This window comes from Podarcis gaigeae (assembly GCF_964106915.1).
Source record: "Podarcis gaigeae genome assembly, chromosome: 8".
NCBI lineage: Eukaryota > Metazoa > Chordata > Lepidosauria > Squamata > Lacertidae > Podarcis > Podarcis gaigeae.
In genome coordinates, this window is record NC_139684.1 from 49,637,367 (window position 1) to 49,746,598 (window position 109,232).

General features: G+C 41.9%; 1 protein-coding gene and 1 long non-coding RNA gene across 2 annotated transcripts; one reads left to right on the forward strand and one right to left on the reverse strand.

Moving 5' to 3' along the window:
* Window positions 1-25,921: 25,921 nt before the first annotated feature.
* On the reverse strand, window positions 25,922-30,308 carry LOC310850556. The gene is made up of 2 exons (XR_014567359.1): window positions 28,836-30,308; window positions 25,922-27,994 (listed from the first exon to the last, which is right to left on the reverse strand). It is a non-coding gene; the product is annotated as an uncharacterized lncRNA (long non-coding RNA).
* Window positions 30,309-31,593: 1,285 nt separating this feature from the next.
* CDYL2 (chromodomain Y like 2) lies at window positions 31,594-101,578 on the forward strand. The gene is made up of 7 exons (XM_083752074.1): window positions 31,594-32,929; window positions 74,077-74,671; window positions 83,891-84,108; window positions 88,361-88,533; window positions 91,438-91,648; window positions 92,126-92,269; window positions 96,718-101,578. The coding sequence occupies exons 1-7, from the start codon at window positions 32,624-32,626 to the stop codon at window positions 96,874-96,876; spliced, it is 1,806 nt and encodes a 601-aa protein (XP_083608200.1). The 5' UTR covers window positions 31,594-32,623; the 3' UTR covers window positions 96,877-101,578.
* The last annotated feature ends 7,654 nt before the right edge of the window (window positions 101,579-109,232 follow it).

A 109,232-nucleotide genomic window follows, 5' to 3' on the forward strand; every position in this document is an offset into this window, starting at 1 on the left:
TCAAATAAAAGTGATTTTCTCATTCATTTACAGCAATGGACAGAGAGAAGCATCCTCTAACACACTAGTAATATGCTACAGATGAAAATATTCCCACCCTGCACACACATACAGTGTGGGGGTAAATTTTGCCTTTTTATTAACATGTGTAGGTGTTGTGTTTTATGATTATTTTATGCTGTTAGGGACGTTATTCTTTGTGTAAGAATATCTTCCATCAAGATTGCCCAGGGATTGCAAAGCTGAGGGGCAGCATGCTTCTACCTCAGTCACAAGCAGTCCCCTTGCTTCTCAGGAAACCCCAGAGGGCAGAGGGAAGACCATGGTGTAACTCAGACCCTCCAAGTGTTCCTATTTTCCAGGGATGTCCCTGATTTAAAGAAGCCGTCCTGGTTTCTGATTTGATTCCGGAATGTCCCACTTTTCCTTAGGATGTCCCTATTTTCATTGGAGAAGTGTTGGAGGGTTGTCTGAAGGCAATCCTGTAGAGGGAAGGGTTTTTTAATGTTTAATGTTTTATTATGTTGGAAGCTGCACAGAGTATCTGGGGCAATCCAGTAAAATTGTGTGGAATATAAATAGTAAAATTATCATTATGGAATGGGATGTCCCTATGTTCATTGGAGAAATGTTGGAGGGTATGGTAACTTCTCTTGTATCAAAGGCAGGAGGACTCTGAATTCCAACTGCTGGGTATCATCATTGGGAGAAGGTTATTGAGCTCATGTCCTGCTTGTTGGTTTCCCACAGGCAACTGGTTGGTCACTGTGAGAACAGCATGCTAGTCTAGATGGGCCTTTGTTCTGATCCAATACGACTGTTCTTAAGCTGTCAATGTGTAAGACAATCAGCAGAGGTAACTTACTTACTTACTTAATTAATTAATTACATTTATATTCCACCTTTCCTCCAAGTACTTCAAGGTGTAGATCACTTCTCACGTTTCTCATACCCTCCAACATTTCTCCAATGAGCATAGGGATGTCCCATTCCATAATGATAATTTTACTATGTATACCCCACACATCTTACTGGGTCACCCAGCCACTCTGGGCAGCTTCCAACATAATAAAACATTAAACATTTTTTTTAAAAAAAAAGAACTTTCCTGTACAGGATTGCCTTCAGATGGCTCGGAGGTTGGATAACTCCATAGAACTCCGACATTTCTCCAATGAAAATAGGGACATCCTAAGGAAAATAAGGACATTCCAGGATCAAATCAGAATCTGGGACGGCTTCTCTAAATCAGGGATGTCCCTGGAAAATAAGGACACTTGGAGGGTCCGTTATCTTCATGATGCCATGTTAAATCCATTTTATTTTGGAAAGCTTGTAGGAATGAGGCCCAATTGCCCATCTAGTCTAGCATCATATTCTCAAAGTGGCCAGTCAGATGCCTCAATGGGAAACCCACAAGCAGGACCCAAACATAAGAACACTCTCCCCTTATGCAGTTTCTAGCAACTTATACTCATAAGCATTGCTGCCTTCAAATGTGGAGGCAGCATATAGCCATGTTGGCTAGTTGATAGCCTTGTCCCTCATGAATTTGTCTGATCTTCTTTTAAAGCAGCCCAAGTTGGCAGCCATCACTGCCTCTTGTGAGAGTAGATTCCATAATTTAACTCTGCATTATGTGAAGTACCATTTTCGTCTGTCCTGAGTCTTCCAACATTCACCTTCATTTGATGTCCCCGTGTTGTAGTGCTATGAGTAAAGACGAAAAGCTTCTCTCTGCCCACCTTCTTCACTCCATGCATCATGCTGTACACCACTATCATGTTGTCATGTCGAAAATTGCCCAAAGGAAAATGCTTTTACTATACATGCAGAGCCCCTTCCCCAAGTGGCATTATGCCTGTTTTGAAAGCTGAAGGAGTGGACAGGAACATGGGGGCAGCATAGCAGACCCCCCCCCAAAAAAAACCAAATCAACACAAGCAACTGTTACAATATCATTTTTCCCATCCAAGATGGCTCCATTTATAAAGCTGAAACCTTCAATTAAGTGTAATGTGCTAAACCCAGCAATTCAGGAGAGACATAAAATTGTATAGACCAAATCTAACCACCCAGGAGAATTCATAAAGCTAATTATCCCTTGTTGTTCACAGCTCAGATTTGATCTAAATGCAAAATATTTATACAGAAATGTTTTTTTACCTAGCACTCTTTATAGTAGCTATCTGATTTTGCCAAACTTATTGCTTCTGTGTCATGCAGTACTTTAAAAAATACAAAAAGACATATTTATAAAAATATTGGAGTTGCTTGGGGGGCAGAGAAACTGGGGGGGAAACAAAGAAACTGGTGGTTAACGATGGCAGGCGAATACTTCTTTATGTATTTTTCACTGAAAAAGGCAGCTTTATTATGACATATGATGGGAAACAGACACACACAATTTTGATATTGGCTTTGATTGTACTTACAATTTTGTGTGTGTATGCCAAATATTATCTTTGAGTAATGTACAGGGAGAAGAATGGTCACAATGTGCTGTGTGTTTTTGGAGAGAATATGGAACGGGTCATGAAATCTTAAATGTAAGGGGAACAAGGGACTGAAGCATAGGACAGGGGAAGAGCTGTAGCTTAGTAGTACGGCATCTGCTTTGCATACAGAAGGTCCCAGGTTCAATCCCCAGTATCTCCAAGAAGGGCTGGGAGTGAACCTGACCTGAAATCCTGAAGAACAAGATGAACCATGGCTCCAACATGGTACATATTATAGTTGGGATGGTGATGGTGATTTGGTTGGTTGTTCATTGGAACAGGAAAGAGGATGTACGTAGGTTAAAGAACACCCCTCACAACCCAAAACCAACAGCAGTGATACCATCTTCTTCCCCACACAACCAAATATTTTCCTGAATAGAACAGATTTAGCCTAGCACTGAGAAGATGAGAGAGAAAAAGATGTTATATTTGCATCATACTTATTGATCTGCTCAGGTGGCCAGCTCATCTGAATGAGAAGCATGAGAAAATAGAGAAGAAGTAGGGATATATTTTAATATAAGCCGATTTTGGTTGCAAATCCAAGCAACTTTAAATCCCACGGTAAGGTTGCAAGCAGGCTAACTGTATTCAGGATTTCTGCAGTAGAGAAGCGCTTGATGAGATGAGGGGTTTTCAGAAGTACATTTTGGCAGATTATTTAGAAGTGCCATCAGGAATGTCTCAAAGTCATTTTCTCTGCCATTTTCCTCTCAGCAACCACAAATCCCCATCATTCATATCAGTTCTCAGGTAAAATTATGCCTTCAGTCACTTTCTTGAGGTGCAAAAAGCTTATTTCTGTGAGCAAGCACAGTGGTGGCTAATGTAAGTTCCTCCCCCCACCCCCCATCCCAATTGGGTCAGTCTCACTGTGGTAACGGCACTCTTGTAGGTATAGGGTAGTTGTTCAAATGCTTTATAAGTGTGGGTGTTCTGTTCAGGAAAGTTTTGGGTTGGGGGGGAGGAACGTGGTGTCACAGCTGTTGGTTTTAGATTGCATTTTTATATCTATTTGTTTTGTTTGTAGTGGGGTTTTTATGTTGCGTTTATATTATGTTAAATTTTTGCCAATTCTTAGACCACAATTTAAGACAGGCATAGCTTGGGCAAGGTGGCAGTACACAAGCAGTCAGAATGTTTACTGTAAGTAATCAGACGAATGGGTAAGCCAAGGATTAGGATACTTCGAAGACCATCTGCTGCTTTATAAACCTACCAAGGCCTTTGGAGATCGCTGATATGACTGTTTTTACATTGTATGTTGTATTTTATTTTACATTTTGTGTATCACTATGGCAACCTTTGAGCTCTTGTACTGATGTACTCAGGGTGACTGTGAAGGATTTGGAATTTCAGTCACTTTCTCTTGGGCTTTTGGTTGCAAAATATAGAATATAAAGGGGTTGCTTTTTCCTTTAAGGGCTCTTGTGCATAGGAGGGTCAGAAGATCATATGGAGGTTAAAAGTTCAGTGGGATGTTTTGCTCAGGGAGTTGTTCACAGGAGAGTCAAAAGTTTAAGAGGGGATGTTATGCTGAGGAACTTTTGCACAGGAGGGTCCAAAGGTTCATCCTAGGCACCTAGAAATTAAAGAGAAAGAGAAACTAAACCAACACTCTCCTCTCCTTCTGAATCACTAAAACGTTGGAAAGGAGAGAGTGTGCAAATACTCTATATGTCAAGCTAGAAAAAAGTGGAATAGGTGGAAGGTTGTGGAGTTAGAAGTTTGAAGAACTTCATGAGACAGGAAAAAAAGTTGTAATAGTGGAGGGCACTGGCACTGCAGGAAGACGGAACCAGGAGAAGGTCATGAAGTGATCCAGAAGCTAAACTTAGCAATGCGAATGGATAAATATTGGTTTGGTCAGGGAAATAATCTAGTAAAGGTATAACTAGAAATGTTTATTTTAAAATTTGCTCTTATGGGTAGCAATTTCCTTGAAAACTGTGTAATGTGTTGTCTTTCTAAATCCATCAGTAAAAGCCTCATGTCTTTGGGAGAGAGGGGAATTAGTCTAAGGCCTTGTTATGCACCCCACACCTATGCACCATATGACTCTACTCACTATTGGGAGTAGGTTGGGTCACTTAAAGACCAGAAGGTTAAAGGGCTCTTTAGTGGAAGCAGCCAAAGAAAAATTAACATATTCATTTGGCTGTGGTGAAGTTAATAAGAAGGAGATGTTGGTTTGACTGGTCTGCGTGCCTCCCTTCTCTCTTATGATGCACTGTGTAATCACAGTGACTAACTGCATAGGTATAAACAATAATAATGAAATACTCAGTTGATGGGTATATGCATGCAAGGCTGTGTATTTTGTATATTGACCACCATGCTTCTTGATCTTTCTTTTCTGCCAAGTGTGTGGAGTCAGTTTCTAAAACTCACTTAAACATGAATCACCCAGCAGTCTCAGAAGGATGAGCTTGCATTAGTCATAAACAAACACAATGGTGTAATTACAAAAAGACATCTACGGTGAGCAGGAGGAGGAATGAGAGCATGAAATACAGTTATTTTTGTCAGCAAAAACAGTGCACATACATTAAATCAAATTAACGTCAACATTCATAGCCAGCAGAGGGAGCCTGGACAAGTGTTTAACACCCTGAGAAAAATATTAATAAAAATAAAAATGCAAATACTTCCCCCGCCCCTTTGCACATGTCAGGTGCTTTGCTGCCTTCTGTGATTTAGAATTAATTGGTACATCAAATGCTTCATGCCATTGGGAGTTCAATGCCTCTTCCTAGTGTTACTTTTCTATGAATGCTTCTGTTGAGCTTTGGAAACATAGTCAAAGCTTCATTTAACAGATCAAAATGTCAGTAGACCGGCATAAAGGCTTCTTGCTTTGTTCAGCCCACATTAAATGCAAAGGAATCTCAGGCCACCTCCTCCCAGCATTTGAAATCCCATGGTCCCAAACATGTGGTTGGACAAAAAAAAAAAATTCCTTCCAGTAGCACCTTAAAGACCAACTAAGTCAGTTCTTGGTATGAGCTTTCGTGTGCATGGTATGAGCTTTCGTGTGTATCTGAAGAAGTGTGCATGCACACGAAAGCTCATACCAAGAACTGACTTAGTTGGTCTTTAAGGTGCTACTGGAAGGAATTTTTTTTGTTGTTGTTTTGACTATGGCAGACCAACACGGCTACCTATCTGTAACTGTATGTGGTTGGACATTAGACCCACACATATTACCCTCTGTTGTGAGAATGGTGTAGCTTGTAGCTTGATACATATGTGATTACCTCCATGCATATATCTGGCCAATCCATGTAACCTCTCCATTCCACATATTGAGAAGGGAGAATAATGAGATTTATATGATACAAGCTTACTTATGTATGTGCATATGTTCCCTGTAATATTTAAGCTGTACTTTCTCCAGTTGCATATCAGACAAGTGCTGTTTCTGTTGTCTTCTCAGCACCCATTGAAGATCTTCCTTTTGCTACAAGTCTTTTAATTGGATATGGTTACACTTAGATGCCTCCCAAATCTCCAAGTGGTGGAGAGAGTTCAGGGGCACCAGGCATGCTTATCAGGGTCTGTGTTTCTTTTTGGATAATGAGGCACAGCAGAGACTGTGGTGTCTTTATGATGTATGGTTTATTTACACATATACACAACCTAAGTCTAGCGGGAGAGAGGGCAGAGTGTTCACATCCCAAGATGTTCCTTCCATTGCTACAGCTTAGATACCAAGAGACCGCAAACATTGTGTCTGAGTCACTCTGCAGCATAAAACAGAACACCCGCCTTCTGCTCTGGCCCCTCTCTCTCAGACTTGCAAAACTGACACTTTTTCCTGCTCATTTTCATCAGGCAAACTGAAATCCTACACCCTTTAAATCCTTCTGTATCTTCCCACTAACACACAGCTGGAGGAGGGGCTCCTTGTCTTGCATAGTCTTTGCCTTCCTAATGGACTCATCTTATTTCCCTCTCTTTCCAGGGAAGTCCTGGAGTTTGTAGTTCTGTGAGGGGAAAAGGGGTCTCCCCGATAACTCCCAGCACCCAAGGTTATTTGGGGGAAGCCAGGAGTGCTGAAGTGTTGTCAGAGTGCTGTAAATGTATAATGTCCCTAAACAATGGGTAGGCAGACTAAGGCCCGGAGGCCAGATCCAGCCCAATTGCCTTCTAAATCTGGCCCGCGGACAGTCTGGGAATCAGCATGTTTTTACATGAGTAGAATGTGCCCTTTTATTTAAAATGCATCTCTGGGTTATTTGTGGGGCATAGAAATTCATTCATTATTATTATTATTACTTTCAAAATATAGTCTGACCCCGCACAAGCTCTGAGGGACAGTGGACCGGCCCCCTGCTGAAAACATTTGCTGACCCCTGCCCTAAACTGTTTAGTAATATCTGTTTCTATGTTGCTATTTTTATCTATCATAGAACTGTAGAGTTGGAAAGGGACCACAAGGGTCATGTAGTCCAACCCCTGCAACGGAGGAATCTTTCACCCAATGAAGGGCTCAAACCCACAAGCCTGAGATTAGGAGTCTCGTGCTCTACTGACTGAGTTACCATGTCAGCACCTCATTCTTAAAAACCTAAAGCAGGATGCTGACATGATAGGAAGGACATAATTCTAAGTCAGATGCTGTTGGACTACAGCTCCCACCATTCTTTAAAATATAACTCCCATCTCCCCTCACCATTGGCTGCTATAACTGGGGCTGATGGGAGTTGGGGTCCAGCAACATCTGGCAGGCCACAGGTTTCCTAGTCCTAGTTTAACACTTTGACTGGATCATGTTCTATATTTCCTTATTTCAATCACTTTATCTGATCTTCTAAGCACCTACAACAGCCTTTACTATTGGCAATGACATTATTAATTCAGGGCTACAAGAGACAGTTAAGAGTTTGATGCCTTCCTTCATGTACTACTATTCTCTTCTGCAGTGGCAAAGCATCAGAGCTGTTCACCCTGAACTGCAAGAAGCCATGATTCTGTTAATGTTCTTTGAAGCAAGGAAGGCAAACCTTACTTTGCTTTCTGTTTATTTGCTGATCGCAAGTATCGATTGACAGGTTTCTATTTATATAGAGGGTTTGCCAGTTAACTGCAAGCCACTTCTAACACCATCCTAGCTTAAGCTAGAGAATAGCTCAATCCATCCAAACATTGGAAATTTGTTTCTATTTGTAATAGCAGTAAATTTCAAGAGCTCTGATTCAAACTATGGCTATTAAGACTATTTTATGCATTTCTATGTTTAGGACAAGAGTAGGCAAAAGGTAAATCAGGATCAACTGGGAGATCACTGAATGATCAGCCAGAGGGTTTCTGACTCCCAATTGAGTTCCCATATCGGAAATTAAACTTTTTCATCCTTGAGCAGTAATAAATGTACATTTCTGTGTTTTTAAAGGATTTTATAACAGATCCCATTAGATTCTTACAACATATTACAGCATCAGACACAACATTATATTCAGCCATTGCACTGAAAATGGAGTTTAGGCAACACATCAAAAATAATGTCCAAATAACAAGTTTCTATTTCAGATAAGCATTTATATAGAAGTTTATACACAGTTTATGCTAAACAAAAAAATTTCTAATGTGAGAGGAGTCCTCTGTTTTCATTTTAAGCCATGTACATAATAAAGTTGTATCAGTCGGCTGTAAAAGAATCTCTGTGCTCCAAACCTTGTTCCAATTTTATTTTATTAGTCAATTTTTCTATAAGTGCTATTTTCAATATTTTATTGTATCATATTGTCAAAGAAGCATCCTCCATATTCTTCCAGTATCTTGTGATTATGAGCCTGGCCACTTGTAAAAGATAGCATTAAGTTACAGTTCAAACTCCTAATAAGTTATCTTCCATGAAAAGACTTAGCAGTGCCAGCTCTGGATAGGTAGAGGCTTTTTGTCTGGTAATTGCTTTTATTTCAACAAATAGTTCCTCCTAGAACTGGGCCATTTTCACATGTGTCCATCACATAAGTTGAATAAAGCTTAACATTCCATATTCTCTCTAGCAGTTCAGCAAATAGGAGGCGGCAAAACGGGCCAAGCATATAGGTGTGAGATACCATCTGTGCAATGTTTTAAGTGTGACCTTTCATTGAGGTTTGTGACAGATTTAGAAATAAATTTCTCCCACACTCAAGTCCAGACCTCTTCATTGATAGCAATCTGCCAATCAGCTTCTCACATCTGCTTTAGACCATTATCCAATCTGTTAAGATTGGCATGCTACGCAGTCTAGACACTAGACACTGTTCTATATTTTGGGAGTCCAACAAAAATTCAAAATGGGCAAAGTCCCTCAGCCTGTTCTGTGGTGTGGGTTTGGCATATAACATTTTCACTTTGGCACCATATCAACCAAGTGATTCTACATTCCTTAAGTTGGGATTTGCACATATCCCTTGGGTGTAGTTGGGGTAGAAGAAAGAGGTTTCTTCTGGCTGCACAGATGCCATTGTTAGGAAAGGTTTGGCTTCCTCGACTGTAGTCTCCATTTCCTTGAGGAAGGACTTCTGGCAAGAGATGGGCTGTACCTCACAGCTGTTGACAAGAATGTGTTTGCTAAGAGTCTCACGAACCTGATCAGGAAAGCTTTAAACTAAATTCTGAGGGGGAAGGAGACTATATTATGAATCACAAAGGAACACCTGGTATTAGGAATAATAATTGATGCACAGGAAACTGAGGTGGTGCTACAGAAACCTGCTAAAGGGCTGGAAACTACAAGAAGGAAAGAGCAAGAGGGAATGACTCATGATTTTGCTTGTCTCTATACTAATGCACAGAGTATGGGAAACACGCAAGATGAATTTAATATCTTAGTACAGAATGGCAAATATGGTCTAATAGGCATAACTGAAACCTGGTGGGATGAGACTCATGACTGGGATGACAGTTCCATGAGTTCTTTATCGGGTAATAACCCAGAGAGCCCCCTCAAGAAGATATTCCCCATCAGATTCAGGGGGTCTTGGCTGCTCTTGAAGGTCCACAATCTGTGGTCAGATCTCTGACGGCTCCATGTTTGTCAAAAAGTCAGGACTAGGCATGACAAAGTACTGAGAATCATTGGATAAAAAGCACCTTTTGTATTTTCCATAATATGCCAGTGGCTTTAACAGGTACTGAGATTTCTTCTGAACAAGTGGTGAAATTCATTAAGAGAGCTTAGAATGTGAGCAACTTGCCCTGAAAGCAACTGACAATGTATTATGACAAGAATGGCATTTCAATAGATAAATTATTAGCCTGTTAAAGGTTACAGCCTGTCCTAATGACCCATGATTAACAGTCTGCCTCACACTATTATTTTGAGCACTGAAGGAATAAGGTTTGCAAAAGGCTTTCGGCAATAAAAGTGCTGTATAAATGATGACAGTAAGGACAAATTTTGAAAGCAATTAGAATGAACCGTTACTTCCCTGCCACTTAAGCTCCAATCCTTTACATACTCATTTACCTGGAAGTAAATCCCACCCAGGCAACCTCTGATGTGTAACCAGGGCAGGCCGGGACATGCCAGGGTGGGATTGCATAGATGCTTCACCTTCTTTCCTGGCTAAGTGCTCCTGCATTCCCACAAACGTCCGAACATAAGTAATACCAAACATATGGAAAGGAAGTCCATTCTTGTGCTTGGTTTCAGAGGAGGCATTTCTTCATGCTTGATGAAACTGATAGAAGTGCACGCTACTCATCAACTATGTTCTCTCCCAATTAAAATATAAAAGCAAATACCAATCTCTAAACTGCAAATGCTTTCCTGTTGAATTATCAGCAGTAAAATATTGTAGCAAACTAAATAACACAAGATGTACAAATAGTCCCATTAAGTAGTCTCAGAGGTGATGTGTAAATAAGATTATTTTTTTAAATTTCTCATCAAGATTCTGCATGTTTCAGTCCAGCTAATTTGTATCAACTTGGTAGCAGTGGAAATTTAATTAAAGAGATCAATAAATCATGATTCTTTTTTTCTTTTTTTGCAGTGCAAACTTAACTTTAAAAGCTCGTTACATTTATAATTCGACAGTCTGAAGCTTCCGCTTGCCACCAAAGCTGCAGGGGAGTAATGTAGAGACAATATTCTCTTATCCGTTTCAGAACACAGCCTAATAAGATATGAATGAGGAAATGAAGATAGCCTGCTTGTAAAAAAAATACACATTCTGGACTAAGAGAATATCAGGATCTAAATATAGAGAAACTTAGCATACAAGTTAGACAACCATAACACCTAGGAATACACCTTCAAACTGCAGTAGACAGTTGTATCCAGCGAACTTTTACTTAGAGTGGACCCACTGAAATTAATGGACCTAAGTTAATTATGTTTCTTAGTTTCAGTGGGCCAACTCTAAGTATGACTGACACTGGATGCAGTCCAAGGGTTTCATTCCTGTTATTTTTTTAAAAGCAAGGTGGGGAGTATTTTTTGGCCTTTTGAGCAAAGTTCCAGAGACTACTTGCCAGTCATGGGCAGAGGAAGAGACAGAAAGTGGGTGGAGTAACAAATGTTAATTTTGCCTTTGTACATTAAAATAGTTTCGACTCACATAAATGCAGATAAGCAAGAGGCATCATCAGAGTTCAATTACTCGTTTCAGGAAGGCCAAAACACTCATGTGGGGGGTAAGAAGCAGAGCCACTAGGGGCTGTGGCTGGGCAAGCAGTCTGCCCTGGGGGTACTCTGAGGACCAGCTAGACAGGATCGAGGGATCACTATGACCCCCTGAGCAGTGGTCTTGCAACGGGGGTTGTGGGGGAGTGGTTCGTCCAGGGTGCCATGTCTGGGGGGGTGACAAGAAGGCACCCTGCAGGGGCTTGTGACGGTGCAAGCAGCCATCATGCTGCCACAGCCGCATGTGGAGGATCCTCCGTTCGCAGCTGCAGCTGCAAGCAGAGGATCCCAGTGGCGCCGGCAAACTGCTATGTACAGCGCATGTGTGGCATCAAAGGCATGCACTTTATGTAACAATGATGCACATGCATTGTACATAGCGGTTTGCCGCCGGTGCCGCTCGAGTGCCGTACGAACAGCAGTGGGATCCCTCCGTCGCCGCTACAGCCGCATGTAGAAGATCCTCCGTTCGCAGCTGTAGTGGCGCCAGAGGGATCCCGGCATCGTCTGTACAGCACTGGAGTGGCGGCGGCAAATCGCTATGTACAGTGCATGTAGCGATGCCACACATGTGCCCTACATAGCAACGCCCTGCCCCAGGTGTCACGACGCCTTCGTTCACCCCTGCTCCTGAGTTCCCCACCCCAAGTTTAAAGATGCGCTCAAGGCTGGTTTTAGAGTTGAGGGTTCTCTTGTCCATGTGCCAGCCAGTGAGACACAAGGGACAGCTGTGCAGCCACCATCTTAGCCCCCCCCCCCCCAAAAAAAAATGCCCTGCAAATTCTGTTGTGCTGGTTATTGTGGGTAAAAGCATGGCAGCTCACGGCCACTATGTTTCTGTGGTGACCACCATTTCTTCTTGCCCACAGTGCACTGGGTTGATAGGGCAATAGTACATAACTAATATTGATCCATAGTCACTGGAAGTCTAGAACAGAGGTTCAGGCAGTAGTGGGACCAGCAGGTGTCACCATCATCCATGAACTTTGCAGCCTCGGAGGATACAGGATGGTGAAGCCGGGGAAATACATCTCATGCTGTCTATAAAGACTTATCTTCTACACCTACCAGCCACTACTGAAAATTGATATTTTAATCACAGGGATCTTACCTTTCTTCAATTCATTCAAAACAAAGTCTCCCTGTGTCCACTGGTGCTTCCCTCCCAGGTAAATTTGCAGAGCATTGTAGTCCATGCTGGGGTGTGTGTCTCTGTGTATCCCTCAAGGCTTTGCATTTCTGATAATAACACTGGCCACACTCCAGACAAAAATGAAACAGTGCCTTTAAAAAAACACCCTACTGATTCTTTTTACGGTAACTGAGCAGCACACAGCAGTTTTACAGAGTGATGTATTTCCTTTTTATCACGATAGGCAGCCAAGTTTCATGTGATCTTATTTTCAACTGCAAAATTACTTCCTGTAGTGACTTCAACTGCTCAAAAAAAAATAATTGCAAAGCGCCCAGTTCTGCAGGAAACAGTCTTGCCCTATTTAAATATTTTCTCATTATACAACTTGCTTCCATCCAGATTTCCCCTCCCCCTTCCATTTCCAAACTCTGAAAACTTTATTTGGTTAAGATCCTAATGTACAGTAAAGTTTTTCTTTTCTTTTTTCCCTTTCATGCTTTTTAAAATAATAATACCCAATCTCTTCAAAGAGAGCTTTTATTATACCTGATGAATATTTACGCTATCTTTTCCAACATCAGCAATAACAAAATGAGGCAACAACTTCTGGTAGCTTCAGCAGATCTAATGAAATTGAGGTTCATGTGAAAATGAAATTTGGATTTTCTACTCTGATAGAGGCCAACGTATTCATTCCAACAGTTTTATAAAATAAACACACTATGCACTAGTGACTTTTTTAAACTAGAAGCTTTTTATTAGCTGTGTTACATATATCAGGTGTGTATCAGGTGTGCGTTACATATATCACATCTAAAACAAATTATAACCATGCTAGGATTTTTTATCATATAAATACAGCTGTTTGAGGAAAGACCAGGAATGGGTGAATCTGTCAATTTGCATTTCTCTCAATTGCCCATTTTTAAAGTTTTCAGTTGAGTTCTTCACATTTCCAAATCAGTTTGTGATTATTATTTTTAAAAAGTCCTCGTGAAAATTTATCAGCATTTTGGTGAACATTTCTCCTAATCTGTGTATGTTGTATGCAAGTTTCCCTAATATGCACACCTTTGCAATACAGTTTTCCCCAATAGGGCGTATTTTCTGTTATTTTCACAAATTTTATTATGCAGATTTAATTTTAACCCGTGCATATTTTTGTACATGTCACACTACTGTAGAACTGCATTGCAAAATTCAGAGAAATGTTAATTTTAGTGTGAAAGGCTATGTTTCATTTTACATATTGTTTCTGAATATGCAAGTTAGGTAGGTTTGTCTTTAAAATCTTGCTAGTATTTTTTTTTATCAGATATATTCAGATGATTCTATTTAAAGGTAAAGGTAAAGGTACCCCTGCCCATACGGGCCAGTCTTGCCAGACTCTGGGGTTGTGCGCCCATCTCACTCAAGAGGCCAGGGGCCAGCGCTGTCCGGAGACACTTCCGGGTCACATGGCCAGCGTGACATCGCTGCTCTGGTGAGCCAGAGCCGCACACGGAAACGCTGTTTACCTTCCCGCTGGTAAGCGGTCCCTATTTATCTACTTGCACCCGGAGGTGCTTTCGAACTGCTAGGTTGGCAGGTGCTGGGACCGAGCAGCGGGAGCGCACCCCGCCGCAGGGATTCGAACCGCTGACCTTTCGATCGGCAAGTCCTAGGCGCTAAGGCTTTAACCCACAGCGCCACCTGCGTCCCTATGATTCTATTTAGGAAGCAATAAAGATGCAATGGCATTCAGAGATGCCATATATACAAACAAATCTTATGAGAGTCCAATAAAAGCAGTTTCAAGCACAATAGAATACTGGGTCCCCTTAACAGCAAAAGTTATATTTAGAGCAGATTGACTTTGGAAGCTACCTACTTGGTAGACCAGTTCCCACAAGAAGTTATGACAGTGGCAGCTTTATTAAAGTTTGGTCAATATGGCTTAAAACACTGTTTCATTACAGAGAACAGGATAACTGCCTTGGCTAACCGCTCTTTATCTTATTTGAAAGCATGCTAAAAAGAGAAGGATTGAGGGGTTTGTAGATGCTACATGGAGAATAGTCAAGGTGTTAAAAAAAAACCATCTGTTCTTTAAAAATAAGAAATAAAGTTTTTACTGATCAAACCCTAAACTCTGTACCAATAAATGTTGAATTCTGCATAAATTATGCCACTTCACAAACTTTGCTTCTATATGAAAGCTAGTAGTAGTAGTAGTAGTAGTAGTAGTAGTAGTAGTAGTAGTATGGTACTTCCAAATGCCTTGCATACATTATACATATATTGGTATTTATTTAGAGAAGGTCTGTAGCTCAGCAGTAGAGCATGTGATTTGAATGCACAAGGACCCAATCTCAATCTCTGGCATCTTTAGGTAGGGCTGGGAAAGAGAACCATGTATGAAACCCTGGCGCTGCTACCAGTCAATGTAGACAATATTGTTACACTCATATATTTGCATGTACACGTTCCTACACTTGAGGCCTTCCTTCATTTAAGTAGCCAATATGCCGCCATGTCTGCAATCCAGCCTGTGTGCAGGATTGAGGCCCTAGACGCTGCCCATTTTAGCATATTTTAACTCAGAGTAAGTTGGCACAATAAGACCAATTGTTTATTTTCTCTCATTTGTGGCATCAAGATGTAATTACATTACAAGCAAAAAAAAAAAAAAGGATTCACCCTCCCTTTTTTCCGCCATAATGGCAAACTCCATCTGGAATTGAAAAATCAGCTGTGTTTCTCCTTTTGCTCGAGAAACATCACTAACGATAAAGATTGTTCATTTGCAACTTGCGTTTCACAAAATCTGTATTCTTGAGGGAGAACAGAAGCCGGCTAGGCCTCCCAGAACATTGAAAGTAAACTTATTGAGGTAAAAGAACTGCATTATACCACAGATAATATGCACAAATTATATATACAGACACACACATACATCCAGATAAGCTAATGAAGTGAAATGTCAAGCTTAAAATTAAACACTCAATAAGTTCTAAAAGTCTGAGACCTGGGGCATAATTTCTTGTATACCCTTTGAAGAAAGCACAGCATCCCTGGGAGAGAGAGGAAGATCCAAGGAACACCAAAAACAGCTAAAAATGACATGAATTCAAGAACCAAAAGCCTGGAGAAACAAAACTGTCTTGACATGGAGCTGAAAAGCCAGCAGTGGTGCCAGTTGAGCTTTATCCTGGTACCTGCAGGATCTTCTCTTCCATCACCCCTAAATCAGGCTTGAAAGAAGCACTGCATTGTAGCCAATGGAATCAGTTGCGGTGTAGGATTGATTGCAGTGTGTGTGTGTGTGTGTGTGTGTGTGTGTGTGTGTGTGGTGCTCACAACAGTTTCTCCAGTTTGCAGATATTGGCCACCTGTGGCCCAGAACAATCTGTGGCCATTGGGTTAAAAGGTTATGTCGAGGAATGAGCTAGATTATACATTTGATGAAGTGAATCCATCAATCCATTCATGTCATTGCATTTATGAATTGCCAGAAGGAGCCCAATGTAGTATACAATATAAGATAAAACAGAAACATAATCATGGGGTGTATCCAGCTTAGTCCCACTCAGAACAGACCCACTGGAACTAATGAACCTAAGTGGGTAATGTCCATTTACTTCAGTAGGCCTGCTCTGCACAGAAATAGCATTGGATACCACCCTGTATATTTATAAAATAAGAAAATCATTAAAACACAAGAGAGCACTTACTGCTCTTGGTCTCAGCAGGAAATGTAATGATTTATTTTTATCTGATGATGCTTATACTTCATTTTGTTAGTATCTTTGGGCATCTCTATGTTGGAAATGCAGGTTATAAGCCTACTTATAAATAAACAAAATAACACAGTGTCTTTCCTAACTAATAGGTTTGTATATTGCACTGAAAATGCTCCATTAGTAATCATATAAAATATTTGTTTCACAGGCACCTAAACTGCACCTTATTTGCTATGATCAAAACACATAGGACACAAACCATGAACAGCTAATAATTTGCTGTATTATTCTCCCTCCAGTCTATGAAATCCTTTCGGGAGTTTGTGATTAATTTGTGATGGAGGACTGGGAATATGACTAACATGCAAAGCTATAAATTGCATCAAAATAAAAGGAGATAGCTGTAGTGCTGTGAGGGGGTTACAATTGGGTATTCGCTGCAAAAATATGACAAGTTAAGTGTCTATTAGCCACTAATGTCATCATGAATAAAGGATGTTTCGCAATATATTGTGAAGGCATAGATTTAAACAGAAGTAGTCTGACATGAGAGGTTTTATTTTAATAAGAGTATTATAGTTTCCACAATAAAAGAATGAATGATATATTATTTAGTGTGGTGCAGTGGTTAGAGTGTTGGACTAGGACCTGAGAATCATAGAATTGTAGAGTAGAGTTGGAAGGGACCTTGGGGGTCATCAAGTCCAACCTCCTGCAATGCAGGCATCTCAGCTAAAGCATCCATAACAGATGGCCATCCAACCTCTGCTTAGAAACCTCCAAGGAAGGAGAGTCCACCACCTTCCAAAGGAGTCCTTTCCACTCTTGAACAGCTCTTACTATCAGAAAGTTCTTCCTGAGGTTTAGTGGGAATCTCCTTTCTTGTAACTTGAATCAATTGGTTTGAGTCCTACCCTCTGGAGCAGGAGAAAACCAGCTTGCTCCATCCTCCACATGACAACCTGTTAGATATTTTTAGGTGGCTATCATAGCTTCTCTGTCTCCTCTTATCCAGGCTAAACTAACCCAGTTCCCTCAACCATAAGGCATAGTTTACAGACCCTTGATCATCTCAGTCGTCATATGTTCCAGCTTGTCAATATCCTTCTTAAATTTTGGTGCCCAGAACTGGACACAGTACTCCAGGTGTGGTCTGACCAAGGCAGAATAGTATGGTACCATGACTTCCCTTGATAGAGACACTATACTTCTGTTGAAGCAGCCTAGAATAGCATTAGCTTTTTTGCTGCTGCATCACACTGTTGACTCGTGATAAGCTTGTGGTCTACTAAGATCCTTTTCACATGTTTGAGTTTATCATGGAAAGTTGTGGTATAAAGGCCAAAAGAAAGATACAAAAGACACAGTTGGTCGCTTTATGTGCCTGTACTTGGTCTGTGGTTTTGGTGTGCTTTAGTGACTCATAAGAACATCAGAAGAGCCCTATTGAATCAGGCCCAAAGCCTATCCAGTTCAGTAAACTGTTCTCAGAGTGGCTAGCCAGCTGCCTCTGGGATGTCTGCAAGCAGGAAGTGAGTGAAGCAGCACTCCTCACCACCACCTCCCAGCAACTAGGTATTCAGAGGCTTACAGCGATTGCGTCCAGTAACCTTTGATAGTCTTATCCTCCATGGATTTGTCTACTCCTCCCTGAGATGAGGCATTCTCCGTGGTGGTACCCTGGCTACAGAACTCCTCCAAGGGAAATCAGACAGTCCTCCTCTTAACCTGCATTCAGGAAAGATTTGACTTTTCTTCTTATTTTATTAGAATGCAAAATCAAGCATAGAACAAAATAATCACAGAAAGTAGGTAGTAAATAACAAAGCAGAGAGAAAACGGGGGCGGGTGGAGAGACATCCATAATACAGTCCAGTCCTTTAAAATATATTTTTATCCAGGCCCCTGGTCTACAGTTTATGAAGGTTTTACACTGCTGGTTTTTAATAGCTGCCTGCAACATGTTTTAATGTTGTCATACATTGTTTTTGTCTGATTTTATCATTGGGAGCTGCTCTGAGTTCCTTAGGGACGGAAGGGTAGGTTATAAATTTGAAATACTAATATCATAGACTAGGGATGAATGAATCTGTCTGTTTCAATTCTTCTTACTTCCTTATTATTCCAATCTTTGGTTCAGTTCTCCACATTTCTGCATGTCGTCATGAAAATTCATCAGCATTCTCCTAATATACACAATTTGAATGCAGTTTTACCTAATACACATTTCTGCACATTTCCCTTAATTTTGCATGTTATTTTCATTAAGGTATACATTTTAAAGCACACTTTAACAAATTTGGAGAAATGCAAATTTTGAAGTATGTCTGTGTTTCAGTTCACATGTGGTTTCAGGAAGTGCAAATTAGGCCAATTCAACTTTAAATGCAATTTGAATAAAAATTTCCTCCCAGTGTCTGCTCAATGAAAATATTGTGGCCTGTCCCACTTGCTCCCAGGGTAGGTGCCACTTTTGCCCTGAAATGCATCACTCACATAATAATAATAATAATAATAATAATAATAATAATAATAATAATAATGTAGAGAACGTTCAAACAAACTCGATTCCCACCAGTCGCCTGTTTCTAGATTTTTTGCTAGGAAAAGACACATCCATTTGTGTGCATAGGTCAATCAACCACAACTTGACTGTAGTGAAGAAGTAATCCACAGTTTATATTCTTGAGCACAAGATTGGAAAGCAGTTTCTTGCCAGTAAAGTCCCTCACTTCATTAAGCTTTTTTTTTCCCCATCAGGAAGCATTTCTGGAAAAGGGGTGGCAATTGATGGAGACATTCCATTGTTGTCGCCTCTATAAATTCTTCTCTGAGGGCCAGCACAGGCAATCACAGAAGAGACAAAAGGTGCAGTATGTGCGAGTGAAGGTGTAGCAAAGAATTGGACTATCTGAAAGTGCGACTGCCCCCTCTTCACAATTCTTGTGGTGTGTTTGTATTTCAGAATCTCTGTCCCCAGTAAATGGAAAATTTATAGATAGAAAATTTATTGTGGGTTCAGGGCTCAGCTCTGAGCTGAAAAGAGGAGGGTGTGGAATACATATGGGAAGGCCAGTGCGGGTGCATGGTGCTTGATAGAGTTGCAGCATGAAAGCAGGTAATTCTCTTACTGGACTGGGATCTTTTAATTTCCAGGTGAGTTCGAAAAAGCCCTTGGCAGGCTTCCATCCAATGGGCCCTGGGTCATTCTTACAGCCATCATAGTTTCCCCCAAGTTCAAAGAGGTTCCATCTTTCTAGGGCACTGTAAATTCTTATTTTTAAAACAAAAACAAAACACTATGGTGGCTGTCACAAAAACATGGCAGAACTGAGGCAACAACCTTCTACAGTGGTACCTCGGGTTAAGTACTTACCGTAATTCGTTCCGGAGGTCCGTACTTAACCTGAAACTGTTCTTAACCTGAAGCACTACTTTAGCTAATGGGGTTTCCCGCTGCTGCCGCGCCACCGGAGCCCGATTTCTGTTCTCATCCTGAAGCAAAGTTCTTAACCTGAAACACTATTTCTGAGTTAGTGGAGTCTGAAACCTGAAGCGTATGTAACCTGAGGTACCAGTGTATAACTGTACATGCTGAGAGCCTTGCTCTTAAGATTCTATTCACTTTAAAGATACAGTAGTGCATGTACATTTGGAGTGTGTTTACAAAGGGGACTGCGGAATAAGAGAAAGGGAAAGGAGTTGGTAAGCCGAGTGAGCGGGGTGCAGCCCTTAGTTCAAAAATATGTACATTTTTAAAGCTTCCTTGACCATTTTACTTTTGAAAGTTGAACAGAAAGGATTGAAATAAACCATTAATAAGGAAATAACCTTTTTTAAACTTGGTCTTCCTCTCTCTTGTCACCCAGGGAACTCTGAGCTGTCCATAACATGTGAGGTTAAGACGACATTCCTATGTAAAAATGTAATGAGAGCGGACCAGACTGGGGTGGAATCTATACACATATAAAAAAATGCTGTGAAAATGCATTTTTAAAAAAATATATATTGAAAAATATGTTGAATTTGCCATAGCTCACCATCTCCACCTAGTGTCACATTTGTATAATGCACTTTACAACACACTTAAAACGTTTTATTTGCAGATCTATAGCAGTCCTAGGTATACTTGGTGTTTTCAGTTGTGTGTGTCATTGTCTAATTATTATCAAAAGTGACCAGGAATAGCTGAGTCTCCCCTTTATGAACTCATGCTCTTATTGACTTCTTTCTCTCATGCTTTTCTAGTTGCCATTCTGAGATTTGTACAAAGTATGGCTGAGAGAGTTAGAGAGATCAGAATGATTCACATCTCAAGTGCCCTTGCACGTAACTCGTCACACCACCACTCCTTTTAATTACTATTTGCTGTTTGTGTCTGCACAGACGATCTCCACCCACAAGCAGTAATTTGACCCCTTGCATTTCATGTGCAGACGTGTCATTACTGGTGCAAAACTTTCAGTAGGTGTCCATGGGGAAGAATTTATGAAAAACATCTCAACCAGTTTTACCGGGCCAGTAAAGGCCAATGGGTTGCTTATCCCAGTGTCCGGCATCTAAAATGTATATCTGCTTTTGGCACAGGATTTCTTCAAAGGAGGCATCTGATACTAGTAGTGCATCTGAAATTAGCAGCCCAATTTCTTCCTGGCTTTTGAGGTTCTTAATTATTCAGTCTTGTTTCTGGAGCCAGTTTTTGTTTCTGAATTTTGTTACAAAATACGTGTTCAGCTTGTTATAGATTTAAATGCCTTCCGTTCCTCTCTGATTCCTTCCTCCCCCCCACTACATTACCTAGGCACATACATACAATGGCAAAACATCCCGCCCTTAAAAAAAATTATATGATTTGTACACCTGATTGCATCAAGATTATTTCTGTGAGTTGGGGCCGTGTCAAATGTTAGTTCTACTCAGAGTAGACCCATTTAAATTAATGGCTAAGGTGAACTGAGGCCCGTGAATTTTAATGGGTCTACTACTCTGAATAGAATGGAATTGGCCCAAACCCTTATTTCCCATTAGCTGCTAAATTAGCAAATGGAATGAGTAAAAGTACAAAGAAATTGTGTACAGTGGTACCTCAGGATGCGAACGGGATCCGTTCCAGAGCCCCGTTCGCATCCTGAATGGAATGTGAGATGTGACGGCACGTCTGCGCGTGCTCTGGTCAAATTTTGCCACTTCCACACATGTGCGTGACATCATTTTGAGCGCATGCGCATGAGCAAGCGGTGAAACCCGGAAGTAATGCGCTCTGTTACTTCCGGGTAACCGCAGAGCACAACCCGAAAGCGCTCAACCTGAAGCACATTCAACCCGAGGTATGACTGTATTGGGTTTTTAAATTTATTTATTTTGCTTTGCATAAAAGGTATAATTTTTTAAAAAGTGAAGAAAAGAAGAAAGACTACAGTACAGTGGTACCTCGGGTTAAAGTTGCTTCAGGTTACAGACGCTTCAGATTACAGACTCCGTTAACCTAGAAATAGTACCTCGGGTTAAGAACTTTGCTTCAGGATGAGAACAGAAATCGTGCAGCGGCGGTATGGCGGCAGGGGGAGGCCCCATTGGTAAAGTGGTACCTCAGGATAAGAACAGTTTCAGGTTAAGAATGGACCTCCAGAATGAATTAAGTTCTTAACCCGAGGTACCATTGTATATAACTATAACAACTGCTACCAGTTAACAATTACATTTTTTTAACCTACTGTATATTGTATAAATGAGTTCCAAATTGCATTATCTTTCTCCATGCAAAGTCTACATCTATAAGCAATCTGCTCATAAATGGCAAGTGTAGACAGGTCTTCAATCCACAGAATAAATGGAGCCGTATATTGATCTTTCCAATGCAGCAATATCAGTCTCTTGGCCACTGTAAGGACATGGAGAATCTATTTATGTTGTCCAGTTGTCAAATTCCACGTAGTAGGTATATAATTCAAAAGCATATTATCCTCTGTAGATTTTACCTTCTTCCGCACAGTCATAATTATATAATCCACTACTTCCTCCCAAAACTTACTAAGTATGGGACATTTTAAAGACATGCTTTCAAGAAGCATTATCCTTATTCATGAGATTTAAGGGTTTTCCTATTGAATGGGGTTATGTTATCGAATAAGATTCTATCAACGCAGGAGGAAAAATTGAGATTTTATTTATTTATTTAATGGCATGTGTACATTGGTAATGCAGCAGGTGGATGGAAAAGCAATTGATCTGAACACTGCAGCACACTGCATGCTCCAATTCCAGAATTAATTTCAAAAATTCTCAGAGTTAAACCAGAATTCAGAAGGAGAAGAATTCAAGTAGAGTAAACTCATAGTACAAAAAATGAACAAAATGGATGAAACCCTTTCATCCCTATCTGACACAAATGGAGGAATTGGCAGGATTATTAAGGATGACAAGAAATGGATAAAATATGGAACACTTTGTACTGTAGCTGTTTTGGTCCTCCTGCTATACCATAAATCTGGCTCAAAGTACATTCAACAGATTGTTGCTCCTGGCTTCTAGATGAAGAGTATGTTGGGATACTGCCAGGGAGATAAAGCCCATCATGGCCCCCACGTCGCCTCCGGACGATCCATCGATCTCCCATAGATACAGTATCAGCAATTAGCAACACGAGCTCCAGAAAATAGCTTGCCACATTCCAGAGCTGATGCACGCTCTATCAGCAGAATTCGTACAGCGAAAGATGCACGCAGGAGAGCATTATTTAGAAGTTTATTCAGCGTTGGTCAGAACAAAGGAAAAAACATGACTGCCTGCTTGCGTGTTCAGGCACAGAGAGAGAACCGAAAGCATAGACACAACAGAAACATCCTGTGAACAGGAAATACGCAGACTCTGTGACTCACAAAGCCTGCTCCCTTTTAAGGTGGAACAGAAATATCCTAACAGAGTACACTTACCCATTCTTAGTCCATAAACAATAAGTATTTGTGGTCCCCATTACAATAATTGTCAGCCTTTTTTATCACATGCATTCTGAGAATGCAGAGTACATATTTTCCCTGCTGCAAAACCAACTGAAGTGAAAGCTGCACCTTTGGCACATTCTCGAAGTGAAACTTGGCTGCAAGGCACAAAATTAGTCATTGAAAATTACCTTAAAATATAGGCAAAGGATTGTTAGATCATTGAACTACTGTATTTACGCAAATCTAATGTGCCATAGAATCTAATGCGCCACCTCCGTTTTCAAAACCTTGAAACCAAAAAAGTATTTGCTCTGTCAGCGGCATTTTTCAAGCTTGCAATCGAATCTAATGAGCCATCAAATCTAATGTGAACCTTAATTTTCGCGACATAATTTGGCCAAAAAATGTGTGCATTAGATTTGAGTAAATATGGTATATACTGTTGGTTAAAGGAAGAGTTGCTTTCCATCCTAGAATGAAATCTGAAAGACGTATGTGATGTTGAACCCAGTAAGACGAAGCAGTTTACTTGGCAGAGACTGCAAACTATTATTATCGAGTCTGGACCTTCCATTTTCAGTTTGCTGTAGTCCACATTGAATGCATATAATCTGGTACTAGTTTTGGGGTCTCACCTTGTTCCACATGGGGAGGGGTGAGAAATTTGGTTCAATTTCCAATTAAAGGCGGACCTACTTAACACACACTTCCTAAAGCATTATGTGAACTGAAAAACATCCATCAGCTCTCCAGCCAAACAATGTGTGCAAAAATGCACTTGTAAAGATAAAGGGACCCCTGACCAATAGGTCCAGTCTTGACTGACTCTGGGGTTGCAGCGCTCATCTCGCTTTATTGGCCGAGGGAGCCGGCGTACAGCTTCCGGGTCATGTGGCCAACATGACGAAGCCGCTTCTGGCGAAACAGAGCAGCACACGGAAACGCCGTTTACCTTCCCGCCGGAGCGGTACCTATTTATCTACTTGCACTTTGACGTGCTTTTGAACTGCTAGGTTGGCAGGAGCAGGGACCGAGCAACGGGAGCTCACCCCGTCGCGGGGATTCGAACCGCTGACCTTCTGATTAGCAAGTCCTAGGATCTGTGGTTTAACCCACAGCGCCACCCGCGTCCCTAAAAAAAATGCACCTACTGGCTTGCAAAAATGCATTTTAGTAGGTGAAATTGTTTGTATATTATACAAAACTGCATACAAAACTGTAATGTAGGAGACATTTTCCCAAAAAATACTGATTAATTTTCATAAGGACTTTTTAAAAAAAATCACAACTTGATGTGAAAATGCGGAGAACTTCAGACTGGAAAATTTAGAAACATTGACAGTCTCATTGATCCCTAGTTCCAAGGTTCCAGGTTGCTCTTTTGTCTCCTAGGAGATCTCAGAGCAGTAACAAGCAAGGTCAAAATAGGAACTATCAAGGCACTTTGTATGCAGGCCTGCACCAGTTTCTCCAGCTCCAAGAAATACTGAAAAGGGGAATCCAAGCTTTTTCACCTGGCTGAGCACAAGATGGAAGTAAGGGGGAAGCAGAAGATGCATTAGCAACCTTTCCTCCTCCTCCCAAAGCATTATAAGGATTCTTATAAATTGCATAATTTATAAGCCTCACTGCTGCCCTGCCCTGCCCCATCTTCATCCAGATAAACAGCAGCAATGCTAACATCCGGAGGGAGGCTCCATTGTTCTGCCCCCACCATACCAGCCACTACAGCCTATGATATCTTTTTTATGAAGCAATTCCACACATCCAGGGAAGTTCTAGAATCAAACCACAGAACCATCTAGCCAAATGCTGTTAACTTTGGTAGAAACTCTCATCCATACTACCAGATTCCTTTTAAAAGCCAGGGAATTAAATCTTACACATGCAAACATGTGCTTTGCCATTGAGCTATGGTTCTTTCTCATATTAATCTCACAACTTGGATTTTTGCATGAAAGAGCTATTGGTCATCCCGCACAGCTTCCAAATCCAAAATGACAAAATAGGAAATTTTATGTATGTGATGTGCAAAATACTGATTTGAGTAATGGGAAACCATATTGCTTTGCCACCCTTAATCTTCTGCAAATGAGTAACTCTCAACCAGAGATGCGCTTTCATAGTTGCCTGGCCACAATCAGGTGACAACAGTGAGTCAGCATTCTTCTTTCCAGTTAAATCTGATCAGGAACAGAGTGTAAGATGATGCTGGCAAGGCATTTCCCTTTAACATATTTTCTCTTTGCAGACTAAGAGCAGTGCTATGTGGAATGCCCATTGCAGGGACGCTGAGAGGAAATTCCAGAGCTATGCTGCTATAACCTGTTCCCTTCTCAAGAATGATTAAATATGCATCGTCAAAGCGTATGATCCTCTGCTGTGGCACTCTGCTAGAAAACTCACATTGATTGGTTTCAAAAAAAGAGTCATCTCCTGCCTGAATCATAATGTCTTATCTGGAAACTATGGTTCCTAATATCAGTCATAAGAGCAGAAGTGGTAGAGTGCTTAGTGTACAAAGTTGGACTGGGTCAAATTTTTGAGGATGTGGTAAACTGGATCGCTTGTCAATTCCATTAATGCTCTCTAGAGCAGAGATGGAGAACTTGTGGCCCTCCAGATGTTGACTAAATCCCCCACCCCCAGTGCTGTCCATAGACCATGTTGGCTGTGACTGAGGGGAGATGGAGTTCTACTGGAAAAATCCTACCATCTGCAGGAGGGCAACTTTGCATTTAACCTACTGTCTGATTGCCACAGCAGTTAATATCTGGGAGAAATCTATGGGGTGTCAAGATCCAGGTTTTCATCACATCGAGCACCTAAACCTTTTAGTGACTCAGTGAGATGAATCCAGTGGGGTGTGCGAAATCAGGGGCAAGGCTAACAGAAATAGTCCCCCTCTCCCTCCGTGTATGCAGGGCTCTATTATGTGACCTGTTTATTGAGCCTTTATCCTGATTTGCTTGATAATTAATATGCCTCTGAATCACCAGTGGTCTTTTAATAATTGATTTATTATTATTTTATTAAATGGATAACAAACAAGACTAGCAGGGTATTCCAACAAATTCAACAAAAGGTGGGGGAACCAACTGAGCACGGTCAGGTAAAAGGTAAGGAGATGAAAGATACCCATAAAAATATCGGAAGAAATTTGAACAAAAGAGGCAATACGGCAGTATTCCAAGACATAAACAGTGGGTCAACAACTCGTACAGTCAAAAACACTGAGCATTTGTTCTAATTTGTCAGGAAGTTATACGGCAATAGGCATTCATCCTGCCTAGGGTGCTCAAGCATCTTCCCATTAGTAATTTGTTCATCCTACTTTTCAGTGCATTTCCCCATCATTGTCCTTGCTGCACAAACTCTGATTCTTTTTGAAGTGCATTTGTTGCCCTACAGAGACCAAGCACTTTAAATCTACTTTATGGAGCAAACCTAAGTTTTTTGGGATGCACTTGAATCCTTCCTGTAAAATACTAACAGATTGGATGTGCCCATTGTCTGCTCATCAAGGTTAACTTGTAAAGATGGCTGAAGAAATTATGGGAAGTATTTACTTACTTACTTAACTTACTTATTTATTTATGGCATTTATATCCCAACTTTTCCTCCAAGGAGCTCAAGGCACCATACATTGTTCTTCCCCTCTTCATTCAATCCCCACAACCACCCTGTGAGGCAGGTTATGCTGAGAGGCAGTGACTGGCTCAAGGTCACCAAGGTCAGTGGGGGAAAAGGGATCACCTGAATGTGCACTAGGCACCACAATTTAAGGGCCCCTCCAGAGCGTTGCTTATTAGTTTTTAGGTGTATTCTGCAACATGTCATTGACACAATAATAGTGCACTAGTGATGAATTTATACTGGACCATACACACATCATTCTATTTTATTAGCTGTTCTGTGATGCTTCCCCAATGTTACTGCATTACTGCCATTGGGAGGGGCACTCTTATACCATAGCACAACAAACACGAGACAAAAAATAAACCGGAACATTTGTGATAGAAAAGGATACGGGATTTGAGCAGGCGGTTACAGGGCATGCAATGACCGGAAGCAAAGCAGTTTGCCTACTCTGAAACATTTACAGAGCCAAATAGTGTTGCAAGCAGGATTGTGTCTAGCCACCTGACACCATCATAAGCCCAAATCATAATGAATAAAAATGGTGTGTGGAGGGACCCTAAGATGCACCACTCTAATATGTTTTCAAGGATGTCACCAACAAAACACTGGGGGAAATAGAGTTGGGAGGAATGTTAGCCAAACTATTTCACAGAGCTGTAATGAACGAGTTGATCTCTTTATGTTCAAGTTAGAGTAGCAGGATGATCTATGGATAGGTTTTATGAGAAATGCAATCCATTTGTTTTGCACTGCAATGCTCAGAATAAGGACTGTGTTACTGCAAACTGGCAATATAAGATTGCATAATTTATCTTCTTGTTTTTGCTTGGTTTTCTTTCTTTCTTCTATGTAATTTAAATTTGGAAAAGAAAGTATGTATTGAGCGGGGGTCATGGAGTCCCAATTTTCTGGGTTGCCGGATGATCCATAACGTCAAACACATCCCAACACATTTCTAAATATCTGTTCCCAGATGTGTCCTGGATTAATTTATTGGATCGTGGCTCCCGCAACAGCCAAGACAAAATAGCTATTGAACCATAGTTTTATGATTAAATAAATAAAAGGCATACTGGAGTGGAAAACAGAGCAATAAGAATTAAAGGTGTTTACTCAGCTCTTAGCAATAAAACAACTCTAATAACTTTTCAGTGTTCAGTTGCCTATACAGAATGCTTGGTAAATTCTGCTCTTCTAATAGAGACCACAATTTTGAGAGATGGTAAGCTTAAAAATAAAATAAAATGCATGGTACCATTTCCAGAGTGCCATTTGCATTATTGATAGTATTATGAAGTACTGTACAGCAAAAGATTTACAAAACTGTGCAGTTAATGCAGAACAAAACATTTCCTATCCACATGAGTATAGATACTTGTGAGTTTCACTTGTGAGTTTATCAAGTTTCTTGTTTTAACTAAAGACTTGGTCTGTTCAGAGACAAAATATAAAGAATGTCAAGTTATATTCTTAACAACACAAAGCACAGGGGTTAACCTTAGCTTAACACAGCCTTGGCACCTGTCAAGGCTCCTACTTTCAGTATGTCATATTGCACTAATGCGAATTTAGAGGAGTTGAGAAGAGATGGAAATGAGCAGGATTAGGCAAAACCAGTTCCCTTCACTCAACTTAATTAAGGTGGCAATGTTGGGTAAGCAATCCTATGGCTAGAAAGCCACAGACCCCAATCCACAGCACCCAAATCATCCTCATCTCAGGAGAGGAGATAGAAAATACTGGAAATGTCTTGTAGGAAAGACCTATCTTTATTTTATCTTGCTCCCTACCACTGGAGCCAATAGGGTTTACATCTGAGTAGACGTGCATAGGATTGTTCTGTTGGTTAATGAGTTTCGTGTCTTCACAACTACCCTTTGGAATCCCCCCCCCACACGAATAATAGGCAGGTACAGTCTTTGTTGGGACGCGGGTGGCACTGTGGGTTAAACCACAGAGTCTTGGACTTGCCGATCGGAAGGTCGGCGGTTCGAAACCCCACAGCGGGGTGAGCTCCCGTTGCTCGGTCCCTGCTCCTGCCAACCTAGCAGTTTGAAAGCACGTCAAAGTGCAAGTAGATAAATAGGTACCGCTCCGGCGGGAAGGTAAACGGCGTTTCCGTGCACTGCTCTGGTTTGCCAGAAGCGGGTTAGTCACGCTGGCCACATGACCCGGAAGCTGTACACCAGCTCCCTCAGCCAATAAAGCAAGATGAGTGCCACAACCCCAGAGTCGGTCACAACTGGACCTAATGGTCAGGGGTCCCTTTACCTTTACTTTACAGTCTTTGTTGGCTCTTCACTGCCTACTGAAGGCCTTTCTTTTCCAACAAACGTTGAGTATTGGAACTGTTTTTAGGTGTTTAAATCATTTCATTGCTTGCTTGTTTGCTCTCCTGGACATCTTTGAGATGAAGAGTGGGATATAAAGTTTAACAACAACAACAACAACAACAACAACAACACATCGTTATTACTCCAATTTATAAAACACTTTTCGTTCAACATTTATATTTAAAGGATGGCATCCAATGTTAGTCATACCCAGAGTACACCCACTGGATTTAATGGACATGACTACCTTAAATGTATTAATATCTATGGGTCCACCCTTGACTGTGACTAACACTGGCTACAACTCAACTACATCTGCCTTACAAAACAAAGCAAGCAGCCACAGTTCAGTAAGCAATTTAAACTATCTGAAACATAATGAAAATGCAGTCAGCAGTCCTGTAATTACACTATAAAACTTAATAAAATATTTATACTAAAACAGCAGAGGACAAACATTAATATTCTATTTGAATATGTGAGTTTTCAAAATTCATTTGAACATGGGAAGACATGAAGCCTCACAGGTCAGCCCAAGGAGGGAATTCCAAAGTCTGGGTGCTACCACCTTGAAAATAAAAGTCCTACTCACTTTATTTGTGTATGAAGGGAAGGGAGTGCTCATTACGGGAACATACTGGTTGAGAAACTGAAAGGAACTGAAAAGTACAAGGAGAATCTTTCTCCAGTATCTAAGAAGGCAATGTTCTAAACTTGTTCCTTAATGATCAGAGTACTACACTATGTTCGGAGAGCTGGATTTTTAAAAACAGTAAACCATAGTCATATCTCTAACATTAAGGTTCCATGTGTGGTGAGTGAGCTGGGTGATGTATGTGTATCAGTGAAAGGCTGGTCGACCAGGGCAAATGGTGTCATCTATATAAAATAAATGTTGATGATATGCAAAGTAGCAGAGTAGCTTACAGCTAGGAAGCTAAATAACTCTTTTAGGTGATTGATAGTTTCTTTGTAAAGACTATACAATGTCCAGACTCTGTATATTCAAAAGAACTTTACTTTCATAAACATATAACTAAGAAGAATATATTTACAATCTCATGCTTATTCAAACATGGGTACATTCTCAGTTGAATTGTAGACTGAAGTCTACTTACTTAGTCTTACAAACAAAATTGTATTGAGACTTGCACCAAAGTTTTACCTAACTCAGGGCTTACTGAGAGCTCCTGCATAGGTTTCTCCCTATTAACGTTTAGGGATCTTCCGCTATCTGTTTCACATCAGACAGATCACATTGACAGCATACAATCCTCAGCAGTATCCTGAGCAGCCTCTCTTAGCAGCCATTCTCCCTCACACACATAGAGAGAAGAGAAAGCAGATAAAAACAACAGTTACTGGAATAACAGTCACAATAGAATGGAATGCCTCTCTCATGTGACTCAACAGTCAGCCAATCATATGAGAGCCACTGCCTGAGGGGGGGGCTATGTTTAAAGTACACAGTAATTTAATATAAATAAATATTCCCATTTCAGGAACTTAAATCATTATCCTTAACTTAAAAAAAATTCCTTCCAGTAGCACCTTAAAGACCAACTAAGTCAGTTCTTGGTATGAGCTTTTGTGTGCATGCACACTTCTTCAGATACACAGATGTGTATCTGAAGAAGTGTGCATGCACACGAAAGCTCATACCAAGAACTGACTTAGTTGGTCTTTAAGGTGCTACTGGAAGGAATTTTTTTTGTTTTGACTATGGCAGACCAACACGGCTACCTATCTGTAACTGTATCCTTAACTTGTCTGTCATTGGCTCAGGCTCTACCTACTGTTGGCCTCCCTTCCTTCTGCCCTATTGGTCACAATGGGCTCCAATCACCAGTGGAGTGCATATATGATTGATCATGTTTTTAAGGAATGAAATTGCATGTGCTTTCCAACACTTGAAAGTGACACAGTAGATGGACTTGACAGGCTTAAAAGCAACACAACCTTATTTTTATTTTATTTTTTCCACAAGGAGAAAGGGAAGAGGGGGAAATATTTTATAGATTTTGACACAACACCATTATCAGAATGGCTAAACTTTTGAGACTGTGAGAAGACATACCAACAATCTATGTCCCTAAATAAAGATCCAGGTATGAAGATGCTGAATCAGATCATTGGTCCCATAACTAAATATTTTGTCGACTGGCAGAAGCTCTCAAAGTTTTCAGGCAGGGGGTCTCTCCCAACCCTAACAGGAGATGCTTAGGACTTTCTGCCTCCAGGGCAGGTGGCTCTTCCACTAAGCTATGGTGGAGGAATGAGTTTTCATCCCCTAGCAACAGAATAAGCCAATAACTAGGAGGGGCCAAGAGCAACCACAGAAAACTCCAGAGACAACCACAGTCTGCACGGCTGCATTCATCTCTAGTACATGTTTAAGAAACAAACCTCCCCATACATTTACTTCACCCCATGTCTTCACCCCATGTCTCATTACTTGATGAATGCATGTCCCAATACATGAACTGCTTTCACTGGAAAGCATCAGTGCTGATATGAGGTGGCATGAAATTTCTGTCCCCTGTGGTATTCGATTGGCAATGACTCAGTCACACGTGCAACTTGCCATCACCTAATGTTGCAGTCATGAAATGATAGGAAGGTAGTTGTGAAGACTCAACAAAGCTGCTATATAAAATGTTGGTGATGTATTCTATTGGAAAACTGTTGCAGTAAAAAGAAAATGGTCTTGTGGCATCTTAAATGTATTATGGCATAGGTGCTTAATCAACAGGCAAGATCAGAGGGCTAATGCTTTACTGTGAAAATGCGGGTTAATTTCGCTGCTTCCTACTAGGGAGTAAGTGGAAAACAACATGATGCTTGGCATAGCATTACCTCTGAACTGGAAAGTGTGACTTCTTTCGCTCCGAACCAACCCTGATCTTGGCTTTCTGTTTGTGGCTTGTTTTAGTGAAACCAACTGCAATCTCCAGTTTGGATGTAACACTAAAGACTGTAGTTGGTTGTGCTCACTAGCGGCAAGCAGCAGGGAAAGTGATAGCACATTCACAGCAATCCGTCAACCGCGGTTTATTGTGACACATTATAGTGATCAACGTGCACTTGGGGTCGCAGGTTGTGTTGTGTATGTGGCTGGTCTACTGAGGCCCATCCAAGCTGCCAAAAGATGTTTCTAACCCCCACCCTACCCCTTGCATCTATAAGCAGGTGGATGGGATGTCTTTGGGACAGGTTGAATTTGAGACTGGGAGGCAACTGGAAGGAGAGGAAACCAAAGAACCTGTCAAAACCCTAACCCCCCAGACAAATCTGATCTGAGTTGGTCCTTAAGATGATGGTGATGTCCTCCTTTTGGAAGGTAGGAAGTCACATGACACAGTCAGGCCTCTGGCTCAGATGGCCTAACATTGATGGGCAGGGTGGCTCTCCAGGGTTTAGGAGGAGGCTGGGGATGGCACCTGCGTGCAAAGCAGATGCTCTACCCTGTGAGCCCTTTCCCCTTGGTCAGCCAGGACCTCTGGCGGGTCTCTTTGGAGGAACAGACAAACGTGTGTGCAGCTGCGCGGCAAAAGGTGCAGGGACTTTTGCTCGTTGGGGGGTTTGCCATGCGGAGGGATCATCAGCCTTTCCTTTTTTGTCCTCCCCGCCCTTGTGCCGCTTCACTAGGGTGGCTGGGGGGGGGGCAGTTCCTGAAGGCGCAGAGACACCCGCGCGCAAGCACACACACACGACTCCTTCACACGCATGCAGAGCGCCGCTCTCTTGCCGCTCCACGGCTGCCACTGCTGCTGCCGCCGCCGCCGCTCTTGCTGGTTACGCCAGCCCGCCTGCCGCCCGCCCGCCTGCCTCTCGCCGTCTCCCCTCGCCTCCGATTCTGCGCACACAGCCTGTCATTCTGCACAGCACAGTTTTTTCGCTCCGCTCGGAGAGCGAGTGGTGGAGAGAGAAAAAAAACACACACACACGGAGAGAGAGCAGCTCAGGAGCCCGGCGAGAGAGCGAGGCGCCCGAGTCCCGCAGCCCAGCATGGCTTCGGGGGACCTTTACGAGGTACGGCGCCGGAGCGGTTGTCCGGGGCTTGGCCGGAGGGCAGCCGGCGAAAGGAGGCGGGCAGGCAAGCAGGCAGGGAGGAAGAGAAGGAAGGAAAGGAGGAAGGAAGGGAGGGAGAGAGAGAAGGAGGGACGCCCCGGCCAAGGAGGCTGCGGGGGCTTGTTTAGCCAAGGCGTCTTTTCCGCGCGGGGTCTTTCTCTCGGGGGGCGCCGGGGGGTCTCCTTCTCCCCCTCTGGAGTTCCTGGAGGAACTGAGAGGAAATGGCCAAGGTGGAGAGGAGGCGGAGGGGGGTGGCAGATCGGCTGCTGCTGCTGGCGAGAGGGATGGATGAAGCGCTCCCTCCCTGCTTTCTCTTTCGAGACCCCCCCCCCGCCACTTTCCACGGGGTATGAGCTGAGTAGGCCTTAGAGGAGAGTTAGCGGGCCAGGGGGAGGGGGCACCCCAGCCGGACAGCCCCCGGGGCGGAAAGTCCAGGTAAAGTCCTCTGGACTGCTCCTCCTCCTCCACCGCCCTCGGAACCCAACCCGGTAACAGGAAGGAGAGAGGGTTGCGCCCCGGCATGCGGCGGCGCAAAGTCTTGGCGAAGAGGGAGGCGCTGCCTGTTTTTCTTTCTCTCGGGGGCTTCCCAGGCTTGCCCCCAGGGGGCGGATGTAAGCCACGGGGGAGGGGCTTGGTGAGGAGGAGCTGGAGCCTCTGGTGGACACCAGTGCATGCTGGGGGATATTGGGGGGGGTGGGAGGTGCACTCAAGGATGCTGGGGTTGGGAGGTGGGCTGTCAAAGTTTGGTGGGGTCTTGAGAGAGGATGTCTTTGGGGAGGCAGGTGTTCCTGGATTGGGTTAGCCTGGAGGTCTTCAAGTGAATTGCTTTGATCAAGTCTTCTGAAGAAAGTGTCACTGATTCTGTGCCAGTTTACTAGTTTATCATACAGCATTGAAGTGCAAAAGGAGAGAGGGATTTGCCCTCTCCCCACCATGTTAACTTGAGTAGATCCTATTAGATTGTTCCATGTGGATTAGAGGATGCTGCCAGTGTTTGTCCCATGATTTTGGACTAGAGGAAGTAAGTGCAGGAAGTAGCACGCCAACTATCTGGTTGGTCTGAGGTGCTGAATTGGGGCATCGGCAACCCAATGGAAATTCTAGGTGACCATCTTTGGATCTCGCTCCATGTCAGAATTTTAATGGCTGGACTACACTTTGTACCAAAGCCTCTCCATCCAAAGTGCCACCAAACCTCTACCTCAGATGACACAGGGTTGTATCTATCTAAGTTCTACTCAGTTGACCCATTGAAACTGAAGGGTCCATTCATTTCGGTGGGTCTGCTCTATGGGATACAACCCATAGGGAGTTGCTTTATTTTGATTCATACCAGTTGTTGACACCATCTAGCTCACTATTGTCTACACCAGTGTTCCCAGATGTGGTTGAGCTACCATCTCCCTTGACCATTGGCTAAGGTGGGCTGGGGGTGATGGGAATTGCAGTTCCTCAATACTAGAAGATCCAAGGTTGAAAAACACCGGCTGGCCGTAGCTCTCCTGGGCTTCAGAAAGGGAATGCTCCCAGACCTACCTGGAGGTGTTGGAAATAGAACTTAGGATCTCCTACATGGAAAACAAGTGCTCTACCTCAAAGCTACAGCCCTTCCCCAATCTAAATAAAGCAAATTTAATCTCATAATGTACAGGTACACCAAACTTGATATTGTGTAGCTAGCAACAGCTAGCAACTATCAAGGCTACCAACGGAACAAGTCTGGAAATAATAAAACCCATTTGTTAGAGTTTGACACATAACATGCCTGAGATTTAAATCGGTTCCGATATTGGGTTTACCTGTGGGGCATCTTATGTTCTGATAGCTGTTTTAGACACCACAAAGAAGTGGCAGCAGATGTTCCATAATACAGTCTTGACTTGAGCAATATAGAAGCTCCTAGAAGATTCCCTCTTTTTAAAAAGAATGCTCACCCTCCACATAAAGATTATTCAGACAATTAGCAGACTTGTTTGCAGCCAATTAATTGATTAATTAACCAATTCAATGGATTAATTAGCTAATTCAAATTAATGTTAAAGTCTTAATGGTGATTAATCCCAACTGGAAGTTTGGAGCCTCTATCCCTAGAACTCCTATATTGATAATGTGTTTATAATAAAATGTATGAGTGGTATGTTAATGCCTGTGATATTTTGAAGGTAGTTGATGATGTTACTAGACTCTCTGGTCTGTAAGACATACAAATTATACTTTCTTTGGAAAAATAATATGTGGCAGAGGTGACAACTAATATTAAACACAATGGTTGCAATCCAGGAAACCATGTATCCCACAGTAGATCTTGGTGTCAGGCTCCGCCAAGAAAGTCTGTGATCCATTCCCTAGTTGGCTTTGGGAAATCTGTAACTGCAGTTCCAGATGTCAAATCACCAGATCATATCTATTGCCTGAATAAAGAAATGTATATTAATTACCTCCAACAATGCTGACTTCATACGCGTTAGTGCTGCTTAAAGGCCATTTGTAACACCAGATTTTAAGCAGTGACTGCTGAACCAGAGTTATTTGCACCAATGAAGCTAAGTTAGTGGTATTGATGGCTATTTTTAATGTGGTGGTTTTTAACTTTGAAGGCCAAACTTTTGCTGGATCAAGTTTAGATGCTTGAATTACAGCTTTGTGCTCAACCTTTGAGGATTATTAGGATGAGCACTCTGAGAGGAAGAGCAGACAACAAACATTGGAAAATGGAACAAATGGTTTTTTGTACCTCCTGCTCTCCTTATTTGTTTTCTCTATGGAGTAAGCATAGCTACAAGTAGCTTTATCTTTTGTTGGTGTTTTATGGATGATTTAAAGGCACAGGTGTTCAGATATGGATGGAAGAGTCTGGATGCATCTTTAGCATCTGAGTGCCCTTGAGGAGCAATTAAAGTTTTGACCCTTTGTGGTACAACTTGATTTCTTCTGGAGCAAACAGAATCTCTCAAGGTGACATCAGCTACTCAGAAGTCTGCTCCAATTTATATTGATGCCTTTAGCTTTGCTTGAAGCTTGCATAGGTTTGAGTTTGTAGCCTGCCAGGGAGCTCATTGCATCGGTTTTCTCTCTTCTCCAACTCCACCATTGTTGGTGAAATTCTGCCTATTGATTACTTGCTTGGTTTAATGTGCTTGCTTGGTTTATTGATATAAATATTTGTTTTGTGCTGTGTGAACTTTATTGCAAATGTTTACATTTATTTCATACTCTGGAAACATTTCAGCATGAATACGCACATGGTTGCTAAAAGAAAGCATTCGTCCTTCTCCATGAAGCTGGCATTGCATTCATGTAGACATTATTGCTATTCCTACTTTTCTTCAGAAATATTCTGAAAATATGTGCACTTCAGGATTGGGCCTGAGAAGATAGATTGTTGATTATCTTACATTCTTCAGGGAACATACAAATAAATATATCAAGCGGAATTTCTACAAGTAACACTATTATACTATTGTAGTGAACAACATGCTCTGCCGACAGAAGTTCCAGGTTCAACCCTTAACATCTTGAGAGAGGGCCAGGAGTAATCCCCATCTGAAACCTTGGGCAACTGTTGCCAGTCACTGTAGACAAGCTTTTACCAGCCTGATGCTCTAGAGATGATCTAGAGATGTTTTCAACAGCAGCTCTCATCAGCTCTGGGCTGATGGGAGTTGTAGTCTAAGACACAGAAGGGACCAGGTTGACAAGTTCTGGTATAAACTGAGCTGGATGGATCAATGACCTGACTCTGTAAGGCAGCTTCCTATGTTGCTGCTACAGGATACTCAGCCAAAATCATCTTAACATCACAAGTACCTTTACACTGTTTGACGATCTACCAGAATTGTGGATAGGCAGCTTTGCATATTACTGATTATTGGTTTTTAGGTTGCCTTTCCCTTCAGTGGTTGCTTTTACATAAAGTAATATGCAGAATGGAGAACACCTGCATCCATTCTTCATAAGCATACCTAAAACATATCTTCAGATGGATGACATCAGACCATCACCTGTATGTTGGGCAAACTCTTTGCTTATAGCAAGTGTCGGAAACCTTTGGTTGTCCAGATGCTGCTGAACTACAGCTCCCATTAGTCCCAACTAACATGGCCAGGGAAGATGGGACACTCTGACGACATCAAACTCTGCGTTTTAAAGTAGCTGGGTATCTTTATTTTAACATGTTATACTGGAGAAATGTCTTCACATGTCCTTATGGTTAGTAATGTCCTTATGATGCCCTGTTTAATATTGGAGATTGTGCTTACAGGCTTTTGCTGAAGTGTGGTATAGATGATAGTCATGATGATGATGATGATGATGATGATGATGATTAGTTTTGTCATAGCCGTAATCTGTAATGTTTGTAGAATCATAGAATCATAGAATCATAGAGTTGGAAGAGACCACAAGGGCCATCGAGTCCAACCCCCTGCCAAGCAGGAAACACCATCAGAGCACTCCTGACATATGGTTGTAAAGTTACTTTGCTACCTACGATTACAGTCTCAGTGATCAAAGAGTCATGACTAAATGTAGCACTTTCAGCATCTGCAGTTCATAATTCATGTTGACTTTTTTTGTGCCTATGTATGAGTTCTCAGGAAAATCAGTAAGAAGAGAAATAGCAAGAGATGCCAAGATTGAATTAGGGTGGCGCAAGATAGGGTTTTGTTGTTGTTTAGTCGTTTAGTCGTGTCCGACTCCTCGTGACTCCATGGACCAGAGCATGCCAGGCACTCCTGTCTTCCACTAGCTCCCGCAGTTTGGTCAAACTCATGCTGGTAGCTTTGAGAACACCGTCCAACCATCTGGTCCTCCGTCGTCCCCTTCTCCTTGTGCCCTCAATCTTTCCCAACATCAGGGTCTTTTCCAGGGAGTCTTCTCTTCTCATGAGGTGGCCAAAGTATTGGAGCCTCAGCTTCACGATCTGTCCTTCCAGTGAGCATTCAGGGCTGATTTCCTTAAGAATGGATAGGTTGGATCTTCTTGCAGTCCATGGGACTCTCAAGAGTCTCCTCCAGCACCATAATTCAAAAGCATCAATTCTTCAGCGATCAGCCTTCTTTATGGTCCAGCTCTCACTTCCATACATCACTACTAGGAAAACCATAGCTTTAACTATACGGGCCTTTGTTGGCAAGGTGATGTCTCTGATTTTTAAGATGCTGTCTAGGTTTGTGATTGCTTTTCTCCCAAGAAGCAGGCGTCTTTTGATATTGTGACTGCTGTCACCATCTGCAGTGATCATGGAGCCCAAGAAAGTAAAATCTCTCACTGCCTCCATTTCTTCCCCTTCTCTTTGCCAGGAGATGATGGGCCCAGTGGCCATGATCTTCGTTGTTGTTTTTTATGTTGAGCTTCAGACCATATTTTGCGCTCTCCTCTTTCACCCTCATTAAAAGATTCTTTAATTCCTCCTCACTTTCTGCCATCAAGGTTGTGTCATCTGCATATCTGAAGTTGTTGATATTTCTTCCGGCAATCTTAATTCCGGCTTGGGCTTCATTCAGTCCAGCCTTTCGCATAATGAATTCTGCATATACCGTAAGTTAAATAAGCAGGGAGACAATATACAGCCTTGTCGTACTCCTTTCCCAATTTTGAACCTAGTGGTTATTTATTTCATTTATGAATCGCTTCCTGGAAATGATTTCACAATACAATTTTTACAAATTCTTTGGAATAATGTCTTAAATCAGTTAAAACAACTGCATATATATATATAAATTCAAATCCAGTATCGATCAAACTGGGATAAAAATCTCCTCTTAGAGGTTTTGTTGAAAGAACAAAGTATTGCCTTCTATGCACTATCCAATGGCCATGTAGCAAATGTGGGGAAGGGCTGTAGCTCAGTGGTTGAAGAAAGTCGCTGCTTCTGTTCTCAGCTTTTCCTGCTAGAAGTGAGAGGAAACCCTGCCTGGAACTCTGGGGAGCTACTGCTAGTCAGGGTAGATAGTACTGACCTAGCTGGACCCATGGTCTGACTACCTGTAAGGCCGCTTCCCATGTTCCTAAATGCATGTGAAGATGACACTTGTAGTAGATAATTCCATTAATAGGTGTGGATCTTGTGAAGGTGTGCCATCTACCCTTCCATTCAATAGAAATGGCACATGTTGGACCAATCCAGTTTTTGAACCTGTGCCAGTAAGTGCTGCTATTGCATACTCTCCAACTAAAATTGTTTTCATTCATTTGAAAGGGGGGGGAATTAAGCACACGCTTAACTTCACAGCTGAAATCAGTGGAACACAATAGCGCTTGATGTTGAATGGATTGTGCCCCATGCTTTTAATCTTTCCGACTTTATGATATCATGTTTACATCTTTTGAGAGTTGTGTATAGAATTAATGAAAATGCATGGTAAGTTTAAACATATAAAATGACAAATTAGTCACAGCATTTTATGTTTTCCTCATCTATATTTCACATATATATATATTCTGATGATGTGAAATGTGGTTTACTGTACTACAATTTAAAATTTGTGAGCTATTTGTCATTTAGAATGAGTTTACTTAGATAACTTGAAATACAGTCCTGACTTTTCACATCTTAGAAATCCAGCCATTGGCCTTTTTAAAAAAGCAAGTTTAAATCCTGCAGAAAGCAGAATATATAACTTAGGTGTCTAATTAAGGTACCTAATGTTTAATTAAGGAATTAAGTCAATATTATTAATTTAAGTGTTATTTTCAGGGCCAAGTATAGCAGGCTTGTTCTGAGTTTGGTCAGCCCCAAACTCTTTGCGTGGACAGGCGGAGTCCCCAGATCCCGAGTGGTCCACCCCCCCCCCCCCGTCATGTGGAATAACGACTCAAGACAACGTGCTATGGGATTAAATTGGCCACAACTTTATTAAATTTCAAATGTGGGTAGATCTTGGCTCAGGCATTGGGCGTTCTCCCCAGTCCCCAGCCGGGGACCTAGGGAGCATCAGGGTTATCCAGTGGGGGGGGTGATGGGCCGGCTCTGGAGAACATATGTTCAAGCAGAGATAGTCGCCCCCGTTACGCCGCCGCCGCAGGGGAGAGCAATGACGACCTTTCGGTGTACGGTCAAAGCCTCCCTTCAGAAACCCCTTTAACGGGGAACCCTGGTATCGCCGCTGCAAAGAGGAAGATGGACTAAAGGATTCCGCCCAAGGCCTGATACCGCCAAAGTTGTGACGTTTTGCTACGGGAAAGGCGAAACCTGCCAATGCAGGGAAATTCCTTTCCGGCCCTTTAACAGCGACCTTAACGTAGCAGCGCCTGCATACCTGTGAAGAAAAGTTAACCTGCAAAACCTGTGAAGAAAAGTTAACCTGCAAAATAAGACATTAACTGAGGGTGGGTAGGGTGGGAGAAGCTCTGGAGCCAAGTGAGGATTCCCAGGTAAGATCCTCCCTCTATTGTGTGGGCAGGTAATCCTTCCCCTACCTGGCCTGGTCTCCTTGGCAACGCTTCCCCCAGGTGGGATTGGACAACTGACTGAGGTAGGTGGAGACCTCCAGGTATCCCACCTGAGGGAAGGCAAGCCAAGCCTATGCTGATGGAGCCGCTCCAGATCTAGGGGCTGTGCGCGTCCACGCAAAGGGCGCCCCCCGTTTTAAGCGGGGAGCGGTCATTACTGTATTTTGCAGACATTTTCAGCACTGCTCCCCCTTCAACTATTTCTTGGCAATTCCTTTGTGACTGTCTGCCACTTGATTTGTATTACTGTCTGTCAATCTGTCTCTCGTTTGGATTCATTTCCTCATGTAGCCAAATCACTGAATCAGTACCCTCATTCTCAGCTGACTTCATTTGCCCTCACTTAACATTGTCAATTCCATATCTCATTGGTCATACTGAGTAATGATGTCATCTTATTCACCAATATGGTTGGCTAGAGTTGCCTATGTAACTAAACCAGAAGGAAACAAAGAAGTAAACAGAAGGTGGGATAAAATGGCATTGAAGTAACAGGTGGGGAAAGCACTAGGATAAAACCAGATTGGATAAATGTGAATATTCTGACTTACATTCAAAGAGTTTTGATGGGTAGGGCTTGGTGTGGGGAAGCTATTTCTAAAACTCATTTATTCTGGGACCAAAAAAAACTGAAAAAAGAAATTATTCATTACAGCCCAATTTCAGGAGCCCCACACAGACCACAACTTCTTGCCTATCAGACTTTGAGTTGTTCTAACTCTAGAAAACTGGTTCTAACCTGAAACCAGCCTTGCTGTTCAGTCCAAAGGTCCATTTATTCCAGCATCCTTTTCCCCATAATGGCCAACAAGATGCCAAGCAGCAAAGACATAAGCAGGTTTTTCTCTGAGCCCTCCCTGGAGGCTTGAATCTGGGACCTTCTGCATGCAAAGCAGAATTGTGGCCTCCTTAAGAGTAAGAGTGGTTTGACACTGGAACAAGCTCTGCCATAGGAGGCGCTGGGCTCTCATTCTCTCGGAGTATTTCAGCAAAGGTTGAGCAGTTTATGGTAAGGGATGCTGGCTGCTGCAATGGTCCATTCCAGCTCTATGATTCTATGAAAGGCACCAATTTATGAAATTCCTGCACAGAACCCTGGGCAGACAGAGCAAAAGAAAAAGAGAGCAGTATAAATTTCACCATCAGAAAGTTCCTTACACTGTGCTTTTAACACAGCAGTCTGTGTTTTCCCCCCTACATGTACAGTTTGAGCAAAAGCCCAGTTTTATTTTCAGCGTTTTGTTTCAATAAAATAGCTGATCCCTAAGTTTTTCCTAGGAATATGAGAAAGCGTTTCTACAGTTGCTCCAAATGGCTGTTAAAGGAACAATGGGCTGATTCAAAAATACATATATTTTTTTGTCAACACAAGCAGTCAAATGTCTTCTCCTGTTATGCACTTGTGTGGGAAAAAGTAAATGTCTAATGATAAATATGGCTCGTCGAAATTTCTGTGACTGCAGCTGCCAGAGAGGGCAGAATCATAGCAATGATCATATGTTTCCCTATCCAGGACCATACATTACATTTATTTGCAGAAATACATGGTTGACAGGAATGTGGATTGTTCACATGGTCAGGAAAGGCATTGTGTGAACTAACCTGTAGGCATTTAAAATAACTATGGCTTAGTTCCAAAGAATTGTGAGCGGAAGGAGAAAACACATTAGTGTTGTTCTGTGAGCTCTTGCAGAAGCGATGTTGACTTCTCACATGGCAGTGCCCTAATGTGTCAGAGTTTGCACTGTTTCGGTGTAAGAAACAGAGAATCAGGAAAATGCAGACTTAAGTGTTTATATACCAACCGTGTGGAAGTCTCAGGGTTGGATCTGCACAATGCCGTAACACAAGAATTTGCACCAACAGAAGTACACCCCTTTGATTTGGGGGTGCTTTGGTCAGGAAATTGCTGTTCAGCTAAGCTGGAAATCATTCGTAAGTAACAGGTCTCTTGCTATCGATAGCTATTGGAAGGGGGCACTATTGGAAATTCTCACTAATTTCCTTTTAGAAAATAATTGTTATGTCTTTGGGTTTCCCCCTCCATTTTCAGTTTCTTGGTGAGGGGCAGAGTAGAAGGAACTGTGCCAGTTTCTCCATTCTTTAGTTTTTCTGTGCAATCTCTCTCTTCTATCCTAGGGGAAAATTAAAAATAGCTTCTCAGTGTGAACCAGGAAGTCACCTGTCCAGAAAATGGGATGGTTCTTTCGTGTGTGTGTGTGTGTGTGTGTGTGTGTGTGTGAGAGAGAGAGAGAGAGAGAGAGAGAGAGAGAGAGAGAGAGAGATATCCTGCTCCAGCCACTCTGTTCTGTTCTTCTGTCCCACCTGACAGTTGTTTTCCTTCTCAAGTTTTATCATTGATATACAGTATTTTTGGGCTGTTTGGGGGGTCTTTCCCCTCTTAAGTTTTCCTGCAAATTTTTGTGTGTTTTTTTTTACTTGTTTGTATCTCAGGATTACCTTAAGAGTGCTTTTACTTCTCTTATGTGCATTTGTGGTATGATTTTGAATGTATAATTATCACAAGAGTGGGAAGACTTGAATCTAGAACATAGATGACGGTAAAGCTAAGAGCTTTTGAATCGCACTGATTTCAGTGGAAGCCCCTACTCAACACCCTTACTGAAAAGAGAGGAAATTGAAGGTGCTTTCTTTGGAGTGGATCATGCCCAGTGTCATTGAACAAATCAAATGAAACTACTGATGACATTAAGTATCCCCATGAAACCCAAATGAAATACTTGTCAATGATATCCGTCAGGGCATTTGAACACTCTGTTTTCATCCCATGGAAATACTGTGATCCTTTAAATACTGCTGGTGGTTACTACTGACTGCAGTCAGTAAAAAGGCCCCAGAATGGGCAGTGAGGGGCTGAGTCTTCACAGGGTATCTACTGCTGTAATGTGACAGCATCAGGCTCCATCTGGGAGCCCAGGAAGCCTGTGCAACAGTTTTTCTGCCCCCACTTCTACCTTGGCTAGCGGTCCCAACAGTGACCCCCTAGCTCCCTTAAGCCCTGCTTGGCAGCAACCAGCACCAGCATTGCACACTTAAGCCATTAATTAAGCAAGCCATTAATTAAGCAAGCGATCCTGGAGAATGTGATTTCATAAGATAGTTGAAGTTAAGCAAATTGTGTCCCCGGTCAGTGCCTGGATGAGCGACTGGTTCCTAGGAGTGTATGTAGGGAAAGTTGTTGTATGTATAATAGATAAAGAAGTGATGGGAGGAGGGCATAACCTTACACAGTTTAATTTTTATAGTTCAGGCAGCTGTTAAGCATGTTGATACAGAGACCTTAGTGATTTTGATGACAAACAGAATTAGTATATACGCTTATAAGTAGTAAATTCCAGCACTGTTTATTGACACTCATTAAAAACCCTTGTTGACTTGGGATATCCTTATGCATTCTCCACATTGTGCTCTGCTCTAGCATGTAAAGGATAATGAACAGTTCAACCTTAAAAGCTCTTCATCAACAAAAGCCCTATTAAAGTTAAATACTGTACGGCCTCTGTGAATAGAGGTGCTTGACGATCTCACAACCAGGCTTAAAACAGAAACGAAGTTCTCAGAGAAATGCATCTCAGCAAGATCAAAGCTAGGGCTGCGATGGATTGCCGAAGTGAAAACAGTGGGAGGAGCTGCCTTTTGCAGTCCCAGTTTCAAATCTTGCAGTTTTGGGTGGGCAGAATTAGATCTTCTCACGTTTTAGCAGGTTGTAGCCACACATCAGTTTGTTAAATAAATGATATCCTGAGTCCTTTTGGGCACATGTGCTTTGCTTGCTGCCTCACTCCACCATGGCTTTTGTAGCTTAAAGCTATATAAACAGGCATTTTCACATAGGCACAGTATGCTTGTTCCATAATAACTTACCATTGGCAAAAGCACGGCAAATTTTGGAACAGCCGCTAGAATTTCTGGAGCAGAATTCAGTAGTGGCAAGATCCAATTCATTCTGAAAGGTCCTTTATTTTCTCCACCTCCTCTTCTTTCCCAGACAATCTGTTTTAATCATAGATTGATTTTTAATGTAAAGTGGTCAATTGCTTATAGTGTGTACCGTATGGAACAGAATCTTGCACAGTTACCCTGTGTTTCAGAAAATGCTGCTACTTGCAAAGGGGCAGGGAGACGTCTGTGTGTACCAAACACATCACCACACCATGAAAAGATATTTAAGTTTTTAAAATATTTGTTTTATTAAGGTGATTTCAATTAAAAGAGACAAAGTGATACAGAGCAAACAACAACAAAGATACATATAAAAGTGAAAACACACACACAAAAGCAATATACAATATTCCCATACATTCTTGTATACATTGTTATAGTGTTATTGTCCTAGTGCTTATGTAAATGTTATTAGCCTACTACTATTTGTATACACTCATTCCATATGTTATCGTATTTATCCATACAGAGTCTGTGCCTGTAAGCAGTCCGTTCATAAAGTATGAGTGATGTCATATTGTCAGTCCATTGATTGAAGGGTATCAAACCTTTATTTTTCCAATTCTTCTTGGCTACCATTAGGGCACAAAAAATCCATTTCCATTGTCCCATTGATAAGAAAATAAATTTAAGTTGCTGATATTACTGTGAAGAAGCTACATAACTGGGTTATGGCAGATGGTGTGGGGACCTCCACAGTGCTAGAGCCAACAGAATCCAGGACACTCCATTGAAAGAGGCAACCATCAGCAGAACAGAGAGGGGAGCAATTCTGTGAATTCCCTCTCTGCCGCAGCCCCAAATTGCCTAATAAATCTGCTCTACAGGACCAAAATTGGGCTAGCTTTCTTTAAAGGAGGAGTGGTGGTTTTTGCTTTTAAAATACACTATTTTACACTACTCGTGCTTGAGAAGAATGTTTGTTCTCCCTCCCTCCCCCCCAAAATCTATCTCAGATAGACAGACAGACAGATGATAGGGTTGGCTATACTTGTTAAAATGTTTAGGTGAAAACACAGGAAGATTATTTTAACCACGATATAGGGCCCATGCCTTTGTTGGACTCTGATAAACATGTGATGAGTTATCCGCTTGGTGGAGGAGCTTCTGTCTATGAAATAAATGGGGGAAGGGGAGCGTCTTCCCTTTCAGATAATTTGTGCATTTCAGAAGCAGGTACAACTCATGGAGTTTTGAACATTAAACTAGAACCACTGAAAGAGCAAGCATGAATCACTGGTTCCTGCCTCTCCCCCTACTTTTTTTTTTTTTTTACTACATATAACCTTCAAATAGGGACATATGAATATGTTGATTTCGGTTTCTCTCCCTTTCTGATTTTCTGAATGTTCAGAACTTCTCTATCAGTTTGTGGATTATTTTTTTAAGCCCTCATGAAAATTAATCTGCATTTTAGTGCAAATTTATCCTGTTACACATATTTTTGTATATACTTTCCCCTTAAATTTTCCAAAGCAATTTCTCCTCATACTAGGAATTTCAACACCGTTTTCACCCATATATGCATTTTGAGGCACACTTTAGCCTAGTATGTACACTTTTGCACATACTATGTGTCTGGATTGTATAGCATTGCAAAATTTGGAGAAGTATACATTTTTAATGTTGGCTGCATTTTGGTTTATGTATTGCTTTCGGTGTAGGTCTGTCTTTAAATGTGTCTTAGGTAAGTTTTTCTTTAAATGTGAACTGAATTGAACCCCGCCCTCCCCAAATCCCTGTCTGCGAAGCTACTCTTATTAGCACTGTTGCAGGTTGTAGCTGATGATGGTGATGATGATGATGGCATCTGTCTCTCTTGGGTGACAATGGAAGAGTTCGCCTTCGGGGGTGAAGTCAAACCGTTGGAGAATTACAGCGCCTGCTGTGACAAGGAGAGAATGAAATGAGAGAGACGTGTTTTATTGCAGATATAGCAGATGAAGGCATCCGGTTTTGCTGCTACAGGTGCACCATGGCGTTTTTTCTCTCTGCTCTCCTCCCAGCAGTCATTCTTCCTTTGGTCACTGCTGTAGATACAGCAGTGAATTAATTAAAAGTAAATGAATTTCAGTCAGAGTCTGGGGCATCCTGAATAGGGAGCAAGAGCAGAATCAGCAAGGGCAAGAAGTCAGCGTTACCATAACCAACCCAGTATGTCCTCGGGTTGCATCTCTTTGCTTTATCCCATACAAATGAATGGCTGCTATATTCCCATGTGGTGCAAAATGCAGTACTGTACTGACCTTGGGGATAGCGGCGAATGACTCACTCAGCGCTGCTGCTGATTAATCCCTTCAGGTGCTGTGTGGGATGTGTACAGAGAAGACCTTTCTCCCAGCACAGGAAAGGTGGAGAAATGGTTTCTGCCCGAGGACCATATTCCATTTTGAGCCGCCTTCCAAAGGCCATGTGCTTGTGTTGGCTGGGACCAGAGGCACAAGTAGGCAGAGCAATGGGCACAAACGTTCCCCTTAATAGAATAAGCTGGTTTCTACACTCACTCGGACACCCCTCTTTATCCTTCATCCAGACAAGCAAGAGGTGTTATCAGAGTTCAATGACACATACCAGCCATGCAAACCTATTCAAGGAGGGCCAGTGAGGAGTGAGGCCTGAGGAGAGTTCAGAAGGCCAGAGAAGAGGCTCAGAGAGGGTGCAACTTGCTCCCAGATCTGAGGTTCCCCACCCTTGCTCTGCAGAAACACGCACTGCCTGTCATAATGCAGGGCAACTTCCTAATTACATTATAAAAAGCAGAATAATGCAGTGTGTTTCCGTATAGTGACTGCTGACAACCTGGAGAAGCAGACGAAAATTCCACTTGCCTTCATACGCCTTAGCCTCCCAGATTGAATTAGATTAACAACAATATGTGTCTTTCAAGAAGACTGACATAACTGAACTGCAATAATGTAATTACCAGGTAGTACAGGTTGGTTTTTTTACAAAGACACAGCCAATTTTATCGGTGTCAGAAGTAAAGAAAGTGTTAACTGCTGTTTATTGTGCTGGAGTTTTGAAGGGGAAGTAAAGGAATATCTGCAGTAATCTAACCTCCGTTGTGTGACTTGCTAGCCCATTACTGTCAAATGTGTTGGGGGGGCAATACAAAATACGGAACATAAAGGTGTGTCTAGGGTGTGACTCAGGAACTATCCTGGAGGAAACGGACCATTTGGATCCCTTCCAATCGGGATTCAGGCCTCACCATGGGACTGAAACTGCCTTGGTCGCGCTGGTTGATGATCTTCGGCGGGCTAGGGACAAAGGTGAGAGCTGTTTCCTAGTTCTGCTGGATCTCTCAGCGGCCTTTGACACCATCGACCATAACATCCTTCTGGACCGTCTAGAGGGGCTGGGAGCTGGGGGCACTGTCATACAGTGGTTCCGCTCCTTCCTCCTGGGCCGTGTCCAGAAAGTGGTGGTGGGGGGTGAGTGTTCAGACCCCTGGGCTCTCACTTGTGGGGTGCCTCAGGGTTCTGTCCTCTCCCCCATGCTTTTTAATATCTATATGAAGCCGCTGGGAGAGATCATCAGGGGGTTTGGACTGAGTGTTCATCAGTATGCAGATGACACCCAGCTCTACCTCTCCTTTAAATCAGAACCAGTGAAGGCGCTGAAGGTCCTGTGTGAGTGCCTGGAGGCGGTTGGAGGTTGGATGGCGGCTAACAGATTGAGGTTGAATCCTGACAAGACAGAAGTACTGTTTTTGGGGGACAGGAGGCGGGCAGGTGTGGAGGATTCCCTGGTCCTGAATGGGGTAACTGTGCCCCTGAAGGACCAGGTGCGCAGCCTGGGAGTCATTTTGGACTCACAGCTGTCCATGGAGGCGCAGGTTAACTCTGTGTCCAGGGCAGCTGTCTACCAGCTCCACCTGGTACGCAGGCTAAGACCCTACCTCCCCGCGGACTGTCTCGCCAGAGTGGTGCATGCTCTAGTTATCTCACGCTTGGACTACTGCAACGCGCTCTACGTGGGGCTACCTTTGAAGGTGACCCGGAAACTGCAATTAATCCAGAATGCGGCAGCTAGACTGGTGACTGGGAGTGGCCGCCTGGACCACATAACACCGGTTCTGAGAGATCTGCATTGGCTCCCAGTACGTTTCCGAGCACGATTCAAAGTGTTGGTGCTGACCTTTAAAGCCCTAAACGGCCTCGGTCCTGTATACCTGAAGGAGCGTCTCCACCCCCATCGTTCAGCCCGGACACTGAGATCCAGCGCCGAGGGCCTTCTGGCGGTTCCCTCATTGCGAGAAGTGAGGCTACAGGGAACCAGGCAGAGGGCCTTCTCGGTAGTGGCACCCACCCTGTGGAACGCCCTCCCATCAGATGTCAAAGAGATAAAGAATTACCTGACATTCAGAAGACATCTTAAGGCAGCCCTGTTCAGGGAAGTTTTTAATATGTAATGCTGTACTGATTTTAACACTGATTGGGAGCCGCCCAGAGTGTCTGGGGAAACTCAGCCAGATGGGCGGGGTATAAATAATAAATTATTATTATTATTATTATTATTATTATTATTATTATTATTATTATTATTAGTTTGAGGCTCATATTGCTTCATGAGCAACCTTCCAGAGTCTGTAAGCCAGTGGTGGGCAGGTCCGTAGACAGAAGTGGGTGGAACAACAAATGTGATTCTTAGCTTTGTAGAGTCAGTGCCTGCAATAATGCCTCTAGAACTTAGAATCTAAGGTATATGGGCTGCTAAGGAACTGGCACCTGCCGAACCACCCTATCCATATTTACTGCAGGAGTCGGATTCATTCACTTCATCTGACCCCTAAAGTAGCAGCCATATGAATGTGCTATATTAATGATTGCATTCAAACATCACAGCGAGCCATGGTTTTTTCTCTCTTGTCCATACCCAGTTGTTGATAAGGATAGAAGAGAGACACAAAAGTGATATTGTTATGCTCTAGACTTCCCTAGCCAACTGGAACACATATATGATGTTTCCCTGAAATAGATTATACAACTTTTGCAGAGGCAAGCCCTAGTAGTAATGAAGACTTTCAGCTATTCTGACATACGCTGGAGGTCTAACTCTGTTCCAAGTGGAACATCCAATAAATATTTGACTTGTCCTGCTAACAACCTCACAGCTCAGAAGGTGGAGGGGAAGGTTCAGGAGTCCTGCTATCCTGACCGATAAGGCTGAGGGAGTGAAAGTGGCAGGAACCTTGGGGGAAAGTGACAGTATCATCTTGGAATTTGTGATAGGAAGAGATGTGAGAATCTAAGCATAATAAGAGTTTAGGGAAGCAGATTGAAAGGAGTTCAAGGAAATGTTGAGTATGAATTCATAGCTAGAAATTCTGAAGGAGAATGAAGGTTGATGATGTTTGGGAGAGTTTAAAAAGTGAAATTTATTCATTCATTCATTTATTTTATAACCTGAATCTTCCTCCAAAAGAGCCCAGGGCAGTAAACATGTCAGTACTAAAACAATGCAGTTAAAATGTCTAAAAACAGTTAAAAATTCCTAAAAGCAATCACTAAACACAATCCAATAATTTCAAGGTTGCCACGGACAGAACTTTTAGCCATCAAATGGCTGGGCAAACTAGAATGTCTTAAATTTCTCCTAAAAGCTAATATTTAATTATTTATTTGAAAAAATATTTATATACTGTAATACATAAAAACAACCATACACCATATACAATAAAAACTGTTACGAAAAAACTAAAACAGAGTTCAACTAACTACTGCAGAAAGATATCAATAATAGGGAGGGAGAGTGGCGCATCTTGCTAAGGAGGACGTTCCACAAACAGGGAACCACCACAGAGAAGGACCTATCACAGGTCACAGCCAACCAAGCAACTGCTGGGGCAGCACCACAAACAGAGATACCGAAGGCGCAATTACAAACCGTTTCCATGCCCAGTGCAGCTGCACAAGGAGCTCTCTGATGAGGAGCAGTTTTGATCCTCTAAGCCAGTGGTTCTCAACCTGTGGGTCCCCAGATGTTGTTGGACTACAACTCCCATCATCCCTGAGCTCTGGCCTTGCTAGATAGGGGTGATGGGAGTTGTAGTTCAACAACATCTAGGGATCCACAGCTTGAGAAAGGCTGCTAAGCCTCTCCATCTGGCTTTTGGGACTCTTCCCCACGCCACTTCCAAGCCACTCACCCTCCTCCCAGGCCACGCTCCTCACTGGCTCTGCTTCACACACCCTTCAGTGTTTTTGCCTGGCTGGAGATAGCTCAGCATGTAGAGCATGAGACTCTTAATCTCAGGGCCATGGGTTCAAGCCCCATGTTGAGCAAAAAGATTCCTGCAGTGCATGGGGTTGGACCAGATGACCCTTGTGGTTTCTTCCAACTCTGTGATTCTATATATGTATATATAACATTGATAATTGATCTTTTTTTCACCTGCATGGAGGATATGTGGATGTGGGTAGAAAGTAGCCTACTGTAAAATTTACATTTGTTGCTCTGCTTGTTTTTCCATTGGCCCCTCCCATCATTGACATCTTGCCTGGATGGTTGCCCAGGAGGGGATACAGTCCTCAGGCTGAAAATGGTCCCCCATCCTTCCTTTAAAAGGACATGCATAGGAGATGTATATAGTCAACAATGAGTAGACTAGGATACTTCTTACTTGTAATGGCAGTGTCAGAAAAGCTATAAGTCCCAGAATGATCTGAGACTTAGATTAGATGCTAAAAACAAGGAGGACTTCTCTCGTTATGTCTGGAGCAAGAACAAGAAGGAAGGGTTAGGTCTGTTGCTTGGAGGAGATGGTGAAGCCTTAACAGGTGATGCAGAGAAGGTGGAAACTACTCAACACCTATTTTGTCTTGGTCTTCTCCCACAAGGGGAATTGGATTCAATCTGGGAAATGTAGAACAAATGATATCAGGAGGGGCTTACATCCCAGAATAGGTATGGTGATGGTTAGACACACCTTAAATGAGTTCAAATCTCCAGGGCCAAATGAATTACACCCTGGAGTGCTGAAGGGAGAGGCAGAAACTATTTCAGAGCTGCTTATTGTAATATTCAATAATTCTTGGAGAACAGGTGAAGTGCCAGATGACTGGAGGTGGGCAAATGTGGCCCCTGTTTTCAGAAAGTGAAGAAACTACAGACCAGTCAGCCTGCTGTTAATACTAGGCAGAATTCTAGCACAGTTTATTAAGACTGTCAGCATCTAAGAAAGACTGCACTGCTTACGATTATTTTATTTATTAATTTCTTCCTATGAACTACCCTGAAGCGATTTACAATATAATATCATATATAAAACAGTTGCACGCACACACGCACACACACATTTCATAAAATTATACACCACTTGGTTGTAAAAACAAACAAACCCTGAAAGTTGCTTTAAAAATTCATATTTAAAAACGTGAGTGAGATTTAAACAACAGCAGCACATACATAAAATAAATTCAAATCCAAGAGAGATACCAACTGGGATAAAGATTACTAGAAGCCAGCATGAGTTTATCAGTAGTGCATCATGTCAGAACAATCTTATTTGATAGACTCTGATAAATCTACTGGTAGACAGGGAACACCATGGGTTGTACACAGCTAAGTTTTATTCAGTGTTGACCCATTGCTAATGATGTCCATTAAAATAAATGGGTCTACTTTGCTTATGACTAGTGTTAGGTATGACCCCATGGACATTGTATAGCTTGATTTCAGAAAAGCAGTTGACAGTGGAACCCATGATACCCTTACTGATAACTTTGTAGAATGTGGGCTGTGAATACCGGTTTTGAGAGCCCCAAACAATTTGTACTTATGATGTCATAAGTACAAGTTGATGACTTCAGTGGGGACGTGAGCTGTTCCATAAGCATATAATTACCGAATGCTCAGACATGTCCTGCCCCAAACAATCGTAAAATTCAAATGTAGTCAGGATCAACTCCTTTTTTTATCAAAGAATTGATTGTGACGACTAACTGCTGTGTTGTGGAAAAACATGTTCCATTGTCCATTCATTAGCCTTTTAGCAGCCTAGCCTTTTTTGGTTTTCTATAGTTCTCGCTCTCTCTCTTGCTTTGTCTCTCTGTCTCTCATTATCCCATGTATGGGGGGAGAAAACACTTCATAATCTATTGTATGACATAAGCATCTTGGTGGTGTCAGCCTTTTTGAATAAAGAATGAATTGTTCTTAATTGTGAAGAGCACAAGAAGCATCAAAGGTTAATATCCAGCCATCTCAATGCATGCAAACACTGGTGGAGCAATGGAAATGCAAGGAACTATTCACATCTGTGTTGGTTTTACATAAATTAAAATAGCCCCTTACTTCAGTCTCCCCAAAGGAACCTGTTATTTCAGAACAGTATTATTGTAACAACTTTTTGTTCATTACACAAGGCCTACCCAGCAGGTTGGTTTCATACATGCATCTTTTTCTGTTATACCTTACCAGTTGTAGCATGTGGGAACAGCAAAATGTTGCAGCCTCTTCAGGTAGTTTCATCCTCTCTGCCTCCTGGTTTTCTGTTTGTCCACCCCTTATAATCAGCCTGAATTCCATGACTGCTGAACACGCTCAGTCTTCATTCAGCTGGGTTTCTTTGGGGTGGGGGCTCCCTTGTTTTTCCTTTAAAAAAATCACTTTTGTACCTCCCCTTTTGGAACACTTACTCAGTACACTTCCAAAGGTTTCACAGAAATGTGTTTTTCATGGAAGAGAGAGATGGTGGTATTCTACAGGTGTTGTGTGTTCAGGCATGTTTTACCAAGGTGCTGGCAAGCTGGGTGGAAGAACAAGCCCTGCTGAGGGATGTGGCCTAAGGAGAAGGGATATGCCTAGGGAGAGTCCCATGGAGCCAATCAAGAGGCCCTGAAGACTGCATTTGTCCCCCGGGCCTGAGGATCCCCATCCCTGCATAAAGTATCCATGACAGAAAAGCGAGTACGATTGCAAAAATCATACTTTTGCAACTTTTATACTTTGCATGGAACACTGGAGTAATATTAGGTGCCCAGTGGGTGGCAGGGACTCCCCGCTGCTCCTGCATCCAGCATGCGGAGATTGTTGCCTCTTTGCAGCTGTATGAATCATGGCCAAGTAAGCAAGCATGCTAGAATTCACAAAGGTGGAAGTTGGAAGAGGCAGATCGAAAAATCTCTCATACAGGACCACATACGGGATTCATTCCAGAAGAGTTGCATTGTTAAACTGGAGCAGCGGGAGCAGGCGTCCAACCCCCCCCACCACACACACACACATACAACACAGAGAGTACTGGAGCACATTGGAAACTAGTATGAAATGCAAGCATGGATGTTTTATAGATACAAAGTGCAGGGTTTGAATAGACATTGGCAACTACTAAGCCTAATGTTCACAGGTTTTAATTTGTGCATTGTCAGTTTTCTAGAGCTTGAGAACCAGAGCTCTCAGTTCTGTGCACAGCTGTCTCTGCCCCCCACCCCCATCGCTGCTTACTTTGCATCAACAGAATGTCATATTAATCCTGAAAATCAGAAAAGAAAGAGCCCTAGAACTATACTCTCAGACTCTTAAGTACCGTAGTTTTCCGTGTATAAGACGACCCCATGTATAAGACGACCCCCTTTTTAAAAAACTCAGAATTAAGAAATTAAGTTGTTTAGCTTTGGGGGGGGGAATCACTTCCACCAATCTCTCACCTGCCTTCCCACCACTGCCAATCGTTTGCCGCTGCCATTGCCGATCACACACCTGGTTGCATCTGCCAATTGCCTGCCTGCTCACCGCCACCAACAGCCCACCCGCCCACTTGCCTCAGCTGCCAATCACCTGCCTGCCTCGCCACAGCCACCAATCGCCTGCCCAATTGCCACAGCCAATCGCCAGCAGGCCTTGCCGCAGCCACCAATCACCCGCCCAATCGATGCTGCCAATCGCCTGCTTGCTTCTGCCATTAATCGCACGTCCCCCCCACTTTGCATTCACTATCAGTGTATAAGACAACACCCAGTTTTTGTCTAATTTTTTTTTAGCAAAAAGCATCATCTTATACATGGAAAAATATGGGAATATATGAAAAAAGTGAATGGCTAAAGATAGATAGAATTGACCCTGTTTATTTAAACATTTCGGCATGGGGTACCCCATCCATAATGTTGGGGAAATAGCCATAGACTTTCATACATGATTCGAAACAGCAAATCAGCAATCTTGAAGAAAGCACCTCCAACTATTTATTTCAAAACATTGGAACTCTGAAAGCCACAATCTCTCTGACTTGGAAGTATATCCTATTGCTAATGATCTTGGTGGACCACTTGATGGTTTTTCTGCCCCTTGTAGCAAATAAAATGTGTTGTGCTAGGTGCTGTATGATTTTTAATTGTATGTTCATTGCTTCTTTTATTTCTTTTATTGTATTTTATTTCAGTACAATTTGAACTCCTTTCCATAGAATTAAAATTGTAATACAATAAAATACAATATAAGAAATTAGAGAAGCAATTAAATGCAATTAAAAATCAATGTGAACATTTGATGTGCCATCTCCCACCTTCAACAACAGATCCACAGACATGCTGTGGATTACATGAATGAAACTCACAAACCACTGGTGGTCCGCAGACCACAGTTTGGGAGCCCTAGTTGGAAGCAGTAAATCTAGGAATATTAGAAAGAAAAGAGAAGTTTTGGAAATATAGACTCAAGACTCTTAACAGGTCATGAACATAATCTGGAACTATATACACAGTCTTTGATTTTCACTTTTTAGAAAAATATTTAGCTTATGCCAGACTTCTTTAGAATTTTTCCATCTTAAGTGTTCTTAATGGGATTGGATGAAGCTGTCTTGATTTGATTAATGTCTCTTTTATATGTGTTGACCAGCATCTCCACCATCTCCATTATGCACAGATCCTAAAAATGTCACACTTTTAGCAATTTTTTTTCAAATTGAAGTACCTATTAGGTGTTCAGAGAGCTGGTTTTTTTCTTTTTTAAGATTTTCAAGCTGCTTGGAGAAGCTATTATTAGTACAGTATGGCACCCAGTAAGTAAAATGCCTTTTAAATACTCCAGGAAGGGGCCATAAAACTTAATGCACAGACACTTCTGGAGAATTGTACAGAGAAAGAAAGATGGATGCCTTCTTGTACCCATTGGCCGGACATCTTTTTTCCTGTACAGTGGCCCTTGTAGCCTCCCATATTTTTTCTCTATATAATTCCCCAGGAAGTGACTTTTCATGATGACATATTGCTACCAACAGAATCATTTTTAAAATGCACCACACTGCTTACTAGCTGCTTGACTGTTACAAGAGAGAAAATGTGAATAATTTTGAATATTTCATGCTGGCCCAACTCAAATAGAAGTAAGGAGTACACACCACCTAACACTGGGGAAAAGCTCTGGCAAAATCCCTCCTCAAACAAACATTTAATGTAAATCTCTAAGAAAGCTTTTATAAACTCATTTTTTATTATATTTGACATCATTGTGACTTAATCACATTTATAGCCCAGCAAGTAAACTATGTTAGAGATGCAGTACAATAAATGCAGACATGTTTTCTTGACTTGTCCTAAGATAAATTCTAGGATAATGTGATAAGAGAAATGGAAGCAATAACAGGATATATACTCTCAACAGATCCATTAGTTATTTTACTTGGTGTGTTAAAGATCTGGCCTTAACAGATGATAGAGAAATGGTCTCAGACTTGTTCATGGCTTCTTGCTTGACTATTTGTCATAACTGGAAAAAGAACTCTGACACTTGAAGACTGCGTAACCGAAGTATGGAATGGAGTAAATAACATAAAATGAACTAATATGGTCAGTCAAAGAGGAAAGAGAGCCTTATGACCATTTTGTTGAGGAATGAAACATAATCATAATGTATTGATGTGCAGCAACATACAAGAAAATATTAATCCACTTATGTGGATAGATATCTTGTGAAGTATCTGCTGTGTGAATGTTCATATTCCTTCTAGTTAAGATGTTCGTTTGCCATATTATTAATGGTTTGTTATAATTTACAACCTTCAAATTCTCATTAAATAGTCCTAATATATATTTGATTGAAAAATCCTTACCTGGAAAACTGCAATGCCCCTTCTAGAAACCTTTAAGCATCATTGCAAGATGGTGTCTTCCTGGCGTGTGAAACTGGCATAAGTGCTATATGTACAGCGAAGCAAGGAAGGCACTTCATAAAAAAAAGATTCTTTGGGTTATGATCACACTTGTGAGAGGTGAGTAATGGGACTCACAAGAGAATTTCTTCTAGGAAAAGTGCTCTTTTACATCCTAAGTGTGCTAAAGACACCAAAGTAACTTGAAGGGCAACATCCAATTCAGACTGGAACATCTTTAGAAAGATCTCTCGAAACTGAGCATCAGAGTAGAGAGAAAAATGGCATCTGCTGGATCCACTTCTATGGAACTGGCTTCAGGACCAATCTGCCTTGGTGGAAAATATATTCCATAGTAGAATACAAAGGTCATAGGTATGCCAAACATATAAAACAATCATGAATGTTGCTAAAGAAACTCATATTTAGTGGGGGGCGCAAGGTGCCAGCTATCAGATTGTTTAGTCATATGAATCACAAATGGCCTCCAGGCAGAAGTGAAGTCGCCTTGATAACTGATATTGGAAAACATTTCACGAAGCAGTTTTTCTAAATCAAACTGTGCTTATAAAGTATAAACTTGTGTGCTCTGGGAATAGTCAGAACCCTCCATTTTCCTAATGAGGTTTCATCAGGCATCATGAAACACTCATCCTATGAATGCCATAACTCGACAAGAATGGGGAAAGACCATTTGGAAGCTACACAACCCATTCCTTCTTAGCAGTCTCCTTCCTTGTCTCTTGTCCTCTTCTCATGCACCACCATTAGCTAAGAAATGACCTTGCAACTTCAAGGGTGTCTTAATGGATTCTGTACCACATAGCTTTTTAAATGATGCATCAAATCGTAGCATAATGTTGAGTTCTGCTTCACTTCTGGTAAGGAAGCATCTATGGACTTCAACACAAAATATTATGGAAAGCTTTGGTATAAAATCAGATGTGACTTATCTAGATATATATCAATTCAGCCTTTAACTCCCAGATGGAAAGGAGGATGGGACCGATGGATGGATACCTGTATACATACATACTATATAGATTTATCCTTCTGAATACCAGTTGCTGAGTGGCAGCATAGAAGTCCTGTTGCCCTCATCTCAGAAGCATTTGGTTGATCATGGGAAATAAAATGTTAGACTAGATGGACCTTTCATCTGATCCAGCAGGAATCTTAGATGCTTGTGAATGGATTACAGTGGTCCAAACACACGTCCCGGTCCATGTGATGACCACACATGTTCAGGGAAGGGACCACAGCTTCATGGTAGAGTACATGTCTTGCATGTAGAGTGGGGCTCAGGTTTAATTTCCAGTTAAATGGTCACATGGCAGGCCGTGGTGAAAACTACCTGTGAATCTGGAGGGCTGATGCCAACTGAAGTAGACAGTTTGTTGAGCCTGGTGTGAGACCACTTATGATGTTTTAAATGTAAAGTAATTGTGATTGGAAGAATTAGATCTGTTTAGGCACATTTACTGGGCCACATCAAAGTTGTAATAAATGCTTAGCCCCTTCCTATATAAGCTTAAATTGTTCTTTTTGTCTTTGATGCAATGCTGTGCCTTCGGTCTGTGCATTACTGTCACTGCTTCTTTCTGTGCTGTGTTTACAATCAGACACACACAGAGGGAGAGAGGGAGGGACTGGTGCCATTTACTTTTTGCTGGAAAATGACGTGCTGGTATGGGATCATAAATTCCAGGCATAATTTCAGAGTCACCTAATCCTGGAGCATTCTTTGCCTCAGCAAAAGAAAACTTTCATTTCACTTATGACCTTACAGCAGTTGCCACACCTTCTGGATCCTGTTCATTGTTAGGCTATAGATGCAGGGCAGACAAAAAAGAAGGTATTACTTCACACAGCACATACTTAATGGAATTTGCTCCTGCAAAAGGCAGCGGTGGCCACCGACTTGGATGGTTTTAAAATAGGATTGGACAAATTCATTGATGATGAGACTATCAATGGCTATTAAGCCTACTGGCCATGCTCTTCTTCCACGCTCAGAGGCAGTATGCTTCTGAATACCATTTGCTGGAAACCACAAAAGTGGAGAGTGCTTTTGCGCATAGGCATCTGTGAGAAAAGGGTGCTGGACTAAATGGGCCACTACCCTGATCCAGCGGGCTCTTAAGAATGTTCTTAGGTTGGATCCCAGCTAGCTCTGTGGTCCAAAGGCACGGGATTCAGAAAACTTTCTGAAGCAGGTCTGCGTCTAGGTATGGTGATGCTTCCTACATAGGAAGAGACTTTCAGGATCAGACCAACAATCCATGTAGTCCAGACTCCTGTGTCCTATAGTGGCTAACATGGTACCTCAGGAAAGCCCACAAGCAGGGCATGAAGACAACTGCCTTCTCCTGTTGTTGTCCCCCCAACAAGGCTGGAAATGGTGGCCCTCCAGATTTGTTGGACACCAACTTCCATCAGCCCTAGCAGCATGGCCAATAGTTAGGGAGTTGGAATCCAATATCTGGTCTACAGGTTGGCCACCTCTGTTTCTATGAGACATAGTCTCTAAACATGGAGGTTCAATTTAGCAATCATGATTAGTAGCCATTGATAGTATTATCTTCCGTTAGTTTGTCTAATCGACCTTTGAAACCATCTAATCTTGCTGTTGCAACTGTTGTAGGGAACCCCTACAATATATGCCATTTTCATACTAAAACCATTGCCCACAAAAACCCAGTGTGGCCCTTTTACTTCTCCTCCTCAACTTTTAAAGCACCTAGCATGAAAAAACCCTTAACCATAATTTGTCAAGTTTCTTTCTTGAGGCATTTATGTCATATATGCCATTTCCATACAGAAAGCAATAGCAGATATTAAGCAACTACCCAAAATGTGCAGGAAAACCACAGCAGCTATCTTTCTGAAATTTGGCTGGATTCCCCTCAAAAGGGGAATGTCTATAAATTCCAGCTGATTCTGCCAAAAAAGTTATAAATGGTTCCTTAAAAAAAAAAAAATCTTTAAAGGTGCCCAGCACAAAATCCCTAGACCTGTTTTCTATAATTTGGCAGGCTTTATTCACCCCGAGGAGCTACTATGCATGCAAATGTCATCCAATTCTGTCAAAAGGAAGAAAAGTTATAGGTATCATTAGTTTTACCCATAATAGTGAATTGGGGAAGAAACAACACTTCATTTTTTTCCAAGTCAAAATTTGGACCTAAACCAAAGCAGGCAGCCTCCACAGTGCTTCAGACTAAATTTGGCTCCAGATTAGAATCTTGAGATCAGTGAACACCTTTACCATATACTGTCAGACTATTGGTCTATCTGGTTCAGTATTGTCTACACTGACCAGCAGCAGGATTCCAAATAGTGGGAAGGCTTCAGCTGAACACACTGAGAAGCCGCATTCAGACCTTTCCTCTCAATGCAGGAGGGTCAGGGTAGAGCAGCCATGGATGAGGACACTGAGGGTTGGATCAGCATGTCTGCGCCTGCTATTCCTACATACTTTATGCCTTTGTTGTTGTTGTTGTTGTTTAGTCATTTAGTCGTGTCCGACTCTTCGTGACCCCATGGACCAGAGAACGCCAGGCACCTCTGTCCTCCACTGCCTCCCGCAGTTTGGTCAAATTCATGCTGGTAACCTCGAAAACACTATCCAACCATCTCGTCCTCTGCCGTCCCCTTCTCCTTGTGCCCTCCATCTTTCCCAACATCAGGGTCTTCTCCAGGGAGTCTTCTCTTCTCATGAGGTGGCCAAAGTACTAGAGCCTCAGCTTCACAATCTGTCCTTCCAGTGAGCACTCAGGGTTGATTTCCTTCAGTATGGAGAGGTTTGATCTTCTTGCAGTCCATGGGACTCTCAAGGGTCTCCTCCAGCACCATAATTCAAAAGCATCAATTCTTCGGCGATCAGCCTTCTTTATGGTCCAGCTCTCACTTCCATACATCACTACTGGGAAAACCATAGCTTTAACTATACGAACCTTTGTTGGCAAGGTGATGTCTCTACTTCTCAAGATGCTGTCTAGGCCTGTCATTGCCCTTCTCCCAAGAAGCAGGCGTCTTTTAATTTCGTGGCTGCTGTCACCATCTGCAGTGATCATTGAGCCCAAGAAAGTAAAATCTCTCACTACCTCCATTTCTTCCCCTTCTATTTGCCAGGAGGTGATGGGACTAGTGGCCATGATCTTCGTTTTTTTGATGTTGAGCTTCAGACCATATTTTGCGCTCTCCTCTTTCACCCTCATTAAAAGGTTCTTTAATTCCTCCTCACTTTCTGCCATCAAGGTTGTGTCATCTGCATATCTGAGGTTGTTGATATTTCTTCCGGCAATCTTAATTCCGGCTAGGGATTCATCCAGCCCAGCCTTTCGCATGATGAATTCTGCATATAAGTTAAATAAGCAGGGAGACAAAATACAGCCTTGTCGTAGTCCTTTCCCAATTTTGAACCAATCAGTTGTTCCATATCCAGTTCTAACTGTAGCTTCCTGTCCCACATAGAGATTTCTCAGGAGACAGATGAGGTGATCTGGCACTCCCATTTCTTTAAGAACTTGCCATAGTTTGCTGTGGTCGACACAGTCAAAGGCTTTTGCATAGTCAATGAAGCAGAAGTAGATGTCTTTCTGGAACTTTCTAGCTTTCTCCATAATCCAGCGCATGTTTGCAATTTGGTCTCTGGTTCCTCTGCCCCTTCGAAATCCAGCTTGCACTTCTGGGAGTTCTCGGTCCACATACTGCTTGAGCCTTCCTTGTAGAATTTTAAGCATAACCTTGCTAGCGTGTGAAATGAGTGCAATTGTGCGGTAGTTGGAGCATTCTTTGGCACTGCCCTTCTTTGGGATTGGGATGTAGACTGATCTTCTCCAATCTCCTGGCCACTGCTGAGTTTTCCAAACTTGCTGGCATATTGAGTGTAGCACCTTAACAGCATCATCTTTTGAAATTTTAAATAGTTTATGCCTACACTCATTCAAAGAACTCATGAATAATGCTCACAATTTTTTAAGCATCGTACCAGTTTATCTATTTTTACGGGAAGGTGAATATTGATTTTATATATCTGTATAGTAACTGACGGGGACGCAGGTGGCCGGGGACGCAGGTGGCGCTGTGGGTTAAAGCCTCAGCGCCTAGGACTTGCCGATCGAAAGGTCGGTGGTTCGAATCCCTGCGGCGGGGTGCGCTCCCGCTGCTCGGTCCCAGCGCCTGCCAACCTAGCAGTTCGAAAGCACCTCCGGGTGCAAGTAGATAAATAGGGACCGCTTACCAGCGGGAAGGTAAACGGCGTTTCCGTGTGCGGCTCTGGCTCGCCAGAGCAGCGATGTCACGCTGGCCACGTGACCCGGAAGTGTCTCCGGACAGCGCTGGCCCCTGGCCTCTTGAGTGAGATGGGCGCACAACCCCAGAGTCTGTCAAGACTGGCCCGTATGGGCAGGGGTACCTTTACCTTTACTATAGTAACTGAAATCAGAGAAGCGCCTAGCATTTTAAAATTCATAAGGCTTTCCCTGAAATGTGGCCCAGCCATTTAATGTAACAATAACTCTAAAATTGTAGAAATGGTTTTGTTCCCTTTAGTTTATCTTATTTTATTTTATTGTACAGCACTTCAGTAATTTTGGTTGTGGAGAAGCTTATAAACCTGCAAATAAATAGGAACAAACAAAAAATCAAGAATTGTTCAAACCATTTTGTGAGTCCTGGTGCTATCTGATAGACTTGACAGCAACGAACTCAGCTGAAGAAGCATGTTAGATTGGCATTCTATATAGCAGGAGTAGGGACCGTTTTTGGTCCAATGGGTCATATCTTTCTCTCCTCGTGTGAACCAACCCACCTGTCAATCATATGACGACATAATATCAGGTAGATTGTCCCATCCACCTATCAATGTTGGCCCATAGGGATGAAAAGGTATTGCTCAAGCAGAATTGAGCTCCCCGTGCATTGCATGATGTGTGGAAAGTTCAATCCTGCTCTCTGCAAGTTTGGACACACCAGCCAGTTCCCTGCAGGACCTCACTGACGTGTCCAAAACCAACAGAGCAAATATATTTGGATACTTTTAAATGACTCAAGAGATGCAAATGAGTAAAGCTCCACCAGCTGAGAAATGTTTACTTACATTCCCCATGATCCAAATTAGTCCTCTGGCAGAGGCAGGGAGAAATAATGTATGTGTAGCATTACATATGATGCCATGTTAAATAAAATCCTAACCTTCCAAGCCTTGTTAAGTTCCTTTCAACAAGGACTCAGGAAGAGCTTTGCAAGTTTAAACCTCATTAATAAATTAAGTCTCCTCATTTCCACAAGGTGAGCAAAGTGTAAATGAGGAGCATTTCCAGAATATTAAGTCTTCCAAAAGGGTTCAGCATAAGCCTGGTGAACTTCCTTCCTTTAAATAACTGTTTGTACTGGAGACAAGTGTGTGCATTTTCAGAGTAACAAACTCTCTATTAAATTAAGCATGACTATGAGGCTTATTTTGGGAGTCTTGGGTTATGTGTGCTTTGCACTTGAACTTAGAGCTGCATATTTATTTATTTTTTGAAAAAGTGATTGTTAACGTTTTTTCCTCCTTTAAATGAGAAATCAGCCGCACCAGTGTAAAGGAGGAAAAAAACCCCAGTGGACAGGATTGGAATGCCAACACGTCAAAGCTGAGCGTTAGGGAAAAATTGAGCTACTGATGATGATCGGAAGAGTCACCACAGAATGATTTTCTGCATCAAATCACAGAGTTTCCTCATAGGGCATCACAGCTGTAGAACATCCTCCCTGTAGAACAGGGGTGGGGAATCTCAGGCCAAATGTGACCCAGGGACTTTTCCCTCAGCCCTCACCGACTCTTCTCTGTGCCTTCCTTGGATGTTCTTGCCTGACTAGAATGTTTCCTTGCACTCTGGCATTCTCTTGCTTCCCTGGATGGAAGGGAGAATGAGTGTGTAGAAACTAGCCTCCTGTGGAAAGATAAAATTGTCGTTTGATGCTCTGTCCACTTTTGCCTCTGGCCCTCCCCACCACTGGCATGCGGCCCCAGAAGATTATCCAAAAAGGAAGGTCAGGCTCAAATAGTTACATAGTTTTGTACAAGGACAACATGGCGCCAACTTTGCTGTCTTCTCAGCACCAAGTCAAAACATTTCTGTTTGTGTAGACATTTTAGATGTTTGTCTGCCCTGTTGTGTTTCACTGCTTCTTAAAATTGCTTTGACTATATATTATGGATTTTAGTTCATGGTTCCATTTATTTTGGTCTTATTTTGTATACTGGCCTGATACCTAACTGTTAAACTCTGATCACCTCACCCTGGCTGGGGATAATGAAAGATGGAGTCTAGCAGCATATGGATTAACTAGACTGGATGCTTTCAATCTCTTTACAGAAGAGGAGTAAGGGAAATATGGGAGCCAACAGCATTTGTTCATTTACGGAGTGCAGGGATAGCCAACATAGTACCCTGCAGATGTTTTGAACTACAGCTCCCATCAACTCCAACCATTATGACCAATGGGCATACATCAATAGAATCATAGAAGTGTAGAGTTAGTTACAGGGTGAGTCCTTTAAAAGAGGTCTCGTGGATACAGAGTACACATGTTCCACGGGGCGTCTTTTAAAAGACTCTCCCTGTAGAAGGGACACCAAGGGTCATCTAATCAAACCCCCTGCAATGCAGGAATCACAGCTAAAGAATGCCTGACAAATGGCCATCCAACCTCTGTTTTTTAAAAAACCCAATGAAAAAGAATCTACCCCTTTCCAAGGTAGTCCATTCCAGTGTTGAATAGCTCTTACCATCAGAAACTTATTCCTAATGGTTAGTCAGAATCTTCTTTCTTGTAATATGAATCAGTTTGTTCCGATCCTATACCCTCTGGAGCAGCAGAAAACAAGCTTGCTCAATATTCCATGTGACAGCCCTCCAGATATTTGAAGATGGCTTCATATCAAATCTCACTCTTCTCTTCTTCAGGATAAAACCAGCTCCTTCAATGGTTCCTCGTAAGGCTTGGTTTCCAGATCCTTTATCACATGGTGGGACCAAAATATCTAAATGGTACCATGTCATTCTGCACCATGATTTTGTCTTATGCGCCAGTGGAATTATAAGTGGCTGTTTCCTGTGTTACATGCTGTGTCAGCCATATTTACAAGTTAAGACATAGCATGCTAAGAACAAAAGAAGTGTTTTCACATCACCGTGAGACTGCTTTAGGTGCAGCAGAGATGAAAGGAAAAGGAAATTGTATGCATTCTCCAATTTCAATTAACAAAAATGGGGAATATAATAATGATTTGGTTTGTATGTGTCAGTTCCAACTGAAAGGAGAATGGATGGGGGAATGGAAAACTAAATGACTAGTTTCTTCCTTTTCAGAATTGAAAATATATTTTGATTAATCTCTAGTAGCCAGATAATACATTTTTTCTTATTAGCGGAAACTCCCTCAAATGTACTTTGAGATGCTGTAGAACGTAAAAGGAGGTTATTACCAGACTATGAAAGTAGCAAAATACTCGCAGATTTTCAAAGCTGGAATAGTGGAAATGAAACTTCTTCTTCAAAGATAATTATGGGTTGATCATTGGAGTGCACTATGAAGAAAAGGGTTGGGTTCATCTCTTGATGATAATCATGTTCTCAGGCTGTATTATGATATTTTCATTGAACCCCATACATGGCGGGCTTGGCACTTGTTCATTCAGCAATCCTGCATTGTGGGAGCTACTGCTTTTAGTCAGTAATACTGAGTTTCAGTGGCACTGCTCTGTGCAGCAGTGGTTGTATATCCATGTGCATTCATTCCTTCATTTTATTTGTTTGCACTTTTCCAGACAAAAAAACATACTCAAAGCAGCTTACAACAAAGGAAACAGAAATACGTTTCAACCAAAACACTACAAAAACAATTCCTAACATTGCAAAACAATAACATGGTAACAGTTTCATAATTAAATAGCAAAACAAAAGCAAACATAATAACATACAAAAAAAACCCACATTTCAGTATTATAAATATAACAAGAATACTGTACTTAAACAACAAGCAGCATCCAATAGCAAAAATAACTAGGGAGTTTCTCAGTTTCACCTTAGTCCTGGAAACACCCCTTCCATTTTGCCCAGCATCCTTTGCAAGGCTTCCAAAGGCAAGGGGTGGGGTAGCTGAAAACACTCACCTGCCCGCCATGATGTTGCATAAGCCTGCATCAAGGATAGAGCATCTTTTTAAGCCTGAGGGCCACATACTCTTGCAGGGGTCAGTCATCTAGGGGGCCGCATAATAAGCGTGGATGCGACCAGATGCAAAAATGAGTGTAGCAACTGTGGGAATAATAATAATAATAATAATAATAATAATAATAATAATAATAATATTATTATTATTATTATTATTATTATTTTATTATTTATATCCCAGCCACTCTGGGTGGTTTATAGCACATAAACATGGTAAAACATTAGACATTTAAAATGTACTGATATAGGGTTGCCTTCAGATGTCTTCTAAAAGTCAGATAGTTGTTTATTACCTTGACATCTGGTGAGAGGGTGTTTCACAGGGCGGGTGCCACTACCGAGAAGGCCCTCTGCCTGGTTCCCTGTAACCTCACTTCTCGCAGTGAGGTGAGGGAACCGCCAGAAGGCCTTAGGAGCTGGGCCTCCGTGTCAGAGCTGAACAATGGTGGTGGAGGTACACTTCAGGTACACTGGGCCGAGGCCGTTTAGGGCTTTAAAGGTCAACACCAACACTGTGAATTGTTCTCGGAAATGTACTGGGAGCCAATGTAGGTCTTCCAGGACCAGTGTTATATGGTCTTGGCAGCCACTCTCAGTCACCAGTCTAGCTGCCACATTCTGGATTAGTTGTAGTTTCCGGGTCACCTTCAACGGTAGTCCTACATAGAGCGCATTGCAGTAGTCCAAGTGGGAGATAACTAAAGCATGCACCACTGGTGAGACAGTCCGCGGGCAGGTAGGGTCTCAGCCTGCATACCAGATGGAGCTGGCAGACAGCTGCCCTGGACACAGAATTGACCTGCATCTCCATGGACAGCTGTGAATCCAAAATGACTCTTATCTTTCTACACTAGGCTGCATTGCACCCAGGCAAACATCAGAGGTTTCTGTACATGTGCACAACTCTCTCTCCAAGTAGGAAAGAGGCATTGATTCAATGAAGCATTCAGGGAAGGGATGGACAAGGACCAATGAGGAAGTTGTCTCTAGGAATGGGCTACAGAGAGTCCTGAGGGCCAGAGCACAGCTCTTGGCCCTTGAGCCTGAGGTTTCCAACTCTTGACCCACACAGATAAGGTTTTAATGCTCACTCATAGCAATCCTAAAAGGAAGAGTCAGCCAGGTTTTTATTACTGTCAACCCATCAATAAGATGGAATAGAAAATATGAAATCACAGCTTCCATTATAACCAATCATTATTATTTAAATGACAAGCTGAGAACTAGCAATCATAGCAGGGCTATTAGAACATTCAGATAGTATGTGAACTGTTTGATAATAAATTTATTGTTCACATCATGGAAGATACTCCATGTGAGCAGTGCTTTTTTTCTGGCAGTACACAACGGTATGCAGTACCAGCAATTTTTGGCGGAGAAGGAGACAGGAGGGCTTTCAGGCCCTCTCAGAGCACTGTGCCTCCTTCCCTAAGCTGGCCAAATGGTCCCTGGGCTCAGGGAAGGAGGCACAATCCCATACTGGTTGGACATTATGACCCTATGGTGAAAATAGGCATGTGCAGTTAGGGTCTGTGAGTACAGAAAAAGGTATGGTGTTACAGCAAGTCATTTAATTAAAATGCATTATGCATTATACCAGGATTATACCATGCATTATAACTATATACGCAGATCTTAATGAAGTTTGGAAGATCATCCAAATGTCATAGACCAAATGGAGCAAACAGCACGCAGACCTAGTGGTGGGAGGAAAAAATCCTTAAATAAGAGACACGGGGGAATGATTAATGGACTTCAATGTCTGTACACTAATGCGCAAAGCATGGGAAATAAACAAGATGAGCTTGAGCTCTTGGTACAGCAAACTAAATATGACATAATAGGCATCACTGAAACCTGGTGGGATAAGTCCCATGATTGGAATGTAATAATGGAGGGATACAATCTATTTCAGAGAAACAGACCAGACAAGAAAGGAGGAGGAGTGGCGCTGTATGTCAGGGATGTGTATACCTGTGAAGAGATCCAAGATTTAGAACCTCAAAGCCAAAGTGAGAGCATTTGGGTCAAAATTAAGGGAGAGAAGAATAACAGTGACCTCATTGTGGGAGTTTACTATAGATCCCCAAGCCAAACGGAGGACATAGATGATGCCTTCCTGGAACAGATGGCCAAGCATGCAAAAGGAAGGGAGATAGTAGTAATGGGGGACTTCAATTACCCGGATATTTGTTGGATATCAAACTCAGCCAAGAGCATAAGGTCAAACAGATTCCTCACTGGCCTTGCAGACAACTTCATTGTCCAGAAAGTGGGAGAAGCAACAAGAGGAACAGCCATTTTAGATCTGGTCCTAACCATTGTTGATGACCTGGTTAGTGGGGTAGAAGTGGAAGGATCATTAGGCGCGAGTGATCATGCTCTTCCGAAGTTTACTATACAGCGGAAAGGAGCAGCCAAGCATACTAGGACTCAATTTCTTGACTTTAAGAAAGCCGACTTCATAAAACTTAGGGAAGTGCTGGGTGAGATCCCATGGACAGTAATACTAAAAGGAAAGGGAGTTCATGATGGCTGGGAGTTTGTTAAGAGGGAGATAGTAAAAGCACAACTTCAGGCAATACCAATGAGACGGAAACATGGAAGGTGCCTAAAGAAGCCAGGGCGGCTATCTAAAGAACATTTAACTGAGTTAAGATTTAAAAAGGATGTGTACAAAAAATGGAAAAGGGGGGAAACCACCAAAGAGGAATTCAAACAAATAGCCAGCACGTGTAACACAAGTCAGAAAAGCTAAAGCACAGAATGAACTCGGGCTTGCTAGAGAGGTTAAAAGCAACAAAAAAGGCTTTTATGGGTATGTTCGTAGCAAAAGGAAGAACAAAGAAACAGTGGGGTCACTCAGAGGAGAAGATGGTGAAATGCAAACAGGGGACACAGAAAGGGCTGAACTCCTTAATGCCTTCTTTGCCTCAGTCTTCTCCGATAAAGAAAACAATGCCCGACCTGAAGAATTTAGAGCAAATGATTCAGCAGAGGAAACACAGCCCAGAATAACTAAGGAAATAGTACAAGAATACTTGGCTAGTTTAGATGTATTCAAGTCTCCAGGGCCAGATGAACTGCATCCAAGAGTATTAAAAGAACTGGCAGATGTGATCTCAGAACCACTCGCAGTCATCTTTGAGAATTCCTGGAGAACAGGCGAAGTCCCGGCAGACTGGAGGAGGGCAAATGTTGTCCCTATTTTCAAAAACGGGAAAAGAGAGGACCCAAATAATTACCACCCAGTCAGTCTGACATCAATACCAGGGAAGATTTTGGAGCAGATCATTAAACAAACAGTCTGTGAGCACCTAGAAAGGAATGCTGTGATCACCAATAGTCAGCATGGATTTCTGAAAAATAAGTCATGTCAGACTAACCTGATCTCGTTTTTTGACAGAATTACAAGCCTGGTAGATGAAGGGAACACAGTGGATGTAGACTACCTTGATTTCAGCAAGGCATTTGACAAGGTGCCCCATGATATTCTTGTAAAGAAGCTGGTAAAATGTGGTCTTGACTATGCTACCACTCAGTGGATTTGTAACTGGCTGACTGACCAAACCAAAAGGGTGCTCATCAATGGTTCCTCTTCATCCTGGAGAAGAGTGACTAATGGGGTGCCACAGGGTTCTGTCTTGGGCCCGGTCTTATTCAACATCTTTATCAACGACTTGGATGATGGACTCAAGGGCATCCTGATCAAATTTGCAGATGACACCAAACTGGGAGGGGTGGCTAACACCCCAGAGGACAGGCTCACACTTCAAAACGACCTTGACAGATTAGAGAACTGGGCCAAAACAAACAAGATGAATTTTAACAGGGAGAAATGTAAAGTATTGCACTTGGGCAAAAAAAAAAAGAGAGGCACAAATACAAGATGGGTGACACCTGGCTTGAGAGCAGTACATGTGAAAAGGATCTAGGAGTCTTGGTTGACCACAAACTTGACATGAGCCAACAGTGTGACGCGGCAGCTAAAAAAGCCAATGCAATTCTGGGCTGCATCAATAGGAGTATAGCATCTAGATCAAGGGAAGTAATAGTGCCACTGTATTCTGCTCTGGTCAGACCTCACCTGGAGTATTGTGTCCAGTTCTGGGCACCACAGTTCAAGAAGGACACTGACAAACTGGAACGTGTCCAGAGGAGGGCAACCAAAATGGTCAAAGGCCTGGAAACTATGCCTTATGAGGAACGGCTAAGGGAGCTGGGCCTGTTTAGCCTGGAGAAGAGGAGGTTAAGGGGTGATATGATAGCCATGTTCAAATATATAAAAGGATGTCACATAGAGGAGGGAGAAAGGTTGTTTTCTGCTGCTCCAGAGAAGCGAACACCCTGCGAGTGAGCTCCTGTTGCTCGGTCCCTGCTCCTGCCAACCTAGCAGTTCAAAAGCACATCAAAGTGCAAGTAGATAAACAGGTACCGCTCTGGCGGGAAGGTAAACGTCGTTTCTGTGCACTGCTCTGGTTCGCCAGAAGCGGCTTAGTCATGCTGGCCACATGACCCGGAAGCTGTACGCCAGCTCCCTCGGCCAATAAAGTGAGACGAGCGCCGCAACCCCGGAGTCGGTCACGACTGGACCTAATGGTCTGGGGTTACCTTACCTTATCTTAAAAATAAAACAGATATGCCTTACATATATTGGAAGAAGCCTAAATCATATCCAACCATCACTAAAAATAAGTAAAACTTAAAGAGAAAAGAAACAAAATCCAGTGGATTCAGGATCCTGGGCTTGGCTCTTGATAGTCCTTTGATATGCCAGCCTCAGTTTTTGACAGCAGAGATAAATCTCAATTAGTCACCACTGCCGTCTGTAACTAACACATACTTCCTCAAACAAAACTCTGAAGTGGAGTCCTCAGAGGGAATTTACGAGCATGGGCAGTTTCATATTTGCCAAGTTTTGGTGATGACCACACATGACTGGGTTAAATGGTGGGGCGGGGAGTGGATTTCTCTAGAAGCATGAAAGGCTTGCTTGTTTCCCACATCCTTCCAACATTTTAAATATGTTTTGTATTTTTCTTATTTTTTGCAGAACATGCAAGCATTACAGTCTGGCTCTCTTAAAAAAATTAAATTCCACAGAGAAATGGACAAAATTAAAATGCACTAACATCAAACTACAAAAATGGTGTTAAGCTACAGAAGTGGGCAGACTTTAAACTCTGGCCTAGTCATGTGTCGATGACTAGCTGAGTTAAAATTTCCAGCCACCTTGTACACATCTGGGCATATGTTGTTTTATTTTTCACTTTTTGTAGGAAAGACTTTCAAGGAGGATGCATTCAGGAACTGTGTTGTGGTTATTATACTTGGTTAATCATTGAATTGCACAAGCAGCAGTGTGTTCTTAACTTCTATGTTTTCAGGCGCTTTCTCTCATAGCCATAAACGACAGGGTGGAATGACTTTTATACCCACCTCAGTGAGGCTGTTAGACATTTTGCAGCTGCCTGCATCATTTAAGGCACAGGACTGAAGACAACTTCCTCTGGCCACATTCACACAACCATGCAAACTGGATTCATCCAGACATCATGGCGAAAGCATACTTTTACTGTCAGGAGAGGGATGCGGGTGGCATTGTAGTCTAAACCACTGAGCCTCTTGGGCTTGTTGATCAGAAGGTTGGCAGTTTGAATCCACACAACGGGGTGAGCTCCTGTTGCTCTGTCCCAGCTCCTGCTTCCCTAGCAGTTCGAAAGCACACCAATCAAGTAGATAAATAGGTACTGTTGTGGCAGGAAAGTAAACGGCGTTTCCATGCGCTCTGGTTTCCGTCACAGTGTTCCGCTGTGCCAGAAGTGGTTAAGTCATGCTGGCCACATGACCTGGAAAGCTGTCTGTGGACAAACGTCGGCTCTCTTGGCCTGAAAGCGAGATGAGCGCCGCAACCCCATAGTCACCTTTGACTGGAATTAACTGTCCAGGGTCCTTTACCTTTACCTCTTTACCTTTGCTGTCAGGAATAGGCATCATGTCTATTTTCATTTACTTATTTCTTTTTGAAGAAATTCCTCCACAAAGCAGTTTACAGTCCAGTCAAAAAAACCAACTCCTACCTGCCAACAAAAGATAAAAATACGAAACACCCCATTACAATAAAAACCAGCACAAAAAGTGGAATATTGAAATACAGTAGAGTATTAAGCATACAAACATAGGAAGAGCCTTGCCTATTGTGACTGTCACAATATTTCCAAGAAGGGTAGCCTTGTCTCTGCTGTTGCAGCAAAAACAATGGAGTTTTGTGGTGTGTTAGTCCCCATCTGCACTACACACTTAAAACTGATTCATAGCACTTTAAACAGGCGTGGCTTCCTGCAAAGCATCCTGGGAACTGTAGGTTGTTCAAGGTGCTGAGTGTTATTAGGAGACTCCTATTCCCCTCACAGAGCTACAATTCCTTGCAAAGAGGTTTTTAAACCATTCTGTGGGGAGAATAGGGGTTTCCTGACAACTCTCAGCACCTTTAACAACCTACGGTTCCCAGGATGCTTTGGAAAACCATGACTATTTAAAGCGGCATAGTACAGCAATAAATGTACAGTGGTTCCTCGGGTTAAGTACTTAATTCGTTCCGGAGGTCCGTACTTAACCTGAAACTGTTCTTAACCTGAAGCACCACTTTAGCTCATGGGGCCTCCTGCTGCTGCCACGCCACCATAGGACGATTTCTATTCTCATCCTGAAGCAAAGTTCTTAACCTGAAGCACTATTTCTGGGTTAGCAGAGTCTGTAACCTGAAGTGTATGTAACCTGAAGCGTATGTAACCCGAGGTACCCCTGTATAGTGCAGATGGGGCATTGCACATTTAATGTGGCACCATTTTGTCAGCTGCATAAAGGAAAGCTTTGGCAGTTCTGTGAAGGAGAAAATTGTAAGGTGAGTATTGAATGGCAATGAAATGCATAAAATTAAAGTCAGTGATCATTAGAACACTGCTTAACATACATTTAAGCTGGATGACAGATGGGCTAAAAACACAGGCACAGTCAGTACAGGATTCCTCTTTCTAAGGCAGGGAAAGAATGTGATCCATTAAGTGCACTCTCTCAGAATACACTGTTTAGCTTTTCATAAGAGAGATGGCCGTTGGGTTGAATGACAGCGTGCTCTCATTTCAGAAATTCTCTTTGAATACTGTAGAATTTCTGTGTTGCTTTTTTGCCCTTTATCGCCCAGAGAGAGCCCACTGTAGAGTTTCTAAGATTAGATCCTGTCACACTGTGACAGCGGAATCATATGTTCTACTAAAGTCGGTTTCATGGGCAAAAACAGGGCATCTGTTAAAGGGATTACAGTCAGTATATAAAATGTATAACTTGGTTGGGTGTTTTAGATAGCAGCCATTTCATTTTATTAGGTGATAGAAGGTTGAAGGTAGAATCCAGTGCTAGTCCTACTCAGAGTTGACCCACTGAGTTAATGGACATGACCTGCTTAGGTACATTAATTGTAATGAGTCTACTGTCGGAAGGACTTGGTTGGATACAATTCTAAGGGGGCAATCCTAACTTCACTTGCATGGGACTGAGGCCCATTGAATTCAGTAGGAGTTACTTGGCTAGGACTACTTTTCTCATATTTTCATATGTCACAGGAAAGAAATACAGAGTTGGAATAAATTTATTGATAGTTATTGAATACTTTCATAATAGAACAGCTTTTCAAAATGCAGTTTTCTTTTTCATTCATCTAAATTACTTACTTGTATTTTACAAAGAGAAACATTATCATGTTATTATCTGTGGCTAGAATAATTTACAGGGACCCTCCCACTTACGTGGGAGCTGTGTTGCTGCATGGATAGGTGAAATTGTGTAAAGTGGGGAGCACATCACTTTACTACATAGGCTGCATGGCAAGGAGAGTGAGATATTCATATGCACCGCCAAAGCAGCTACTTTCCCTCTCTCAGGGCTGCTGCCCAGCACACCTTTCCTCACCCCGAGCCTTCCTTCCAATCCCTCCTGGGCAGTGTCCCTGAGTGACTTCTGAGCTGAAGTTTGATTTCCTCCTCCCCTTCCCATTTGACCCAGCTGCTCTCATTGCCCTTGACTTCCCCGATCAGATCAGCTAAATTATTTATTATTATTATTTTATTTATTAGATTTATACGCTCCCACTCTTCCCCCACCACTCATTTTCTCCTCCGCACCCCAGTCCCACCTTGTTTGGAGATGGATTCGCACCTCTCCTGCTGGCCCAGGGCAGTGTGGCTAATGGGGCACTGGGTCGCTCATCCTCTAGGCTGCACTCAAGAGGCACTTTATGACCCAGCGGCTCAGCAGGCAGGCACTGATCCCATGTTCCCTTGTTCCAGCTTACCTTTTTTTTTTTCTCCACTTAGGTTGAGAGGATCGTAGACAAAAGGAAAAACAAAAAGGGTAAATGGGAATATCTTATACGGTGGAAGGGTTACGGGAGCAATGAAGACACCTGGGAGCCAGAACATCACTTGTTGCACTGTGAGGAATTTATCGATGAATTCAACGGACTGCATGTCACGCGAGAAAAGCGAGCAAAGCACGGGAAACAAGCCAGCACGCCAAAATTTTTACGCGAGAGCAGAGCGTCGTCCCTCGACAAAATACCACATAGGCCATCTGACTCTGGGAAGAGCAAAGGGCTGCCCCATAAACGGAAGCGCATGGCCCCATCATTTCAAAAGCAAAAAAAGGGTTACGCGGCCAAGCCAGCACCTTCAGGAGACAGGGCTGCTAAAACAGTCTCTTACCGGACTACTCCCAGCGGCTTGCAGATTATGCCATTGAAAAAGCCACACAACGGCTTACAGAATGGAGATGCCAGTTATGAAAAGGATTCTAGACATTTTGGGAATGGCCCCCCAAAGCCAGACTTGGATTTAAATGAACATGAAGCAGAACCTGATTTGCCTGGAGTGTTGGATGTGAATAATGAGCCACCTGTCATGAATGGAATTGGTAGGTGATGTTTGTTTTAAGCATTAATTATTATCATTATTATTTTATTTGCACAAAATCATGCCATGTGTATTAGATATGTTATATGTCTGCATATGTAGTATGTTACGATTTTGACATGCTAGCATAAATGCAGGCAGAAAAATCTACATGTTATTAATACATTGCTTCACGGTGTAATCCTATGCTTTCCTATGCAAAAATATGTCCCGCTGAATTTTACAGGCCTTTCTCCCAGGTTAGTTTGTATAGCAGAGTAAGCCACAGGTTGTTGGACTACAACTCCCATCAGCCCCACCGAGCATGGCCAATGGTCAAAGGTGCTGGGAGCTGTAGTCCAGCAATTGGCAAGCGCCACATTGGCAGTCCCTGGTGTATAGCATGGCCACCTAAATATTTCAGTATGATAGCGCCTTGATCCAGTCATATGGACAATATTTTCTATCTCTTTTCTTTGGAAGATATGTCAGATTGCCCCTTATCCTGTCTTCCCAATTTAAAGTAGCAGCATTTTAACTATTTATTTATATTTTGATACTTTATATAGCACTCAAACATAATTATCTCTAAGTGGTGCACAAGTAACCCAATACAACAAAAATAAAAGTCAATGAAAACTATAAATTTAGGCGTCTATTTTTCAGCTAGCCTGGAACACCCAGGAGCCTTGAAACAATATTTTAGTATTTTCCCACATCATTGGGGATCACCTTGATGTGTCCATAAATGTGCAAAATGGGAAGCTTAATGAGCATCAGTCCTAATGCCTGGTGCTCTTGAAATCTATATCATGCATATATGATGATGCTCTTTTTATTACTGTTATGTTCCAGTCAGTTCTATTTATGTCCCTTTGCATTGTATGTACAGGTGAGAAGCAGTATTCCTAAATCCCTTCAATTTTCTTCTCTAGGCAACACGATCTCGCTATCTTCACAGCCTCCTTATATGGGAGTCTTCTCTGACCTCCAACTATTTTTGCTAATCATTTCTTGAGCCTTTTGTCTTTCTATTATATCCTTCCAGAGATTATGAGATCAGGGCTGAGCACACTGTTCCAACGAAGGATGTCAATGCAATATGTGAGATTCAGTGTGTAGAGTCTTTCATCATCCACCATCTCTCAGTGTCTTTAATGCTTGTAGTGCTCACTCAGCAGAAGTTTTGAAATGGTCAGGGCAATCTTCTGCTGGAGTTTCATTTCAGACTAAGCAGTTTCTTGTTTCATGCCTCAGACTGCCTTGCCAAGGCCCTTGCCAAGGCCCTAGAGGCTGAATATTCATATGGTCCTCCTGTTTCTTCCCATTGCATCTTCCTTCCTTCCTTCCTTCCAAAAATGTATGTATGCCATCCTTCATGGCAAAATTCTCTGAAAGCAGGGTACATTAAAATGGACACATCATATTTTGAAAATAGGGTCAGGACAAACAAGGCTTCTCCACTCAAGGCTACGGATGGGGGAGAAGTTTGACTCAGTTATCATTTCAAGGCGAACTTAACCTAATTCACACTTTCCCAAACCACACAAAAATGGAAACACGGCCATCCTTCGAAATTCGCATTGCTCCAAATTTTGCAATGGCAGACCAAACGATGTGTGAGAAAATGCGCGCACTGAGGTAAAGTGTGCATATGTTGCTGAAAATAAGATGCCAGAATGCATTATATTAGGGGGGATCGCTTTGCAATTTTTTTAAAAAAAATTATGTGCATATTGGGGAAAATTTACACTAAAATACTGGTGAATTTTCACAGGGCCTTTTTTTAAAAAAATAAGTGTGGTGTGGGAATGTGGAGAACTGAATTTAAGACTTGGAAAATGAGGAACAGAAAGAAACAGAAATGGACAGGTTCACCCATCCCTACACAAAGCTGAATAGCCAGGCAAAATGCTTTGCCAAGGGATGTTTTGAGTGTCTTGTGTTGATGACATTCCCCCTCCCCATTTGTTGGTGTGTGTTGTTTTCAAATTATTTTTCACATATAGTACATAGGAACATAGGAAGCTGCCTTATATCAAGTCAAGCCACTGGTCCATCTAAGTCAGTATTGTTTACAGCGACTGGCAGTGGCTCACCAGCGTATTAAACCTGGGACCTTCTGCGTGCGAAGCAGATGCTACACCACTGAGCCCTTCCCTGAGATAGCTAGATGTATATGTGTTCAGCTTTTGGGCACACTGACTGACAAAACCCTTACAAAGTGTATTTGGATGGAAGGTACCCCACTTCCACGCCACTCCCTGCCCTGCTGCCTTGCTATATTGCACCACTGCCTTCATTTAAGCCTGTACACTCCCCTCACTGTCACCTGCAGCAGTAAAAGGAAGCTGGATTCCTTTATCACTACATCTCTGAGCCTTGGGCTCACCTCCTCTGCAAAGTCTTTGCTTATGAGGTTCGGATGCCAGCCAGTGTTGTTTCCCGCTGGGCAACCATGCACACACACAAACAACACACACACCGCAGGAAAGCTGAGAGAGCAGAGATGAGGCAGTCAGAATGCAGTGGGGGATGGAGAGAAGCAACAGAGGAGAGGAAGAACTGACTGTGGACCACAAGTTAAAAATAATGGGAGTGGGGTGGTTGATACTATAACCATCATGGTAATCAAATTAGAATCATTACAGTATAAGCCCTTTTAAGAAAATGGAATCCTTTCTGTCAGCGCTGTTGCCAAAATGACAGTGACTAGGAAGAGTTGTTTTTAAACATTTATCAAATTAGCATTAAAGCACGGGTAGCCCATGTGGTGGCCTCCACATGTTACTGGACTACAACTCCCATCATTCCTGACCATTGGCCTTGCTGGCTGAGGCTGATGGGAGTTGGAGTCCAAGAGAACTGGAGGGGCCTCACATTGTAGCACTATAACACTCTTCCATTTAAGCTGTGTTCCATTTATTTATTAAAAAAAAAATTAGCTGTAGATGTGTTTCGGTGCTAATTAAAATATTGGTTAAAAAAATCAACAGGGTGATAAAATAGCCCCCACCACAAAGTTTACACTAAATCTTCACTGAGCTTCAAGTGGCCACTCAGCTGAATTGGGCCACATCACACTCACAGGCATAGACAGCATCATGGGCTGAACACAGGGCAAAAGTATAATATCCCTGATAGCAGGGAAAGCCAGTTGCAATTCTAGCTTATGATTTTTGCATTTATTGCATTTATATCCTGTCTTTTTCTCTGAGGAGCTCTAGGCAATGTACATGATTCTCCTCCCACCAGCAATCCTGTGAGGTAGAATAGGCTGTGAGGCAGTGACTGGTCCAAGTGAGCTTCATGGTCCAATGGCGGTTTGAACCTTGGTCTCCCAGGTCGTAGTCCGACACCCTAACTACACCATACTGACTCAGCAGGAGTACAGTGATTATTTGCAGTAGGAGAAACCCATCTCAAGAATCTGGTGTTCCCACCACAGGGAAAGCAACACAAAAACCCTCAAGTGCTTTACGTAGGACAAATGGAACCGGCAGTGTGGGGTACTCCTGCCCTAGCCCCCTTAGGACATTGATATTCCATTCCCACCCATATATTTTTCTATTCACTTGTGGTCACTAGGCATTAGCCTCATCCAGCAGTCTCTTCTTACATTCACATGTTCTTAAGGCAGTGAAGAGGAAGGTGACACAGGTTATATGACCCAGGTTGCTGTGCAGATGAAATGGGGAGGGGAGAGAATCAGGCATACCACCTTCCGTTCTGAGGAGGAAAATACGTAGCAATAAAAACAATGAGTAGATAAATTAAATAGTTGCCCGTCAAGCTACAACTGGAAACTCTTAGTTCAAGTGGCAAGCTATCTCTCCCAGTGTCTTGCTATCAGCCAGCAGATGTCAACACTTACCCAGGGTGGGAGAGTCACCCAGCCCACATCAACCAAGCCCTTGATAACACAGAAAACATCTGTTGCGGTTTCACCGAACCCACATGAGCATTCCATCATCTTCCATTGGTGCTTGCTGTCTTCTTTTGTCAGGTTTCTTGACAGCATTATTAAAATCAAAAAGCAATCCCTTATATTTTCCTTTCTCTCTCCATCTCTATTGATCTAATTCTCTGCACCGTTTGCTAAAGATTGCCCTTTTCATTTAGCTTTACACTGAGTCTTCTGTTTTTTTTATTTTTACCAACAGACTCCGGGGATAATCTTTAATTGCAATGCTAGTTTTACTCCTAAGGAAGTCAATGTTTGTCCAGCTAATATCACAGCTAATAAAATTCTACTGCACTTCTTAAGTTTGAAAGGGTGTGCCTTGTAGGTTAACCATTTTTGTGGTTTTTAAGTGCCCTGAAGAAGGCTGCAGACAGAAGGGGAAGACGATGAGTGTGGACAGTTTTTAAATGCAAATTTGAAAGCAAAGTTTCGTGCACTCTGCCTCCTGGAGTGGGAAAATGCTCCAGTGGCAAACATTATACGAGAGACCTCCCTTCCAAAGTTCAATTTTGAGATGTGCTTGTGCTGGGTGGATTCAGCCTCAACTGGTGCCTCCCACCTCCCAAACCATTTTTTAAAGATTGCAGGTATTTTCAGGGATCCCAGTCACCCCATTCTCCTGACATGGACCCCTGGACTGTGCTTTGTGGCCTCTCTGAAGCTGTAGCATCCATGATACTCCACAGCAGAGGTGTGGAGCCTCAGGCCTGGGGGGCCAAATGTGGCCCATGAAACTGGCCCCTGGATCTCTCCTGGGGCCATCCTCCTCACTGCCCCTGCTTCACATTCTCCTTGAGCATTTTTGCCTGGCTGAACTGTGCCCTTGAACTCTTACCATGCCTCTTTCCTGCCTGGATGGAGGAAGAAAGGTATGTGTGAGTGTGTCTATAGTCGATAGTACAAAGGTAAAAATGTACCTCTGTTGCCCACTTTAGCATTTGGCCGCCAGCAGGTTGCCCTGGTGGCCCTCTTGCTGAAAATCCCCCTACGTCCTCCCAGCATTGTCCACCCTCCACCAACACCACCACAGCAGATTTATGCTATTAGCTTTAAAGGTAAAGGGACCCCTGACCATTAGGTCCAGTCGTGACTGACTCTGAGGTTGCGGCACTATTAGCTTTAAAGGTAAAGGGACCCCTGACCATTAGGTCCAGTCGTAACCAACTCTGAGGTTGCGGCGCTCATCTCGCTTTATTGGCCGAGGGAGCTGGCATACAGCTTCCGGGTCATGTGGCCAGCAGGACTAAGCCGCTTCTGGCAAACCAGAGCAGCGCACAGAAATGCCGTTTACCTTCCCACCAGAGCAGTACCTATTTATCTACTTGCACTTTGATGTGTTTTTGAACTGCTAGGTTGGCAGGAGCAGGGACCGAGCAACGGGAGCTCACCCCATCGCGGGGATTCGAACCGCCAACCTTGTGATCGGCAAGCCCTAGGCTCTGTGGTTTAACCCACATCCCTGCTATTAGCTTTAGCCTTCCTTTAAACTCTGCATTAGGAAAAGTTTGCACAGCAGTCAAAGGTTAGAAGGGAAAGGGGAAGGTGATGATGAGCCTTATTACTTCCCCTACACCAGAGACATAAAACCACCCCATTCTTTCCGTGCTGCAACCTGATACATCTCATCATATTGCCGCTGTCGTGTCATTTTGTGACAGGAAGCTTATGTGAGGTTTAGGGCTGCTGCTAGAGTAGGCAGATTAATTTTTTTGTGTGTGCATAAAATAGCAAAGCACATGCCTGCATTGGATCCCATTACACGCAGCCATCTCTTCTCTGCTCCTTTTTTGTTTTCTTGCAAATGTGGCAAGAGCTCTCCTGTGGACCAGCCATTGGTTGCCTTTCCCTCCTCTCAGCAGAGAGGCTTTGCTTTGCTTGGGGGACCTGCTGTGAGGTTAACAGCCTCTTTTGTCACCTCTTCAACTCTCTTGCTAGGTGCTCTCTTTGAACAAATGAAGAAACAACAAATAATGATGATAACCTGATGGATGAGAGGGTTTATGTTGTGTTAGATTTCCCTGAAGGATTAATCCCCTGCCCTCTTCCCTTACCATCTGCACCTTCAGCAGCTGTTGCTTATTCCTCAATAGCATATAAATTTTCCAGCCCGAGTCTGCCTTCATCCATTGCCTAGGCACTTGCATGCGATTTTTCAGAGTTCCCTGTGCAGACCTACTTGAACCTGCTTAGATCTAATTCCTAACAGACACATGGCATTCTTTTGACCCTGAGCATGATCAGTCCTTGTTGGGAGGTTGCTTTTTTGGCAAGGGGGAGTTGCCCCTTTAGATTTCCCCCCACTAAAGGTAATTTGTACTTCTGCAAACCCGAGGTTGCCTCAGGCATTCTGATGATACCTCTCTGTTGTTTTTTACTGGCCCCAGTTACAATCTGGTCAAAGTACTTGCCAGGTGGCTCCACTATTAGAGGGAGTGATTATTATTTGAAGATTTGCCTAGTGTATTTGGAGAAAGAAAAATTATACTCCCTGAGTGGGCTTTAACTGGTGTGCTGGAATAAGATGAGGGAAGAGCCTTTGCCCTCGAGGGAGACAGTTCTCAAAACATGGTGAGCAATCTTCAAACAATAATAAATGGTTGTTTTCAAGCAGCAGTCTAGGGTTTTGCTTCACCTTGTTTGGGGCTTTTGGATTGCTACATTTACTTCCACCTGCAGCTCTCCTCCTCTTCAATGCATCCACTGACATGGAAGGTTTCAGTATATATAGAATCATAGAATCATAGAGTTGGAAGAGACCACAAGGGCCATCGAGTCCAACCCCCTGCCAAGCAGGAAACACCATCAGAGCACTCCTGACATATGGTTGTCAAGCCTCTGCTTAAAGACCTCAGAGATCAGTTGGTCCATCTGACTCAGTCCTGTCTATTCCAGTGGGACCATAGCTCAGTGGTAAAGTATCTGCCTTGCATGCAGAAGATCACAGGTTCAAATCCCAGCATTTCCAGCTAGGAAAAATTGTTTGTTGGGGGGGGGCTTAAATAAAACAATACAAATATTTGGCATTTGTCTGTTTTGAGACCATTAGATTGTGTCTTAATGTGTAAAAATAGTATCAGTGTATTAATATCCCTAATTATGAAGAAGGCAATAGGTGAAATATGTAAGGTGAATATTTCTTGAATATGTTTATAGAGGCCTCACTGTGTGGTAGGATTAGCTGTCCAATCACAGACTCTATTAACTTTTTTTCCCTCCAACACCCTCAAAAGTACATAATCCAGACCCTAGTGACATTAATTGAAAGACTTCTCTTGCCTTTGGTTACTCCCTGAGAGACTAATTTACCTTAAACTCCCATGGCAGTCCACCAGCACTTTCACTAAGCAAAGATGAATCCAATCTACAAAACTCAGATCCAGGTCCCAGTTGTACATCTTTTGATTCTGATTGAAATTACACCAGGCTGTCTGGAGCCAAGAAACAACTTTGTTCATTGCAATTCATATATAAGGGAAACAAGAGGGAAGTTTGGATTAAAAAAACATTTATTTGGTTGATTTAAACCCCTTACAAAGCAGTTTGCAGCAATGAATAGATACAGTGGATTATTTCCAATGTGAGTTCTGCTCAGAGTAGATCCACTGAAATTAATAGATATAACTAACTTATGTCCATTAACTTTAATGAGTCTACTCTGAGTTTTTTTAAAAATGGTTAAATGCAACCCAATACATTGACCAATGCAAACATTAAAAACTCAACTGGGGATGAACTATTAAAACAGCAGCAACAAACATGAAGCCAAATAAAGCCATCAATAAAAAGCAGAGTGGATTTAAAGGGGGGCGGGTTCGAAGCAATGCAGGAAGTTGGTCTAGATAACCCTTATGAACCCTTCCTATTCTACAGTTATATAATTCTATGATTCTAAAATTCACTTAAAAGACAACAGTGAGGGGCCCATTCACACTTCCCAAATAAGGGAAGTCCACAGCAGATAACGCCCTGTTTTTGTTCCCCTCCAGTCTCATGGTCCTTGGGCCTGGGCAGGTTCATATGCTTAGAAATGCTCAGTATTTCCTTTCTAGGGATGGAAGAGAAATATACAAATTTTTGAAGAATAGTCGTGTTTCACTTTGTGTATTGGTTCGAGGAATTGTCACATTAAAATACAAATGAAATTGAATTTCTCCTCCACCCCTCGTTACTTATTAGCCGTCTCAAGCTTTTTTGAAAAGCCAGCATATACAAAATATATATTTTTTGAAAAGCTAGACAAAATAAAAATCCAGTCCAAATCAAATGTATGAACAGCATGATCCTATATATGTCTACTGTACTGAGAAATCAGTGTCATTGAGTTCACTGGGGTTTGCTCCTAAGGAAAGGGGCATGGGGTTGCAGCCTGAAGTCCCAGTGATTTCAGTTGAAGTCATTTAAGCACACACCTTGCTCTTCCCTTTAGCTAGCGCAGTGGTAGGTAACCTCAGGCCTGCCAGGTCTGATGATCTGTCCATTGAGGTTCTCATCAGGCCACACTGTTCACAGGCACTGATCTATGCCTTCTGAGTTCACTTTTTACTGGCTGGCATTCATCTCTGAATTCTTTCTTGTCTGGATGGTGGATGGAAAAGATACTGGGAGTGAGCATTGAAAGCTCTGGTTTCTGTGTAGCATTACTGCACAAAGGTAGAACTCACATCCATTGATCTGCCTACTTTTGCCCCAGGCAAAATGCTCACTTTGTCTCTGACCTCACCTGCCAGAAAGTTGTCTGCAAGAGAAGGCAGCCTGTGGCCTGGAAATGGTTCCAAGTGCCTGAACTAGAGTGTATTCAGACAAAATATGTTTCACTAAGTATGTACTTTTTTTTTTTTTAAGGGCTGAGTTTATTTTCAAGGAAGGCATAGTATCCATTGGCTTTTGTTGGAGAAACTCTAGCAGTTGCCACTGTTCAACTCCCTTAATTACTCCATCCTTTAAAGCAGAATAAGAACAATTCAACCAAATGAAGAAGGCATCATATGAAGCTGAAGTACATCAAAGATGTACTTCTTGGGGAGAAAGAGGCCATGGCTTAGTGGGACAGCATTTGCTTTGCTTGCAGAAGGTCACAGGTTCAATACCTGGCATCTCCAGGTGGGCTGAGAAAGATTCCCTGTCTGAAACCCTGGGAAGCCCATGGTCAGTCATTGCTTAAAATATTGTGCTAGGTGGACCAGTAGACTGGCAACTTCCTATGTTCCTGTGCTTGTCTCTTGGGGGATTCCTAGAGATAATGACATGTGTCTCTTCTGACTCTTTGCCTTTTGAAAGGTTCTTCTCTGGCAAATGGAGGCCTGAATCTTCATAGCACTGTGAAAAGGAAGCTGGAAGGGGAGAAAGATTACGTCTTTGATAAGAGACTCAGGTACAGCGTGCGTCAAAACGAGAGCAACTGTCGGTTCAGAGACATTGTAGTACGCAAAGAAGATGGATTCACGCACATCCTCCTCTCCAGTCAAACCTCAGATAACAATGCACTGACTCCAGAGGTATGCAGGTGAACATCAAAGCAAAGGGGAGAGGCCCTGTAAAGTGGGAGGGTGATAGTAGCTAGAAAGCTAAAGCCAATCTTAACCTGAGTTTACCATTGTCTCCTCATCACCCATGAAGAAGCTCCCATTTCAGACTTCCGCTGTTGATGCTTGCAATATTTTTTAAATGAAAAAATAGAATCGGAGGCTGCAGATTTGTAGTCTGTACACAACATTTTTATTTTCCTCGGGGTTTGAATGGAGGCCACGGGAATTTAAGTGATGCTTGCATTATGAGTTGATGACTCCCCAACCCCATCATGTTCACATGGCGGCCAGTTGTGTAGGGTGGTGGTTCCTGATTGCATTCCCAAGTGGCAGGATATTGAGGCTTACTGATGAGGAAGGACCATAGCTCAGTAGCAGAGCACAGACTTTGGATGTCAAAGCTCCCAGGATCAATCCTTGACATCCCCAAGTAGGTCTGGGAATGTCCCCTTTCTGAAACCCTGTAGAACTGCTGCAAATCCATGTAGACAATGCTGAGCTTGGTGGACCAATGATTTGATGATACAAAGCACCTTCCTATGTTCCTTCCTATCATCTCTCAAGATATTTGAACTTTTGGCCATTCTCCAGGGTGAAATAAGTATCAAGAGCTTCCTGCTTTGTTTATTATTATTATCAATTTTTATTCCAAAAAAACCTATGGGTAAAAAGGTCACCTCAGAGTTAAGTGTATCATGTCACAAAAATACAAAGCTGCATACAGGTGGTACAATTCATAAAAATCTGGAGAATATTAAAAATTCCACTGGAATGACTCCTATTCCCATGGTTTGCCTACAGCCCTGATTACTGATCAGATGAGCCCCTAATCAAGGATCACTTCCCCCAAGCTCTTTGAATCTCCACTTCACATTCTGAAATAGCACAATATCCTTTGGGGCTTTGTTTTCTGAAGGCAGTGGCTTCTGCTGCTTTATCCTCAATTAATTAAAGGTGCCTCAGAACCTGGTAATTGCATTTCCATTCTTTGCCCGGGTTTAAAGCAAAAACAAAACCAGAGCAAATGTTTTGTCTAGCAGAAGACACAAGCAATGTAATGTGCTATCAGAATTGTTTCTTCCAGACAAGGCAATTTGAGGGGCACACTTTTATGAAGGCATTTGTCTCTGTTTCTTCTTCTTCTCTGGTGCTTCAGAGGTTGTTGGACTACAACTCCCATCATCCTTGGTCATTGTCCATGCTCTCTGGGGCTGATGGGACTGGATTCCTCATTCCAGTTTCTTAGGTCTTCTCTTTGTTGCTCCAGTCCATGACCACTTGTAAACATCAGCTTTCTTAACAATACCTTCAGAAATGGCTTTGAAAATAGATTTTTCAGGTGCTTCAACTGTTCCTAATTTCTCCTAATGAACACATTTTGTATGCATCTGACTAATATACACATTTTTGAAATGCAATTTCCCCTAATATAATGGATTTTTGTATGTTATCTTCACTAATATATGCATGTTCATATGGAGTTTGCCCTAGTTCATGCGCTTTTGTGCAAATATGTGGCTGGAGAACTGCATTGCAAAATTAAGAGAAGTGGAAATTTCAAAGAATGGCTGTGTTTCAGTTTATGTTTTTTTACAAAAGTACAATCAATCATCATTATTACTATTTATATGCTGCCTTTTTCCAGACAGCTTACAAAAAAACAGGCAGATTTGCCTTTAGATGCAAACTGAATTGAATTTCTCCCCCATTGCTATCTGAGAGTAAGGATGGATGGATTTGTTGATTTTGATTTCTCCTGGGACTTAGGTTCACAAATTCCCAATCTTAAGCTTGGCTTTTCCACATAAGTTTACATACATAGATAGATAGACTCCCCATCAGCCTTTTTTGTGTGCCGTTCTACCATTTCTCATACACACCTTTATGCAGTGTAATCCTATTTGCATGCAATTTGCCTAATATACACCATTTTGCATGTTATTTTAACTAATATATACAATGCACACTTTCCCCTAATATGCACTTTTTTTCGTTCAAGGGCTGCACCGTAAAATCATGGGAAGTGTGAATTTTAAAGGATTGCTGTGTTTCAGTTCATGTACTGTTTCGTAATGTGAATTATGAAAGTGCATGATAAAATTCAAGCCAAACCAGATTTTCCCCACATCCCTACCAGAGAGCAAGTTCCCTTGAACATGGTGGGTTTTGAGTATGCCTAATTTTGCCCTGTGAATACGCCTGAGCTGCTGATCATAGTAAGACAGGTTCCACTGTAGTAAGCATTCTATTAAAGATTGTTTGGTCAAGGGCCTCTTTGGTGTGATCTGACACCACTTTCAGAAGATAACGCAGGGCAGGCTAATTTCTGGTCAAACGAAATGCCGTGTGAAGCAGGCGGGAAAGAACTTTCAGCAGTAGTAATGATCCTGGGTGTGAGAACGTGTTTTTAAAACACACCCAGTAACTTGTTTATTTTATCAAGACAATTTATACCCTGCCCTTATGATGCAAAGCACAAGACAAGCAGTGGAAGTCACAGTGTGTAGCTGAAGCCAAATCATTCCTAAATCCTCATAAACTAAAAGCCTGTTGAAATTAGAAAACAGTTTCTGAGTGCTATATGAATAATCTTAAATGTGTAAGAAATCAAGGATATGAATTATTTCATCTTCCCAAAACAAAAAAAATTCCTTCCAGTAGCACCTTAAAGACCAACTAAGTTAGTTCTTGGTATGAGCTTTCGTGTGCATGCACACTTCTTCAGATACACACGAAAGCTCATACCATGCACACGAAAGCTCATACCAAGAACTAACTTAGTTGGTCTTTAAGGTGCTACTGGAAGGATTTTTTTTTGTTTTGACTATGGCAGACCAACACGGCTACCTATCTGTAACTTCATCTTCCCAAGGCTTTTAATGTTCTCTTCCTTACAGAATTAAAGTGTCAGCAGCCATGTTGGTGTACATAATAAAATTTACAATACACCTGATTCTCAGAAAGCTTTCCCAACCCTCTTTGATTCTCCCAAAGAAAGAGCCCCACTAACCAAGCTGGAAAGCTCATTTCTTGCCAAAGATGTATTCGTTTTATTGTCACTTGACTTCCATCACTATTTTTTTTTTTAGTTTCCTTTGCCAGTCTCTCCAAAGAGAATAGCCATACACTGTTGGCGATTCCAACAGTGCTATGCAGCTCATGACATGTACATTGAACGCATATTATTGAAAATCAATTATCTAGCACAGCATTTTCCCCTTGGCATATTACTTGCATGGGGGGGTACACTATGCAGTTACTGGGGAATGGGACCTAGTTGCATGGAAACTTCAGTACACAGAGAGGCTTTGTCAGTTCAGACATCTGTGCTCAGTACACTGATGCCAGGGGTTTTGTGCACTTAGAAGCTGAGATAGGGTTAGAGATGTATCCTTGATCCCATTCATACGATGAATGTGTCAAGGGGGTTCTATGCCAGGTAAAGTGATTTTACCACCTGTTTTAAATAAAGACAGCTGGCATGTTGCTAGATTTGTTCTTGCAGGCAGGCATGCACATACTCAACTGCTAGAAAGTACAGAATCTTCACATACAGAGGAAAGCCCACACTTACACAAAGTGCGGTACTCAGGAGGGACAGAAAAATGGGCATGATCCTGCTCTTCCTGCAGTGTGCATTGGGTTGTGGGTGTGGGTGCTATACTCTCAAAAGTTTCTCCAATTTGCAGCCATTTGCACACCTGCCCATGGCCCCCAAAAAGGTTGACCAAGCCCTGTTCCACACATTGAGTCTACACAGTCTTTTGAAAAGTCTGTACAGTTTCTGAAGGCATGAAAAGGAAAAATAGCTCTTCTGGGGCCCACACCACTGCACAACACCCTTGTGTGGTAATTTAGACAAGCTTTTCTGGAAGAAAAGCAGAGGTTGCAATTTAAAGGGTGGCAACATGAAGCCTTGAGAAGTCCGAAGCAAACCAATGACCTTAAATTTCCTTCCTCCTTATTTCGCTAGCAATACCTTTGCTTTTGAAAGTTGCAAAGCAACTTGTAAATAATGAGTGCAGAGCAGAGATAGCCAAAGTGGAGGCGTCCAGATGTTGTTAGGCTTCAACTCCCAACAGCAAACCCATCCATTGGCCAAAGTAGTATTGAATATATATATTTGAAACGTGCAGTTGTAGCTGAAACAATGTGAAGCTAGTGATCACTTTAGCTGTGTGTGTGTGTCAAAGAACTGTTCTTGTTTTTTTGGTCTTCACAGATCATGAAGGAGGTCCGGAGAGCACTGTGCAATGCATCAGCTGACGACAGTAAACTCCTGCTGCTCAGCGCAGTGGGTAGTGTCTTCTGCAGTGGCCTAGACTACTCCTATTTAATCGGCAGGTTATCTAACGATAGAAGAAAAGAAAGCACGAGGATCGCAGAAGCTATAAGGTGACTTTGTCTTCCCTCTGAGGCTCAGGAGTTGCCGTGCTTGGGGAAGAAGTCTTAAGATTTTTTTTATTTTAGTTTTTGTGGTCACTGTATATGTTTATGTGTTTCTTTGCTTAATAGGGTTGTTATTATTGAGTTGTTTCTTATTTTTATTTTGTATTTTTATATTGTGATTTTATCTTGTGAACCACCCTGAAAACTGTGAGTATGGGGCAGTATACTAATAATAATAATAATAATAATAATAATAATAATAATAATTCACTTATAATATACTAGCAGCCACTCTGAAGTTTTATTACAATTAAGCCTTGTATACGTTTTGTTAAAATAAATGAGCCAAACTATCACAAAGCCTCACGGCTTGGAAATCAGTGTAGGACAAACTAAAAAATTGTTGTTGTTGTCACTAGTTTTACCCAACTTTCACTCTAAGGCCCTAATGTGGGTTACAACATTGAAATACAATATATACATCAGATGGCACACATAATCAAGCCTGGATAGTGGACTTCGGTCAGGGACAGGGAAGCCTCCAGAAGTTTGTTGGACTACAACTCCCATCATTCCTGTCTGTTGGCCATGCTCACAGGGGCTAATGAGATCTGGAGTCCAGCAATGTCTGGACAGCCACCAGTTCCCCATTCCTGGCTTGGGCTGTGATCCTTGGCAGGAGATGTTACAAGTGCATCCCCATTTTCATCTGGGAAAATTGAAAGCGTTGAGCTCACCTGGAGATCACCAACATAAAGTACAAGCCCTGTTTTGATTGTAGCTTTCCTTCCTTCTGGCATGTCAGATATTGCCTCAGGGACTTCAGCATATTCATAAATTTCAGCACTCATGATGATTCCTAGCATGGCAGCCTTGCTTGATTAAAACAGGATTGTGCAGTATGGCTGAGCCTAACAAAGGAGGTGTGCTGCTCTTTTCCTTAGAAGTAAAATGACCTCATTTGCATGTAAATGGACTACCAGTGCTAAAATGTGGCCTTCCTTTAATAAGTGTCATATTATTTTTAATAGAAATCTGCCTAGTGTGAAGCACGTTCCTTAAATCTGTTGCCAAACATGCTCCTTCCTGTTTGGAGCCCGATCCCAATCTGTTGCCAATTAGTGCCCATGCAATCATGACCCATTTGTGCCAATTAAGTTTCTGGCTCGGTGTTGCGTTTGGGAAGGTCTGTAGCTCAGGGGCAGAGGACATGGTTTGCATGCTAAAGGTCCCAGCTCCAACCTCTGACCGCTCCAGGTAGGACTGGCTAGGGCTCCTACCGGAAATCCCAGACAGTTGCTGCTTGTCAGAATAGACAATACTGAGCTACATGGACTCAGTATAAGGTATCTTCCAATGTGCTTGAAAGAACTTAGTTTGTAGTGTACCAAAAAAATTGCAAAGGAAATTTCCACTCAAATCGGGGTGATTTCAGAAGTTGCACGGGCATTTTAAAGTTTCAGGAGGCTACAGTGTCATAAAGCAGGGGTGGGAAGCTTTGCTCATCTCAAGGGCCGCATTCCTTTCTGAGAAACCTTTCAGGGGCCACATGCCATGGGTTAGAGGCAAAAGTGAGCAGAATTTGGCCTTTGGTACAGCAAATTAGTTTCTTCACATGCAAGCCCATCCCTCTCTATCCTCCTGTCTAGACAAGCAAGAAGCATGATAAGAGTTCAGGAATACATTCCAGCCAGGAAGGAACCTTGCCAGGAGAGTGCACAGAATGGCTGCTGAGGGATGTGGCTCAGAGGAGAGGACAGCCTAAGGAGTGTTATGGGGGTTGCATTTGGACCCCCCAAACCTGAAGTTCCCCATCACAAAGCCATCACATCCACGTATCTCAGGACCATCTGTTTTAAAGCATATTTGGGTGTTTCTCGTTTAAGGCATAGAATCATAGAATCAAAGCACTGTAGAGGGACCTCAAGGTTCATCTATGCGGGAATCACAACTGAGGAATCCCTAGCAGTGAATTAAATGCCCATGCAACATTTTACAAATTAAAGGCAGTCAGTCAGCCTGTTTGAAGGAGAGTGACAGCTGAGCCAGCACTGAATTCACTGGCATGTGTGCACCACTTGTTCAAGTGGCAAAGCGGGCCAGATGTGTAGGGCTCGCATTGCAGCTGAAAGATGCCTTTCTTCACCCTCCGTAGACATCAGGAAACCACCCCAAGCCAAAATGGGTGGGGAAGGGCTGCAGTCCAGCAGGCAGGGCATCTGCTTGGCATGTTGAAGGTGAATCAGTAAAAACAATGCTGAGTTAGATGGATCAAGGGTGTGTCCCAGTATAAGCCAACTTCTTAGGTGTACTTGCTGCTCCGAGGAGCTATAGATCAGCAGGTAGCACATCTGCTTTCCACACAGAAGGTTCCAGGTTCAGTCTGTGGCATCTCCAGGTAGGGCTGGGGAAAAGGCTTCTGCCTGAAACCTTGGGGAGCCACTATCTGTCGGCATGGACAGTTCTGAGCCAGATGGATCAATGGCCAGACCCATTGATAGCTTCCTGTGCTCCTATAGGTTGCAAAGGTGAATCCATTTTCAGAGGGAATAGGCATCAGTGATAGGGAGTGGCTGCCTCCAATGGGCTTTATTTGTGAGGTTCTCTTAAGTTATCTGGCTTCCTTGCCAAAGGTTTCACTCCAATCCAGCAAGGTCATTCTCAAGTTTGTTTCCTTTTATTGCATCACTATATATTGTAATCATATATATATTACACGCACATTAACACAGAAGGTTTCCAAGCAGGGCACAGCATGCAGAAAAGGGAACAAAAATGCAAAATAACAGAGGTTCTGCACTAAAAAGTGTTCTCAGAATTGCCAGCAATTTCCGGTAATTTCCCGATGGGATGATTGACATTTTTTGGAATGTGATTAATAACAGTTCTCCTCCTTCTCTAAAACTGCAGGGATTTTGTCAAAGCTTTTATCCAGTTTAAGAAGCCAATCGTGGTTGCGATCAATGGACCTGCTCTCGGCTTGGGGGCTTCCATTTTGCCGCTCTGCGACATCGTCTGGGCGAGTGAAAAGGCCTGGTTTCAGACACCTTATGCAACTATTCGTCTCACTCCAGCCGGCTGCTCTTCGTACACGTTCCCACAGATACTGGGTGTTGCTCTGGTAAGTCTGCTTCCTGAATGATTTCGGTGGTCCAAATCCAGGCAAATGGCTTGGATCTAAAAGTGCCCCTCTGCAGGCACAAAGCCTCATTATCAGCTCATAGAGAGACCACTTCTGACTTGACGGAAGAGGACTGCACAAGGAAAGTGAGCTGAATCCAGAGTTTCTCTTCTGTTGAGACAAATCCTCATTCAACCATATGTGCAATGTTGTTTCCTATTTCTTCCCCTGCATCCCATACCTTTATGGTTTTAACTCACTTAATGCAAACCGAGTCCTTACGCTTTTTCAGCCTGAGGTCAGCATCCCCTCATAGCCAAACTGGCCAGTGTTGGCTATGGGGCTGAGGCGAAAGTGGGCGGAGCAAGACCTGTGACTCTTACCTTTGTACCAGAGGCTACATTCCAGCCATGCAGATGTCCGAGGAGGATCTACACACACATTTCAGCGTCTTGACTCAGCTATGTTTAATTGCAGGCAAATGAAATGTTGTTCTGTGGAAGGAAGCTGACGGCACAAGAAGCCTGCAGCAGAGGACTCGTCTCCCAGGTTTTCTGGCCCACAACGTTCGGGCAAGAAGTGATGTTGAGGGTGAAGGAAATGGCATCCTGCAGTGCAGTGGTAAGAAACGGGCAGTCGCTGGGATTGGCTGAGGCATGACAATGTTCATTTTTGGAAACGAAACTCACAAACTGATATAGCAGTGTGGAGACATGGATTCAAGCTTGGAAATATAAGAAACCGAAACTGATAGGTTTGCCCATTCGTATAAAAGCATCAGCTACAATAACTTAAAAAAAATAAAATTACTGGTTTTTCCATGTATATATCCTCTAACAATATTTCTCTAACAATTTTCCATATTTCCCCCCTTCCTCCCTGGACTTTCCTCATATTCCCATTTTGTTTTATTTCCATATTACTCACCCTGTGTGTTGCTTCCCAAAATTTTCCCCATACATATAATCTTACTTTTTGTTATATACAATTGTCTTTGTTTATTCAAACCCTGCCAGTGAGTCCAATTCTTTATGTTGCTTCTTTATATATGCTGTAAATGGTTCCCATTCTCTTTTAAAGCCTTTGTTATCCTTTTCATGTAATTTATCTGTTAATTTTGCTAGTTCTGCATATTCCAGAAGTTTCCCTTGCCATTGTTCTTTTGTTGGTATTTCTTCTGTCTCCCAAGCTTGGGCTAATATAATTCTTGCCACTGTTGTTGCATACATAAATAATTTCCAATTTTCTTTTTTTAAATCTTGATCTAAAATTCCTAGGAGGAATGCTTCTGGTTTCTTAACAAAAGTCTTTTTAAACATTTTTTTCAATTCATTATATATCATTTCCCAATAATTTCTAACCCTTTTGCATTCCCACCACATATGATAAAATGTACCATCTTTTTCTTTACATTTCCAACAGGTTTTAGATCCCTTTTTATACATTTTGCCACTTTCTCTGGCGTAATATACCATCTATACATCATTTTCATATAATTCTCTTTCAATAAGATAAAATCTGTAATTTTTAAATTCACCTTCCACATCTTTTCCCAGTCTTCCAGTTGTATATTATGACCTAAATCCTGAGCCCACTTTATTTGTGCTGACTTTACCATTTCATCCAGTGTTTCCCCATATAACAGGAGATTATACATTTTTTTAAAGTAATTTCGTATCACTACAATATCCTTAGGGGCTACCTGGCTTGCTCTATTTCTTGGCCTGAAGGGAATAGTTAAGACTTCTTTTATGTATTTACTTTAAAAGCTAATCTCATCTCTTCCAGAAACTTCCAGTAATCAGGATTGTTGGGAATTATTATTATTATTATTATTATTATTATTATTATTATTATTTAATATACTGTAAGCCACCCTGTGATCTTCAGGTGAAGGGCAGTATATACATTTTAACAACAACAAAAACGTAATTAATATGCAGTGCTTTGAGGACTCTAAAAAGCTACATAAAAATATTTTGTTATTCTTGTTGCTGCAATCTTGGGGTGCTTTTTAGGGAAAGCTGGCAAGGAGGCATAATCCTTTACCTGGGACATTTTATTCAGGGATGGGGAGCCATGTTTGTCTAAGGACTGCATTATCTTCTATGTAATCCGGGGGGAGATGACATGTCATTGGTGGGCGAAGGCAAGGGCAAAAGTGGGCAGAGCAAGAAGTGTAAATTTGAGCTTTGTACAGTAGGCTAGTTTCTACAGACATTCCTCTTTCTATTCGCAATCCAGGCAAGCAAAGAGGCATTATCAGAGTTCAAGGGCACGTTTCAGCCAGACAAAAGGAGAGGGTGTGAAGCAGGGTGGGTGACAGGTGTTGCTTGAGTGGGTGGATGGCATGGGGAGATCCTCAAGGGCCAAACAGAGAAATTTGGGGAGCCTGTGGGTTGACTCTTAGGTCCAGCAATAAGCTTGGGTTGGTAAACAGTTGAGTGAACTGGTGGATAGGAGTAGTGTTAAGCACTCTCCCTTCTGCCCACCAGTTTTCCCCTGCAAATTTCTTCTCCACCCCTGGAGCGGGGAACATGTTTTCCATGTTGTCTGGCAAACATATGACAAACCCAACTTCATCAGAACAAAAAAACCATTTGTTCCTCCATCCTGTTTCCAACAGGCGCCAACCAGATCCTTCTGAGAATCATCTTTGCTAAGCTTGCTTTTTAAAATTTGGATACCTAAATCTGCCTTATAATGAGCCAGACCATTATTCTATGTAGCCCAGTGCTGCTTATGGAAACATTGTGGGGCTCATGGTGTCACAGGTACTAGCCAATCAAGGCTATAAGCTTCTGCTGCATACTCAGTTTCTCAGAGATCCACTTCAAAGAGGAAATCGTTCATTTGCACACACTACATTTGCACAGCCTACATATGCACAGTAAAAGTTCTTCAAGAGTAGTCCTGATTTTCAAATAATGTGTCATGTGTGGGATCTGATTTTCAACCCAAAGAAAAATAGAATATTTTTCTCACCTTTTATAATAAAAGATTGTAGCTCTGCCACACACTTCTCCAGCAAAGACAGAGCAGGTGCTTGTTTCAGAGGAAAGGTTTGGAGACACAGCGAGGCACTTTTAATTAAATGAATTGCAGATAACATCTCACGTGGCATGAGAAACCACAAAGAAGCGCAGACTGAAAAGGCACTGAAGTTCTTGCGGATTGTGCCGATAAGCACATAAATTGATCTGACAATGCCCCCAGCCGGATCCTGCATTCCCCATTGTTGTTTCCATTGTTATCCTTGTTTCTGATTTCATAAGAAGATGAAATGTAGCTATGCACATAAGGAAGCCTGTAAAACAAGGATGGGGAGCATCAGGCCTGTATTTCTGACCCTCAGGACCAGGGCCGGCCCAAGACATTTTGCCACTTGAGGCAAAAGAGAAAATGGTGCTCTGCCACCACTGTCTCTGCTGCTGCCGCCTCCTGAGGCAACTGGGGGCAGCCTGGGGAAGCCCCAGCGCACTGAAGGCAACAAGAGAAGCAAAAAATGAGGTCAGAAAGGAGCAGGCAGTTGCAGCCTCACTCTTCCCAGGCAGTGGCTGTGGGCAAAAAGCACAGGAAAAGTCCGGTAGCATGGTCCTCAGGGGCCCAGATTTGCCACCCCTCCCAGCTGCCCCGAACCTGCCACCTGAGGCAACTGAGGCTACCCCTCACTTGCCTGGGTAGAGGAATGTGTGTAGTACATGTGTAGAAATGTCTGGCTTTGCATGGCAGGAAGGCAACCTGTTGTACAAAGGTACAGTGGTACCTCGGGTTACATACGCTTCAGGTTACATACGCTTCAGGTTACAGACTCCACTAAACCAGAAATAGTACCTCAGGTTAAGAACTTTGCTTCAGGATGAGAACAGAAATCACACGGCGGCAGCGAGAGGCCCCATTAGGTAAAGTGGTACCTCAGGTTAAGAACAGTTTCAGGTTAAGAACGGACCTCAGGAACGAATTAAGTTCTTAACCCGAGGTACCACTGTATATCATCCTCACAGCTCTACTCACTTTTTTTCTCAGGCTCCACCCATGGCTGGCCTGCAGCCCCAGAAGGCTGCCCATGAGGGGAGCATGGCCTTCAGAATAAAAAAGCTCCCATCCCCACTGTAACAGAAGAAGAAAGAGTGGTCAGGCGGAGAGTCACAAGCGAAGGTTACAGTGCTCAATGAGCAACCTTCCAGGGGCCACATGCCAAAACTGGCTGGGACCAGAGGCAGAAATTGAGCAGAGCAACGGGTGTGCCTCTTACTTTGATATCTTAGGCTACATTCCACCCCCAACAAAAGACAGAGGCTTCTACACATACATCTCTCCATCCAGGCATTATTGCATTTCAAGGACACACTGCATCCAATAAATAGCACGTGGAGAAGGTACAGAGTATGGCTAGTGAGGGTTGTGGCATGGAGAGAGAGGTCTGAGGGCTGGATAGAGAGGCTTTGAGGGCCACATTCTACCCTGAGGCCTGAGACTCCCCACCCTTGGTCTATCACATAAAAGTCTGCCAGAACAAAAAGTAATTCAGTGGAAAACATTGCATAAAGAGGCCGACTGCACATCATGGGGCCAGGTGCTCCATAATCTGGCTTTAGCCATTGAGAAGACCTTTTCTCTTGTCCCATCCAGACATTCTTCCACCAAAGGTGAGACACAGATAAGGGTCTCACCTTCTGGTCAGAGTCCAGAGACCTTCCAAGCTGTATAGGAAAAAAGGCATCATCTTAGCTGTTTCATCCTTTCTCCAACCATCTCTTGTCACCCCATTACCCCACCATCCAACTACAGTACTTGGGAAATGAATGTGTTAGATTTTGAACCTTTCTTGCCTCTTCTCTGGAGTTGTTTGTTTCACTAACTTTCAGACATTTGGTTCCTCCTAAACTCCTGATCTGGCTGCCCTCTTGCGTAGTGACACTGGCCTCACTCATAATGGGTTTTATAGAGTTTCTACCTCAGGAGCACCTACTAACACTTTTGCAGCTGCGTTCTGGGCCAGCTGATGTTTCCAAAGAGTGAATAAATTGAAATGATGAAATGGGCTTCTTAACAATTTCTTTTCTTAGGTACTGGAAGAATCTAAATGCCTGGTCCGGAGCTTCCTTAAATCTGGCCTTGAAGATGTGAATGAGAAAGAATGTCAGATGTTAAAACAGCTCTGGAGTTCTTCCAAAGGACTAGATTCATTGTTCAGCTATCTGCAAGACAAAATATACGAAGTCTGACATCCTTGCGCAACTCTGAAAGAGCAGGGAGGAAGAATGTTCCAAGAGAAAAGCGATTTCAGGCGTCACCAGGGTTTGAGAAAATAATATAAAAATCAAACCCAGACCCAGCAAATCCTTCAGAGGAATTTGTGATAGTGTATCTAACATACCTATGGTTGTGTCAGTTTCCTTGTGAGTTAAATAGAGAAGTTCAGTGGCTGTTCCTAGCAGGTTTGATTATTGTTCGACAAAGGAAGAGACAGATGTATTAAGAACTGCATCTCAATGTACACTTGCCTAGAGAGAAGTGTACATTGCATGTGCTAGAAAGCACAAGTGTACCAAATCAAGGCATACTGCAAAAATCAATTGTTGTCTCTTTTTTAAAATTTAATTTATTCTTGCTACTGTAAGCAACTTATCTTTGCGTTGACCTAAGTGGCTCAATTTAGAATTTGGGCCAAAGCTACGCTTTCAGGGCCCACTTTAGAAATATTTTAATAATTTTGTTTTGTTCGTTGAAAGAATAACCATGGAAAAAAATTAAAAGGGGAGAGTATAATTTATATGTATGATGTAAAAAAAAAAATTTTGGAGAAAAGAAAAAGAACCTACTTGGATTTGTGTTTTCCCCGCTCTGTTTGTGAATTTATTTAATTTATTTATTTGTGTCATGCTCTGTGTATGTGTGTGTGTGTGTGTGTGTGTGTGTGTGCGTGCACATACATACACATTTGATTGTTCGTCTAGTTAATATATTATTATCATTTTCAGATTTCCCCGGATTGGACAACTGTTTTGCACGAGTACACAAGCTCTGTGGTTTACAGTAAACGAATTGAGCTGTGCGTACAATAAAAACAAGATAAAGCAGGAATGCTGTAGGGCATTAAAAAGCAGCAGAGAGTAGACATCATTTTAGATACCTTAAGAAAACCAATCAAATGCCGAAGCTGTGAGTTTTACACAAGTCTCCTCCTGACAACTTGAGGCATGGGTAGCAGGTGCTACATTTAAAAGAAAAGCTAATATGTTTACTATTTTTTTATTAGCTCAACATTAATAACAGGGTGAATGGTGCCTAACATGTGGCGCTAACAAAGGATTAAGATTCCTTTGTGCTATGAAACTTAGAACCTTACCTTCATGAGCCTCCTTCCTCAGATGTGATGTAGTATATTTTGGGAAACGTTGAGAGAGGCCAGCAAGAAGCTGCTAGAGGATCATGAATTAGATGGGGAAAGGCTTTCATACTTCTTTCATTCTCCAGCCCTCGGTGGCCAGACTCTCCACAGGTTTCCCTCAGGACAGTCTATTAGAATGTGACCCTAATGAATAGATTCTTCCATTTTGCATCAGTTTATTATGTGTTTGAAGTCTCTGGAAAAATACCAGAAGGAAAGCGTTCTTCAGATTAAGCAAAGAAGCTGGCAAGTCCAATCAAGATAAAAGGTGTGGGCTGTTCTAGTGCTTTGTATGGCGGCTCTGCATCTTCCGACTACTCTAAAAAATTATTGTTCTCTTAAGATGGCAAAAAAAGGGGGGGAAAGGAATCCTGGGAACAGACTGAGGGTTCACATTATCTCTCAGATTTCATGGAATACAGAGATTGACTTCCACAATTTCCCTATCTGTCTGTCTGTCTGTCTAGTTTGCTGCCCTTTCAAGGTTAAGTAGAACACACTTTCCATTTCTTTTTACTTTTCAGAGGTTCCAAATTAGACTACTGGGCTTGGATTTTTTGTTGTTGTTGTTGTTGTTCCGTTTTTTGCTTCATATTTGGCAAAGCTCCACCTTCTAGTTAGAGCACATGCACGGGAATCTGCTTACAAATCAATGCAGAGTCTGGCTTCTTGTTCAGATTTGTCTAAATATTTTTGGAAAGCAATATTCAAGGTAGCTTGTGGAATGCTTGTTACCCACAAGTGTTAGAAGCCAAGGCCGCATTCCTCAGTCAAGGGCTGATGCCTCCCTTATTCTGAGCCGTGAACCGTCTTAACAAACCCACGAATCATTTTCATCCAGTTGACTTCCATAGAGTCAATGTGTGAACTGGAGTCATATCCTTGAATGTACACTTGCAGGGCAAATAATTGTATTGAAATATATGGGGAAACATCTTTCAAAAACATGCTTTCATGTCTCTAAACAAGTGATGCAACCCCAAATGATGTGTTAGACATTTTAACGAACCAGTGGAAAGTCCTTGCAGCATGGGAAAATGATTGCTCTGTGTAGACTCTTGGGAGTGCAACATTTTGGGTTTTGAACAACAGTTTTTCTTAATGTATCTGATTTTTCAACATTGTTTCTTCAACAGCATTTTCAAAACCATCTCATTTGCCTGGGCAAATTAATAGCTGAACAAAACTGAGTACCATTTCTTCATAAAAATTAACTCTGAAAGCTCTAAAGCTTTCAAAAAAAAAGAATCATGTTTAGGTGGTTAATTTAATTTCCATTTAATTTTTTAAAGAAAAATGGGCAGTGATTATTTTTTAATACACTTCCTTATTTTGTTTTCTCTTTCTATTGTCACTGGGTATTCAGCTGTATAGGTATACTGTATATATTAGACCGAATACTTTTATGAATATTCACAGTATTTAATTAAAAAATACATGCAAATTTGTTGTTAAGTATGTTATATTATTTCATGTAAATTGTTTTGTACAAATCTTTAAGGATTGGCAGTTTTTGCATTTGTAGATACGGTAAAATGAAACAATTTATTTCTGTGTGTTTCTCTTGCATGTACATTTTCGCTGTACATAAAGTGTGGCTTTAGTTGGGTAACCTTCTGTTTCAATGAATAAGCTGTCCAACTTTAATAAGTATATATTTTCAAAAATATAAACTTTTATATTTCCGTGGTAGATTAGGGTAAGCGTTTTAGGCAATCTTTTTCCACAATGGTTAACCATTATTTTAATCTCAAGCATCCTGGGGTTGGTGCCAATTGTTTTCCTCTTAGAATTCTAATACACACTTTTACACTTATATATGCAGGCAGGGTGTTGTTTTATTATTTCTTTTGTTTTTTCCCCAACCTTGAAATAACAGAGTTTAAGGTACAATTTGTAAATTTAGTGCATTTGAGAATAAGCCTTACCACTAGGTTGAATCAAACGTTGTTAACTGCATAAGTAAGATGGAGGGTCCAGTTAGATGTGATGGCAACAGACCCATGTTGTAGAACATTTATTCTTCTTGTTATAGTTGCCATCATGCAGATATAAAAATAGAGGATGGGGAAAACTTCATGCCGGCCACCTTTCTTCACACATCTTTTTCCCCACTTAAACTCCCCCCTCCGCTCAAATTGCCTCCTCCTATCCAGACTCTAAAACCAGGTATAAACTCTCTAGAGGGGCAAGTTGCTAGGGAGAGGTGGTTCTCAGGATAGGAAACACAGAGACAGAGAAAGTGTTCAGTACAACCTACCTTCTAAGGAATGTGTTATGTCATCATCATGTCTAATTAGATCTGAAGAAATTTCCTCTAACACCCCCCCCCCCCCCGTTGAAGCATTCAGACATTTGGCAAATTTAGAATGCAAGGCCTTAATTTTTTTCCTTGTGATATGGATTAATACGGGTTGTTTCTTTCAAACAACATAGTTAGGCTTGTCGGTGTGGGTATTGTTTGATATAAACTCTGCATATTGTCCGCCCAGCCACATTACTCAATCTCAGGCTCTCTCTTTTTTCGGTGGCTGGGTCTATAAAAGTCAAATCTGACTGAAGCCAACTCTCTTTAGGAGGCACTAAAGAAGTTTACATAAGGGACTTACAGACAATCTTAATCGTAGTGCATCTAAGTACTCCGTTTCCTGGATGTGTTATCTCTGTCTACCCAATTAACTGTATGTTTTTAAGCCATACTTAAATCTCTTTGCCACTACTTTAAATACCACACGGGAATTTAATTGCTAATTCACTGACATTGTCAACAGGATTTTAACTTCTAGGGAATAATATATATAAATATATATGTATCTTCCATTAAAAAAATAAGGACCAAAGAGTTATCAATTATCCTAATGAATGAAGTTAAAAAACGAAGCAGTTTATCTGTACAGCAAAGGGTCGTCTGTTGATTCCCTTTCAACATGCATTTTGTATCATTCATTTCAGGGATAGAAAAAGGGCAGGATAGCCATTGTGGGTCTATCTGCTTTTAACATGTTGGAACATGAAAGATAGCCAGTAAATGATGGAGTGCCTATTGGTAAGGCTTATTACCAAACTTTGGAGATAAAGCAAATAACCAAAAAAAAAAAAAAAGCAGAATTGCAAATTTAATCTGTGAAGATTGTTTGATTTCTAATGAGTGTCTTGCACAAAGAAATTAAAACATTTTCTGATTAGGCCCATAAGTTATTTTGTTGTCCAAATAGCATAGAATAAGATGGGAACAGTTTCCAATATTTGTGATGAAGGAGAGTGCACAGTATATAACAAATATGAGGGTATAGGGCACCCCTTAACCACAGTGTTGTAAATAATATTTTAGAAGCTAGTTCAGTACTAGTTTCTTCTGATTTATCAAATATTGACTGTCTAGATCAAATTGTACACAATATATTTGTCAATGGTCCTGTAAACTAGTGTATGAACACATTTTTCTGGGTGCCTTAGAAGTTGTATTTTTCATGTGTGTTAATATGCAGTATTTATACATTGTGAGAAGCTGCTTTGAATAAAAACATTGAAACTTCCATTTTCTGACTTCGGGGTTATAAAAATGGTCATGGTGAGTTTTGCCAAGGAGTGTCAACGTGTATATCCATTACTGCCAACATCAAACATAAGGGGAAGGTGCATGCCAGATTTTCCAAGCAGTCACAGGAGGTTCTTCACTCGTGATACAGGCCTGACATCATCACCTGGCGACCTAGGCAAATTGCTCCAGCAGGGCCTACCAGCACTAACCTCTGCCCCTCAACGTTAGACAGTTGGGTTTGTGAGCCTTCCTTTTCATATCCCCAGTGTCCTGGCATGACACTAGGTAAGACACTTTGGGGCATTGCGATTAATCAAGATACTGATCACTGCACTCGGCAGAAGAGGGCCTTCAGTGGAGATCTTATCAGGAGATCATTTCTGCCCTCCCATTAGTCCTTCCTCTTCCAGCAAGCCTTTTCAATCCAGATCTTTCCCAGCCTGTCTCTGTGTTGGAATTGTTCTTACCTGTTTTATCATTTGAGGGTTTGCTGCCATGTGCCCCTTTAGGAGGAGGGTGAGATATAAATTTAATTCATGTGTAAATGTTATATGGTGGCTCTCACCCACCCTTGCAGTAAGACGGACAGGTAAGCCCATCAAGCTCAACCTAAGAGGTGCCTGCCAAAGTAACTTTTCCTAGTATTCCTTCACACCTGAAGCTGTCCCTGCACATGTCCAGAGCAAGTCAAATGATGGGTGAGCCCATATAGCATGGTCAACCATCTTACAAAACATGCCTGTTACAGCCACACCGCATTATAATACTTGCTAAAAATAACACACTTCATCAGAGAGTGTGCATGAACCTTCTACCTGCATGTGCCATCATTTCTCCGCCTTGCCTTGCTATTATTATTATTATTATTATTAAGTTTTCAGTTTTACAGTTGCAACATTTTCCATTCTTTTGCAGCAGTCATTTTGAACTTCCCACCCAGCGTCCCATAGCAGTTCTTTACAAATCTTACTTAGCTGCATATGCATTAATTCCTTCACATTCTCATAACCTTTATATTGTCAACTGTTGGTCATAAGGTACTCCCTACCTGGAATTTATATTTGAGATCAATTTTTTTGGTAATTATTCCACTAAATACTCCTCATCCATTTTATCATCTTGGTTTCTTATTTTAGATGTCATCCTTGCAAGCTTGGCATATTCCATTCATTTATTTAACTACTGTTCTTTCCCTGGGGTCTCTTTGTTTCCAATATATTGTGTATACCATACTCACAGCTGTTGTTGCATATTGAAATAGTTTGTGGGCTTTTTTGGGTAACTCATTCCCAAGCATGCCTAGAAGGAATGCTTCCAGTTCCTTGGGATTTGTGAATTTCAATTTTTAAAAAAACTTGTACACTATCTTCCATAATTCCTTTGCCCGGTTGCATTTCCACCATAAATGAATAAATGTGCCCTCAACTTCTAGCCATTTCCAACAAAGTTTTGAGCCTCTTTTATACATTTTAGCCAATTTAACCGGTGTCAAATACCATCTATATTGCATTTTTTGCTTATTTTCTCTTATTTGATAGCATTCAGAAATGTTCAGTGTAAAATTCCATAATTTCCCCCATTCAACGATTTCGATTTCAATATTATGCCCAATGTCAATGACCCTTTTTATCATTGCCTCCTTTATAAGTTCATCTTTAGTCTCCCATTCTAACAATAATTTATATAATTAGAAATTAATTTTTATTAGGTCCCAAAATCCCTTTTTCAAATTCTGAACCTTCTTTATCTTTTTTCTTTATCTTTTTTTAAACACTTCCTTTGAAAATAGTGAAACCAGTCAGGTATCTAGTTAGAAATCTACTGTCTACCTCTTAATTTTATATTACCTTCTTGATATTCAAACAGATCTTTATACTTTCCCCAAGTCCTATCCATATTTACCCTTGCTGCAACTGCTTCTACCGGTGATATCCAGCCAGGAGTTTTTCTTTCTAAGATATCTCTATGTCTCATCCAGACCTTATATAAACTTCTAATCACATGATTAAAAAATCCCTTGTGAACCTTGTTTTTTTCATACCATAGGTACACATGCCACCCATAAATCAAATTGGCCCCTTCTAAATCCAATATGTTCACATTCTTCAGTTCAATTCATTCTTTCATCCAACTTAAACAAGTTGCTTCATAGTAGAGTTTCAGATCCGGAAGAGCAAATCCCCCCTCTTTGCCTTTCATCTATTAATATTTTATATTTAATGCTCAGTTTTTTTTCTTTTGCCATAGAAAATTTGATACGTCTTTTTCCATTGTGTAAAGCCTTGCTGCAATTAATTCCTGGACTAATTGATCAGTTTCTCATGTCATCCACGTTGTGAAACTATGACTATCAGGTCTGGAACAAACCTGGCTCAGAAAATGCAGTTTGAATTTAAATGGGTGTCAGCTATTGTATTTGAGCTAAGTGGACCTCAAATCTGATCCAGCAGGACTCTTCCCATAACAGGGACAGTCAAAGCAAATGGGAAATTGACAACATCTGGAAGACCAAAGATTCCATCTTCTCTGGTGTATATTTGCTTGAGTTCCATTTGATATTCCCGTTTGATACATTGTGATACTTCACTTCCAAATCTAAATTTAAACAGTCAATATTTAGCAGTATTGAGTAACTAAAACAAATCTTCTTTAACATTTGATATGCAATGGTATTTTGTATTTCATAGCCTTTTGCAGGTAGCGTGCAAACACACACACACACACACACCAACCATTGTTTTTACTGGAGGGAAGTGAGGAAATGAGGAATTTCTTTTGTTTTGGCAGATGTTCCATATTTCCTGCCGTTACACGGAATTTTACATCAATGCGCAGGTATAATAATATTTTACCTGTATGCATTATTTACACGCCAACTGCAGCGTGACTTTGTTCTAAAGAAAAGATTGCTGAAATGTGCTGGAGCAGGATAAACGTATTCGGTGTAATTTCCTTGCTCAGCTCCAAAGGTGTCAAAACAATATTTTACGTTGGTGCTTCCTTTTGTTTCATTTGTCATTCTAAAGCAGACACTAAATTTAAATGAAAGCGTTGTAAAACATTTATGTGCTATCATAAGGAAATGCTTTGCTTTACAATCGTGCAGGCCATTAAAAAAAAAAGGAGTTCATAACGTGAAAACCATTTCATACGAGTGAAGGAGCCAGGGGAAGGATTATCAAAATGAAACAACCAGCTCCATCCAGTGCCATTCATGGTGGGTCAGTCCGTGCAATGCTTCCTTGTAGCAGCTAGCCACCCCCACCTCCAGCCTCCCTGGGGCCTGTACCATGTGTCCATAGCTAACACAGAGTATCTCCCTCTGCTCAGCCCACTCTTCCGCTTTGAAAAAAAACTGCCATGAGACGAGTTAGTTATTACCACAAGGCTGCCCCTTATCAATCAGCCTCCAAATCCCCCCCCCAAGAACCTCCTAAAGCCTTTTAAAGTAATGTGGTATTATAGCTCCTAAGTGTGAGAGGGTTAAAATAAGACACCACACCAGGTTTATGAAACAGTCTAAAGTGTTTTGTTTTTAAGACAGAAAAAATAATGGAGTTTTAAGGAAAATATGTGTGTAAGTGACAGAAATGAACCCAATTCAGTCAAGTGATTGGTTAATCTAGTTTAGGATTGTCAACACTATATTAATATTAAGTTCCTAATATGCTCAAAATCCATAGTGAGTAATTATGCATATTTTCAAACTGGTGCATTGAAACTTCTAAAATTTCAAAAGAAGATGTGTTTGTTTAAGATTTTCTGGAAATGGTTTATTGGAATTTGAATTCCATTTGAATTCTATGAACTTCTCTATAACTCCTTGACACGTCAAGTAGTGAATGATATCTCTGAGTCTTTACTTCCCATCAAGATACTTTCCTGTCTGTTTCGATTTACTTTCACCTACTTCAGTTATAGTAACTGTATGACAGGTAGACAGATGGATAGATACATTAATATAAAGTTTTTAAAGCGTTTTAGAAAATTTGAAAATCCTGACAGTGAGGATTCATGCTGTCCATAGGCTTTTTATCCTGCTGTTTGTGTCCAGAGATTGTGTGGGTTTAGGAAACACAGGGATTGTCTATCATATGAGAGAAATCCAATCTTTTAAAGGTTTTTGTGCAGGAGCACATGGCAGAACAAGATGCTCTGTGGTGTATTTGTTTGAATAAAGCTCTTTTAATGAAACTCATCTTCATTCTTGGTGTCTGTTATTGGACCCAGAAACAATACACTACCTGCCCACAGCTATTTTTAAAAGAAAAACTTAAACAGATAGGAGATTAGTGTATGGATCCTTCATTGTCTCATCCTGTTAGTCTAATCTGCATTGAAATTCAAACTGTGTGGGAACATGACAGTATTTATAAGAATATTCAAATATTCACTTATATCATCCTATGAGCAAGGTGATCATAGGTGCTTAATAAGCCAATCAGTGATAAATCCAAGAATGGAGGCATCATTCTCAGTTCTTATGACTTAACCTTCGCAAAGAGGAGGGAAAGACTGCAAACAGAAAGACACTTTCACAATTAAAAGGATTTGGGGTGCAGGCTGACAAAACAAGGACAATTACCGGAAGTCTGCAATTACACAGAAACCCTTAATTGTACAACCTGAATTTGCTGGTATGTGGTTGAATCCCAAAAAGCCCAAATAGTTAAGAACATAAAAAGATCTTGCTAGATCAGGCCAATGGCCAATTCTAGTCCAGCATCCTGTTCTCACAGTGGCCAACCAGAGGCCTGTGGGAAAGCAGTAAGCAGGATTAGAGCAAAGAGTATTCTTGCCTCCTCTGGTTACCAGCAACTGGTGTTCAGAAGCCTACTGCCTCTGAATGTGGAGGCAGAGGATAGCTATCATGGCTAGTGGCCATCAATAGCATGGATTGGTCTAATCCTCTTTTAAAGCCATCCAAACTGGTGGCCATCATTGCTTTCTGTGGGGCGAGTTCTATAGTATGCGCTGTGTTTACAGTCTGGAAGCACCTTCCGAGTGGCGGTCAGCAGTCACGTGTCTTTGAAGCAATGGAAGAGCCTCTTGGTGGGGGATGTGGCATGTTCTTCTTGAGTTCTTGCCCATTATGAGTCTGGTGGGCAAACAATTATCGAGGAGGAGGTTACGCCTGACTTTCAATCTCTGTCAAACAGCTCACTCCAGCTGCACAGGAAACCAGGAGATGAAGGCTTCGCATAATGCCGCTCTTGACTAATTAGGCATGGGGAGTGAGTTTTCCAGTGATGCCATTATCCATTTAATGACCTCTTATAGAAAACGGATACCCTGGAGCTTGTTTGGAAGGCTATGTAATCCGTAACCAGAAGGCTGGAAAGATAAGGCAGTGTACCTCTTCTAATATCTTTGACTGATATAAGGCTGCAGTGTTTAGTCAATTAATTGGTACAATTCCATTGATTAAAAACGTTTTAATCAACTAAAAGGTACCCCCATGTTTTCCAAAACATTTTTCAGAGACTGGCTGTGAATTAAATGTTTACATATTCTGTAATTTTAACAGCTGGTTGCCTGTGTTTCCTCCTCCCACCCCACTCCACACATAAAGCATCCCCTTTTCCCTTTGTATGTATGTGTGTCTTATGGTTTATAAGGCCAAGGGCAGAAACTGTCATTTTCATTTTTATTGATCAGCAAGCCATTACAGGAGCATTTTTGGCTGACGAGTGAGGCAGAAATGCTTTTAAAATAAAATAAAATAATAGTTTTAAAATAATAGTGCCCTTATTAAGAAGACAGGAGATTGTTGTTTTTTAAAAATGCATACATACATACACTGCATGTCATCTACTGCTAGACATACTCAGAGAAAACCCACTGAATTTAATGAACATGGCTAATATAGGTCTATTAATTTTAATGAGTCTACTCCAGATAAAATGGAAAAAATATGGATATAACATTTTATCATTTATTATTATTATTCTTTTGCATTATTTTGTGAAAGCAGCAGAGTTTTTACATTAAAAGAGGCATTCCTGCCCATATTGTTTTACATTGCTGTTTCTATACAACTGTTATTTTAAATGTTGTGGTGCTTTTGCACCAGGAGGGCAGCATATAAAATGTACATACATACATACATACATACATACATGGGATTGCTGATATGAATAAATAATTAAAAAGACAGCAGAACACAGAAGCATACCAGCAAACCACCAGCTGCCTTATTGCACAGCCCTAGCTATGCCTGCAAATCCATTGATTTCAGTGGGACTCCCCCTGATGCAAACACGCATAGGATTGCAGTCTTAGGCTACTTTTGCATGTGTTTTTCTTTTTTAAAAAATGCTTGCATATGCCTATGCTGGTCAGCTGAGTTTGGGCAGCTTTTGAGAAGGAAATTGTGTTTAGCCATAGGCGATGTACTCTAAAACAGGAAGCAGCAGAAACCACCTTCTGACAGGAAAATAAATAACAAAAAAGAGAAAATGTGTGGTAGAGAGAGTGATGCTTTGTCTCACTGGAAACAGATTCGGATTCTGAATGCCTCTATTTTGGAATGTTTCGGCTCCTGAACAGTGAAAACCCGGAAGTAAATGCTCCAGTTTTTTAACATTTTTTGGAAGCCAAACATCTGACATGGCTTCCACTTGAGTGCAGGAAGCTCCTGCAACCAATTGGAAGCCGCGCCTCGGATGTCGAACATTTCAGAAGTCGAACGGGCTTCCAGAACGGATTACGTTAGCAACCAAGGTTTGACTGGACAAGGAATCTCAGAACCAGGAGCCAGGGCCAAATGTCGACCTTTCTGTCACTCGGAACTGTCCCCCAGACCACAGCTCCTCCCCAGCCCTTCACTAACTCTGCCTTGCAGCCTCCTTTACCTGGCTGGAATCTGTCCTGAACTCTGACAGTGCTTCTGCCTTGCCTGGGTGGAAGTCAGAAAATGGTGCGTGAGTCAATTGATATTTGTTACACCGCCCACTTTTGCTTCTGGCCCCACCTGCCACTGATACGTGGCCCCTGAGAGGTTGCCTAGAAGGAAATGTGGCCCTTAGGCTGAGAAAGCTTGACCACCCCTTTAGCAGCTGCTGGCAGGACCAGAGTGAAAAGTGGGCAGGGCCAACAGCAAAAATGGGCGGGGCCATAGCTAAAGGTAGGAGGGACCAGAGGGGTGGAAGGATTTGTCAGCTTTCGCTTCTGTCAGTTTTGTCTTCTCTCAGCTACTCATTTTTCCCAGTCTTAAATTCTCCACATTTCCTCATCAGTTTGCATTATTATTATTATTATTATTATTATTATTATTATTATTATGTCCGCAATCATCAGCATTTTAGTGTGCATTTCTTGTAATAAGCACATTTTTACATGTGAATTTCCATAGTATAAGAAATTTTAATGTTATTTTTTAAAATATATGCATTTTAATGGACACTTTCTCCTTGTATACAAATAACAACAACAACAACCATTTTTTATTTATATCCCGCCCTCCCCAGCCGAAGCCAGGCTCAGAGCGGCTAACAACAATAAAATAATACAACATTATTGTACATGTTATTTGATTGGAGGCTTAAAATTCAGGGAAGTGCAGATTTTGAAGGACTGCTGCAAATCAGTTTACATATTATTTTGGGAAAGTGTGAGTTAGTTGCAAACCAAACCCAATTTCTCCTCCA

What these genes read in the sequence shown, in the direction of transcription:
- CDYL2 (XM_083752074.1), top strand. Translation starts at nt 32,624, where the DNA reads ATGCAGAGCGCCGCTCTCTTGCCGCTCCACGGCTGCCACTGCTGCTGC. An exon ending in ACAATGCACTGACTCCAGAG is followed by an intron (nt 84,109 to 88,360) that starts GTATGCAGGTGA and finishes TGGTCTTCACAG; the next exon opens with ATCATGAAGGAGGTCCGGAG. An exon ending in AGATACTGGGTGTTGCTCTG is followed by an intron (nt 91,649 to 92,125) that starts GTAAGTCTGCTT and finishes GTTTAATTGCAG; the next exon opens with GCAAATGAAATGTTGTTCTG.